The sequence below is a fragment of the Aulostomus chinensis genome, chromosome 3 (genome assembly GCF_037954235.1).
Source record: "Aulostomus chinensis isolate RoL2024-O1b breed Wild chromosome 3, RoL_Achi_v1.0, whole genome shotgun sequence".
In the NCBI taxonomy this organism is placed as follows: Eukaryota; Metazoa; Chordata; class Actinopteri; order Syngnathiformes; family Aulostomidae; genus Aulostomus; species Aulostomus chinensis.
Window position 1 is genome coordinate 15,011,449 of NC_141322.1, and position 121,274 is coordinate 15,132,722.

Genomic DNA, 121,274 nt, shown 5'->3' on the forward strand with positions numbered 1-121,274 from the left:
TGACAACATTTCAGTGACACGTGCTCCACACACACACACACACACACACACACACACACACACACACACACACACAGCAGCCTACTGTTTGTCACCTCAGCTCTGCACCAGAGGGACAGAGGTGGCTGTGGTATCACCTTGACACCTCAGGGGTGTAGACTGCATGGAGGCTATGAGTTTGAAACCAAATGCTCCCATGCGTGGAAGCTAAGAATGAAAAAAAAAATTGCTGGGGATCTAAATGAGAGTGGCACCGAGGGAGATGGACGAGTTCGGGAAAGGCACAAAAGAGCACAGGAGTCATAACAAAGTGCGTGTGTCTGCTGGATCAGAACTCAACATGAACACAGGCCAGGCCGTGATAATGGTTTTGCACTTTTGGCCTCTGACATTGCTGTTTTTTGTTTTGTCAGCTGGCGACGCCATTTTCCTTGGGTTGAATCAAAACACTCACTGCTTCATCTGCACTTGAGGGCTGATATAATCCCACTTAGACATCCTACAAGCTTTTGTTCCGCCCTCTCTAACATCACGGGATACACAAACATGTCTGGTGAGGATACTCTATCATCTCTCTGGCTTGTTGGGTTTCATCTCAGCAAAGCTTCACTTTATCTCCACAAATGGACAATAGGCTGAATCTGTGAGAACAAAAGCCTCAGGAGGCGAGGCGTCATAAAAGAGAAGGCAGCTTTTTTATGTACTAGGTCAGACTCGCTTTCTATGCATGACAGACTCACGGCGTGACATTCAGACATATGGTGGACAATGGCGAGGAACAATGACAGTGACAGGCATGGTTACAGTATAAAAAGGCTCGAGAGTTCTCAAGCTGCGCTGTAAGTCCCGGCATGAGAGAAGTGTGTGAGAGTGTGAATGAGTGTGTGTGTGTGGATGCTGTACTTGGATTGTTTTCTCACTTGACTCTTGATAAGGTGAGGCTGCCTTACATGATGGCTTTTCATCTGAGTGCGTATACTAGTTGATTAGCAGTGGGGCTGTCGATAACAGTTACTATTTTGTGGGCTCATTTAAAAGAAAAATGAACCGGAGGAAAACCAAATGGGCTGCAAAGTAGTAAAACCATGAATAAGAATAGTCCCTATTTATTTAATCTCTGACTATACATTGTTCCAGTCTGTTCAACATATTTCTTCAGGGTTGCTGCAAGGAAGAAAACCTTGAATTATGCACGAGTGAATAAAGTTTTAATGCTAGACCTACAAAAATGTTTGCTATTGTGGTTGAAAAAGTGAATATATCACTGTGTTTTTTTTCAAGGATATTAAACATGCAATGACTGGGGAGATGATGCAAAGAAGCTGGAGCTTTTAGAATTTTATTGGAAATGTTTACCAGATTATAATGTAGGATTCTTTTTATTTCCTGATCTTGTAGAACTACAATGAACTTGTCTCCATCCTGCCACATCTCAGTGGTGCTTCTGCTTGTCATAGCAGGTGAGGAGCAATAACAACAACTATCGGAAAATAATCATTGTACTGTTTTGTTTTTTTTAACATTTAAAAATGATGTTAAATCACTTGAATTAATGTCTGAAAAGTTAACTTTGTTTTTCCTTTGAATACATCGTCTATCTATTCATCTCTCACTCCGTCTTCAGGTGTGGACGGGGGCAGAATCATTGGCGGTGCAGCAGTGTTTCCCTACTCAGTTAAATATCAAGCCTCCCTTCAGATAATGAACTTCCACTTCTGTGGAGGCACCCTCATCCACCCTCAGTGGGTGGTGTCTGCTGCCCACTGCTGGAGGCCGTAAGTTACTGCAGAGTGTGTTTATTGAGCGTCCACATGAGCTTCACAAATAAACATGATTCTTCCGATGAAGAAAATCTTACTGTGTGTTCTGGTTTTGTTCTCATAGGATTCACATGATCCAGGTGGTCCTGAGTGAGCACAGCATCAGAAGAGAGGAGGGTTTCGAGCAGCGGTTCAATGTCTCCTCAGTTATCAGGCACTACCAGTACAAAGAATGGATGCTTGATAATGACATCATGATGCTGAAGGTACGGGACAACCACTGGGTACAAGAAGTGCAGATACTGACATCAGGAGTGTGCTTGGCTATGTTTACATGGATGGCAATAGTCCAAATAGTAACCTGAGTCGAAATAAGACCCTTATTTAGCAAAGTAATGATGAAGAGAAGATGCCTGCCTGCATTACACAGCTACATTCTAGTTTCCTGCAGGAATTTGACCAGTTCAGCTGTGGTGTGTTTTCTTATTAGCTTAGAACCCAGTTTGTACAGTAGCTGGGAAATGGACCGTGTAGACTGCAACTGTTCATGTGGACAGTTTAATAACGGGACCAAGATACTCTTCATCAGATTACTTCTTACTCCAACTGTGACCTTTTTCTAGTCAAGGGCTTTAGAAAATGTTGTTTACGTGGCAGTGTCTTGTTCAGATTATTGTCTTGATAAAGCTCATATCAGAATATTGTCCTCCATGTCACCCACATTAAATAGGAAATAAACTATATATACATAAACACAAACTTTTTTAATATAAAGGTCTTCTATTATTTGTATTATATTGAAATGTATATGATTCCTTGATGCTTGAGACAAAAACTGAACAATATTACAGCATGAGAACATTTTTTCTTCCTGAATGTCATGTAATTTATCTTTGTTACTCTACCTTGCAAATCCTTTGTCTTTTACACTCACCAGGCCACCAGGACAAAATGTTTCTGCGAACTGCTGAACACATATAATCTCAGAGTTTGGCAGAGGGTGGCATGTCATTTTAAGACTGCATATAAAAGTCACTCACTGAAAAGTATTCATGTTTATAAGGTGCCAGCATGAGGGCTGATGTTTAGGTCTAAAAGTACATGGGGAGGGTTTTACTGAGTCTGACTGAGGGATGTGTTCTCTGTGGGTCAGCTGGACCGGCCGGCAACCATCAATGCTCTGGTGGAGCCTGCATCTTTACCAGACAGCAATTCACAGCCCTTGGGTCGCTCCACGCGGTGCACAGTCAGTGGCTGGGGTGTCACCCGGCTCCACAGCTACACCCCATCTTCCATACTGAGGTCTGTGGATGTGGACATCTTCCCCAACTGCTGGCTCTACTACTACTTCAGGATCACGCAAAATATGGTCTGTGCTGGCTCCCATTATGGAGGGAAAGACTCCTGTATGGTGAGGAACTGAACCGCGCGTGTGTGTGTGTGTGTGTGTGTGTGTGTGTGTGTGCGTGTATGTGTGTGTGTGTGTCAGTGAGTAAGAGAGAGAGAGAGAGATTTTATTCACAATTAGAGACCTTTTTTGGAAGTAAAACTAACCTTATGGGGACAGTGAGTCCTCATGGGGACCAAAGATCTTTCCTAATGCTTTGAATGTAATTTCTGAGGTTTAGGTTAGGTTTAGTGTGTGTGTGTGTGTGTGTGTGTGCATGCGTGCGTGTGCATGCATTTGCGTGTACTTATTTTTTGTTAAAATAAGAGACCTTTTCTGGTCCCACATCTTATCGGGACTCCTCGTTCTTGTGGGGATGAGAGACTTTTCCTGATGCAGAAAAACAATTTTTCTGGGGTCTTTGTGAGGTTATTAGCTGGAACCTAAAAATGTTATCAGATGTCTTGAAAAGTATTTAATATTTCATAGTCTCTACCTGTGACGGTAAATACAGCTATTACAGTTAAGCACGTTATCATGCACAAACTGATCCTGAAAAAAAAACACCATTTGGAGTTACTGATTCTATTTATTTTTTTGCTAAACCTGCATTCATCGATATACAGACTGATACACTGGTATGCTGATGATACGCCGCTCTATCCATCCCTCCTATTACATCACCCTACTGCCTCAGTTCAGAGCAGATGATCATCCTAATCGCTGCAATACCCCCCCTCTTGGTAACGCTAGCTAGTCTTTTAGTTTGACACATTCTCAATATCCATTTGGGCCAGTATTCAAGTGTAAAACCTAAACAGTTAAAAAAATTGTTTCACAAGACTTTGGCCTGGTGGTTCCCCTCCTTCTCTTTCAAGAGTTTCCTAGCTGATGGAGAACTACCCTTTTAACCGGGTCAGCTTGCTGCGCTCCTTCTTTCATAGATGTGTATTAATGAAACTATACATGATATTGGCAGGTGGTTTGAATGAACGACAGGTGCCACATGCAGACTTGCGGGTGTCGTCTGGTGAGTCTGATGAGTTCCCCCACGTGATAATGCAGCAGGTCGCTGCTGCATCAGAGCTCACTGACATGTCAGTGGTCCACTTACGCACTAAAGCAGCCCAATTTTCTCCTGAATATAGTTTTAGAGGAATGACAATATCTACATTACCATGTCCCTCATGCTTAACTCCCCATAAAACTATGCTTTAGCTTTTATATGTTCACAAGCTGGTCACTAACAGACCGCGGAATTTCAAGGTTTGGATACATCATGCACTTGTCAAATGTATCCGTTTTACAGTTATATTGACTTATGAAACACAGAATGCTCTTGTTCTTTCTGTGAAACACATAAGCTGTTGATTCAAAGTAAAAGGCAGAGGAAGACTGTCATTTTAATTTATAGATACAAGGTGGGGTTCACCCTGGACAGGTCACCAGTCCATCTCAGGGCCAACACATCGAGACAGACAACCATTCACCCTCACAGTCACACCTACGGTCAATTTAGAGTATCAATCAGCCTCGTCCTCTCTTGATGTCTTTGGACTGTGGGAGGAAGCTGGAGTACCAGAGAGAACCCACATAGGAACAGGGAGAACATGCAGACTCCACACAGAAAGACTCAAGCCAGGGCTTGAACCAGGAACCTTCTTGCTGTGAGGCAACAGTGCTGACCACTGCACCACCGCGCCACCTTGTCTGTGAAAATGTTCAATAAAAAGAAAATTTTTAAAAAAGAAACACAAAAGTTCCACATTAGAGAAACCCCTTAAGCTTTTTAACACGTTGTCTTTCTATTTTCCAGGGAGACTCAGGAGGACCACTCATCTGTAATGGTAAATTTGAGGGTATTGTGTCTTGGGGCATCGGCTGTGCCTATTCTTACTACCCTGGTGTGTACACCAAGGTTAGAAACTACCTCGGATGGATCAACTGGGTCATCCAGAAAGGTGAACGGAACTCTTTGGAATGACCAGCATCCACCCCGCTTGAAATCTTGAGAATTCTATGTTGTTGTTGTTGTCTTTGACTATAAGAAGGGGGAAAAATAACACTGTAACATCGCATGAGTGTGAATGATTCCTTTATTTGCTATTATTAGGAAGAACTAAGTCTTACATATTGTTTATATGCAACTAAATGCACTTTGTTTTGTAGTTTCCCCTTTTGTGTTTTACTGATATCAATCCATGTCACATACTTATTTCAGGGAACATATTGTTCTTTTAAATCTTCATTTTTACACCAATTAATGAGACTTAACTTGGGAATAAAGATGAATATTTTCTCACACCGTCTCCTCTGTTATTGGTCACCTAACTTTACATCCTCAACAGATTTAATTCGTGACATGATCTGTTCTAAAGATCACCGATGTGGAAAGATGTGCTTGCTCATGGAGAATTGTTGGGTGTAAATTAGGGCCCGACCGATTAATCGGCCAATGACAGCCATTAGAGCGTAATTGGTAATCAGTCAAAAGTTGGCCGATTGGTGCCGATTTAAACACCTAATTTTCGGTGATAAAATGACGTTAATATCGTGTCATGGACTGTGTTCCACTCAGCTCAAACACCCCCAAGAAACTCCAGGACACAGATGGTTCATTTCCATGAAGTTTACTGGGCACATTGTGAAACTGCAACACAATATACAAAATACAATGAAATGCCTATAAATCACATACACAGCATAAATAACACTGCTAAGCTAACACACGGTAGCATTTGCTAATTGCAATAGAGTTAACAAAACTAACCAAGCCTAACACACAATTAGCATCTTAGCTGCCTCTATGCTCAATAACAACATTTAAAATGAATGATAACTCAATGTCACAAACGAAATACTTACAGATGTTGCCTGATCAGAAAGGGAGAAAGAAAGGCGAGGAAAGAAAAGCTGACAACCAAGAGATGACACGTCTGTAGCCGATCACCACATGGCAGTTTTCCTACTTCCTGTTTTTCCCAGAATGCATTGGTGGTTACTATGGTTACATTACATAAATAAACCTGAACAGCAAAAAAAAAACTAACATTTAAATATAATATTAAACTATATTGTCATGCAGCATGACATATAGTGTTTTTCTTTGAAATAAAGCCCTTGTGTATCCAGTGGAGGGCACTCCGACTCCTACCCTCTCAGGCCACAGCAACCCCCCCCCCCCCCCCCCCCCCCCCCCCATGATGGCGAAGTAGTGTACAGTACAGAAAGTAAAATGAACGACATAACGGTAACTTTACAGTACCTGAAAGTAATGTTAGTCTCACTGAGGCAGCCACGGTACCATACCAGATAAGACCGGAGCAAATCAGAATAACGCTTCGTCCCCGTGCAAAAACCGTTGAGGGCTGCGTTTATCTTCAGCAGCCATGGACTGTGTTTTTTAATTTATAGCTGTAACATATATATATATATATATATATATATATATATATATATATATATATATATATATATATAAGTTATAACTTCATGGAGGAAAGAAAATGTGAACTGATATTGAGAGAACATCCGAGAAGCGCATTTCAAATCGTGTTTTACCAGAGAGGTTTATGACGCTGTTTACCCACCTGCCCCTTAACTACAGATACACACTTACTGACCTCTTAACTAGACACTGAGCATTTTAATGCACACCAATAACAGCCCTACCATGAATTCTACTTCAATAAATTTATTACTTTGTAAATGTTGTTGTGGCAGAAAAGGTGGCTGAGAGAAATCAGAGGACTGAGTCTTGTTAAATTCTGTTCTCTTCCACAAAGGAGGACGACAGAATTCCTTATTTAAACCCAACTGGGTCAAAGTTTACTGTTAAACTCCGGCAGACAGGTTCACAACATTACAGCACTTCTGTTACTCTCAGGTGCATCACTCAAAAAGGTCACTGTTGCAACAACATATTTTAATTTAGCAACTCTGCTGCAGGATAAACAGTCGTTCCTAGGGAACATATATCTTAATAACCGTTCCTATTGTTAAATCCTTTCTCTTTTGAGAGTTTACTCTTTTCACAACAGTTAAAACACAACATTATTTAACTTGTGTCTTGTAAATAATAAAACAAAAAAAATCTCCTTGATAACAACAAAAAAATCCTCATTTCAAGGCACATTGTCGGCTCCTGTGAACAAAAAGTGTTATAATTTCTCCTTGAGCTAGTTTGAAGTTGTACAGCTCACAGTAAAGCATTTCACAAACATTAGCTAAGTAAATATTCCTGAAAACTGCACATTACCATTTGAGCGTGAACATACATCAACATTTGAGAGCTTCAGTGCAAGTTATAACTTTTCAATCCAAATAGTTTCAACTATTCCCCCTTTCCCCCCAAAGCCCATTAGTGCCACACTGTTATTTATAAGTCACAAAGTCTTTGAGATGTTATGGCTTTACCACCGTGTGACGTGCTCGGGTGGTAACAGGTGTAACATTGTTGCCAGCGACAGGGGTTCTGTTCCTCTCAGAAGTAGTTTGCTGAGGGGCTGACTCTGTATGATCGGGGTCCTCGGTCTTAAGGTGCATAGGCTCGCTGGGAGTCCTGAGATGTCTCCGGTTTCTCCTGAGAACATTTCAAGAATGTAACTGGACTTCGTAGGACCTTGAGTCGACCTGTTTCAGCACTCTGCCCTTTCTCCAAGAAGTGTGATGTGCGAGTGGCTGTTTTCTCACAGAGTCACTTGGTTTTAGTTTGTCAAGGTCTCTTGCTGACCTGTTGTAGTAGGCAGACTGGCATTGTTGGTTGTTTCTAAGTCGCTGATGTGCCTGTTCAACTTTTGGCTGGAGAAGACTTGATTTAGTGGGCAGCAGCATTCTGGTACGGCAGCTGAGAAGTCTCTGCGCTGGACTAGAGTCCAGGCCGTGTGATAGTGTGTTGCGGTGGTCTAGCATCACGAGATTAGGGTCCTAGCCAGCAGCTTTTGCTTTGAGCTTGAGCCTCTTTGACTTGTCTTGACGGCTGATTCAGCCTTACCTTTGCTCTGCGGGTAACCTGGTGATGAAGTCTTGTCCTGGAATTCCCACAGTCTGCCGAATCTCTGGAACTCCTGTGACGCATATTGAGGTCCTCGTCTGACATGACAATATCAGGGATACCTTGGCGAGCAAAGTGGGCTTTCAGTTTCCTTATCACTGTAGTGGACTTTGTGTCAGACAGATAGTCTATTTCCCAGAAATTGGAGTAGTAATCCACAGTAATGAGGTATTCCTTCTTGATGGTACAGCTCCCGCTGGAATGGGAAGTATGGCCAGATTTCCATTGGTGCTTGTTTCTTGTCAGTCGGCCATCCCTGCTTCATTTTTTTAATGAGAGTCTGCAGTGTTTTACCCTGTTTTGTTGCAAAATGAATTGCGTTGAGGCTGTCTCCAGATATAGGTAAGTGTTGTACCACATTAACAGTCTCTATTTCAGCTTCCACAGAGCCATAGGATGAATACTCGGGTAGGTACGCTCTGCTTAAGGTGTCAGCTAGCAGCATGTCTTTTCCTGGTACATACACTACATCCAGATCGTACTTCTGAATGCGCATCATCATTCTCTGAAGTCTTTTGGGTGCGCTAAGCAGAGGCTTTCTCACATTGGTCTCTAACGGCTTGTGATCACTCTGAACAGTCACTTTGCGTCTGTATGTGTATTGGTGGAACATTTCCATGCTGAATACCATAGCAAGAAATTCTTTTTCTATTTGGGCATAACACTGTTCCGTCAGTTGCCTCTGGACTGCTTTCGCATCTGCTGGTTTTGGCATCTGTTTGCCTGCACGCACCTTTTCTGAATCTATTTTTAGTCCATCTGCCGTCAGGAGGCATCCAATGTATGCAGCCTCCTCTTGTCTCAGTTTGAACTTTTCTGAGTTCAGTTTAATGCCTTTTTGTCTGCATCTTATCAGAAAAAGTCTCAGCTTCTCATCATGATCACGCTCAGCTGCTTCTTGCATCCCCCCTTGTCCTGTGATCAGCACGTTGTCTGCAATAATGTACCTGTACAGACCAGGCAGATCCTCTAACACCTGTGTAAGTTTTCACTGAAAGATCTCAGGAGCTGGACTTATCCCCACTGGCATTCTCAGCCATCTGTAACATCCAAATGGAGTGTCGAATGTTGTTAGGTAACTAGATTCATCCTCTAGTTTGATATGCCAGAAGCCACTTTTACCATCACACACTGTAAACACTTTGGCTTTGGACAGGTCCGGAAGTAGGTCTTCAGTGGTTGGTAGTGGGAAGTGGCTGCGTTTCAGCGCTTTGTTCAGAGGTTTTGGATCAATACAGACTCTTGGTTTCCCACTCTGCTTTTGTACAACCATCCCGCTGATCCAGTCCATGCTGCATTCTACTGGTGTGACTATTTTTCTGCGCTGTAGGTCCTGAAACTCATTTTTCAGCAGCTTCATCATGGCGACTGGAACGCATCTCTTTGGCAGCTGCACTGGCTTCACTGTTTTATCGATCTCCATTTTGTATTCTCCTTTAAGACAGCCATCTCCAGTGAACACATCAGCATACTCTGCTTTTATCTGTCCCATTGTCCACTGTGCACTTGCGGGCTTCTCTGAGATAACCATGCTGTCAATTGCCAGAATGTTTTCATAGTGCACCTTTGTCAGCTTCATGGCTTCACAGGCTCGTTTACCAAGCAGTGGCACAGTACAGTTTTTGTCCACCACCTGGAACTCCAACTGATACAGTTTTTGGTTTCTCAGGTTTGGTAATTTTACCTTACATTTTCCCAGTGGTCTCTATTGTATATCACGAGTACAGTTTTTGTGTCATCAAGTTTTGTGTCAGGATTAAACATATTAACTGGGATGACATTGCAAGTAGCACCACAGTCATCATTGATCACTGCCAAGGACCATCCCAGCAAAGAGCTGTGTCATTCCCTTTGTTGGTGTTCTCTGCATTCACATCCCCTACCCCTGCTTCAGTAACACTGAGAATGTTTTCATATTCGTCACTATCATATTGTGCTACACTGTGTACATGTTCCTTTTTCATTTGTGCTGGGCTTTGTAGATTTCCCTTCTTTCTTTGTTCTGGGCTTGCTTGACATTTCACTGCAAAATGGTTCTCTCTGTCACACTTTTTCCTGTATGCTGGGCATTTCAGTTTGCTTTTTTTCATACGTTCTCCCACAAAACTTGCAATCCACTGGGTGCTCAGCTTGTCTTTGGTGCGCCACTCGGTGAAGTGCGCGCACCTCCTCCTACATCGGTCTGGAGATGGCTTAAATATTCTCCTGCCACAACTCTGTGGCCCTGCAAAGCTGTACGCAGGTGTCCAGCGTCATGTTCTTCTCACTGAGTAGTCTCTCTCTCTGCCTGTGTCATTGTGCCCACAGACAATCCGATCGCGAATGAGAGAGTCTCTCAACGTCCCGAAGTTGCATGTTTTAGCCAACAGTTTCAGTTCTGTGACATAGCTGTTGATAACTTCACTGACACCTTGATAACTTGTGAAAAAAAAACGATATCAGCATCAAATTTGTCAAGGATGCCATGCACTTCCATGCATCTCTGGCTGTATCACCCGTTGACAGATCAAAAGTTTCCTGCTGATCTCGCTGACGATATAGCTGAAAAGTTTCACCTTTTTCTTTTTATCCTCTCCCTCGCTTGACAGTAATAGGTCCACATAAAGCACAGACTCGTCCCCCCATGTCTTCCATGTTTTCGAACGATTGTTGGAGTCCAGGTATAAAGTTTGCGGTAGTTTTCATTCATCAATGTTGCTCCGCTTGGCAGGCTAGCTCGTCAGACTTTCCAAATGCCTTGTTGTGTTTGACCAGCAGGAGGCAGGAAAAGTTTCCTCTTGCCTCATCTCAAATAAAAGATCAAAACAACATATACCAAATGTATTTCTTGGTGTGTTATACTATATACTAGACGATACTATATATAATATACACTATATGAGTATATACCATACTTTATAGTGTAGTCAGGCTGTGTGTGCATGTGTTCGTGCTGGCTTCATCCTGTTTACCAAACTTCTTGGCAAGTTGAAATACCAAAGAGGAATAATATGTTTCTCACTTTCAATTATGATTGGACTACGACCAAATGGGAGTGATGCTCCCACTGAATGTGGATGTGGTGTACTCAGCTCCATTCCCAATGTTCCCAGATGTCTCCTTTTTGGTTGGATGGGTTGACATGTTTAATTTCAGTTGTATACCAGTACAATGACACCCACTTATGGTCACAGTGTCCCAACTCTCATTCTCCTACATAACAATGACACACACTTATGGTCATAGAAAAATGAAAAAAATCAACTGGCCGATATTTTGCTCATGGAAATGTATTATTCGCTAATAAAAAAAAAAAAAATCCACATTGGTCACCGGAATGTGACCAATACTGTTACATGAAGTGATAGTGTGTGACTCCAGACCTGCTCTACCTGTAAAGAGTCCTGACAGGTGACTTTATGCAAATATAACTGACTTGACTTCAAGAAGAAAACTATTCGTCATCATGTTGGAAATTTGAGTATAAATAGGGAGTCACAATAACTGACACGCCTGTTTATCTTCTTATAAAAATCCAAAGAATGATGACGAGTTTCCGCTTGCCTCGTCTTTAATGAAAGATCAAAACAACACATACCAAATGTGTTCCTTGGTGTGTTGCAAACAAACCAAATCCCATCAAAATGCCTTCACTGATGCAGTCCCAGTTTACCCAAGTAAGAACGGAGCCAAAGAAAAATGAAGTCACCAAAAACTGCAAGTGTTGCGCAATGAAGAACTCAAACCAAATCGCAGAAGTCACATGAGAGTAGCAGCAGCTCTTCTCACTTGGCCCTCAGCTCTCTGTAGAGGAGTTGTTTGCAGCATCATGGAGAGATGGCCAGGAGGGGACGTGTAATCTAGGCAGGGTCCCCTCTATTAGCCTTTCCATCCACAGTCCCAGCCTGTCAAGCTTGTGGTGGACCTCTATGCTGGTGGCCCTATTGGAGCCCCTCTTGTGACCGGCCCCATCGTCTCTGGAATGGGAACGGGATCGAGAGTGGGAGCTAGACCTGGATCTGGAGCGGGACTTTCTCCTGCTTTCAGAGGAGACTGAGGTCTCTGGTGAAGATGATAAAGATGAGGTGTCACTGGGGTCGTCCCCTGTGAAGACGGGTCGAAAGAGGAGAAAATATTTCTTGTGGCCGTTTAGCGCCAGGACGTGGCCAGTGAAGTCAGAGGATTCTGAAAAATCGAAAGAATGATCACCACACCACCACCACCACCTCACCACAGGAGTGTTGACATCCCAGTGAGTAATTGGCTGTGGCTGCAGCCTCTCCACCCTTCCCACTCTTTCATTCAGATTTAAAGCCTGACATCAACGGATCCTTTCACTCGCTCAAAAATAAAAAGAGCTCTAGACAACCTGACATCAAGCATGGATGAAGTCAAGACCACTGAATTGGATTTTGGGGATCCCGGCGCAGGACCCTTGTCTGAGGAATTTGTGCAAAAGTTGATCCAGCAGTCCCAGGAGGCGAAGAAGAACGCCTATTGTCCCTACAGCAAATTCAGAGTGGGGGCTGCTCTGATGACCTCCACCAACCGTGTGTTTACAGGTTTGTGAAATGTGCTCTCCAATTTGTGTCTGTTTAGAATATATAATAAAATGTGAACAGGTAGAATGCATTTTTGTTGGGGGGGGGGGGTTAAGATATTGATTGACTCATTTAAAATCTCATCCATCAAGAACATTCTCATTATCAACTATTAGAGTGGAAAGATTTGTGCAAATCTAAAAGAATGTGATATAAAAGTTAACTACATCACTCATTAACCAGTCAGCGTCAAACTAAGTGAAGCAATCTGGGGACACACAACATGAAGCAACTTGTGTTTGACATCATCTCACTCGGGGGAGAAGTGATTACTCGCTAACATTTTGACTTTTCACCATAAAGAGTTAAAGAAACGGATTAGCTTATCTGTTTTGCTATGATATATTAAAGATTAGCCACAATACAAAGTTCCAAACAAAGCTAAGCTTCATTTCTGTAATGGCTCTCTACCCCAAGATGAACCCCATCTATCTGATGTAGATCCATTTGTTTGACTCTTCCTTTGAGCTTCGACAGCAGCGCAGCATTCAGGCCTACAGAAGGCCACCTTCTCCCAGCTGAATACGTCCCCCATACATCCGTCACATCTCGTCATTTTCCAGTCAACCATCACAGCAGTCCAGCACGTGCATCAGTGGCTTGGAAGTTCAATCATTGTCAGCAGCTGGCAAAGAGACTTGTCCATGCTGCTGGACTGAACAAACTTAGCGAGTCACGTGTCTCTCAGCCAAAATGTCCAGAGGGCAAGTGGCTAGCAAACAGCTTTGAGTGCACAGACCCCCGGAGAGGTGTTTGACCACCAGAGAGGTAAACATAGACTACAGTCTATTTACAGCTCCAGTGGTTGTTTAGGTAATAACAAATCAGTTCGAAGGCAAATGTGACGTTTAACTGTTATTAATAATACATTATTATTTGGTGACGATGCACGTGTGCTCCACAGGCTGCAATGTGGAGAACGCATGCTACAACCTGGGCATCTGTGCTGAGAGGAACGCCATTTCAAAGGCTGTGTCAGAGGGCCACACGCATTTCAAGGCCATTGCAATTGCCAGGTAATGACAGCCTGCAACTCTAGTTACCAAACCTCCACACGCCTCGCTTTGCCTTCAAGTTTCGATGACATTTCTCAACTATCTCCAGAGTTGCATTTTCTCAGAAACCTCCACCAGGGCGATTCGTCAATACGCAAAACATCAGCAGATGCTATGAGAAGGAATATGAACTGTGAAAGGATTTTTGTGAAGATTGATATGAAGGAATGATGTTTTCTTAAATCTCAAGAAGATGATGCATAGACTTGATGTTTCAATTGAATTTAAAATAGAATTTGGACACACGATTATTGTTTAACAAATATTGCAACTTCCTACTGTTTGAAAACCCTGGTAGGGTTTTGCAATACCAACTGCTAGCACAACCCTCATCTGTTGTATGATTTCATGAGGAAAACAGTAACTTCTTTTTATACAGTTTTGTTGTATATGTTGTCTTTGTTGATCATGAAATGATATTTTCCCCATCTGCCTTTTCCAGTGACATGACTGACAGGTTCATCTCCCCGTGTGGAGGCTGCAGGCAGTTCATTCGAGAGGTATCATCAGCACAAGACTTAGAATATACTGGATAAATGCTAGACTCACACTCCAGCGCAACAGCTTCAAAAGCTTGACTGTATTTCTTCTGTCCTTTCCCTCTTAGTTCGGGTCCAGTTGGGATGTGTACCTGACAAAACCTGATGGTACTTACCAGAGGAAGACAGTGGACCAGCTGCTGCCGGTCTCTTTCGGCCCCGATGACCTGTCCGTGTAAAAAAGCGTTTGACATCCCCAAAACTAACTCATGTCCAAGTGCAGTGAATAAAATAGGAGACTGGGTAAAAAAACAAAAACAAAAAAACAAACGTATTTATGGGATGTCTCCTAATCCAATGAAGAATATTGGGGAATGTCGTTTACATGACCACCTGAAGAATCTGGTAACTCCAAAAATCTGATAATCAGCATTTTATTCCTTTTATTTAACCTTCAATCGTTGGATTTTCACCTGCATTCAAATACTGAAAGCTGCCTTATGATAAATATCTATTGGTTTAAAGAAGCATGATGCCATATCACATAAATATCAAAGCAAATGTATCCACACATTCTAATAAATAAACTTTGTTAAAAGGATTCTTTGCAAACGTGACAGTTAATTTCATACACTTAGATATGGGGAGTTGCCACAACACACAAATATGATTATTATGTGATACAGTGGACCCGACACATGATTTCTTGAGTTTCAAATTATTCAGTGACGAGTAAAAAGGTGAGACGAGAGTGAAACATTGAAGTCGCCAGGGCAGATTCACTACACGTTAATATGTGACTGATCTACTCATTTCCATGCTTTAGTATTTACAGTGGTTTAAAGGTACAGACTCAGAGAGGGCAACTACAACATGTCGTCATTCCTGCTAGCTCTTTGTGCCTCTGTACATTCACCACAAGGCGTCATGCAGCTCAGATGTTTGCCTCGACAGGCGTTCATTTTTACGTCCTGACACGCAAAGAGATGCGTTGTAAAGGACGGTGCTAGCACGCTCCTTCAAGACGTCATATTTGACTATCTGTAAACAATAGTCCAGTAGTTCAGTGCAGAAGCAGAGGCCCTGTTCACACCTGAATCAACTCACAGCTGATCACCAGTGGACAAGCCTGTCTTAGGCATTACAATTTATGTTTCCAGGGACCATAAATGATGAGATCTCACTTCCTGGTTCTACAAGAGAATAAACATGAACACAGTTGCCTCTGACGAGGCAGTTGTGATCACCAGCACTGGTTTGAGCGTCTGAGAGTGGGATGAGCCAAAAAGTTGTGGATGGATTTTGAAATTCGGTAGGATGAACACAAGTCAAGCAGTGATTTGGTTTTGTTGTTGTGGAACCAGATCTGATGATGTCATATAATCCTGGCGGAGGTATGTGCTCTGCTAGGGGCCTCTACTTTCCAAACGCCTTGTTGTGTTTGACCAGCAGGAGGCAGCCAAAGTTTCCGCTTGCCTCGTCTTCAATAAAAGATCAAAACAACACATACCAAATGTGTTCCTTGGTGTGGTATACGATACTATCTATCCATCCATCCATCCATTCATTTTCTTCCGCTTATCCTGTTAAGGGTCGTGGGGGTGCTGGAGTCTATCCCAGCAGCCCTCGGGCGAGAGGCGGGGTTCACCCTGGATAGGTCACCAGTCCATCACAGGGCCAACACACAGAGACAGACAACCATTCACACTCACAGTCACACCTACAGTCAATTTAAAGTATCAATCAGCCTCGTCCCCTCTTGATGTCTTTGGACTGTGGGAGGAAGCTGGAGTACCAGAGAGAACCCACACAGGAACAGGGAGAACATGCAGACTCACACAGAAAGATCCAGTGATGGAGCCGGGACAGGAACCTGGAACCTTCTTGCTATGAAGAGATAGTGCTGACCACTGCACCACCTTGCTGCCACATATACCATACTATACTATATATAATATACACTACATGAGTATATACCATACTTTATAGTGTAGTCAGGCTGTGTGTGCATGTGTTCGTGCTGGCTTCATCCTGTTTACCAAACTTCTTGGCAAGTTGAAATACCAAAGAGGAATAATATGTTTCTCACTTTCAATTATGATTGGACTACGACCAAATGGGAGTGATGCTCCCACTGAATGTGGATGTGGTGTACTCAGCTCCATTCCCAATGTTCCCAGATGTCTCCTTTTTGGTTGGATGGGTTGACATGTTTAATTTCAGTTGTATACCAGTACAATGACACCCACTTATGGTCACAGTGTCCCAACTCTCATTCTCCTACATAACAATGACACACACTTATGGTCATAGAAAAATGAAAAAAATCAACTGGCCGATATTTTGCTCATGGAAATGTATTATTCGCTAATAAAAAAAAAAAAAATCCACATTGGTCACCGGAATGTGACCAATACTGTTACATGAAGTGATAGTGTGTGACTCCAGACCTGCTCTACCTGTAAAGAGTCCTGACAGGTGACTTTATGCAAATATAACTGACTTGACTTCAGGAAGAAAACTATTCGTCATCATGTTGGAAATTTGAGTATAAATAGGGAGTCACAATAAAAGACACGCCTGTTTATCTTCTTATAAAAATCCAAAGAATGATGACAAGTTTCCACTTGCCTCGTCTTTAATGAAAGATCAAAACAACACATACCAAATGTGTTCCTTGGTGTGTTGCAAACAAACCAAATCCCATCAAAATGCCTTCACTGATGCAGTCCCAGTTTACCCAAGTAAGAACGGGGCCAAAGAAAAATGAAGTCACCAAAAACTGCAAGTGTTGCGCAATGAAGAACTCAAACCAAATCGCAGAAGTCACATGAGAGTAGCAGCAGCTCTTCTCACTTGGCCCTCAGCTCTCTGTAGAGGAGTTGTTTGCAGCATCATGGAGAGATGGCCAGGAGGGGACGTGTAATCTAGGCAGGGTCCCCTCTATTAGCCTTTCCATCCACAGTCCCAGCCTGTCAAGCTTGTGGTGGACCTCTATGCTGGTGGCCCTATTGGAGCCCCTCTTGTGACCGGCCCCATCGTCTCTGGAATGGGAACGGGATCGAGAGTGGGAGCTAGACCTGGATCTGGAGCGGGACTTTCTCCTGCTTTCAGAGGAGACTGAGGTCTCTGGTGAAGATGATAAAGATGAGGTGTCACTGGGGTCGTCCCCTGTGAAGACGGGTCGAAAGAGGAGAAAATATTTCTTGTGGCCGTTTAGCGCCAGGACGTGGCCAGTGAAGTCAGAGGATTCCGAAAAATCGAAAGAGTGATCACCACACCACCACCACCACCTCACCACAGGAGTGTTGACATCCCAGTGAGTAATTGGCTGTGGCTGCACCCTCTCCACCCTTCCCACTCTTTCATTCAGATTTAAAGCCTGACATCAACAGATCCTTTCACTCGCTCAAAAATAAAAAGAGCTCTAGACAACCTGACATCAAGCATGGATGAAGTCAAGACCACTGAATTGGATTTTGGGGATCCCGGCGCAGGACCCTTGTCTGAGGAATTTGTGCAAAAGTTGATCCGGCAGTCCCAGGAGGCGAAGAAGAACGCCTATTGTCCCTACAGCAAATTCAGAGTGGGGGCTGCTCTGATGACCTCCACCAACCGTGTGTTTACAGGTTTGTGAAATGTGCTCTCCAATTTGTGTCTGTTTAGAATATATAATAAAATGTGAACAGGTAGAATGCATTTTTGTTGGGGGGGGGAGGTTAAGATATTGATTGACTCATTTAAAATCTCATCCATCAAGAACATTCTCATTATCAACTATTAGAGTGGAAAGATTTGTGCAAATCTAAAAGAATGTGATATAAAAGTTAACTACATCACTCATTAACCAGTCAGCGTCAAACTAAGTGAAGCAATCTGGGGACACACAACATGAAGCAACTTGTGTTTGACATCATCTCACTCGGGGGAGAAGTGATTACTCGCTAACATTTTGACTTTTCACCATAAAGAGTTAAAGAAACGGATTAGCTTATCTGTTTTGCTATGATATATTAAAGATTAGCCACAATACAAAGTTCCAAACAAAGCTAAGCTTCATTTCTGTTATTTGCTCTCTACCCCAAGATGAACCCCATCTATCTGATGTAGATCCATTTGTTTGACTCTTCCTTTGAGCTTCGACAGCAGCGCAGCATTCAGGCCTACAGAAGGCCACCTTCTCCCAGCTGAATACGTCCCCCATACATCCGTCACATCTCGTCATTTTCCAGTCAACCATCACAGCAGTCCAGCACGTGCATCAGTGGCTTGGAAGTTCAATCATTGTCAGCAGCTGGCAAAGAGACTTGTCCATGCTGCTGGACTGAACAAACTTAGCGAGTCACGTGTCTCTCAGCCAAAATGTCCAGAGGGCAAGTGGCTAGCAAACAGCTTTGAGTGCACAGACCCCCGGAGAGGTGTTTGACCACCAGAGAGGTAAACATAGACTACAGTCTATTTACAGCTCCAGTGGTTGTTTAGGTAATAACAAATCAGTTCGAAGGCAAATGTGACGTTTAACTGTTATTAATAATACATTATTATTTGGTGACGATGCACGTGTGCTCCACAGGCTGCAATGTGGAGAACGCATGCTACAACCTGGGCATCTGTGCTGAGAGGAACGCCATTTCAAAGGCTGTGTCAGAGGGCCACACGCATTTCAAGGCCATTGCAATTGCCAGGTAATGACAGCCTGCAACTCTAGTTACCAAACCTCCACACGCCTCGCTTTGCCTTCAAGTTTCGATGACATTTCTCAACTATCTCCAGAGTTGCATTTTCTCAGAAACCTCCACCAGGGCGATTCGTCAATACGCAAAACATCAGCAGATGCTATGAGAAGGAATATGAACTGTGAAAGGATTTTTGTGAAGATTGATATGAAGGAATGATGTTTTCTTAAATCTCAAGAAGATGATGCATAGACTTGATGTTTCAATTGAATTTAAAATAGAATTTGGACACACAATTATTGTTTAACAACTATTGCAACTTCCTACTGTTTGAAAACCCTGGTAGGGTTTTGCAATACCAACTGCTAGCACAACCCTCATCTGTTGTATGATTTCATGAGGAAAACAGTAACTTCTTTTTATACAGTTTTGTTGTATATGTTGTCTTTGTTGATCATGAAATGATATTTTCCCCATCTGCCTTTTCCAGTGACATGACTGACAGGTTCATCTCCCCGTGTGGAGGCTGCAGGCAGTTCATTCGAGAGGTATCATCAGCACAAGACTTAGAATATACTGGATAAATGCTAGACTCACACTCCAGCGCAACAGCTTCAAAAGCTTGACTGTATTTCTTCTGTCCTTTCCCTCTTAGTTCGGGTCCAGTTGGGATGTGTACCTGACAAAACCTGATGGTACTTACCAGAGGAAGACAGTGGACCAGCTGCTGCCGGTCTCTTTCGGCCCCGATGACCTGTCCGTGTAAAAAAGCGTTTGACATCCCCAAAACTAACTCATGTCCAAGTGCAGTGAATAAAATAGGAGACTGGGTAAAAACACAAACGTATTTATGGGATGTCTCCTAATCCAATGAAGAATATTGGGGAATGTCGTTTACATGACCACCTGAAGAATCTGGTAACTCCAAAAATCTGATAATCAGCATTTTATTCCTTTTATTTAACCTTCAATCGTTGGATTTTCACCTGCATTCAAATACTGAAAGCTGCCTTATGATAAATATCTATTGGTTTAAAGAAGCATGATGCCATATCACATAAATATCAAAGCAAATGTATCCACACATTCTAATAAATAAACTTTGTTAAAAGGATTCTTTGCAAACGTGACAGTTAATTTCATACACTTAGATATGGGGAGTTGCCACAACACACAAATATGATTATTATGTGATACAGTGGACCCGACACATGATTTCTTGAGTTTCAAATTATTCAGTGACGAGTAAAAAGGTGAGACGAGAGTGAAACATTGAAGTCGCCAGTGCAGATTCACTACACGTTAATATGTGACTGATCTACTCATTTCCATGCTTTAGTATTTACAGTGGTTTAAAGGTACAGACTCAGAGAGGGCAACTACAACATGTCGTCATTCCTGCTAGCTCTTTGTGCCTCTGTACATTCACCACAAGGCGTCATGCAGCTCAGATGTTTGCCTCGACAGGCGTTCATTTTTACGTCCTGACACGCAAAGAGATGCGTTGTAAAGGACGGTGCTAGCACGCTCCTTCAAGACGTCATATTTGACTATCTGTAAACAATAGTCCAGTAGTTCAGTGCAGAAGCAGAGGCCCTGTTCACACCTGAATCAACTCACAGCTGATCACCAGTGGACAAGCCTGTCTTAGGCATTACAATTTATGTTTCCAGGGACCATAAATGATGAGATCTCACTTCCTGGTTCTACAAGAGAATAAACATGAACACAGTTGCCTCTGACGAGGCAGTTGTGATCACCAGCACTGGTTTGAGCGTCTGAGAGTGGGATGAGCCAAAAAGTTGTGGATGGATTTTGAAATTCGGTAGGATGAACACAAGTCAAGCAGTGATTTGGTTTTGTTGTTGTGGAACCAGATCTGATGATGTCATATAATCCTGGCGGAGGTATGTGCTCTGCTAGGGGCCTCTACTTTCCAAACGCCTTGTTGTGTTTGACCAGCAGGAGGCAGCCAAAGTTTCCGCTTGCCTCGTCTTTAATGAAAGATCAAAACAACACATACCAAATGTGTTCCTTGGTGTGTTGCAAACAAACCAAATCCCATCAAAATGCCTTCACTGATGCAGTCCCAGTTTACCCAAGTAAGAACGGGGCCAAAGAAAAATGAAGTCACCAAAAACTGCAAGTGTTGCGCAATGAAGAACTCAAACCAAATCGCAGAAGTCACATGAGAGTAGCAGCAGCTCTTCTCACTTGGCCCTCAGCTCTCTGTAGAGGAGTTGTTTGCAGCATCATGGAGAGATGGCCAGGAGGGGACGTGTAATCTAGGCAGGGTCCCCTCTATTAGCCTTTCCATCCACAGTCCCAGCCTGTCAAGCTTGTGGTGGACCTCTATGCTGGTGGCCCTATTGGAGCCCCTCTTGTGACCGGCCCCATCGTCTCTGGAATGGGAACGGGATCGAGAGTGGGAGCTAGACCTGGATCTGGAGCGGGACTTTCTCCTGCTTTCAGAGGAGACTGAGGTCTCTGGTAAAGATGATAAAGATGAGGTGTCACTGGAGTCGTCCCCTGTGAAGACGGGTCGAAAGAGGCAAAAATATTTCTTGTGGCCGTTTAGCGCCAGGACGTGGCCAGTGAAGTCAGAGGAATCCTCCTCGTCATCTGAGTGGCTCTCGTTCTTCGCCGCGTCAGAGGCTGAGCGAAGGAGTGACGGCATCCAGTAGCAATGCTTATCAGCGTTGAGGAAGGAGAAGTGAATGGTCTGAGTCCTGCAGTGGCACAGAGGGTTGAAATCAACAGCTGGAACATGCACTGCTCAATAAGAAATATGCAAAAGGGTGTACAAGTCAAGCTGAATAACACAAGGGTTTTATGATTCCATAAGTCACCTTAGTCCTATGATTTCAATTTAAGTTACAAGATGACACATTCAGGAAGGTTTTGAATGCTTAAGCTGTCCCTTCCAGAGGCAGGTATGACTGGTGTGGGCGAGGAGTTCATAAATCCCTGTCAAAAGCTCCGAGGCTAGATGGATACAGCCCTGAGTTCTACGACCTATACAGTGAAAGACCTACATTCAGTTGGAGTTGTTCCCGTATCGTTAATTATTAAGAAAGACAAACGAAGCTCCAATCATTCTGTTAGTCAAACAAATAAGGACGGCTGAATTCCCTCTTAACTACAAGCTGAGAGACTTGAGGGGACCCAGCGCTCTTAATTAGGAAGGATCAGACAGGTTCCATTGAGAACACAGTCTCTCTTACATCATCCAGCACACAAACACGAATCAGACATCAAACACACTAAAGTAGAGATGCATTAATCCGCATTTTTTCAGTTACAATGTGACTTGGATATGCATCGGCTGATAGCAGAGCTCTTTTTTTATGTGGCGTTATCATTGTTGTTGGCATTACGTTTGTGGTTACATCATGAGGCTGTACTAAACCGCACAGCACACAAAACATCCACAACTCCATTAAAATCAAGTGTATTCCAGACATTTGAACTGTGACTGGAACTTCTGTACATTTTGACAGTTTCATAGTCCAGCACAAACTATGGAATGGAGTCTGGAGCAGTTGGTGTATCAACACAATCATCTCATTAAGACTAACATTTCACACAGTATACATCGGCATCAGGAAAGAACTTTTAGGGATAGGGAAGTTCCATTTAATTTGAAAGAATGTCTTGACTCTGTTGCTCTACCCTTTGCAGATGTTACTGATGTACTCATGCTATCTGGAGGGAAGAGAGGAGCCACTGGGGATGTTTTTCCTTTGGATTGGGAACATAACTGGTAAAAGAAATCCCATCCTACATCAAGGGATAACCCAATACTGCAAAACTATGAAGATCTGGCCAGGTATGAATACATTTGCAGCTAGAAAGGGATCCTTTTCACACATGACATAATTCCTGAATAATAGCATCTTTACACCTGGGATTAAGAGGGCTGTATTTTGTTCCCAGTACGACAAGAGAATAAAAGTGATCGAGGACCTGTTTGACACTCATAATGTTCTTACTCTATGCCCTTTATACAACTTCAAAATATTTTTGGATTCCCACACAAAGACGTTTTGCTTATCTCCCAAGTCTCACAGTTTGTCAAGTACAAGTGTCCACCTGAAATGGGATGTAGCCCTGCTTGGACCCACTGGGATCAATGTCACATAAAATAAAGGTTTTCTCTAAAATTCCTGTAGAATGTAGACTAAAATATCTTGAGTGCAACACAGGACACCTCATGTTACTAACAAAATAGTCGCTGGTAGCTCACTGGATTGTCTTAGATGTAAACTGACAGCAGGGACATTTATGCATTGCATATACAGTATCCAAATATAGAAAAGTTGAAAAGTAAAAGAAAAAAAAAACAAGGCATTAAAACTTGATTTTGCTAAGATGAGGAGTGCTGAGACTTACCCAGAGAAAGAAAAAACCTCCTTGGCAAACTTCCTGAGCAAGGCATTCTTGGAGGCATTGGTGAGCACCAGTACCACATTAATGTGTCCAGGCCTCAGCTTGACCAGGTTACTGGTGTATGTGACGTCCGTCAGCTCCGTCACCTCCACAAAGTCCTTCTTAGGAGGACGGCTGTGTGACGGAATGGGAAGGTTAGATTCAGGAGCGTGATGATTCTGTCTCCTGCTTGTTACACTGTCACTGTTTTAGATCCACAGCCAACGTACAGGCGAGGAATGACGCATTTACAAAGTATCCTGGGTCCTTTCGTCACGTGTGGGGATTATTAAGATCAGCGGCCTGAACCCAACCAATGACTCTTAATTCTCCAAATGTAGGCTTTGTTCATGCTTATTTTAATCTAAGTAACACAAGGATCTGGAAGTGGTTTTGTCACCAACAACATGCCTGTAAATTTCCAGAAATGCTACGTCTCCCTCACACTTTGATGGGTTATCCATGAATTCTATCATCAGTCTTGTAGGCATGACTAGGAACAGTGATGCCTGACTATGGCTGCTCTCCGTGGTGCTGGAGTGAGATGTCGGAGTGCTCTCAATCCTTCCCACAGGGGATTATTGTTGATGCAGTAAAACAAAAAACTCTTTAGAGTCATCAACAGTTTCTCTCTGTCTCACTACCACAGAGCTTAATTCGTTTTTCTTTTATCTGAGATTGAAATTTGAATTTTCTAGAAACGCAACCTGGCTGTTGACTGTCAGTAGTGTTTGTGTCATCTCGCTCCATTACCTTGAGGTGCTAGCTCTACTAGATCCATCCTCCTCAGTTTGCTGCTGCTCCTTTGGCACCGCTTTCCGGGGTTTGCCCTCACCAGGTTCACTAGAAAACAAAGAAATCACAGAAAATAAGATCCTAAGAATGCCTAGAATTTCAAGACAATTTCAGGAATTATTCAAAAATGTTTTCTCCTGAAAAAAAAAAAATTGTTGCTCTCACCTGAAGGCCTGGATGATGACAGTACCGAAAAGAATGAAGAGAGCAGAGAAGATCAAGGACAGGATGGGCATCATCTCGCGCCTTGAGGGGACACACAGTAACATTAATACGTTATCATTCAATTAAATGATTAACCCTGCTACAACAAGCTTCTCGATATCACCTCCATGCACCTTAAATAAATGGTGCAGCTCAATTTTAATGGAATGCACCGAGAATGTAACTTGAGCGCCCCCACCAGGTTGATATGGAAACACCTGGTGAAGCATGAGTCTGCTTCTAATAATACTGTCTTTCTCATATTTGCAAAGAAAAAAAAAAACAAGCAGACACCCTGGTGAGAATCATCTTACCAGTTTGAGTAGAGAAGGTCATCATATATTTGAAGAATATAATCATATGCAACGTTAATCCACTGGATGAGGAAAATCTGGTAAGAGATTAGAGAGAAAACTGATTTAATGGATGTGTGTGTGTGTGTGTGTGTGTGTGTGTGTGTGTGTGTGTGTGTGTGTGTGTGTGTGTGACTGATCCAGTGAGGGTGTGTTTGCTATGTCTCACAGGGGCCATCTCGTTGTTGAGTTCTGGCAGGGTGGCATCTGAGCTCAGATAGGTGGGGTCCTTCTGAAGGAGCTCCAGCTGTTCATTGAGACGGTACTTATCCTCTTCGCTACCATTCCAGCCACCACTCACAGAGCGGAACAGGACCTTTCCTGCTTGGCTCCGCCTCTCAAGAATCACCACCTGGGAATAAAAAAAATCTTTATTTAGACTGACGTTTGGCAGCCTTTCAGATCCGCTAACAGTTTCTCTGATAAAACCGCAACTTTTGTTTGTTGGAGATAGAAAGTATTTGTCAGCAAATGAACATTGAGCATCATGAATTTCAATCTTTTTTAATCCTTCAGTTTAGTCTTACATTGCACCTCTTATATCTGGCAGTCAGCCAGTTGCAAAGACTTAATGTTATAAAAGCTAAACAACAGAATTGAGGAGCAAAGATGGATAGAGGGTCAAAAGACTCCTTCTGGCCCTCATTTAGCCCGTCTGGACAACATCGCACAAATCAGGGTGTGACCAGATGCTCTGATGTTCACAGTGGTGCTTCTGTCTCCTCCACGCAGCCAAATATTTAAAAATCTGCTGGCATTTGATTGATGGCAGCAACCCTGTAGACTATATAGCAGTGATTTCAATCTTATCAACATGTTCCAACCTCCTTTTATTTCAACTGTCAGTCACGTCATATAAAACTAGTTTGTTCAGTTAATAGGTGATGTGAAGGTTTCCATCTCCGGGTCAGAGACGTTCCACTGTCCTGTGAAACAGAGGGACGATTCCTCCATAACCAGCATAAACTGGGGCATGACATTTAATATGGCAACTGTTTTCAGCCACCATATTTGTCAAGAGCAGGTCTTAACTGTAATCAGCGAGTTACGTACGAGCGATTTCATATATCACACGTGAGTCCTGTGGTATGATGATTCCTCCGCTCATACGTACGCCGGTTCTACACTCATCACGATTGTGAGGTCACAGTGACCATGACTTTTGACCACCAAAATATAACCCGTTCATCGTTGAGTCCAAGTATGAAAGTCAATATCAATTCACCTCAATTCCACAAACCTCTGTTTAAAAACTTGAAGTGTCTTTTTCAAGTGTATTAGTCATTTTTATTTTTTTGAGGCCTCTGTTTAACTCTGTCATGATATCAACATTTTTGTCCTGTCATATCACAATAGCTGGTAGCCTGCGAGTGTGTATCGGTCACTGACCTGAGGGGAGAGGACCGCCTGGTTGTGAAGCAGAGCCTGACAGAGAGGCTGCTGATGCTGCTGGTAGACGTATGCAAACCGCAGCACCTCCTTCCTGTTAGCAGCAGCAAAGTCCAGGAAAGCCTTATTACCTGGAACAAAGCCTTGTTCCTCACTTGTGATCAGCAGCACACAGTACCTGAAAAAAATAAGATACTTTTCTTTCCACTCTACATCGAATTAGCAAGATCACAACTTACGACACAAGATTTTTTATAAGTGGGAGCAGGTTTATGATCATATGATGTCTTACTTCCTGCGTCGGTGGAACTGCTTGACAGGGCAAAGCTCATCAAACAACTGCTGATTGACCAGCCGCGGGACCTGCAGGAACTTGTTGTTAGAAACAAACTCATCCATGATCTGCCTCTTCATCCCTCTGGCCTGGGGGAGGGAGAGAGAGAGAGAGAGATAAAGAGATGATGAGAGCTGGGGAGTCATGCAAATACAACTTTGTACCAAATTTAAAAATTCTAAACCCTATGATGTACAACATGAAAATTCATTGTAGCCTGATTATTGTGAGCAGGTAATGTGCAAGTATAGGCGGGGTTACCTGGATGATGTCAACAGGCTTTTCGGTGTCCTCTTTAAACAGCAGCATAGTGGGGGCGTATGTGTTTATATTGAACTGCTGCAGGAGCTGAGTGTTGTGCTTATCGCCTTGGTCCACATAGCCGAAGTGGACATAGTCCCTGAAGGCGAATGCTGTTAACTGGAGAGAAGAATGCAAATTTTGAAATCAAGGAGAGTTCAATGCAGACATAACGCTGATTATACATAAACACATAGGTTTACAAAATACAGGAGAAATGACTAAGAAAACAGTGCTTCTGTATTCCTTCCTTCTCTTTCTCTAGAAGGATAGTGCATGGAATAATGATAGGTTAAACCCTTGTGTGTGACAGCGGAGGAAATCAAGCTTTAGATGAGTGGAGCATTATTTGACAGGGAAACAGCTGCAGACACACATGCATCTGCCATCCATCATCAGGATCCAAGTGATCTGCTGGTGTGTGTTGCCAGAAACAAATGCTTTCCACCTCAGACCATTGGCCATCCTGCGGGGCAAATCTGAAAAGCTCCTTCTCTCTTTTGTCTTCCAAAATAACTTTCTAATCTCTGTGTGTAAATCAGATCTACGACCCACCTTGTAGAGCAGAGGAACAGAGGGAACCTGGTCAAAGAGCAGAAGACTGGGTTTATTTTCCACATGCCAGCTGTCCAAGAAAGAGTGGTAGTTGTTATCTGTGACCTGAGAAACACACACAAAAAAATGTGTCACATTTCCTCATTATTTCAGCTAATCAGCCAACTAGCCATTGCATGTTTATAATATTCATGTCGTTCTTTTAATTTGGAGGGGAAGGGGGTCAAAAAGGGATACAATCTCTGCGACAGAATGTTCTGAGTAACACTGTTAACATGCTGCTACATAACAGGGAACCACAGAAGCATAATAACCAGCCTTTAAAATGTTAATTGTACAAGCACTGTTCATGAGACAGTTGAGAGCAGTATTGATGTGGAAAGTGCCGGGACAACTAGCACGTCTGTCTGAAAGGCTTGTTCATCAATTCCAACACAGTACCGTGATTTCCCTCTTCAATCTTCTTTCCTCTCTTTTTCACTTCAGAGGTTTTGTTATTAGGTTTATTGTACATAGTCTGTCAGTACATTATCTTTCCACCTTTTTTAAAAATCAAACAGGATTCATTTACATACACAAGCGAGAAAGACAAGTGAATGTTTCATAAACGTAGGATTTTGCTTTCTCCTTTTCAGTGGAAGAAAATGTAGTAGAAAAACAAGAATACATTCATATGTGGGGACTGATATTTCCCATGAATTAAAAAAATCAGAATAGCAACACATACAGAGTTTAAAAACACAGAAACATTTCATTTCATTCCTACATTGACTGACAGGTAGGTATTCAGGTTCTCTGGTCCCACACTGGGATTATAAATTCCACTGAGCTCAAACATGACACCGTCACACCAAATGTTTGTCAGTTACCTTCTCCACCAGCTTGTGGGGCAGCAGGTCCTCAATGAACTGGCGCAGGTGCTCCCGAACCACAGCCTGATGGAAGAAGGTCACTCTGCCGTTCACCAGCCCGATGATGGAGGGAGCGCGGTGAGCTCCCAGCTGGTTGGCCAGTCGACGCTCATAACCCAGGTCCACAATGCCAAAGCCCACACCTGGTGTCAAAGTAAAAATAGACCGACGCTCTTCATACAGGGGAGAAAAACACAAAAGTTCCTGCGGCAAAGTAACAACTCTATTTAATATCACTATTGTTGTAATAACTGCGAAATATAAAAAGCTTCTCGAATCATAAATCAGATGTCATCAGGTGATTTTAAAGGCTCAGAGACCACTGTGATACATACAGAGGACATTTGAAAAGAATTGGTAAATTCATCATTAAATCACAGGTCCAACTATTAATTTCTTAAGCAGACCTGTGTGGGTATGGGAGATGCCAGCATGTCTCTGGAGAGCTGTGGTATTTGAACCAGTCTCATTAAATTAGTTTGGGGCAACATGATTGTTAAGACTCATTATAGATGCATCTGTTTTTAAGTGCCTCACACAAGTCAGATGGTCTATTAGAACCGCCTTCGCTGTAAGATTCTCACCGTCGACCATAGTTGTTTGCTCAGGAGATTGGTCGGCTATTTCTACATTTTTACAGGTGCAATGATATGAGCTGGTTTGGAAATCTAGGGTTGAACAAGCGGTCTTGTCTTAAAATTACTTATTTCAAGCACATTAGGAAGCATTGCAATAAAAAGGGGGCAAAAGAAACTCCATCCATCCATCGTCTTCCACTTATTCCTGTTAAGGGTCGTGGGGGGGCTGGAGCCTATCCCAGCTGCCTTCAGGTGAGAGGCAGGGTTCACCCTGGACAGGTCACCAGTCCATCACAGGACCAACACACAGAGACAGACAACCATTCACACTCACAGTCACACCTACGGTCAATTTAGAGTATCAATCAGCCTCGTCCTCTCTTGATGTCTTTGGACTGTGGGAGGAAGCTGGAGTACCAGAGAGAACCCACACAGGAACAGGGAGAACATGGAGACTCCACACAGAAAGATCCTGTGATGGAGCCGGGACTCAAACCCGGAACCTTCTTGCTGTGAGGAGACAGTGCTGACCACTGTACCACCGTGCCGCCTCGGCAAAAGAAATTGCGAAACAAAAATTTAAAATTCAATTTTTCCAAAAACATATTTTACTTTTCATTTTGGGGAGAGTTTAACCTAGTCTAAAAAGAATTAGTGCAATTAATAGAAGATGGAAACAGCTGTATTGTCTGACCTAGTGAATAATCATTCCACCTTATAAAATTAAAAGAACTTCTGGAGACAAGGGCTTTTTTTATGAGCTGCATGAAACTGCAATATCTGAATGTAGAAAATGTTGCCCAAAGAAAATCTTAAAGAATTCTTCAGTGTTTCAAAGCACATCTCACTAGTCACAAAAAAACTGAACAGCCCTTTACTCAAGTCTCCCTCCCCCAACTAAGAGGCAGGGGTGAGAGAAGCCCACACATAAGCTTTAAATCAATACACCAAATAAACCCTATTGAATAATTGAAGAAATAATCCTGTTTCTTCAAATCTCAAATCTTCACAATGTGCAGATCAGCAAATATCAACCTTTGCTTCCTCTGAATGGAACTTTTGATCTTGTCTTTTTATAACATCCGATGTCCTGAGCTCAAGGGTTTTCGGTCATTTTCCACTTAATGAAGAACCCAACCCTATCCCTGAGAGAGCAGCTTTACCCAGCGGCTCCAGCTCCTGCACAGTCTCCTTCCACACAGGCTCAATGTGGATACATGCAAAGCACCACTCAGAGGTCACTTTGATGAGGTACGGCCTCCTGTGGCTATCTGGAAGGACATCGCTGTTAAACTGCGCATGATGGAGCAGGTACTTGCTGTCTGCAAAGTCCCTGGACCTGGAGGAGAGAGCAGATCATTTTTTTTAGATTTTGACTTCCTACCATCATGTCATTTCAACAACCCTCATAATCCCACAATGTTAGCAAAACTCAGTGTGATGTGTTAAAATGTAAGGATTTATCCTGCTTCCGACTCCACTCAGAACATACCTGGGAGTTCCCAGTTTGAAATTTCAACTGGAACCACCAGAGAGGTCGGACCCCCTACTCAAAATGGCTTTGGCAATGTGTGTGAAAGCTTCCTTTTCAGCATCAGCTTAGCTCATGAGTGTGTTACTTTGTGTTGTTACACATGCCCCAACAACCTTGGAGTTTCCATTTTTAACTCCATTCAGTTGATTTGTGATTGGTACGTCTTTTCGAGTGCCTCACATCTCTTAATATTTGGTGTGTGTTTGTCTGTGTGCATTTCCCTTGACGTTGTCACACCACAAAATTTGATAAACATATCAGGATGCTGTGGACACACTTCCTAGTTTACCAGAACAGAAGCAATGGAAGAAATTACGGAAATATGGAATTATCGAGTCAGCATTTCAAGCTTACAACCAAATCTGGGGATTGATCCTGCTCCATTACTGTTTCCTGACTCAGAGGAAGGGAATTCTCATAGCAACCATTCTGACATGTCATAGCAGGGCAAACACAGGTATAACTGGTAAGATTATTTATGCCCTGTTCCATGAAGGCTGGCCATGGCTATCGGGCACTGTGCATGCTAGCATTATGGAAAAATGTGAAACATCTAATAAAATGGGTGAATAATCAATTTTAATAGTGCAACTTGGATGTGTTTACCCTGAATTGATAAGTCAAAATGACTGCTGACATGAAAAGAGCCCACTAAAGGCCATATGAGATCTTTAAAGGATTAGTTTGCACATGTAGTACCTGGGGAAATGGAAAAAAGATTCGTCAAAATAGAAGTTGTTGTGAAAGCTGTGGAAGCCGTGATGCTGCGACTGGCCAAATGGCTGGTTTTCATCCATCTGCCCGTAGCGGTCAAAGTTGGCCCTTCGTTCCTCATTAGACAAAATCTGTGTGTGAGAAAGAAATGAGAACAAGAGTGAGAGGACTGTGCTTTTACTGTTAAAAACATTCAGACAGATAACCGACTGTGCCTGCCCGGATTTCACTCACCTCATACGACTTTGACACCTTGATGAACATGTCCTCAGCGTTAGGGTCCTTGTTCTTATCTGGGTGCCTTCAAACGACAAGTAGGTCGCTTTAAGTCACATTTGCTTCACAAAGGGGTTAAAACAAGCTGACGTGCTAGTTAAGACGTGCAGGCTCGCTGGAGGACCTGCTGTTTGTCACTCACCACTCTCTGGCAAGGTTCTTGTATGCCTTTTTGATTTCTGCTTGACTGGAGCCCCTGTTGACCCCCAGGATCTTGTAAGGGTCATATCCAGACGCTGCTTTCACCAACTGCTCACTTAAAATTAGCAGGAAGATGGCGAGCAGAAGTGGACATGTCCGTGGATGTCTGCTGTTTCTTTTACCCGTCATTGCCTGTTAATGTCCTCGTCATACGTCAGCTAACTACCGAATAAACCGCTGTCATAAAACTGTCCGTATAAATATGTCAAGCTAAGCCTTACATGATATGTTATGTAAATATGTTAAGTGTAAAGAGTACAAACAGACGGCATACTGTTAATTTTACAACGGTGAGGCCATTATTTTTCTAGCTGATGCTAACCCTAGCAATCCGTCAGTGTCTTGCCTGGGATGAAATCTAGTGTGTCCGGTTTGTGGTTTTCAAAATAAAATTGATATTGGACAGAATCTTTTATCTTCACATTATGAAGATAAAAAATGTAATTCCATAAAGAAAACGTACACACAATATGTCCATGACAGTACACACTGTGCAAGATGAAAGATAATCCCAGGTGCAAATACCACAGTTCCCCGACTACAATCAATGAAAATGATAAAACGGACGAAAGTTGTGACAGCTTCTGAGGGCAGACCTATCCCAATAGCATTGGACCACAAACTAAAAACAAAGCATAAAGAAAATTTCGATCACTTTCTCCGATGTCAAATCCGGTCTATCTAAAAAATATTAGCTTTTATTTTGAAGACAATTTAAAATTTCCGGGGTGTGTGTGTGTGTGTGATATATATAGTCTATGGTGGCGCTTGTTGCACCAGTAGAATTAACGCGCACACTCAGATTAGATGTCCTTTTCCTCTGCTTTATTTATTTTAATTTATTTCGGACACTGTATATATATATTTTTTTTCTTCTATTTTTATCGTATTCCAGATATTACAGGTATTCTATCTGATAAATAATCTCTCAGTACTAGACATGGCAAATATTCTGCCTCTGATTTGGAACAAACCCTCATGTCATCTTTTGTATTGAAGTATGTAATATGTTATTCATTTTATTTGTTTTTTTCCATTACCCTTGTCTATTTCTTTGAGTATCATGCATGAATGTTATTTTTACTATTAATTTTAAAAATATTTTTATATCCAACATTTTAAATATAAACATTATTATTTTGATTATTATTATGTTTGTTATCATTATTATTATTCCTTAGAATTAAAAGTTTGTTTCAGGCATAATGTTAATTTATTATTAAATTTGATTCACGTTGAGACGGCCACGAACTCCAGGCCAGAAGGTGGCGGTAATGCAAACGAAGGATCTTTTTCAACCAATATTAAAATCATTATTATAATCATATTATGATTATAATCATTATTTCATTATTATTATTAAAAATTTCAAGAAACGTAAGAACGCATTACAAGGCAATAAAAAAAGCAAAAAAAAAAAACAACAATAACAAAAGAAGAAGAAATTTCACTTCCGGTACTATTTCGTCACGGCCAACACATTCACATACACTACAGAGAGGAAAAAATTAATACATGGCTTAGCTAGCTCTCCTAGAATACGGCAAGAAATCGTGCATAATTTACTTTGCATTTGTTGTTTAATTCAGTGTTTCCTCCTCCAGTTTTGCTCCAATATGTGTACCGTGTATGCTTTTGTTTTCTGCAGAGTGAGCTCAGAGAGTGCGCGGACGGTCAGGTCTCGGTAGCTAACGTTCATATTCGTCTTTGTCACTGGAACAGTCACTTGTCCATTCAGGTAACTACCAAATAACCCGACCACACCGTTAAAATTCCAGGCAAAGCAACGAGTAGGTGCTGCAACTTTGTTTTGAATGCTAAAACATGTTAAATTAGCCTTTCTACCCAAACTGTAAACCCAGTTACGGAGTTTTAACAGAAGGCATCTCAATTTTGTGTCACTCATAGCATGTCTGAACATTTATCAGTAACTGAAACAAGTGCAATGTGCTGCTGTTACCATATTGAATCCTGGTTTCTTTTGTGTGTGTGTGTGTGTGTGTGTGTGTGTGTGTGTGTGTGTGTGTGTGTGTGTGTGTGTGCTTTGTGACCCCAGGCTCAGCACCATGAATTTGATACGTCTAGTGTGCCGCCACAAGACAGCCCTGGTCATCGGTATTGTGTGCAGCTTTGCTATAGTCCTTGTTTTCTTGGCCAAATGTACCTCTGAAACTCTAAAACAGGGTCATCCAGATCCCCCAGGCCTAGCCCCCCGTGCTTTAAAACCCCATCCAGAGCAGCGTAACCCATCCACCACATCCAAAGACTTGTCTGCATTCCTGGTAGTTCTCATCACGACTGGACCCAAGTACACTGAACGCAGGAGTATCATCCGCAGCACGTGGCTGGCCAAGCGGGATTCAGATGTTCTGGCCATGTTTGTGGTAGGAACTCATGGGCTTTCCAGTGATGATCTTCAGAACCTTAACACCGAGCAGGGGCGGCACAGGGACCTCCTCTTACTGCCTGACTTGCGAGATTCTTATGAGAACTTAACACTTAAGCTGCTTCATATGTACTCCTGGCTGGACCAGAATGTGGAGTTTAAGTTTGTCTTTAAAGCAGATGATGACACATTTGCCCGCCTGGACCTCCTCAAAGAGGAGCTGAGAGGGAAAGAGCCCACGCAGCTGTATTGGGGCTTTTTCTCAGGCAGGGGGCGAGTGAAAACCGCTGGGAAGTGGCGGGAAAGCTCTTGGGAGCTCTGTGACTATTACCTGCCCTACGCGCTTGGCGGCGGATACATCCTCTCAGCTGACCTTGTGCGTTACATCCATATAAATGTAGGCTACTTCAAGACGTGGCAGAGCGAGGATGTGTCCCTGGGTGCCTGGCTGGCTCCAGTCGATGTCCGGCGGACGCATGACCCGCGCTTTGACACAGAGTACAAATCACGCGGTTGCAACAACAAATACTTGGTGACACATAAGCAAAGCTTGGAGGATATGCTGGAGAAGCACCAGACTCTGCAGCGTGACGGCAGGCTATGCAAGGAGGAAGTCAAGTTGCGACTGTCTTATGTGTACGACTGGAGTGTGCCACCTTCACAGTGCTGCCAAAGGAAGGATGGCATTCCCTAACTTCTGTCATTGGCACAAAGCTGAAGTTGGCACCCAAAATGGGATTGTTAGGTGGAATGTCTCTCAGCCAGTCTCTCTCACATGACGCCATTTAAAACTGTAAAGCGAGCGCTTTATAACAAAAGAAAAGCCCTCATTGCGCTTCAAACTGGACTTCAGAACAGCTCATTCACATCACAAACTACTTTCACACATAGTTCCCATTAAAGGAATATTTCACATTTATTGAATCGGGCTTGTATGAGGTAGACAATCACACATAGTAGGGGTTCCTGCCCTCAGCAGATGTATGGAAACAGCAGCTCTGATTCGCAGCAGGACCTATTTTCTCTACTAAATACACTCCCACCCAAGTAAAACTATCTGTGTAAATGCATACTGTATTTTAAACATTTTTACTTTCATGTTTTCATTTTCACATTAGTTGTTCGAACTAGAAAGCAATACTGTGGAGGAATGCAAGGAAGTGCTTCAGTTTTGAACTGAAGAGCCTAAAGAAAGGATTCATGTTTGAATAATAGCAGAGATGTAAATGTATTTAGATTTTTTGGGGTGGGAGTTTATTTACCCTGCGTGGATCCCCATTAACTGTAAGACTACGGTGAGTCTTACTATGAATTACGACCCAATGTACAGCCCGACTTTATTAAATCTGAAATATCCTGTTAGATTACTGTGATTACCCTCCAGAATTTTCACTATTCATGCATTATCCTCCCTTCTGGAACATTCCCATCTTCTTCTGTACACATATGGCATGGCAATGCTGGTAGTAGGTGTGGTGAATGTCCTGTGGAGGGCAGTAATGTGCACCCCCCCCCCCCCCCCCCCCGGTGATATTCCTGCTTTCCTTTGCAAGCATTCTGGAATATTCTCTGTAATATCAGAGGTAGGGAAATACCAGTGCAGATTTCCTTTTACAGTACTTCATCTTGTGCCATTTTCACATTTTTGAACGATGTTCCAACAGAAATATGAACCATTTTTTTCGTGAGTGAAGTCAACTTCAGCCTCGGTCCGACGGTGGTTTGTGTGCGTACCCTCCTTACCTCTGCCTTCTCTTCTCGTCTGTGCTTCTGCTTTACCTCGGCCTAAATATTGTTGAACATCATGAGATTAGTTTGAGATCAGATTAGTTTATCACCTTGCCATGATGTCTCCATGTTTGTGAAAGCATTTTTTTAGGTACTTTATTTATTCTTAATTTATTACACAGCAAACACAGCACACTGGTATTAGGTTATTTGGGATAGAGGATAGTTTGTATTTATAAGTGTGTTGGAGAATGACATAAGTCACAGAACTAATGGCCAAGAAATGTTCACTTTTAACATTTACAGTACAAAAGGTGTGTGTGTGTGTGTGTGTGTGTGTGTGTGTGTGTGTGTGTGTGTGTGTGTGTGTGTGTGTTTGTGTGTGTGTGTCAAATGAAGCTCTTAAATGTGTTTTATTCAGCAGGCATCTTAATGGAGTTTGGGGAATTTTTGTTTTTAACATTGCCACATTAATTGTGCAGACAAACCAAGATATTACTTAAGACTAATTTTTCCTGTGAAAGTTCTCCTTTTTTATTGCTGCTGTGGCATTTTTGCGACTGTTCCCACTGTTATAACTACTTGCGATTCTAAGTTATTTCAACTCCCATATCAGTGGTGGTTCTCTTGTACATGGTCAGCTCTCCTGGATGTATTATTAAACATATTCAATGTGTTCTTGTCACATGTATTCTCTATATTTCAATTTCTACCAGTTTCTTAGTTCCATGCATGTTATATTGGATTTAAATCACTAAACTACCTTCTAAATGTGTGTTTTGGCCATAACTCTAAAATCCACACGCTAATTAGGATTTTAAAACATGCACAACTAGCTAATAGCATGAAATACCCAAGTTATTATTTTATGTCCCATAGGTTAAGGGTCAGGTTCATCATATGTCACGAAAATAATTATATTATTCAGTGGCTTTTTAGCAAGATCTTGATGAAATAAGTTTCATTTGACCAAAAATGTAATGAATTAAAACTTTTTATTAAATGATTTTAAGTCTTCAGCAAATAAAGTTTGGATCGATACAGATGGAACTGCAGCAAGAGAGTTTGGTGGATGATAATTCTGTTTTTCACAATTTCATGGTGGTTTTTTGTTCCTGATCATTTTTCGGAAAAAAGTCCAGATGGGCGTGACTTCTTCTCAAACATGCACTAAATGACAGAGATACCCAGTGTTTGAATATAATCCTTGAACTCAGTTACAAGTTGCCAATGTTCTCCATCTGTGTTCAAAGCTACAGTACCTCAAATGCCTAATTTATTAATCTATTACTATGACCCTGGGCAGTCTTGTCTTTAGCATTGCCTCCAAGTTGGATAAAGTAAGAAGGGCATGCTACCTCTTGCTACCTCAGCCTGTACCTCTCGCTCTCTCTCTCTCTCTCTCTTTCTCTCTCTCTCTCTCAGCCAGAAACCCAGGGAGGCAGAAAAAGATTATCAAAGTTGTGTTGAAATTCTAAAATTATATATTAGTATGAGTTTGCATGTGTGTACTATATGTAGCGGTCACACCACTCAGCGCTTTCCCATCATCTGCATCAGCATTACATCTCGCGCTGAAGGGCTGTGTGTTGTGAGAAGATGGGACACGATAGGATTTGGCCGCTTCCTGGGCTTGATGAGGTCACTGCCTCCTCACTCACTCAGTCACCTGTGTTATGAAACAGGATTAGGGGGAAAGTGAGGTAACTTCAGTCCATCCTGGGATTTTCAGTATCATGTAGTTGAGGTCAACTCCTGACTAATAGGCACACAAGCAAAGCAACAGAGAGTCATATTTTATGGTATAATGCATTTTCAGTGGGTGTAAATGATTCGGCACAATATTTTCACATGGATAGATAGGACTTGTGCAGTGACTGGATTTAATGTGTCTGTGACGCACATGCAGATATTCAGCAAATATTTCCGGAAACATTAATAACAAACCGTTAAATTCTTCATATTATGCAATTATACATTGCTCAATTATCAAAATACCACATCAATGTTACCAAGTCAAAGTTCTAAACAGACACCCTTTCCATGGTCATGGGTTACCTACAGGCATTGTCTATATTCATGTTAATATAAATAAGTAAATAGTGTATAAATAATACAAACATGCTTGGTTTTCCGCCTGTCTCTATTGATCAGTATGCATACAAGAGAGTCTATGGGAAATTTCCCGTCAAAAAGAAAGAAGTCGATTAAAATAGTTATATTTCGGTCATTGCTCAAATGTGCAACGTTACGTGTTTTGACTCATGAGAATTGACCTCGCTTGTATACTTACTTCCAGCAGATGGCAGTAACACTAAATGACAACAAGAAAACCAAAACGTAAAGAAGTTAAACCGGAAATGTCGGTCGAATGACTGCGAAGTAGATTGCATTTAATTTCACTGTAGAATAAACTGTTTCATGATGGATTGTTGAATTACGGGAAGAAATCTTCATATAACATCGTCAAAGAGCAAACTGCGAACATGACAAATGGTAAGTTCGCTGTGTTATGAGTGGAGCTGAGAAGAGTCCGCAGCAGTACAGGAAGCTAACGTTAGGCTAGCTGTAGACGTGGCCCGGGGCAGCAGGGCTGTCACTTCATTAGCAGCAAACTCATTTACCTGTTCTCATCTTGACACTTCTAAACCAGATATTTTAAAATTCACTAATTAATTTCATATTTGATAGTCCTCTGTGAAACTGTCAAGATTCGTTACATATACGAATTTTTGGCAGGCTAGACGAAAGTAGCTAACTAGCTTCCTCGACTGGGAAACGGTGGCTAAGTTTATGCAAAAAAAATATATAAATACATAACTAGTAAATAAATGCATGAAGAAGGCTTAACGTATGTGACTTAGCTGTAGACGTCTGACGTTAGATTAACACTGACTACTGGTTGAACGTCATGTATTCGTGCAATTTCCATCACGGATTGTGCAGGTCGGTTAACGCAAATAAACAAGAAATTATACCTTGAACGAAATTAGTCGCCAGTGTCAAAACATAACGTTAAATTTATGATGCAATAATGGTCTGTTTCAGTTTTGCATTTACATAGAAATGTGTGGTTATAACCTTGTAGTAAATCCTCATAGCATTCAATCACATCCATGTTCACTGTTAATTCATCAGCTTTATTTGTTTCAGTTTGGTATCAGTCTGTCTTTGCTGCTCTTTACTTAATAAGCAGGCTCGTCTTTATGAAAGATAATAGTGAAAAATAGAAGCGATAGTGGACAACAGATGTAGGAAACCGTTGACTGTGCAGCATGACTTTTGTTGACACTGTTTTTAAACTATAAACTATTATTCCCCATTTCTTTCATAGTATACTCTTTTGATGGCGTCCTGGTATTCGGGCTGCTGTTCATCTGCACGTGTGCGTACCTTAAAAAGGTCCCTCGCCTCAACAGCTGGCTGCTGTCAGAGAAAAAAGGAGTGTGGGGAGTCTTCTACAAAGGTCAGCAAGCACGTTGATGTGTGTTTTTCACTCTTGAACACACAATGTCATCACAAAATGGAATCTATAAGGGGGAGGTGTTAAAATCACTCACATTCCAACTTGAGGAGTGGATTTTAAGTGAAACTATAAGGAAGCTTGGCGATCTGACTGAGAGTTGCGTTCCATACTATTCAAAGTAATTACCTCTTAATATTTAGCAGTAGTCTGATGCAGCACCTTGATTTTTAGGTATCAATGGATTTGGTAAAGGATCACATTTATCTCTTGAATGGACTCATACATACATCCGAAACATTAAAACTACTGACAGGTTTCATCAAGAATTTCATACAAACACCCTGCAATAAATCCTTGATTCATCCCTTGCGGGACATTGTTGGATTACGGTGCTCCATTTCGCAGTAAAAAAACAACATATAATAAGAAAAGAAAATAGAGAATCAAGAATATAAGGAGATATCTTTTGTGCATATTTACATGTTTACACTGAATGGGATATTTGTATTGCACGATTTAACCGAGAAAAGCAACTCTATAGGATGTGCTGCATCTTAGAGGGACGAGTTAAACATTTTGATAGCTGCTGGTAGGAATGATTTCCTGTGGCGCTCAGTGGTGTGGTATTAGTCTGGCTGAAAGTACTTTTACTGCTGGCCAGCATGTGATAGAGAGGGTGTGAAGTGTTGTCCAAAGCGATCCTAATCTTGGACAACATTCTCCTCTCTGTCACTGCTGTCAGAGAGTCCAGCTCCCCTCCTACAGCATGGCTGACTTTGGGGATAAGTTTATTAAGTCTGTCAGGGGCCTTCACCTTCAGTCTGCTGCCCCAGCACACAACAGCAGAGGATGGCTCTGGCCACCACAGACTCATGGAATATCTGCAGCATTGTCCAACAGATGTTGAAGGACCTCAGCCGCCTCAGAAAATAGAGGCGACTTTGGCCCTTCTTATAGAGGGCGGTTATGTTTTTAGTCCAGTCTGGTGTATTGTCCAAGTACACCCCTAAGTACTTGTGGTCCTCCACCATCTCCACACTGGTCCCATGGATGGAAACGGGGGACACTGGAGCCCTAGTTCTCCTCATGTCCACCACCAGCTCCTTGGTCTTTGCCGCGTTGAGCTGCAGATGGTTCTGTTTGCACAAGTGACAAAGTTGTCCACCACAGCCCTTTACTCAGTCTCTCCACCCTTGTTGATACACCCAACTACTGTAGAGTCATCAGAAAATTTCTGAAGGTGGCAGGTGTCGGTGCAGTAGCTGAAGTCCATGGTGTGCAAGGTGAAGAGTTAGGGAGAGAGGACGGTCCCCTGGGGAGTCCCAGTGTTGCAGATTAGCCTGTCTGACCTACAGTGCTGCAGGCGCACATACTGTTATATTTCTCAGTTTTTCCTTAAATTTTTTTTTTTTGGAAGGAAGATTTAATTTTTTTAACTGCTGAACTGTACTAGCTTATACCGGGACCTCTTCCTGAAATTCTGCCACCTTAATTCATATAAAAGGGATGGAAAAAAATATGAGGTACACGATCAGTAAAACCCAGAATAACTCAACAGCACCACAAAGAACAGCCTTCAAAGTGACCTTTACAATGTATCAGCTGGGTGTTGCCAGACGTTTGTATTCTACTCAATAGGAAATCTGTGAGTGGTTTCAATGTTTTAGCTCAGCGTTTCTCAAAGTGTGTGACTCGTGCCCCCCAGGGCAGGTGTCCCGGGGGGCGCGAGTCACCCGACGTCCAAACATTTGTTCCCCCCCTCCCCTTTTCCCCTTGGTGAGGGGGGGAACTAATGTTTGGACGTCAGAACTTTTTTTGCGGCGGAACCAAAGCGCGCTTTAAACCTCTTTCATAGCAACTGTTGTCAGGTCTGTTTTTAAAATGGAGAGATATTTGACTTGGAAACACATTTTATTTCATTTTTTCTAGTTGTGAAAAACTAAAGGAATGTTTGTGATTTTTAATAGGTCAATAAAGTTAAACATGGCCTATTTTGTCAAAAAAAAATTGGTGTGGGGGGGGGGGGTGAAAATTTTTCTTCCTCCAAAGGGGGGAATGACAGAAAAAGTTTGAGAACCACTGTTTTAGCTGATGGGTGTATGTGAGCAGACGTGATGGTGATGCTTGCCAGTCCTTTTTTGTTAGGATGACTTTCATGAAGTTGGATTTGAGTCGCTGTCAAGAAATATTTGATGCTTCAGACAATTCATATAATCCACAGTTTATCATTATTACTATTATTAAAGTGTGTTAATTGTAGATTGTTCTGTAATTATTAGGATAAAGTCCACACTGACTCCACCCACAATGACCGCTTTCTGTCTTATGTGCTTTTTTGTTTATATTGAGTTGCATGATATTGTTTGTGGAGTTGCACAACCTGTAACACTTCCTCTTCCTACTCTGCCCTCAGCCGCAGTAATTGGGACACGGCTCCACATTGCCGTGGCAATTTCCTGCTTGGTCATGGCGTTCTATGTCATCTTCTTCAAATGATAGAACTGGACTGGATTGGAAAGGACTGGGCAGGGTGCAGGCTGGGGATGGACTCACTGGTCAGGTGTTAATCCACGTCGTGGGACGCCTTTTGGATTATGTGATCCATGATGCCCCAATTGCCATGTGGACCTATGTGAGAGACAAGCCAGTGCTGCCCCCCTCTGGTGACTGGGTACATAACGTCTCCCTTAATGTGTGTGCACCACAGACATGAAGGGCATCCCGAATCTACCCCACAGTTACAGTTACAAAGGAGGGAGCCCTTGGGGTCCCACTGTTTGTTGTCTCCATCCACGCCCCGTAAATATTTATACTGAAGGATACAGAATATGAAAGGGCAGTGTGTCAAAGGTGTAAAATTTAGCTTTATATCTGTATACAACCTAAAATTAGCATAGCTGTACATTATAAATAAATAAAGACCAATACAGAATTCTGAGAAGTTATATGTGATCAAACTGAAAAGATCAATTCTGCTACTCCCAGCTAGGCTCTTTCTTCGGCACCACATCTGTAACGGGTGGAAGGGAAGCTAAATCTAATATATGACAGTTTTGTGAACACTTTATCTTTTCTGAGGGGGTTTTATGGATCTTTTTCTTTCTACAGCTCTGTTTGGCATCCTTGTTTTTTTATGTTTGAAATACACGTTTTGCACAGGTGTCTATTGTACTTATTCTGATTTGGTACATCCCAGATGATGATGTTTTTAATTCCAAAAGTTGTCACAAAGGGGCCGTGATATTTTTTTGTTTCAAATTTACTTAATTCCTGCTTGTTAGAATATAATGCTTTCCTTCAAATTGAAATACTATGCCAGACCGGGATGCACATGCCATCATCTTCATGCTGTTACTGTAAGTGTAACTCTACCACCTGAATTTTGTTTTTTAAAAAAGAAAATAATTGGGGAGAGGCAATTGCAATTTTGAGTAAAATATTACGACAATTTCTGTGATGTTGTCTTTATAACAAATGTCATATTTCAAGTGACTTACAGTGCCTATAAACGTATGCACCCCAAAACCACGTTTTCTTAGTTTTGTCTGATAACAGTGGACGTGTTTATATTTTTGACACTATTCAACAGAAAATGAAAACGAGAACAATCTCCCCCATTCAATCTGAAATAAGTGAATGAATAAATACTGTGTTTACAAGAGACATGGATCCCACGGTTCATTGTTGGATTGCATTTTTCAATTTTTTTGCGGGGGGGGGGGGGTGGTGGTGTGAGTGCCTGTCAGTTGTGTTTAGAGAAAAAACATTAAGTTATGCTGTATGTACAGTTTGAAATAAAACACAAATGTGTTTATACAATTAATTGAACACGAAGTTTGTAAATATAGTGTGTCTCATACATGTCTGGGAATAAGCACCGTCCCCCTGAATGACCCACCCCCCTGTACTGACATTAATTTGAACTGCTCACACTCAAATCCACTAGCTTGTGCTTTTAATGACATAATTTAGAGGTTTGAAACGTTTCTCGTCCTTTATTTTGTCAGGTACTCATTATTATGACAATTGTATAGAGTATTTTTTTTACCTGACAAAAAAAAGATTATCATTGATTTACTGTGTTTTTTGTAATTATCATAAATATTTTAGTAGACTGTTTATCATCATTTATTTATTACATCTGGTGGGCCAGATTTGACCTTTGTACTCCACTTTGGTGGCCCTGATGTGGATTCACTTCACAGCCTGATTTTGATGTAATTTGGACCCATAAGAATATTTGTAATGGTGAGCCAAGTACTTCATCTTGGCAGTATAAAGACAGTAATACAGACTTCTCTTTTATATAATTATTGATGACTGCATCACTACGCAAAACTTGAAGAAGTTAATGGGTATAAATATTAGTACAGGTACAGCAGTTATGGTGTTTTATACTTTCGCAATTAAAAAAAAGTATTTGAGTCATCTTTTTATGGAGCACTGGAATAGTCAGCACAGCCGTGCAGTGGTTCGCACTGTTGCCACACAGCAAGAAGGTTTGGGGTTCGAGTCCCAGCTCGGGCATGGGATCTTTCATGAGTCTCCATGTTCTCCCTGTTCCTGTGTGGGTTCTCTCTGGTACTCCAGCTTCCTCCCACAGTCCAAAGACATCAAGAGAGGACGAGGCTGATTGATACTCTAAATTGACCGTAGGTGTGACTGTGAGTGTGAATGGTTGTCTGTCTCTATGTGTTGGTCCTGTGATGGACTGGTGACCTGTCCAGGGTGAACCTGAACCCCAAACCCATAAGCTGCTGGGATAGGCTCCAGGCCCCCCATGACCCTTAACAAGATAAGTGGTAGAAAATGGATGGATGGAGGGATGGAAAAGTCATAATGAGGAAAAATCATTTTATGGGCATAAAGACTTCTGTTTTTATATTGGAGCAATTGCATATCATTTGTCCCCTACATTTTGTTACTTTATATTATATTTGTCAAATTATTTCTTGTTGCCATGGCTTGATTGAATAGAAAGAACAGGTTTTATTAATGGATTCAGAATAACTCAAGTTTGGGAACAGGAAGTTATCTTGTGGCCTCAAAATAAGTATGAGTAAACAAGTTATATGCCATGGCCTCAAAAGGTATATTTATCCTCTCCAAACCAACACATATTTTTTACTCTCTCTGTAGCCACTCTGGGGCTCCGCAGACTTACTGAATCTCCAGCCGGTAGGTATTCGGTTATTGCCACAGGGGGATCCCCACTCATGACCAAAATCAGGACGGGGTATTCCCTGGTTTCCCAATAGGGACTGAATTATCGCGAGACTTTTGTTTTTGCCGGGAACGAGCGTTGATGTACAGATATACGCGTTCATGTTGCCTCGCGCCCAACCGAGCTCGGGGGGTGGGGGGGCGAAAAATCCAGCGACAGCTAGTCCAACCTGACCCGAGCGGAGCGCTGTTCGCTAGAGGAAGTTGCCTCCAATCTCCCTGCCGTGCACGAAAAGGTGTCGCGGGTTTTTGTTGCTGTTTTTTATTTTTGCACAACTGCACCAACAGTGGCCAGCTGGGCGGCTGAAGAAGTGTTCGCTTCACGGTCGAGCGAGGGTTGAGTTTCACCGAAGAGCAGCCCCGCGACACAACGTGCCACACGGGGAGGAGAGCAGAGGAGACGGGGCAGAAGTTTCCGCTGGCTGGCGGTGTCACTACCCTGGGGTTACTTCAATCCGCAGGAATGTCGCAAAAGAAGAGACCCACTTTTTATCGACAGGAACTCAATAAAACCGTGTGGGAGGTCCCGGAGCGGTACCTGAATCTATCCCCCGTTGGCTCTGGCGCTTACGGATCCGTATGGTAAGCAGTTGTTGCAGAGCACGGAGCTTTAGCACAACGGCTCCTCCAGGCCCGTTTCAGCTACCCCTTCACGGGCTGCTTATCAGCCTGCAGGGGTACCACAGGAAGAGGGGGGCAAACACCGCCAATAACCCTGCTTCATAACATTTTACCACTTCGGCTTGTATGAACTGCTCGTGCACGCTTCGTATGTTCTCGGCGGGCGGCGATTATTTTTGTTTACATTTTTCACTTTGCCGTCCAACTCGTCCAGTAAACACCTGTTTGTACCACTAACCTACACACTGCATACCTTAATCTCAACAATCAAGTTAATCTCGTTTGCTGACGTCTTAAGTGTGCGGGCATGCTGCTTTGACTCGTTTATCACAAGGCTCCTCGAGGGCTAAGCAGTACTCGGCTACAACAATCGTGCTATGTGTAGCCCCGCATGCACAACCGGGCTTAACGCATCCGCACACCGCTTGCATTATGCATTTTCCAGTTGGGTGCAGCTTGCAGAGTACCAGAAGGTCACGTGGTTTTCAGAAAGTAGGCCCCTCGTTCATAGTGAGAGCTCTGAATAGGAGCCCCACGGACGGCGGTGATGACTCTAGAATGATGTCACCCTCCACCCTTTCACTGGTTGTGGTGCACCCATGACTCACAGTCTCGAGCCGTGGTAGTGGTCTCATCGGTGACGCCTCTTAGTCATCGGTAAAGTGGCATCACACCTCAATATAACTTAACCGTTAACGGTACACTCAGATGTGTGTGTCTGTGGCAGTTAGGGCCGGTGATCAATGGGTAAATAATGACCTCATTAGGAGGCTGATTGGGCAGGAACACACGCGAACATGTTCTCATGTGATGTCATAGCAAGCGTGCGCGATCAGTCAAAATACGACTTAAAGTTGCAATATTCAGTTCACAGGAGCTGCGTTTTTTGATGGAGCTATTCTGTATAACAAGAATAATATCGATAATAGCACATCTGCAGGCTACAATAGGTTTTATATTAGCAGGTAAATCCATCGACTACAACAGATAATATGAAAAGTCACACCTACCATGCAACTCCAAAGGATGCATCAGTGTTCTACAGGAATGCATGGATCTACAAAGCTTTATTATTTTGTACTGAGCCAAGCAAAAATATATATATTGTATAAGGTCAAATGCAAAAAGAAACAACTAAAATTGCAATATATTTTTTTTTAGCCAACAATTCAGTGTGACAGTCAGGAAGCAAAGATTAATGACTATTTGTAACTGCTGACACCTGTTCTGCACCTTTAGTAACATTTATGTCTTTTCAAATTGGGTGATTGAAGTTACAAGAGGCACACAATAGATGTCAGGAGCAAGGAGTTATAAATATTCTTTAGCCCTTGCTGTGTGCCTGTAAGAATAAATTGAGGGTTGAAGAAATGTGCCTGAAGTGTGAAAGAACAAATTGGTATTAAAGAACATCTCATGAATGACATCGGATGTAATTTTTGTCGTTTTCGTGTATCAGATGACTGTAAGATGTTTCTCAACTGAATTGGTTTTACTTTCTTTATGATCTGGAGCCGAACGGAACCATAACACTGCCACTTCCTGGTTGGGTGAGTTTGTAAAGGAAGGGGGTGCACTGGATTATTTACACAAGACTAAAACATGACTGGCAACTTGTGCAACTGCTACATAATACATGTTGTTTTGGGGGATTTGGCCTCAACTCACTGACCTATGAACTGCTATGATACCATTTAACCTCGTCACGATTTGATATGATGGAATATGATCCCATAATCATTGATACCCCTCACCTTAATGATAAGCACTTATCTTTCCCAACAAAAGCATCCAAAGCTGAGAAAGCAGATTTATCATCCTTGAATCAATTTTCTGTGATCAATATCGTCATGTCTGCTGTACGTCACGCACATAAAAGACAGGCTGCATCCTTTTGTCTCCCTCTGTCTCTGTCTGTCTGTCTGTCTGTCGCTCTCTCTCTGTCGCTCTCTCGTAACTGCAGCTGAGAAGATTCTTTGTTTCCTCACACTACAGCGAGGACATGCCCTGTGTCAGCTCATGACTTGGAGATATAATATAGCTCACTTTAAACTCTGCATGCAAACAGCAGGCCCTCATTAAACCCCCTTCAGTATGTATCTGATGAGTATAAATAACCTCATGACACCTACTCCAGCATGTCACAGCTGGCTGGACACTGCACAGTCACCGGGAAAAAAAAGCCTCTTACTTTCAGCTTGAGTCCCTCTTAATTTCTGAATGTAGAAGGAATGTAATACTGGAAGTTTGTCATAATTTTTTTTGTCTCAACTGATTACTCAGCTACAGACCCACCACTCTGTCCTTATTTCTCTCCCTTGTTCTCTTGACTGAATGTCTCACTTGGAGGTGGTCCAGGGTCACTGTGGGGAATTGGATCGGACCTTACGGTGAATGGTGAAGCTGACTGGGATTACGGGCTGAGTGCTGCAAGTTTTTCTCTGTATCCCAGTGGAACTCAATTCCCATACAGACGTATGAGATGAATTTCAGCTCAGTGTAGTGTTTCTGAGGAATGAGTGAGTGCACCATCTGTATTTATAAATGTTCTACAAAATGATCTGTATCCATACATGGAATCAAGCGGGTCTTGTACCAGAAATTTGTGCGATTATTCAAAACATGCTTCCACTTTTATTATATCTAAGAAACTTTACACAGAAGCCTCATTCGATTTTTTTTTTACAGAGTGAATTTTGATGGATGGCTCAATGTCTGATTCAATGAAGTCACCATAGTTTGAAGACACCATCTATAACTCTAGATGCCCTGCTGGCGATAAAAATCTGATAGCAAGTTGCGGTTAACTTTCAACATGAGAGAAGTGACTCTAAACACAGGCTGAAGTTTAAAAGCAGCAATTTGACATCAGCTGTAGATGTCAGGTACACGATTGAATGTAAAACCGTTCATTTCAACGTGTCAGTTGTTGGTCAGCTTTTGGTCTGGAAACATTTTGGCCTGCTTACATCATGGCTGACTAGAAACCTAAGAAGAGACCACTTTTACACAGTTGCTGCAGCCCAGGGGTTTAGCATGATTGTTCTTGTGACGAGGGGTATTCAGTGGAATTTTATTGCGGAATCCCAGCAAATTAATGCAATCTGTGAACTGCGTATGTGCACAGATTTTCTCTCCTCTTTAGATGATCTCCTCAAAATTTCATTAAACTGTACTTTTTATTGGCATTTATATTTCCAGGCTGTGAAATGTTTTTTTTTTTTTTGAAGCATGATTGTTTTTCCTGAATCAAACATGTTGATAGAGTATTTCAGAGTGAAAAGACAGTTGTGGAGCTGAATAGATTTACGTGGTAAAACTTTTATTAAAGTTGAAGAAAAAAATGTAAGCGTTCACAGCCAAAATAGTCCGATTCAAAAGGTTTACATTAAAGAGTCCCAGAATTGGACAAAAAGCCCAAATTCTAATAACCCAAATCATGACACATGTACATTTGATCACTTGTCTGTGTTATTAAATCTCTCTGTTGCATTTGAAGTGGTAGCAGTTAAAGAGTATTACGAATGTTTATGGGAGTATAAATATTTGAACCCTTCTCAAAATCACTGTAAAGTGTTTGGCTAAAATGGTTGTTAACGGTTAATGATTCAAAGCTACAAGGAAGCTACAGATGATGATGATGATGATGATGAGAAAGGAAAGTGCAGCTGAACACTGGACATTGTTTTAACTGTGTTTGTCCTCTTCTGCTTCTTGCCGCTTCAGTATGAAATGTTCCTCCTGACTCTGGTACACCAGTGTCTGTCAGTTCCTGTCATAAACGTGTGAGAATACTGGCAGGCTATTAGCCCATATAGCTGCTCATGTTCTTTCCATGATGATTGCAAGTTAAGATGGACAGATAAGATTTGTTTGGCTTTGCAATTTTATATCACGTTGGCTCCAAAACAAGTATTACACCGATTGTGCAACCAGTATTTATTGCAGTAATGTATGGGGTTAGTAAGTTGCGTAAGGTTACTTACTCCAGTCCTGTTAAAATCGTATGGATGATGTTTGTGTGATCAGTTAAATGCTTGGAACACATAGTTTAACTACAGTGTTGTACCCCAAAGTTACGTTTTGATTATTGGATAAAGAGGACAGAGGTTTGCATTTTATTTTGAATTTGGCGTCATAGATGAAATATAAAGTGTATTGTGATAAATGAAATTTACACGCTCATTTCTTGAGGTAGACGTTGTGATTGTCAGCATTACGGCTGTAGTTAATGGTTATTTTATCCATTCATAAATTAATTAAGGCTGCAGTTTCACAGAGTTCAAGGTGACATGTCCAGTAAGCATCTTTTGACTGCCCGACAGTCTAAAACCCAAAGATTTTCTGTTCTCGGCGACAGAAGAAGCAGAAAATTTTTGTATTTAAGAGAGTGGAATCATCAAATGTTTGACATTTTTGCTTGAGGACAAATGAAATGATTGATCAGTTATCAAAATAATCAATGATTCATTTTCTTTCAACCACTCGTAAAGGGTTAGTTGTCTCAGTGCTGGTTGGTACTCATGTCAGACTGATTGAGAACCTCTGCTGTAGTTCAGATGTACATCATGGCTGTGATGACTCAGTTATAATTCTCTGTCCCTCAAGGAAGGAACATTTTGACCACTTTATCTTTTGTCGCATGTCTGCTTTCCTTTTTGCTTACATTGAATGAAGCTAATTTGACCAGCTAACCAAAGGAGGGACGGTGTTCTGCGGCCTTCTCAGTGTGTTTTACAACAGAAAGGTTTTTCATATAGTCAGCGTGTTGGTAAACATACGCCTGACAGTCTCCGTTTCTCCCGTGGTGCCTCATAACACCGTTTCTTTTACAGCCCCCATTTTTTATGACCGTTAGGTTATTGCACTTCCATTTATAACAGACTAATTGGATACTGTACGCTTAGACGTGCCTTGTTTGCCCTGCAGATTAACAGCAGTTATAAAGATGGTGCACATGTAGCTTAGTATAGTTTGCTGAGAATGTGTTTTTCCCGAGCAAGTGATATACACAAAAGTTGTTGTGCAAGTCTGGAACACATAAAACATTAGGCGTGTGGAATTGCCTCTTACTTACTGGAGAAAACAACCTGCTTATCTTATTGTGGGTATTGTTGCACTCAGGAACAGAGAGAGTTTTCAGGGCTTTAGGTGCATTACCTTAAATCCGAGGCATGTTGAACCACCAGTCATATGAGGATTAAAGATTGCGTTCACATCTCTGAGAAGTCTCTCATGTCCTCCATGAACAGTTGGTGTTGACACGGCCTTGAACTGAACTCCTAAATTCTAAGTTAACACCGCAGCTTCTGAGCAGCTCTCTAGTACAGGTAGTCTTGCTCCCGCGGCTGAATTAATGTCTTGAATAGCCCTTCTGTAGTCAGTAGTCTAGCTTGCAGGAGCAGAAAGGAGAAAAATACTGTCTTAACAAAACTGAGCTGTGATTGTTTTTGAGCTGATTTTACAATGATGCACCTTCTGTGACTGCCCTGGAAGGAATGCGGTTTAATGTAAGTGGGTTGTATTCCCTTAGCAGCACAGGAAATGCAGTTGTGTCACACTTGTTGGGGAGTCAAGACTCATCTGCTTCACCTTCTCACACTAATGTGTGTGTTTGATTAGTTCATCTAGGATTTAATCGGCAAGCAGCAGGAGACTGGTTGCTCCCTGTCTGCAGAAGAAAATGTAGATTTTATACACAACTCTTCAGCAATAGAGCAAATGTGTTACCTTCCTTTTGTTTTTTGACACATCTTTTTTCTGAAAGAGGAATGATGTCAAAATCACACCGGGCAGCTTCATTAGAAGCAGGGACAATATTCCTTTTTTTATCTGCATGAATTACCAGATTTTTGACCAATCAAAGCTTGAGTATTCAAAAATCAGCCTTGATATGTTTCTGTTGTTCTTGCTTGCTTGCTTTTGTGTTGATGCATCTGCTGCACAGAAACCAACGTACAACAATACACTCTCAAATGGAGTCATAATGAACCATGAATGGCCAGTTTCTCGTGGTTTTGGAAATCATTTGTCAGCCTGGGTTTGGTTACAGTGCCATGAAGAGGATTGCTTAACTCCGGCTCAACTCTCTTTTGTTTTGAATGCAAATGTTCTGAATCTAACATGTTAAAAAAAATCTGCTCATTTGTTTCAGCGTAAATGATTCACAGTTCTGCCGCTGCTCCATCTGGCAGCAGGTTGTTTTGTTCCCCGTGCAGCTCCAGGCTGCAGAGTATCAAAGTGAACACAGCTCAGCGCTATTATTCACTTATTAGTTTTGTTTACTGGTCTGCCTACACAGTCTGCTTTAATGGGCCTTTTTCAGTTAAAGACGTACTGCGCAGAGAAAACTCTTCTTTTTAGCTGCAAACTAAATGATGAGACGATGCTGGGATGAAACATATTGGTGCTGCCGGTGTTAATATTGAAATCTCCAGATAACTCAAAGCAGCATCTGTTTTTTCTGTTGTGACTTTTATCAATGAAAGAATATTAATGCCTTCCAATTTGCCCTGCAGTGAGCAGCCTTTCTAATCAGATGTATTGTCACTTCCTAAGCTTCGACACTCAGCATACATGGTAGCCAAATACCATTATCCACAGATCAGCGGGCAAATCGCATCTATAAGTAGACAAAAAGACCAATTTAAGATCTTAGGATAAAAAGAAGAGTATAAGGTGGTGCCAAAGCAGACAAAGCCTTGAAGTGATTTAAAACATATCAAAACTGTAATATGGTGACATCTTTTGGAACCAGTGAAGAGTCAAGTATGCTGGGAGTTGTAATAGTCAAGAGTTGATGAAATAGTCATTTGCAGAGAGTTCTGGGCTCAGACATGTGGGTAAAAACTCTTTTATGCTTTGGTGTGATAATACATCATATTTGCTTGTATTGCAATTAACATTCCCCTTTCCAAACCCTCTGTGTGTCTTTCAGTTCAGCCTTCGATGATGACACCAGCCTGAAGGTTGCAGTGAAGAAGCTGTCCAGACCCTTCCAATCTGTCATTCATGCAAAGAGAACATACAGAGAGCTGCGGCTGCTCAAACACATGAAGCACGAGAATGTAAGTCACCTGCTGCAGCTGATTGACTGACTTCCCTGACCCCTGACCCCCAGCCTCAAGTCTCCAGCTACAGTCATTCTCCTTTATCCATGCTGATCTCCTCCCCTGGAGCAGGTTCACTGAGGTTTCTGGCCCTCTGCAGAATGATGAATATTCTTTGTGTTCACCTTTAATCTTTCAGACATGATCAGATCTGACTACACCTCAAGAACATCTCTCAGTTTATTCAGAGATTAACAATTTTTCTGTCAGGCGTCAACTTTTTTAAAGCTCTTAACACTGGACACACGTGCACACACAAATTTGTATTATTTACATATTCAACATGTTTGGGAGGGATTTCTAAGAACAGCTCGCATAATTTGTGCACATGGGGTTCTTGAAGTACTCACATGATGCAGAAGCCTCGTAGACTTGTAGCAGCTGATGACTTGTGGAGCTCATTGATTAGATCTGCCTTCAGGAATGTTGCTGTGTGACAGCCAGCGCAAACCAGAAACTGAATTTGTTGAAAGTGTTATAAAAGTCCCTCAAGAGTATCCAAATTTTCACTTAAAAGTCCAACTTGGAGTTGTTTGGGGGGTGGGGGTTGTCCATTTTCATTCAAACCTTTTCTCTTTTTATATTTAAAAACATACAGAAAAAATGTACGTGCATGAATCATTAGAGAGATTTTATGTGTAAACAGCAGCGCAAAAATGACTGTGCAAGTTTTACTTCTGTATTGAATCGATGTTGGTACTCATAGCTGTATACCCAACGCTGCAGCCCACACCAGCATAGGAACATCTCCTCCTCTGCTCTCAGCTCCTTTTTAAAATGCAGTTAATTCGGTAAATGCAACTTTCATAAGCTCCAACTTTTTTTGCTCTGTTTTATCTGTAGATGTACACAAAGAAAGTCACCATGGTAGCACAGAAGCGCCTCATGCACACTGGTGTTGTTTGCTGTTATAATCACTCACAAAGGCGTGGGGCGTATGCAGAGGCTGGGATGTATTACTCTGAGTAGACCCGGCACACAAGTTTTAATCAGCCTTCACAGTTTGCTGCACGAATAAACCTCAAGCATGCTCCCCCCTGTGCTCCAAGAACAGCCGGTTATATCCCCCTGTTATGGCGTGAGACTGTTGCTCTTCACTATCTGTATAAAAGGACCGGGGGAACAAATCGTTCCACCTCTGATCCCTCAGAGCAGTTGGCATCTGTGTTAAAGGAAAAGAGCTCGATCTGAACGCTGATTGAGTTAAATACGCCAAATCACTAATTCAGAATGCTTGAATCACTGAATCCACAAACTGGGGCGGCAGTATGCTGCCGTTGTAAACAAGACAAGTGTCATAACTGCCAGTTCATTTTTATGGTAATGTTGTCAGGTCTCACAATCCGTGTGTCTGGATATGTATATGAGTAATGAATTTAGTGATTGAAAAAGATATGACATCACATCCTGCTGAATCTCTGTTAAAGTGCAGATGATGATAGTTGATAATGAACAAGAGCTCAACTCACCAGGCTTTTTTTTTTTTATAACACAACTAAATTCAACAGTGTTTTCCAAATTCTTATCAAAAAATAGGTAATTTAAATGCATCAGTAACCATTGATACCATCTGAAATGGATTATATCATTTATTAACTTCCTCATTTTAGTTGAGGGACCACACATTTCCACAGATGTTATTAACCTCTAGTAGGGGAGACTGCGCTGTAATATTCTGCTATTAGAGGTTTTTCCCCCGTGTGATCAAAGCTGGCTGAACTTGATGAGCAGCAGTGAGTCACCGGGCTTCATAACTGCATAACCATCATCACCCTCTGCAGCATAGTTTCTTCCTTTCGTCTTGTCGTGTTGTTGCATTCATCCCATATCTTGACTTGTGCGTTTTTAGTTTCCCTCCAGCTGTAGTCACAGCTTTGTTTCTCTCTTCCTCTCTCTGTGTGGGCAAGTGTCTGCATGTACTGCACCTCCAATACCGCACAAACGCAGTTCCTAGTTACTGCTTGAGAAAGAGTGTGTAATACTGGGTCCAGCTTTGATAGCGTGGATGTTAGTGTTGTTATGTAAAGGCAGTGATTTTTCCCGCTCAAGTGCAGGTGATGAGTATCTGTGTGCTGCTGTGTGGGAGCAAGTCACTTGATGAATGGTGGATGCGAGTAAGGTTAGAGGTTTAATCAGTGTCGTTTTTTTTTTCTAGATAGAAATAACTCGTTATTACCGCTCAATGGTGCACAAGCTGGCTATCATCAACTTGCAGCAGTTGTCAAATGAAACTAGTGTACACACTCAGAGAGGTGGAAAAAAGACTTTGCAGCCTGGAAAGTCTCGAAGGGGAAAACCCACCAGAACAGTGAAATGAAAGCCCACCCTGAGCAGTTCTGAATATTATTTTACATCCTTTAATTGCCTGGCTGAGTCCTTCTCACACTCTGGAATTCATGCATCAGCTCTTCAGGCTTTGCAGTGGCAGCATATATTAGTTTCTCATTAGCTTAATAAATGACTCAAGAGGAAGCTGTTAACAAAATGTCAGGTTTGGTAGATAATGAGAGTAGGCAGAAGTGGAATGACAAACAGCCTGCACCAGAAAACAGCCAGGACTAAATGCTGTATTGATGGTTGCCTGCATTGATGAAAGGTTACTGTTAGCCAAACCACTTTTGAAACAATCCAAGGCTCTTTATGTTGTGAAAAATGTTCCACACGAGACATCGCATTTCAGGCCATAGCATAAATTGAAGAAGCTAGGATACAGACTCAGCTGAACACCCACACAAGCTACTGTAACTTCTCCTGAATGCTTGGTCTCTACACAAGCTTGTGTCCCCTCTGCCTCCTGTTCCCTCCAGGAGCAGCTTGGACATTCCCATGCACTTGCTGTAGACATAGTACTGCTTGTTACTTATGATAAAATGATACAAAGGAAAAAAAGATGAGCCAGAATTAGTGTTTTTCATGATGCTAACATTGCTCTTTGCCAAATTATTCTCAGGAAATAATTAGCAAATAAAAGAGTGGAAAAAACAGTGTCTGATGTCATTTCATCACTAACAAACATGTTTTTGTCAGATTGTTTCATGTTAACTGGAAGAATTGCTTGAGCTGTGTTTTTTACTCCAGAATCATCAGTGTTCTAATACCTAGCGGTGCTCCAAACAGAGAAAGGATGCTGTGTTTTGCTCCTGCTGTTGCCAGGAGACTCCCCGGGTTTTCATTTTGGAAAGCCTGAGTGAACCAATCAGCTGTTTGTTGTGGCTCTGGTGCACCAATCAGCAGCATGTGTGCCCTGTGTGGGCCAGCACACACCCACAGCTATGGCGCTACTGTGTTTTTAACCATACCTTGCCACCTCAGTCTCCCTCCAGGCGACGGGGGAAGGGCTGGCACGCCTGCTCCCCCTCTGCAAGCATACACATAAGAGTATCACCATTCAAAATGTTTAAATATCTCTGCTCACCCCCCCCCCCCCCTCACAGTTTGTCTCATGCAGTCACACACTCAATTGTCATTTCTGGCTCTTGAAAAAAAGAATAAAAAAAAAAGTAAATGAAAACAAGTAAAGCCTGTCAACAATTTGAATTAATTACTTTTTTCACACCAGTCCGGTTTAGTTTTAGTCCAGTTAAATTGAGCTCTGGTGCACGTTCTCCTGAATCAGTTGTTCAGTTCATTCAGTTGAGTGTTTCCACCTCAGTTGAAGGATTCGGTTTGCTTTTACATCCATGTGAGCCAAAATGCTAAACTACATAAGATGTCAGAAATGCACCTATAAGCTGGTTTGCAAATCCCCAGTCCTGACCAAGGTCAGGTCATGCTTTCATCACAAACGGGATGTACTGGGACCAGATTCTCTCTCCAATTTTAGTTTCACATGATTGCTAATTTCCCACCTGCTCAAGTCTTACACAGAGAAATGGGAAATGGCCTTGGCGCAAATAACCAAAGCAAGTCAGAAAGCACCCTGAGACCAACTCCCCCACAAGGTCGCTGCTCAGTTATAAACTCTGGGATGGTTCCTGTAACAGGATGTGATTAGCATTTGTAGATGTGGCAGAGAAGGAAAACTATAGCCGTTTGTATATTAGAATCTAGAGGAGGCTGTGGTAGAAACATGCACGAGTCCAGAACACAGGACAGTCCTCCTGACTTGTTCCTGCCCCAGACACACTTGTTCAATAAACAGAGGGAACGTTCTCATGTGGTTTATAGTGACAAATGTTCATTCACTTGGAATACAGAACATTGAGTTGTGAAAACAGTCTTAATCTGACGTGACGCAGTACCTCTCTGGTGTTTCACACAATTGCTGCCTGTCCTTACAGTTTGATGCACAAACCTAACCAGTAATGTCCATCGAAATCTTATCTATTGTGGCTATCAGCAAAAATTATGTGTTTAAACCAGATAGTAACCGATCTTCAGCGCTGGGATAATCTAGTCTAGGTTAGTAATTCCAAGAGTGAGTCCTTGAAACTGGGGAAAAGTGTAACATTCATGCTTGACTGAATCAGATTAAATTAAATTAAAAGGTATTTCATTTACCGCTGGGTTTTTAATATAAATAACTAAAAGAACTCCTCTGGTGACAGATACATTTTGTTAGAAGAAAATATGTGTGACATGAGGACATATTACTGATGTTTTCTGAACATTTCCCCCTTTCTCTTCTCGCTCATCTCCAGGTGATCGGACTCTTAAATGTTTTCACACCAGCGACCAGCTTAAAGGAGTTCAATGATGTGTAAGTCACACTTACTCTATTTTCTTCTTTTTGTTTTTGTAGTAGCAGTTTCTCTCTCTCTCTCTCTCTCTCTCTCTCTCTCTCTCTCTCTCTCTCTCTCTCTCTCTCTCTCTCTCTCTCTCTCTCTCTCTCTCTCTTCTGTCTTCCAGCCACTTAGAACGACACATATATGCATGAATAACCGAGGTGAACATGAGGTGAGTATGGTTAGTCTAAATGGTTACAGCCATCTTCCAGTCTGTGTGTGCGAGCATGTGTTTGTGTGTGAATCAACCTCTCAATCAGTGTCCTTGCAGTCTTTGTGTGTTGACATCATAAAAATGTGGCGCATCTGACATGGACCCCCACACACATGCACACCAATGCTGGCTAAAATGTAACACTTTATTGTGACTTGTAAGATGGTGAAATCTACCAGTGACGCGGATGTGCAGGCCTCAATCTCTTGTTGTAGAAGGAGGTTAGACAGAGCAGATACACACTGCCCAGACTGATCATACACACGTCTGCAGCAATCAGCCTGCAGCTGATCTTTTGGCTGAATGCCTTTTTCAGCTTAGTCCTTTTTCTCTCTTTCTTGAATCTGAAGGCTTTTCTTTCTATATAGATGTATAACAGATGTATAAAATCTATTGTAAGTAAATTAAATCCTTTTTACATGTAGTTTATTTAAGATGTTTATACCAATGTAGTACAGCATTAATGAGCAGCTGGATAAGTGGTTAAAGTAAACCTCCAACCTGTCGAAATACACTGAAGAAGATGACGACCTCATCTGATTGGTTCTACCTTGTAGGTACTTGGTGACCCATCTGATGGGGGCCGACCTCAACAACATCGTCAAGTGTCAGAAGCTGACGGACGACCACGTCCAGTTCCTCATCTACCAGATCCTCCGAGGCCTGAAGGTCAGTCTCACCTTCTCTGTCCGCATCGTACTGAGCGTGGTTTACCTGTAGAATGTAGTGGGTTGAAGCATGTCACTCTTCAGCCCTTCTGTTTCCCTGCTCCCTCTCACTATGTGAACCAACAACATGCTCTGAGCTTGCTAGACACTCAGAACCAGCACGCTAAAAGTGGCAAGATTTTGATCATAAAGATACAGATTGGATTGTATGAACAAATTTCCTGAACTGAACCTGTTTACCACTAAAGGACTTTGTCGCTGCATTCGGGGTTTAGCCGAGCTCTCTTATTGAATATGATCGGCTGACAAAAATGCGAAGTGTGTTTTTTTTGTTTGGTTGTTTTTTTTTTTTAGATTATAGCAGAATGATAGCCAGATGTCTAGATGGATGGATGTTCTGTTTAGAGCGACAAACAGCCAAATAAGTCTGATATAATGCTGATGTCATATTTACATCCAGTGCTGTCTGGATGTCAATATAACATTTGACCCCAGAGAGACATCAAAATGCATTAAAACTTCGCATTGCATGTGGCACAAAGGTTGCATGCTGTAAGCCATATAACCTACCATAAGACAAAAAAATCCCAATAAATTTCATGTACAGCTAGCTTAGCTGTACCTCAGAAAAATGTCCACATCCCTCCATTCTTGGTTTTCCACCTGTTCAAACATTCTACAGAGGAAGTGAGTCGCAGGAAAACAGTTGGTGGAAACCGCAGTCATTCTCTGACATGTTTGAACACACAAACGCAGGGATCTATCTCCATTTTAGAAGGAAACTTACTTAAAGTGAGGTGTTGTATAAGTATGAAAAGTTTAATCCCCATCTTCTTATCTTCCTGCAGTATATTCACTCTGCTGACATCATCCATAGGGTAAGTTTATGTGTGTGCTCTTGTTGTGTAAGAGCTCTAAAGCCTCAAGCCTGAAGGATCAGATTTCTCGTGTGTCTCATACTGGTTACAAGGCCCCATTGATTGTGTCATCACTGTTAAAAGGCAACAACAATAAATACTGTATCGTCTGTCCTATATTGATGTTTGTGTTTTTGACGCCACATTATTCCTTCTCCTTCCTGTCTTTATGTTTCTTTCTTGCCTCCCCTTTTTTTTCCTCCTCAGGATTTGAAGCCAAGTAATCTTGCTGTAAATGAAGACTGTGAGCTCAAGGTGTGTGTCTGCTCTCAACACTGTTAAGAAAATAACTACTGCTTGATTGATTGAGCTGATCACGGAATGCAGGATGTTCATGTAAATACACTCATACGTTCCATATTAACCTTTGAATCTCTCAGATCCTCGACTTTGGTTTGGCGCGGCACACAGATGATGAAATGACGGGCTACGTAGCTACGCGGTGGTACCGAGCCCCCGAGATCATGTTGAACTGGATGCACTACAACATGACAGGTACACACACAAATAACATGTTTAAGACAGACACTAGACTGTAACAATAAATACAACATACACAATTTCACCAATGTCTGGCGGACATCTGCGCGTTTAGGGTCGTAGTTGTCACAAACATTCAAGATCTGACAGAAAATTGGAAAATGAAATCTCGTTGTATTATTTTGTTGTTGACAATAAAAATAACTGATTAGAGAAAACACACTATCAGCAAGTATGCCACCTTTTCCTCTTTTGAATTGAAGCACTTGTTTGAAAAAAATGATTGAGAGGTGAGTTTAACAAAGCTGGGACAACGCTCAGTCTTCTAGTCCATTTTATGTGTGGATTTTTCATCCGAACGGACGTTTTCCTCAATTGTGTTCCAGTCTATTTCACATTGATACATACATGTTGTTTTGCTATAAATAGCGTTCTCTCTTGTTGTGACAGGAGAGTACCTGATCTGCCTCACAACATTTAAAAAGAAAACAGAAAACGTCCAAATTGCAGAATTTATTTCATCAACAATTATGAAAAGCCTCTTATTCTTCTTAGGTTTCAATGTAGATTAGCACAAAATCATGTATTCTTTCATATGACAAAATTGTGCTATATAAGGCCTTCAAATAAAATCCGTTTCAATATTCTGTATTTACAAAATTATAGCTAACTGACTCGAAACCTGAAAATCTTAATTTGTAGTTGTATTATAGGTTGACAATGCAGTGGACGCCATTTTTTTCTCATTGATGTTCACTGGGCTGCAGGATAAGACTTGTCAGAGATGGTGAGAGTAGCTGCTAGCTTATGCAGCTATGATCACCTCACTAGCTGCGCTTTTCATATCGGAGGAGCAGAATTTTAATGAGACACGGCAAAATTGATGTTATGAAGTGATGATGTGGCAACAGTAGTTGCACCTCTGTCTCAGCTCAAGCTCCGCAGCAGACTGAAGCCTTTAGTTTGCCGACTGGTCAACTGCTTTGTGTTTAATGAAAAATATTCCAAGTAATTCACAGTTGAATGTGACATAATTTATTATGAAGCCTGCAGGTTCTAGACTGTTGCCCCCTCTTTTTGGATTGCTTTTGCACAATTTTGAATAAAATACTTGGTTATTAGGGCCTGAGCATGAAGGTACTTCAGGTGAAGACCCTATTAGGTTTGCTTGTTTTGTCTGTAGTTTAAGTAACTGTGTTTAATTAGTCTGTTCCTCAAGTTCCATCGTCTTCACTCTGCTGCTGGATTCTCTCCTCATTATAGTGGATATCTGGTCAGTGGGCTGCATCATGGCTGAACTACTTACCGGACGGACACTCTTCCCTGGTACAGATCGTATCCTTCCACTGCTGTCAATCACTCGTACCCAAAGATCTAGCACACGGATGCCGACTGTTGTGTAATGTTGTGTATGAGCTGTGCTCATGATGACACATTCGTCACATGAGATTTATTCCAGGCATCCCAAGCTCTGACACAATCTGATAATTCAAGCACACTCACTGACATTATTGCTGACTATTGACTTTTGGAATAGTCAAGGAAGGAAGGTGTGTGTGTGTGTGTGTGTGTGTGTGTGTGTGTGTTTGTGTTTTCTTGTACTTGCTACATGTTTAGGACTAGAATACGTATTTAACCAACAGAATGAGGACGTTTTTGGAAAGTGAGGACATTTTAGCCGGTCCTCACCTCTTCAAAGGGCCGTTTGAAGGTAAAGATTTGGTTTTAGGGTCTAGGGAATGTATTACGTCAGTGAAAGTCCTCACAAAGATATAAGTAAAAGGGTGTGTGTGTGTGTGCGTGCGTGTGTGTGTGTGTGTGTGTGAGAGAGAGAAAGACAGGGCTTCAAGTCCCAGGAGGTCTATGACTCAGTGCTGCCTACTCCTGTACTCCTGTCTCCGCTGCCTCACCAGAATACACCTTCCTGTTTCCCTCCTACAGAACCAATCACACACAGCAGCAGCAGAGTGGAATGTTTTAATTATAATTAGGATTTAGTTAGAAGGATTAGATGAGCACTGTTGCTGAGGTTCTGAACCTGAAAAAGATCAAGCTGTCACTTGCATAATGTTTGTGCTTGAAAAGATCAGAGCTTCCTCTGTTTCATTGCAGCAGGCAGCACGCGTGTGTGTATGTGTGTGATCTAAATCGGCTACTTTTGTTTTTTCAATGAGGATCTTTGTTTTTAGGATTTCTAAGAAAAAATGTGCACGTTATAACTGAAAGGTCTCTTTGCGGAAACCTTTTTTCTGTTTCATTTATGGTGCAAGATTTGGGAGCAGTTAATCTTTTTAAGCCTATCGAATGTAAACACAATTGACAAAAAACTGCAATTTCAAACATCAGTGGAGCCTATCCCAGCAGCTTTCATGCGAGATTCACCCTGGACAGGTCACCGGGCCATCACAGGACCAACACATAGAGACAGACAACCATTCACACTCACAGTCACACCTACAGTCAATTTAGAGTATCAATCAGCCTCGTCCTCTCTTGATGTCTTTGGACTGTGGGAGGAAGCTGGAGTACCAGAGAGAACCCACGCAGGAACAGGGAGAACATGGAGACTCCACACAGAAAGATCCCGTGCCCGAGCCGGGACTTGAGCCCCGAACCTTCTTGCACCTCCGTGCCACCCTAAGATAGTATCATTAGTCTTTTTGCTCAGTTATCAACAAAAAGTGTTCACAAATTAGTGTTGGTTTTGAATTGTGTATTTCTCAATTTGTACATAATTTAAACTAGTAGGAAAAGCAAAAATACAAAACAAACTTCTGTGCAATACTGTTCAAACAATGATATATTCGTAAGTCAAATAAAACAACAATAAGAAAAAAAGTGTCTTACAAAATGAAGCCATTCTTGCCCAAAAAAAAATGTTTAGTTCAAAATAAAAGGTTGTGTTTTTTAAATGATCCGCCCAATTATAAATTGGAAAAAGTAACATTTTCATTTATCTACAAAACTTCAAGGAAAGCCATTGAATCAAATATTCGCATCATTTGTTTGATCATCGTGAACAACAGATATTGGATATTGAAGAGGCCAGTACAGATATCAGCCATCAGACCGATACTGGTGTGTTTTTAAAGTGGTTGATGTCCGCGGACGTCCTCTGGTCATGCGTCTCATAGGTTTCACAGCCTGACACAGTGAGTTGATGGATTATGCAACACTAGTTTACACTCCTGGAATGTTTGTTTTTTTCCTCACAGAGTGCCGCATTCTTTTTTTTTTTTTGGTTTTGGTTTTCCCCCTTTTTTTTCCCCTAATTATTTTTGATTGAATGAGCGATTTCCCAGACACACCCATGCACGCGCACGCACACACACACACACACACACACACACACACACACACACACACGTCACTCCTCACTCCTCTTCTCACCCAACGAGCACCTCCTCCATCCCTCCAGTTTTCCTTCATGTCAGTGTTGATAGACATTGCTCAGTTGAAGCTTATAATGATGCTGGTGGGAGTCCCAGGGCCCGAGCTGGTGATGAAAATCTCCTCGGAGTCAGTGAGTGTTCAGTGTTCTGTTGCGCTGCTCCTCCTCGTGTCTGCGTGGCCTCTTTGTTGCACTGCCGGGACTCTGCTGGTTTCCTTTAACCTACCTGGTCAGCTTTCTTTACACTTCACCAGCAGGCTGTGACTCTCGCCTCTCCTTAGCATCACTGTTGCGTTCGCTGCAGCGTTGGGTCACAGTGTCCCTAAATCTCTGTAGTTGCTTGTCAAGTTACCTCACCCTGTGTTGCCTCCCAATCTCTTTCATACACAAACTCCACTACCCCCCCCCTCCAAGTTATGATGCCCCTTGACTCAGAAAACTTTAGACATAAACCAGCTGCAGCAGATAATGCGCCTGACGGGGACGCCCCCAGCCTCCCTCATAAGCAGGATGCCCAGCCATGAGGTGAGGCCCCAAGCCCTCTACCATCCATCCTATACTCGCATTTACACCCACCACAGACACTTACAGTTAGAGATGATGTATTGTTTGAAACAATTTCCTACCGTTTCCTTGTGCATTGTCTACATATCAGCCTGTGCTCTCACTCATCTTGCTCCCTGTTTCCTCTCTGACTCACCATGCTGCTCTGTCACAGCGAGGCTTCCTGGAAAGCTTTGCCAGTGTATTCTGATCATCTGTCTCAGATGTAGGGCTTGTTGTTTTACATGTGAGCTTTCAGTTTGGGTGTTAATTAAAATAGCAGTGCTTCAAGCATGCTTTGATGGAAGGGAGCACACTTAGATGTTATTGCAGCAACAGATTTAGCCAATCATAGCACCTCATGTCAGATTTTTTTATTCCCAGCCATAAGCATTACATTGTTCTGTGTCTTCTCCACAGGCTAGAAACTACATACACTCACTTCCCCAAATGCCCAAGAGGAACTTTGCTGATGTGTTTATTGGTGCCAACCCTCTTGGTGAGTTCTCCTCCCAGCCGCTCCACTCATGGCTCACAGAGGCCCTCTAGTGGTATCATGAAGCTCTTCATTATGTAGTGACTGTCATTCTCAGTTACTCGTCATATTTGTCTACTTTAAATGATTCATAATGAGAAATATTGAGCCAAGCTGTGCAATAACAAAGTTTGAGTCTGAGGTTTTCTACCAGGATGTCACAGTGCTATAAATGTAGAAGCATTTCTTTGACTTAAAAGAACTGTGACAGTGAACTGAAAATATATTTTTTTTAAAAACCCAAAAGCCTTGGGTCAATGGTGCTGCGTGTTGTAATTTTCTATTCCCTGTTGTCTTTCTCCCTGTCCTGGTACCATACCCCCACTTCCTCTTAAGGGCCAACCACAGCTGCAAATTAATGGTTTCAAATTGTTCTAACTCAAGTGGAGTCCACATCACAACTTCATCCATCTCAGTTGGAATGAATTTTAAAACCATAAGTCTGAAGTGGTGATCGCTCTCGGTGTTGTGTATTACTGCAGTTCCTCCACCTTTACACACGTTAATCATCTGTGTGGCAAGAACAGAAAGCGCAGCTTACTCTACCCCTCCTTCTGTATGATTGCTCAGCTGAACCTAGTGGCATTCCTGATGAGTCTTAATGAGAGAGTTCCCCCGAAAAGGATAATTCAGTCATTATGTACTCACCTGCATGCCAAGGAGTATCAGGTGAATACACTTTTGGAATTTCACAGGAATTGAGTGTTGCCGTTATCTCCTAAACAATTGAAGTGAACGATGACCAACGTTTAAATGCAAAAAAACCCCTAATAAAACCATGAAATTCCTCCATGCTGCTGCATCTGCAATAATCCAAGTGTACTGGGGCATCGCATACTAAGTTGTTTTAGAAAAATCACTGCGGAGTTAATTTGGTCTGTACTTTTATTTCTGCATTTTTACCCTACAGCTTGTCAGAGAACTAAAAGTATTGTGTCAAACTGTGTATCAAATAATTGTTCATTAATTGCAGTCGAGATAAAAACAAATTGAAATAATCATGATCTGAAGTCAGATCACTGAGCTGTACTTCTCAGTTTGCCATATTTTATTTGTTTCCCTGGTTCATTTATTTGTTACTCCCCTCATCCCCTGGGACGTAACCATCAGAAAAGACAGACTGAACAAGTCCAAAAGTACCTTCATCCCGGAATCAGTCCTCAGCCCCCTGAGTTCAGGCAGTTTCTTTAGATGCAGTGTTCCACCAACCACAGTTTAACTCAGTTAAACTCACTCATGAACCTTCTGTTTGCCTTTGTCCCTCCTGTTTGCTGTGTTCTAGCGGTGGACCTGCTGGAGAAAATGCTGGTGCTGGACACCGACAAGCGGATCACGGCATCGGAGGCTCTGGCTCACCCTTACTTCGCTCAGTATCACGATCCAGATGACGAGCCAGAAGCAGAGCCCTACGACCAGAGCTTTGAAAGCCGGGAGCTGGAGATTGAAGAGTGGAAGAGTAAGTTGTCGATGACTGTCAAATGTTTTTAAAAACAACCAGTCAGTAAGGCTTTGTTCTCCTATCCTGCAGGGTTGACATACGAGGAGGTCATCAGCTTTGTGCCGCCGGTGGTCAGCGAAGACGAGATGCAAACTTGAGGAGGACAAGGAAATTCTTCCTCCGTCTATTGTTTTCCACCAAGGAACACTCAGACTTTCTGTGTCATGTGACTGGCCACCACTCTCCTCAACCACACACACACACACACACACACACACACACACACACACACACACACACACACACACACAGTCAAGTGCCTGCCATCATTCATGTTGGGGAGGAATTTCATTGATAGAACTCAATATCCTTTGCGTCCTGTCTCTCACTTTGCTGTTTTTTTTCTCTTGCGGCCAAACGTGCCGACCCATTTATATTTTTGATGAGTTTTTTATGTTCCTATTCGACTTCTCTGATTCAGAAAACAAATCTGGTCAGCATCTGACAACAAATTGGAGAAAAAGAACTGCTGACATGTATTTAACAAAAAGAAGTAGCATAGAATATCTTTCTTACTCAAAGTCAAACTTGTTCTTTCAATCATTAAATTGTAAATAGGACATGAAATCAGTATTTGTACAAAAGTACTTCAGTCAGAGCAGTTATCATAGTGTTGCTGAGATGCTAACCCAGTTCACAGTATGACTTTTATTACCAGAGTTTAGTCAGAAATATAAAGAGATGTAATTTAATACAAGTATGTATGGCACAGATAATGTAACTCATCCACCTCTCGATGGCTGAATTCAGCGCACACTTTCAACAGTTTGAGATGTATTGTACGTGTCCACGAGCTCATTCCGCCTCCATAGTCTTTCTAGCTTCCACTCCTTCTGTATCAAATCCTCTTATTTATGCACTTCAGTTCTTTTATTCCCAGTGTTTTCAGGATACCATCACCCCTCCTCACACAAACCTGCAGGACCATGTAGGCATGAGAAAGCCACATTTATTTGGCTTTTAAGATGTAATGTTTCCCGTCGTCAGCTGACAACGTGCTTCAATGCATTTAAAAAAAAAAAAAAACGTAAAAAAATCTTCAATGTTCACTGAATATTTCGGGGGGGGGCAGTCTGCCCTGTATTTATGATCTTTTTGTCATGTTGTTTGTATATCGATATAAAGGAGAATATTATTTGTAAGAATTTTAAGGTTCTTTTTATTATTTATGGAGAGCTTACTTTATCAGAAATCAAATGTATCGTCAAATACTCTCATCAGCCGGTTACGTTACGGTGACTGCAGCTACGGCTTGTATCAGCCAACAATCTGATTATGGACTGTTGAGTTTGTCTATAAAGCAGCCACACACTTGTTTTGTTTCACTTTTAGGTTCAGCAGTCTATTTATCTGTTCTCAGGAGGCACAACCCATCAGAGGTTTTCCCTTTTTGAAATGAACATCAAGAATAATCAAAGTAAAATGTGTACTCGCCACCACTAAAATGACCATTTTAGAAGTGAAATCATGCTTCTGTGCTCCATACAAGCTCAACCGACCGTCTCTCTGGCTAACGTCAATCATACCAGTATCTTCAGAGGTTCAACTGCTTGATCTCATGTAGTGCTTTTTCTAATGTGTTATTTTATTATTTGTGTGTTAAATCAAGATTTGAAATTCTGTGATTTTTGTAATTTTATTTTATTACTTTTTTGAGTAATGCTAGAATCATAATTGTCATTTATTTGAATAATTTAGTCGGGCACACGTTTATGGGGAAGTGTATATACTCACTGGATGCTGAAGCTGCATTTTTTTTGTGTGTGTGTGTTTGTGTCATTTTAAGACGGCTGCATTGATTTGATCTTGTTCATATCCATGTGTCATCATTGAATTTGGCTACTGGGTATGCTTTCTTTGCCTGAGATTTGTTTTATCTTTTTACAATGTTCTTTACCACGTGTACCAAGGCAGCAGACCACGCCGCCTGTAAATTCCACCGTTAGTAAATAAAGGCTACTATTTTTCAGACCTGTAACGTTGTCTCTCGTCATCTATGTCCCACACGTGGAGGAGCCAGGAGGTGAGAGCAGAGGTTCAGTAGATGTGCTGGTCTTCCCTCTGATTCACAGATTTCTGACTTTTATTAGTTTAGATTGTGTGTGCATTGCATGTGTGTGCATGCTCGCATCCTCAAAGTGAACATGAACCAGTTTTATTGTTGACAGGCAGAAGTCTGTTGCATGTTTTCTGAGCCAGGAAAGACATGAATTGTAAAAAATGCGTAAGAAATTAACATTGTCATTGTATGCCCTCAGAATGAATGATAGACTAATTTTTTAATTGTCTATCAAGCCAAAAACAGAACACAGCACTAGGCATTCACTTTTTTTTTTCGTATCATCTAAATTTTAAAACATTTGATTACCTCTCAGAAACAAGGAGATGCATCTATCTGGTGAAGAGATGCTAGTGCACCAAAACAGTAGATTTCTGTTTCTTTTATAACTGTTTTTTTTTTTTTAAATACCTGTCGACATTTAGTGGAAATATTTTGTATTGAAAATAAGTGCACAGCGACAGGACAGATAGGAATAATAAGAATGTCTGATGTCATTTAATATAGGCCCAATTTCTTCCACAACAAACAAATATTTATTCATGAGAGTAATAATAGTTTTGACTTATAACTTTTATTTTTATTTTGTGAAATAAGACAGTCCCATGGAGATGTATCTCTTCTGCCAGAAGTTGGCAGTATAAAAGATACTACTCGTATGTAAGAAGGACATACATACAAAATGTTAAAGAACAGACAATTAAATGTTTTAAGACATTTACTGCAGAAGATGGAAGTTGTTCAAAGAAATGATTCTATTTGAAAGCAGGTCTCAACTTGTTAAGAGAGGACAAAAGGTTAAAATAATGCAAGTCAATCCTTTTCATTTCGATTGTCCTGCATGAGAAAATGCCTACTTATACTGTTATACATGTAAGACCTTTGGCACCCATGGGGATATGGTTTTGCCAAAATGGTATTTTTACCATTACTTTTATCTACCAGTATCTCAGTAATAGAAACACGTAGTGTCATCCGGGAAAATGCCTTTAGTAGTAATAACACAAGGATCGTGGTACAGTTTTTTCAAAGACACGTTTACGTGCATTCAAACTGCAACGACTGTCAGTGAGAAACACAATCGTAAATCCACCGTGTAGTTACAGCGCCCTCTGCAGTTCATATCACTCTTGTTCAGTCGTTACGTTTACGCGCAGCCTGTGAACGCAGCTTAGCACCGGACTGGTTGTCACCATGGAAAGAAAAGGTAATGTTCTATCATCTCTAAATAAAACCCTTCCGCACCTAGCGCTCTTAACAAACACTTGAGTCATTCGTGACACTTCTGCGGTAAGTTATCTCTCGTAGGTACCGTGAGAAGTAAACGTTAGAACAAGCTAACAGTTGAAGAAAAGTGAAAGTGGACCATGCGCTCTGCTATGTGTAGTACCAGTAAGCTAGTAGCAGCCATGAGACTAGCATCTCATCCGAAACTTTTATCCAGATCAATTAGCCGGCTTCCAAGCATCATTAATAAACTTACCAGTGGTCTACATGATACTGGGAAACACAAATGTGATTTTAAATATTTAAAAAAACATCAAGTTACTGTTAACAACTTCCAGTGGCGTGTGAGAGGGAGAAACATAGCGCCCAGGCCGGCTTAACTTACTTAGCTAGGGGTTTACTTCGACCACTAACCTTCGTGTGCTTTTAAAGCAGCTAATGCAACACCAAGCCTGGACTTCTTACACACGTCACCAAGTAGCTGGTAACATAAATTTGTTTGAGTACTAATAGCTGCACTGTTCTCACCTTTGTAGTACTCGCATTGCAAGCCAGAAAGAAAAGGACAAGGCCCAGAAAACCTGGCAAAAAGTAAGTTGTTTTAACGTTCATGTCCGTAAAACTGCAAGCAAACGTTCATTCGTGAGCTCTGCTTAGCTGCATTTAGCTGGACTTCGGTTATGGTTTACGGGTGTGTGATGATGGGTTCGGCAGGTGTCTGTCTCAGGTGAATGAGCCTGGAGGTGAGACAGAGCTGCTTCGTGCAGCTTCATCAGGATGAAGAGGTGCAACACTTCCTAAGATCTAAACGTGGTGTTCTCAAAGTCCGAGACTGCCATTACTGGAGAAAGGTGCCCCCTCCCGTCTTGGTTTACTTCATTAGTTTCACTGGGATCCTGGACGCTCATGGGACCATTTGATCCCAGAGACACTCAATATTTTAGCCAAGTAAGCCTCATGTTACTGATTTATACAACTTCAGACTCAAATTACACAAAAGTCGAATACTATAGAATGTTATTTCAAAATTAAGTTGTTCCTGTTACATTTGTGAGTTTGACTTGATTAACCATTAAATTCCCTAAAACCAACTGTCTCTCTCACACACTATATTATGTGAACTAATTTATTAACTCGTGATATTTTCTCACCTTCCTTCACGTAGCTTCCCCTGAAACGATTTGGATTCCCGGGTTGAGTTGTTGAATTACTGCTAAAAAGTCATCATTGATTAAAGATCTAGATCAGTGTTTCTCATTTAAATTTTAATAAAAGTGTTTCCAAAGAGATGAATCGGTTTGATGTACAGTATGTCGACCAAAGGCTCTGTCATTTTTTCCACACACACAAATTGAAATTCAAAGCAGCATTAAAAGTACTCTGGAATTATCTTGCTTTAACTATAAATCAAATCCAATATTGCAATTGAAAAGACAACTGTGTGTGTGTGTGTGTGTGTGTATATATATATATATATTTTTTTTTTATTATTTTTTTTGAAATCTTGACTTTTTTTTTCAGACAGTTATAGATAGAGATATGTTTTCCATCGGGTTCTTTAAAGTGGAAATGACAATTGATACAATTGTGGCAGTACAAAGTGGCCCCAGATTGACTGTGTAAAGCATTTGAAGTCAAAGAAAACCATTAATTATGGTACGAAACGCCACTATTTAATCTGACTTTGACACCAAACTTGTAGTAATTTGCAAATTTGTAGCATATCTAAACCAAAAAGTGAATTTTACTTTTCTAGAACTCACTAATAGGTGTCTTCAGCTCACAGAGAAGTTTTTTTCCCCCACCTGCAGCAATTTTTGGGGACTCCAGAATTACTGAAAACACCAGCTAACTATTTGTAGTGTGAAGCTATGACTGACAACAAATAACTTCAAAACTGTCCAAAACATCCATTTACATTCACTCAAATGCATCCTCCAGTGAGGGAGCGCTAAATGTTAGAATGACGGTAATGAATTGTGCTGCTCCTCATTACTCGCACCACAACACAATTTGTAGAAAAATAATGAAATTTTGTCATGTAAAAATTGGAGAATCAAGAATGGACTGTACTTGAGTCTGGATTTTGCTTGATTAAAGACACCCTGGATTCCCTGCAGCCCACATTTTGTGCTGGAACTCGTTCAACAGACTAGAATGAGGCATTAGTGCTCTTTGACTGTTCTGTGGTTGATGTCATTGCTCCAGCTCTGAGATGTAATTCATTATAAAATGTCATATCGTTGGTGAATCGTGTTGATGCATCATGACTGTAGAGTATTCAGTTAATTTCTAGAGTAACAAAGATGTCATCTGTTTATTACACTAAAATATTCCCCAAAGCTCCTGTGAAAGACTTCAGAGTTGGTTTCCCTCATCTTGCTGCATCTGAATGTTGGCTTCTCAGAGTAGAATGATGTCTAGATTTGAAATGACGTCTAGATTTCAAGAAAAGGTCACTTTCCTCCATTCTTTACTTTTGTGTGATGATTTCTAGTTGTGAAGGTTTAATCTCCTGAAATACAACACTAGGAGATACAGCTTATCCTTGTATCCCAGCTGCGATTGTTCACTCAAACGAGGGTCGTTGCATGCCTTGCCCTCTTCATGACTTACATTGACAGTGTGATGCGTGAGTTCAACTTGGTATTTAGTGAATTGTGTGTATTGTTTGTATGATGTGCTCTGCTACCCTCCTCGTGGACATTTTACCCTCCCTAGTGCTCAAGCACTTGAAATGAAAGCAGGATAAATCATGTGTCCAGCAGTTTAAACTGAAAAAATGATATTCTTGGACTTTTCAGAGAGAAGGAGTAGGTGGCATAAGATTGATAATGAATTCACACGTACCGTATTATTAGATCATGGGTGGATGGATTATTAAGAATCATTCTCACTAACAGCAAATCCACCTGTGCATTCTTTAAACAATACTGAACTTCCAAATGCTTCGTGCTGTGTTCAGTTGAAAGCCTAGCGATGAAGTGGCTTGTGATGTTGCATAAATCCCCTCTGTAACTCCTCTGGCTGCCTGTCTCTCTCCTCCTCTCTTGCCCTCATCATGCTCCCTCCCACTCCTCGTTGTGTCAGTCGCTCTGTTGTGGCTGCTGGGAGGATTCAAATCAGCTGAAGAGTCCAGGGAGAGACACAGACCTGGTCCCAGCCAGGTCACTGCAGGCTTTGATGCCACCACTGTAACAAAGCCAGTTTAGTATAGAGTCGCTGGAGTCATGTGGCTCCTGGACTGGATCTTCTCCATCAATACAGCTGTGGTGAAACTAGCCAGTGGTCTCACGTGCAAGTGAGTAGTGCAGCAAATCGTGTGTGTGTGTGTTTGTGTGGGAGGGGAGGGGGGGGGGGGGGGTCAGACTGTGCGGATGTCTGCACTGTGATGTTGGAGGCAGCGGTGAAGTGTTTTGGTTTGCGTGCACCAGATAGCAGTTTACACAGAGCACGGCCAACTTTGTTGGGCTGATCCATTTTTCATGAAGGAGCAGATGTTGACTTTTGATGCTCTCCCAGGTACTTGACTACCTGCGCAAAGGTTCTGGTGTGTGTGTGTGTGTGTGTGTGTGTGTGTGTGTGTGTGTGTGTGTGTGCATGTGCATGTGCATGTGCATGCGTGGCATGCATGCGCGCAAGTGAGAGCAGGTTTGATGATGTCCCCAGTGGATTATTGCTGCCAGCTTTTGAGAGAGCTCACAGCTTGGCCTATCTTCTTTGCTTGTGGGATTTAGTGTCATTTTAGCTTTACTTCAGACTTGAAAATCAGACTTGACATCATGACTTTTGTCACTTCCAGTGGCTCAAATTAAATTTTTTGGACCCTGTGTGCTCCTAGGTGACTGGAGAAGAACGGTCTGTATTGCAGAGGACTTAACCAGCATCATTGCTGTCTGTACTGCCTGTGTGTGTGTTCTCCCAGCTACAACTGCAGTTCATTACATAACCCTTCAAATATTTTATCATCTGCAGCTCACCACAGCTCTGGCCTTGTCTGTCTCATTCACCCAGTGGGTTAATCAAGCACGACATTCTTTCCCATCAAGTCAGAAATATGTAGAAGAATACAGATAAAATGGTTGCCGTGCTAAGAAACGTGTTTTTGTGAAGAACTGCATTCGTCTTTGTGTGTGTGTGTGTGTGTGTGTGTGTGTGTGTGTGTGTGTGAGATGTCTCTGTATGCTGCTCAGCAACCTACTTTACACGCTTACTGTACCTGTGGTTTTATTGGAAAAACTCACATTCGTTCATCTATTAGATAATATCCCACAGAGTTTTCCTTTATACTACAGGGCCTTGTAACTTGAAGTCAACATTATGTAGTTTTATTGTGTTAATGATAGGGCTGCAAGTAACGACTATTTTAATAGTCGACTTGTCACCGACTATTGAAACAATTCGTCGACTAATCGTATAATTATTAATTTTTTCTTAAATTTAGCATGAAGTTGATTTAATTATGTGGCAAATGATAATAAACACAAGAAAGATGGGTACAATGAAAAATACATCTTTTATTGAACATACTGTGGATTCATACAAAAATTAAATAAAAATGTCCTATCAACCAAAGAAATTCTTGGTCGACTGAAGCCCTCAAATTTCAACTAAAAATCGACTAATTTTATGTATGAAAAATATACTGTGTCAACTATCAGCACAAAACCTGTTGAGGAATATTTAGACAATTGTTTTTGTCACATTATAATAATTGACCGACGCTATCATTTGTCCTGCGCACAGAGCGAGACTGAACAGAGGAGCTCAGCATCGCGGCTGAGACACAAATAGACTTTTAACTTAAAACTTTACTCTTAAACACAAAAGGCAAGTCAACAGTAAGAATTTTTATAATTAAGACAAAAACAATTATTAGACTAAAACATTGAAATTTCAATTCTGATATGTTCATATACGCAAAACTGACGGGGCAACCTAAGGTGGACAAGTTAGCTCACCGTTTCTAGGTGATATGTCGTCGTGTTTGTAGTGGCGCTGTGACATGAAAGCTGTTGTTGGCAAACTTTGCATTCGACTTATTTTCCATTATCTATTTTCATGAAATGCTGCCACACTGCAGATGTCTTTGACATGGTGGACGAGGATTGACTTTAAATAAAACCGTCAAAATTAAATATACATTCATCAAACCACCAGACGTTGGCCTTCTGGTACTCCTCAGTCTGCCTGTCTCTAGCGGGTCAGGCTCGTCCAAAATAGCAAAACAAGGGGGGTGTTCAAAGATAGATTATCTGTGAAACAGGGGTGCTTTGAAAACACCCCCATGAGCACTTGGTACTTTCCTCCTGATGAAATTAACGTGGCAAAAAATCGACCAATCAGAATTTTGGTCGAACCAGAACGTATTGACTAATAAATCGACCAGTCAACTGGGAGATTCCAGCCCTAGTCCTGTCTAAAACCAATTAGGTACAGTGTTCAGACTGCATGCATTTAATTTGAAATACTTTTCTCCGGCACAATCTGGCATAACGCTCAAGCTCTCTTTTATAGCAAAAATACACTCATAAAATGTACAATGTATGTCATAAAAACTGTACTGGCTTGAATGTTACTTGAATCTCACCGAGGCGAGTCAGACTCCGTTTCGTTCAACTGCCCGACGGGCTTTCTCTTTCAATGTTCGTGCATCACCAAGGTACTGCCATGATACGCAAGGTCTGCTTTGCAAACTTTGCAAGTAGTCTTTTTATTCGCCGTATCTGTTGGAAAAACGCGTCTGGCGACAATAGTCGACAATGAATGCCATTGTCGACTATTTCTATTTTCGATTTTTGTCGACAACGTTGACTAATCGTTACAGTCCTAGTGAATGATGAGTGTTGGAGTAGGATAGAATATACTTAATTGTCCCTAAGGACAAATTTGATTTTGATGCAGTGTTGCACACAAGTTATCCTCTGCAATAAAAACATATCTCAAAGAAGAAAAAACTTGTAGCAGTTAACACAGGTTCTTCATATTCTAGCCTCACTAATTGAGTTTTGACACAAACTATTTTTGTTGCCAGAAGTATACAGTTGTTTTTTTTAATATTTGAATACTCCAAATATTTTGAAGTGTATCGATACTCCCCTTCCACAGTGGTGATACCAGCCACACCCTATTCTCTGGCGTCATGATGATACACAGTCCACCCCCTGACACAGTAACACTGCTGTGTTTGTGTTGTCACTTGTCTCATTCCCTTCGTTGTGAAGCAAATCAGAAGATGGCAGATGTGCAGAGACCTGCTACCGGTTTTGGAGAACAAAGAAAACAAGCGGCCCTCTGTAACACTACTGTTGAAACACTAAACGCTAATTACACTGACTGGAAAATTAGGATAAGATTGACTCAAAAGTCAAAAAGTAATTGTAATGATATATCATGGATGATACTGAATCGCACACCTCTAGGGGAAAGCCACATGCTACAACCAAGTATGAATGTCAGCACAAATATAACTTGGCAAATCACCTGAGCTACTGTCACCTTAGGTTAAAGAATTTTCAGAGTTTAACAGCCTGTATTTCAACAACAATGACCCATTCAGCATGCTAGCTAACTGTTACCGCGGCATGCTGAGCTAACAGCTTTCAGTTCAGGGATGTTTGACTTCAACCGCTCCACAACTGAGCTTTGGGCTTCTGTTTTAGCCTTGGTGAGGTTAAATGTCCACAAAGCCTTTGTAGTCTTGTGTAGTTACTTGTTGGCAATCACCATTTTTAAGACAAAAAAAAAACAGTTGGGGATTCGTTGTGCTGTGTTTTACTGATGTCTTTTATGATGTAGAACCTCAATGTTTGTGTTATCTGCAGATCTTATTTCAGGCCTTTCAACTAAAACTCATTCAAATCCTGGTTTGAGACGAGGGAGCCGGACATTCAACGATGCTAACAGTTTCTGGGTCAAGGAGCTCATTCCTGCATCACTCTGTTGCTTCTTACACATTGTACCGCATTGATTTGTCTTAGTCTTGTTGGACTCTTAAGTCTAGAGTTAACTTTTGACAAGAATCTAGAATTGCTTGTCCTCTATATTGTGTCATTTTCCCACAGTGGAGCTGTAAGTGAATCTGATGGAGGGTGTGTGCGTGCGAGCACACACACATACACATGCACACACACACTTGATGCACATCAGTCCCTCAGCCTCAAGTGAAGTCACCTAGTGCTGTTTCATTCTGCTGTTCAGGCTTTTGGCATTGATTTTATCTGAAGGGTGGGGCGGAGGAGATGATTTAACTTAAGTGGCAACATTCTATCCCCAAGAGTTTTGTTTTTTTTCTCTCCTCCCTTGTGCCCCTCTTTATTTGCCTCTGGAGATCTGATGGGGCTGGATGGGTGGAAACAACAAGGCGAGGAGAAACCAGGAGACGCTGACGCTGTGTCATGTCGAATGTGTGCACCGGCGTGATGGAGCTGTCAAGTGCTGGTGGTTTTGTATTAGATTTCAGCTGTCATTGGCACAATCACTCTGGCTCGGAGGGAAATGCGGTCCAGGCTGCAGAAACCGGCCCTTTCTTTGTCTCTGTGCCAGGCAGTGTCAGCTCTAGCTAATATAAAAGCTTTAAAGAAGTGCAAAAGTTTGGTAGGTAAACATGGGGTTCTTGTATGTCATCCCTCAATTAATATGTGTACATAAAGTTGATGAGAGGGGTCAATCATTCTCACCGTTATTGGTCTTCAAAACTATTAACTGATCCGTGTTTAGCAATGCGTCTTAATGATGAGGATGATGATGAATGAAACATTGCACTAAAGATAAGATTTTCTCGACAGTCCACGTGTTTGCAGCTGTCAATCACTTGGAGTGTGAGTGTGATATTACTATCCTCCACATTTTTGTTCCTTCTGGCAGCAAAGTCGAGGAAGTCTGGCAGATGGGGGCACTGAGGGGGTGGAACTGAGCTCAGTGTGGGTAAACTCACTCATATATAAAGATTGCAAATGATGAACTCATTTATGGATTATAGAAAACAATGGTTGTAGTCAAAGAACTGCAGCCACAGCTGGAGTTGGAGGATAGTCGAAGGTAGTGCATTTTGGCTCAAACTGATGTGCAGTTTTGAGGTGTTGTAGGAAATAAGGTTTCTTCCCATACAGGAAATTAATTTCTGGCATTTCCCTTTCTTCTGATCTTTCGCTTGACTCAGATGTTGCACATCTGATTACTACTTAATGATAAAGCATATGAGGGTGCAACACCCTTCAGAAATGTTCTTAAATTGTTGGTTAATTAAAATGTGACATCTCAGCTGGCAGCTGTGATTTTCATTTGTCTTTTGTTTGGTGTCACCCACAACGCTCTGCACTTGATTTTTTACACATTCACACTTACACTACTGATCTTACTGACTTCCACGCTCTGTTTTTGTACTGTTTTACTTCAGTTGATTACCTTGTTTAAATAAATATTTACTTTATTGCTTTTGTTATGGCCTAAGAGCTGGTTTATGACACTAATCCGGGCGGCCGTCTGCAATGACTGAAGCTGGAGGCTGCATGTCCAAGTCTGGATAGTTCAGCCTTGAGGGAATTTATTCTGGCTCAAATGTCCACTGGGACTGGAGGACGAACTAAATATATTTTGGTGGTCAAAGGTTGTCTGTGTAGGTTGTCAAAGGTTGTCACACTTTGATATCTCTTCAACATCTTAAACTTTTTCAAATAGACATTCAGATTGTTAGCAGTCAAAGGTCAAGTGTTTCTAGTTGGCTTTCTGAACATTTGATATCGTGATAATCAGTGTTCATCTTTGATCATTGCAATTGTTTTCTTGATTATCAAAAATCAAAATGAAAGATCCACTAATCCTAGAAATGCAACTGTCTTAATGAAGACACCTAAGAAGACAGTCAAAGATTGCCAAAGTGGTTTTATTTCAAGTTTTGATTGATTGAAATCGTCTTGATTTAAAATGAAGTATGTTGATTGAAAATGTGAGTCACATCTTACCATTTCAAATCCTTTCCAAGATTAACAGCAAGGCTAAATGAATTATTTTCAAAGCAGAAAGAAAATCCATGATGTAACACATTGAATAAAGCTATGAGTGACATCTTGGCTCCTGCCACTGGTGGTTTCCTCTGAAGCATCTCTCGTGTTCAGCTTCATTTGTGAGTCTGATTGAAAAACAAAAGCCTGCCACAAATTTGCTCCTTTAATAACTGCAGCTTCAAGAGTTTGGGGAGTGAAAGTGGATGAGTTGCTTTGTCATAATAATGTTTGAAGTCAAACTGTCACTGTACATGATACCATGGATCACCTGTAGCTTCCTCCCCTACATGTAAGGCACCAAATCAACGAGATGGTGACAAGTACCACAGATGATGGTGATGGTGAAGAGGGGAAGAGGGATGGTGGTGTTTTGGTCAGAAGAGGAGGAGGAGGAGGGGTGGCTGATGTCGTCCCTCACCTGCAATGCAGTGCTGGGCTGCATCATCCAATCGTCCTCCAGCTGTCAGTGAAGGGGGCGGGGCCAGGGGCTGACGATAGCCAAGGAGAGTTCTCGGTCAGAGAGAGAGAGGAAGAGAGAGAGTGGCAGCGACTGTGTGAGAGGAAAAGTGAGCGAGAGTGTGCAGCGGTGTTCCAGGACTCAGCCTCAGTGTTCATTAGAGCTGCCACGTTTCTTCCCCCTCTCGTTCCTTTCTGTGCGTCTTTCCTTTCTTTTCCATTCTCCTTCCTTTTGCTTTCTTTGCATCCTCCTTCTATTATCTCTGCTTCTCAATAGTCACCATCCTCCTCCACTCTACTTCTCATTCTCCATCTCCTTCTTCATTTGGTCCACTTCTGGCACGTCTGTTTTTAACCTGGCGGATGGAGTGAGAGGTTGGTTTAACACCTGCACGTCCTCCTCCACTCTCCTCTGCTCCCTCCATCACGTCCCATGGGCATCCGTGCATCTTGCAGGTAGGAGCACTGTGAGTGGGCAGACACTTCGCAGGCATTTCTGTTGGGGTTTTTTTTTTTTTTCAGAAGGGTCCAGTTTTTGTAGTATTGCGGTCCTAGAAGTGTCCTGATTGTTGTCCATGTCCTTGTCGTCTGCCCATCAGTGAACATTAAACTGTCGATGTACCGCAGTGAGGGGAAAAAAACTTGCAGCACACTTTCACACTTGGTGTGTAAAAGCTCTGCACATATTTAGAACCAATCATTTTGATGTCTTTTACATATTTATGTACAACTGTTTTTGTTCTTTTTCCATTCCCTCCCTCCATCTGTCTCCCTCTCTCTCTGCTTGCTACTTATGGATCATAGTGTTAATTTTGGAATCTATTTTTAGATCCAGCCCTTCTGGGAATGCGGGCTAATTGTGTATTAACTCCATTTTAAATATTTCCTCATAAATGCAGCGATGAACATTTCAACCAATTTTTAGTCATTGAAAGTACTATTTTAAAAGTCTTACAGGCTAATATTTTGGTCACATTTTCTCCGTGTATATGAATCATTCTCACTTTGGCCAGGCTATGATAGTGTCCAGAGAGGAGCTCGGCACATGATGGAACAAAGAGCAACGCAATAAATATTAAGTGACCAAGGTAAAGCACACCAACAGGATTGCTTGCTCTTTTAGAAATCCGTCTCCTCTATCTCATCTATTTGATTTTCTACAATAATACAAAAAAATGAGTCTCTGACTTACAGATATTCAGGCATGAAAGTATCAATAACATCAGTTGTAAAAAGAATTGGGCTAAAACTCCTCAATCTTAGAGTTATAATATCTTAAATACTACTCAAAAAGTTACGTATGATGTTTGTCAATGGACTGTCCTCTCCTGTTAAAATGATGGGATGAAAGCAATATTAATGCTGAGAAAATAGAAATAATTGTAGATAAATTGATGTGATGAATTGATTTTTCTTAAATGAGCAAACAGTAATATTGGGTAATGCTGGCTTTATTTCAACAAGTAAAAATTGTGTTTTTACTTAAAGCACAATTGAAGGATGAGCGGATGGTATCTGCTCAGGTGTCTTAACATGTTTGTACGTGTTATATTTGTATTCGCAATGAGAACATGAACTACCCTTTAGAAACAGCTGAGAAATCGGCGACACAAAGATGAACCTTGGCACCACATTCTTACTTCACAGCTAGAGGATGTCAGTGAAGAAAAAGCACGAACTGATCTCTAAATTTAGCTGTAATTATCTTTACAATCACCAGAACACAGTGGATGAGCAGGACACCGCTTTATAGAGATGTCTTTCCTAACATGAGGAACCTCGTCCTTTTGCTCACATGTTCCAGCAGCGCAACAATGAAAGTAATCAAACTAAATTCCCTCTGTCACCAAATGAATGCAGCATATTGGAAAGACTGACCGTTGCCTGATAAGTGTTTTCAGTTCTCTATAGCTGCTCATAGCTTAAGAAATCATATCCAACGTACTTTTAAATGCTCCAAATCCTCTTGTGTGAAGTCCCATGGAGTCTGTATGGAAGAGACCACCAAGTACTTATTTGAGACCTGAAAATTTTGGTGTTGACTTCTGAAAAACAATTCCAGTGTTGGGTAACATCACTGCAGAAATGCAGTGTGATGGCTGCTGCTGCATTGTCTTGTTGACGAGAGCGCCTGGGACGTTTCATATCCAGGTCAAATCAAAACACCTGCATGTGGAGGCCATGATGATAATGTCAAGACAATTTCAATAACAAGCACATAGGACATGTTAGCAGTGAAGCCAGCAACTGTGGTCTGGTAGCTCTACGGGTTGAAGCATTAACGTGAGTCTCAACTAAATTGCATGCAAGTGGTGCTCTCCCTTCAGGATAACTCAAAAGCTTGTGTGTAATGCAGAGGTGTGTGTCTGTGTGCCATGGTGAGTAGAGAGTGGAGGTGTACATCAAAACTTCCATAATGTAATCCTACACTCCAACAAATACTTTTTTTAAGCTCCTCTTTTTCAGGAGTTGAAGTAAAAGATATACAGCTCCATATACACGTAGATATTGCAACCAATGGGGGACTCAGACACTCCAACCGCTGCAGTGTCACTCACACGGAGTCAGTTACGCTCCATCAGCCAGAGGTTGCTGGCGTTGCTTCTAGTTAGGAGTCAGGTTTAGACGTGCAGTGTAAATGACCAGTGGATTGTCGTACTTGCATCAAACCAGCAACATTGCACATTTTACTACAGTTTTTATGTCAAAAAGTAGAATGACCATTTTAACTCGTAACTGAGACTTTTTAGTGGTAATTAACCAGTATTATAAATTGCTGTGGACATGTGTCTGACGCATTATTTTATCAGGGTATTATTTGTAAGCAGCTAGAGAACATGAGGACTCACATGTTGTCACATCATCATCACACACACCCGCAGTGCTGCTGTAAACAGGGAATTTTTAAACATCAGTTTCAGTGTATAACCTGCATCAAACCTGAGATTTCACATGCAGGGCAATACCTGATGACTTAATAGGCAGAATAGTAAATAACCTGCTATGCACTGTAATGTATTAATAGATTAATAAAACAAAAGCATAACTGAACCCTCGAGTGCAGAGAGCCCAGCTCGAGTTCAGGACAGCGTCCTCACTCATCATAGCTGACAGCGGATCTCCTATTTTTTTTATTCAGAAATAGCATCATGTCAACTTGCTGTCCTGTTAATTAGCAGCAGAGAAAATCTGCTCCATATTGGCACCCATGTCTTTGCAATGCAGTGATAGCGCCTTGCTAGCCTGTCTGGTGAACGTTCCAATTCAGGCGCGTTGACACCTGATGATGGGAGATGGTCTCATACAAGCGTCCACCTTCCTTTGGGTCATTGGCCTGTTAACAAGCTCTGTAGTTCTGTAGCAACATCTCAGCGTTACTCCTGCCTGCAGACCTGCTGTCCCTCTCACAAAGTGAACCTTAACTTGGTGTCTTCTTCTTCTTATCCCTGGTACATTACTCTGGCTCTTTACATTATGGCAGTGTAACTGTCATGACTTGATATTACTGACATGCAGCTCAAAAGCTTTGCTTTGGGTAACGGTTGAGTTTGAACTGTCAGATTTTGTCCTCCATTAACAAACTATTATCTCACCACCTGTGACTCACATACTCATCCCAATCCAGCCTAACTGCAACCCACTCATTACTACCCTGCACTGGTTGAATTTCAAAAAACCTTCTGGAACAGTGATTTTACATTTTGGTATTCGCATGTATTATACTGGTTTTCTTTGGTGTTTATGGTAATGTCACTGTTATTGGTGGGTAATTGGTGCTGGTATTATTCATCGTTGTCGCTTCATGATGTACACATGGAAACTGATGGTGGCGGTGCTGTCTCCTCCTTCAGCACCACGGACAGCACCAAGAGTGTATTGTCTCGAGATGTAGATCTTCAATTGAAGATATTTTTCTTTCTGGATTAATCGGCCATGTCTTGATCTGTTATTTCATCCGTGAAATATCAGCAGCTGGTTGAAAAAATAACCCTCAGTTTAAAAAAAAAAATGAATTCAAAGTACTTGAAATGTGATTAGTCCAAAATATGACCTGACTCATGTCGATGCTTAAAAAGGATAAACGAATTGGACGTAGTGTGTGGTGTTTTTACTGACGCGGGTCTATTTCTCTGGAACACCTGGATCATTTCCTCTGGAGTGTTGTTGTTTGTGCACCGTCACCATCTGCAGGGCCTCCTTGTTTTTACTGGTTTGGGTTCCAGCTTGAATCATGTAAATAGACTTTACTGGAGAACAAAGAGTCTAGGGAATTCCCAGTGAGCTGTCCCATTTGAGCAACTGGAGAATGGTCTTTTAATAATTGAACCTAACATGTTCACATTCACACAGCACAACCTGCTCGCTTAAGCATTAAGGAATCACCGCTAGTTACAAAGCAACGTGATAAATGTTTAATGGTATTAAGTCTTGGTCGAAAGGTTCTCATACTGTTTGTTTTTGTGATGATGCTTCAGGATCAGGTTGGTTTGGAGGGAAAAAAGTGTTTCTTATTCGCCAAGTACTAAAGCGATTTAAAGCAGTTCTGCTGGAAGGACTTCATACAGTAATTTGTGACTCCAAAATTGAAATTTACACAGCCAGTTGTCAGGAGCAGGAATATTAGAGGCAGCGAGGTGAATAGATAGCAGACCATCAATCTGTCTGTTATTAGTAAGTGATACGGAACATTTTTGGAGTAAAAGCTGATTGTGCTTTTGTCACATTGATACATGGACAAACCCCCAGCCAGATTCATCCCCCAGGATGAATATCTTTGTAAAGTATTATTGGCTGCCAGCAAGAGTGCCATCACTGAAGAGGATGCAAAAAACCCCACCATCAAAGGCTGACTGCATTGTAATTTTCAGTAAATTATGATAAATCTATGTCTGAGTCATATATTAAATCCGTAGGATGTGACTTTGGTTTAACCTGGATCCCCCCCCCCCCCCAAAAAAAGCAAATGAATTTGTCTGTCCTCTTAACCTGAGACACTAAAAGCTCATCATCTCATCACCTTCTGACAGTTTTAAGCCACCTTTCATCCTCAGTCACCCTCCTGCCATCTGCAGTCTGTAGTTCCAGTTCCTCTGCTCTCTTATTGCACCGCTCTCTTTCAGACCTGAACCTCATGGTTGTGGAGGTGGCTCTCAGCCGGGTAAGGCAGAGTCCCCCCTTCCAGATCAGGACGAGGAGATCCTGGGCTCTGACGATGATGAGCAGGAGGATCCCAATGACTACTGCAGGGGTACGTTGTCTCTCAGCTGTATTTCTTTTCAGGTGTTGGTGGGGTGGAGGAGCTGAACAAATAAAGATGTTGTCTTCATATTTTGATACACAAAAATCCCTCAGCAATTATCGCACCCTCCTGCTATGTGAAAATTGCCGTTGGCTGTACAACAATTTTGATTAAACTTTGATGAACTGTGCAGCCCCGAGTGTAAATTCATATGAAGCCTGACTGTTACAGAGAATTTCAGCATGAAACCACCAAAGAACGTTTCGGAGTTCATTTACATTGATGTCTGTCTTTATACAGGAGGATATCACCATGTGAAGATCGGCGATCTTTTCAACGGCAGATACCATGTGATCCGTAAACTGGGCTGGGGGCACTTCTCCACTGTGTGGCTGGCCTGGGACATCCAGTAAGTCCCGCTCCTCAACTTGATCATTAAAGTTAGAGGAGGAGGGTTACTCACATCACATGTGTTTGGCCTTGTAAGCAGGACTTTGGGAATGCCCCGAAGGAATTCCTTCAAAATCAGCAAAAACAGCAGGCTGATGTATGAAACTGGGGAGGCAGTAATTCTAGTTCCCAGCTAATGAGTCTCTCAGCTAGTCATCAGCATGCTTCTGTGAAATATATATTCAAGTATAAGATGAAGTACTTTTTAATGCAGTGAGGGCCTTAACTAGCATTTACTATCCATCCTTGTTTTATTTGATGTGAGAATTGGATCTAAACAGTTGAAAGTCTCCTCTGCACCGCCTTTGAGACTGAGGAGGAGCTGTGGCAGCCCCCACTGCTGGTTAATGACATCAACTGAGGAACTGAACATACGTTCACGTCACTTTGTCGCTAAAATGCGGTGGTTTAAGCAAAACGTGTTTAAAGTTGGCAACATTGAGTCCTTCAATAGAGTGCAAAATCTAACGAGACCGTATTCCTGTGTGTATATTGTGCTTAAGTGCATGTACATACGGCAGAGATCTGGTTGGCAATCACAGACATTTTGTATCTGAAGCCATAGTTTGATGTCTTATCACCGGTGATAACTTGCTCCAGATCTTACTGCCCTTGACAAGCCGCGTCTGTAGAGCTCCTCAGTCCCCACTAACAGGCCCTGGTTGTGATTTCACCATGTCTGGTGGTTCTCAACTTACTGTGGACATTTGTCAGTAAGAGGTTTCAGGTGCATTTTAAAGGTATCAACTACAGCATGTGAGATGCTGAGCTTGAAGTTATTAAAGTCTTTAAACATGTTTTTTTTTCCTCTCAGGGAGAAGCGCTTTGTAGCCATGAAGGTTGTGAAAAGTGCGGAACATTACACAGAGACGGCTCTGGATGAGATCAAGCTGCTCAAATCTGTAAGCCACAATCATCCACACAATTTATTTTCATTTTACATTCCTACAGCGGCTCATCCAAGTGTGTGTGTGTGTGTGTCTGTCTGTCTGTCTGTCTGTCTGTCTGTCTGTCCAGGTGAGAAACACAGACCCTGGTGACCCCAACCGAGAGAAAGTTGTTCAACTTTTAGATGACTTCAAAATTTCTGGAATGAATGGCACTCGTATCCTCTGATGACCAGGGAAGAAGAAGCATCTCACAATTATTTAATTATATTGATATTCACAAAAATGTCTGCTACATTTTTTATTTAAAATGTCTGATTTTTCATGTCTGGAAATGTTGTTTGTCATTATTGCTGAACCAGGTTTAGGTTGGACCTGCATTCCACAACTTACCTGCTTATTCTTCTCTCGTTGTTGTTGTTGTTATTGATGTCTGATTGTGATGGATTGGATATATTGATTGTACTCACTCAGACTGCATCGTTGTCAGACATTAATTGAAAACATTTCACATTTGGAGATGTATTTAGGTAGACCAGAGTTAGAAATGCTTTAGAATGGCTTTAATTTGACCTCAGATCATGCTTAGGAACCCTGCTTCCTACAGAGTGGTGAAGGATGAGACTGACCGGCCATGTTCTGACACCTGGTATCCAGGTTGGTGTCGGGGTCTCGGCTGGATGAGCCCACGTGACAGTTTATATATGCGTTTCCACAGTGTTTAATACAAATGTTTGTGGCTGCAGCTGCCGTGGAAAGGATAGTTTGCACAAACAGAGGAGATGACCTGACGTCTAGAATTTGGAGGGGACACGTCCCCTCAGTCCGCCTGGGATGTGAGCCAGAGTTCTGCCAGACACTCTAAATTGTCAGCAGCTATGATGAGATAGAATCTGAGTGCGAGTCATCCGGCAGGCTAAAGTCTACTTCAATCTTATTACACCCCCAGATTCACACCCTGCTCTATTTGTGGTTCACAGATGTTCCGTGCACAACACTGTCTGCTACGTCACTGACTCCCATTCTCTCCCTAGCTCGGTTTCCAGCACACTATTTTTTATGCACATCTAGAAATATTGCATTGGGAAAGCTGGAGGGAAATGGCCAGATTTTAAAAACAAACAAAAAAAACAAGTGAAAGTTTACCATGAGGTAACAGTTGTGTTCTCTGGCAGCCTACCCTGGCATTAAAGTTAACTTGTCTGTTTTTTAATGTTAAAGTGTTGACCACAGTAGAACCACAATATGGATATTCATGTTTACAGACTCCAGTCTACCGCAGGCTGAGGCGCAATAAAGAAGCCCTGTGCTGTTTGTCCTTGACTTTGAATTTCATCAGATGTGTGTATGGTGTTTGAGGTCCTGGGATACCACCTCCTGAAATGGATTATCAAGTCCAACTATCAAGGTCTGCCGCTGCCGTGTGTTAAAAGCATCATACGACAGGTACTTGAAAGCTGCGCCTGATGTGTTGATGACCCAGTACATTATTGTCAGCAGTGCTACACCCTAACTCTGATCTGTCTTTGCATCACTGCAGGTTCTGCAGGGTTTAGACTACCTCCACACCAAGTGCAAGATCATCCACACCGACATCAAACCAGAGAACATCCTCCTGACTGTCAATGAACCCTACATTAAGAAAATGGCTGCCGAAGCAACGCAGTGGCAGAAGACTGGCGCCGCTCCACCCTCTGGCTCTGCAGGTCACAGCATTTCTCCTCTCAGCAAGTTTAATGGTTTGATCGACATTTTGCTGACAACCGAGCTTTTGCTGTTTTTAGAGTTTTCAGCACATTCGTGGGCTCTCCAGCATTTGACAGGTCACATACGTTATGGTTCAGTTCTCAGATCCGCCACTCTCTTTGTAATCTTTAAACCTGAGGACTGTGATTTTGAAACATGGGGAAGTGTCTAAAAGAAGGTTTTGTAGCCGTGTGTCACTATGAGTCACCACTGGAAGGGTTATGGAAATTAGCAGCTTGTTCAGAGGAGGGTGAGTGTGTGTGTGCGTGCGTGCGTGCGTGGGGGTGGGGGGTTGCAGTTGGTACAGCTCGGTGTGAATCACTGCTAATTATAGAGAGGTGCTGGGGATGCCACATGTCATTCACTCGTGTAATCTTCCTCTTATCCCCTCTCCAACAGTGAGTACAGCTCCAGCACCCAAACCTGTAAGTTTACTGAATTTTGTAACCAAATCTAGTGAGAAGGGGTGATGGCGCTTTCATCTTTCCTTTTCTTCTCGGTCCCCAAGATGGGCAAAATGTCAAAGAACAAAAAGAAGAAGATGAAGAAGAAGCAGAAGAAACAGGCGGAGCTGCTGGAGAAGAGGATTCAGGAGATGGAGGGAGCAGCAACACCTGAAGGAGGAGAAGAGGAGGATGACGAGGAGACGACAGAAACCACTGAAGACACCGCCTCCTCTGCCACCATGTCCACGTCTGCTACACTGCAAGACATCGTCAGCAGTACCACTACAGGTGATGCACCGGACTGTTTACCTTTTCATTTCAATATTTTGAATAAAGTTATTGTTGAAGGAGTAATGGAGGACTCAAATCATTGACTCAAACTCCACTCTGCTGCAGACTTGACTCCTGACGAGCTGCCCCAGCAGACGCTGGAGGGAAATGAACGGCGAGAGGACGCAGCTGAGGAGGAGAACAGGATGGAAGTCAACTGTAACGGCCACACCTCCCTACCGGAGAGCGAGGCAAGCCCAGAGAGCCAGGTACACGGGACCAAGCAGTCTGCAGAGGAACTGGAGGACCAACAGAATGCGAACCAACCGGAAAATAGCTCCTGCGACACGTTGTGTAAGAAAGACGACCATCAAGCGTGTAACGGCTCATTCAGGGACGCTGAAATCCATCTGCAGGAGCAGCCTGCCTCCGTCAGCCCAGACGCCATCACTGTGGAGCTCCAGGAGGAAGACAAGTTGGAGAAGAAGGAGGAGGAGATGGACATGCAAGGGGAGAACAAAAATGGCGCTGAAGAAAAGGACGATGCTCAAAATGGTTGGTTAATAACAAATCGCCCCCAATATCTCAGTTTAACCTTTTTTTTCTTATTTGCTCATTCAAGTTTGCTTTGTAGGTCCAAAATAATCCTTGAAACATCCTAAATTTAATAATTAATATAAGGCCTTACAACTAAATAGTCTTGTTTAGGTCTTAATTTATTTCAGCTATCCATTTTTTCATTATTTTTGGGGGGTTACATCTTAAGTCACACTCTGTAAAGCAAAAAGGCTGTACTGAAAAAGTACTGTCACCTGCCTTCCTTTTGACAAACTGCAGATGAACCTCACGGTGTCGAGCAACCACAGTCCTTCACAAAATCACATTCATATTCCTTGTATTTATAATTACCTGTATTAATTTAATAAGAAAATATTTGTGCAAATATCATTGCTAAATTTTCTTTCCAGTAAATCTTAAGAGCTTTAAAAAGAATTAAATTTCAGCATGTCTCGTTTTGTCAACTGTTAGAACAATGGATTCGTCCATTTTGCTTCAAGAACCGAGTGACGGTTGGGTTTCAATCAGATGTGAAATCTTTGAGTTTGAACTGAGGCTTTCATATTTCACTCTTTTTCATATTTGATTCAAACTGAATATATGAAAATATATACCAGCATGCTTTAGTTGGTACATCAGTGTATCAACGACTGGCTGCATGTGAGCCTTGTTTGTTTTAATCTATCAACCACCTCCACTAAGGTGGGGGTGACTGTGTTATATAACACCTCCCTTCCTCCCTCTCTGTAAAGTAACAGTATCAAATATTGATTCATATTTGTGATATTTTTTCCCATCATTCCCTCCTTCTGTCCCCTAGAAGCATCAGGTTTGTTGATAAACCCTCTGGAGCCTCTCAACGCTGACAAGGTGCAGGTTAAGATCGCTGACCTGGGCAACGCCTGCTGGGTGGTGGGTTCACGTATACCTCAGCACGTTTTCTTAATCGACTGATTTATCACCTTCAAGAGTTTCTGCGTTGCCTGTCAGACCTTCTAAATGGCAGTAAAGGAAAACGCTGCCTTCAGTGTTGATGATTCTCTCTCTGCCTCTCCAGCATAAACATTTCACAGACGACATCCAGACACGGCAGTATCGCTCACTGGAGGTGCTAATAGGGTCTGGCTACAGCACACCTGCAGACATCTGGAGCACAGCCTGTATGGTAAGTACGCGCGCGCACACACACACACACACACACACACACACACAGTGTCTCCTTATAATATTGCCCCCTTCATTGGTTCCTCGCTACCCACTGATGTCGAAGCCCTCTATGGGTCAGAAGTGGAGTTATTAATATTCCTGTGCTGCACTGAGATTCACGACCATGAAACCTTGTCGTCACAGCAGTATGATCGCTGTGGTCGTCCCTGCAACATAAACACTCTTTGTTTGTAGCCTTGAGAGCTTTCAAACTTGCACACAAGTTGGATTTCAACCAACCAGCTCACTGTAGACTTGAGCATTCAGCCAGTGGTCAGCTGCTGTATAGTTCCATCAGAATGATGTGTAAAATATCCTCAGTCTCCAGTTCTGCACTTTTCAGATGTCCCTGAGCTGTTGGCCCTCAGCCTCAGATGTATCCGTGCAGCTTGGAGGACAATTTATTTTGGTGGAAACCAGGTCGTTGCTCCTGGCCTATCTCATCACAGCTGGACGGAGACTTTGTTTGTGTTTTAACTTATCGATCTGCAAAGTTCAGATGTGCGTATTTCCAATTTTACTGGTCTTGCTTGGGATTTACAAGGGTAAGTAAGTGAGTCATAGCTGGGAGTGACTTGAGCAGTCACAAAAACACCAACTGACCATCTCTTTTCAATAGTGGGAAGAAAACAAAATTATTAATTGGTGAAAAATGCTGCAGCTACAACAGGCTTTTTTAATCTTGTGGTCAATCACCGTGATATGAATCAGCATGTCAATCAAAGAGCTGCTTTTTCATGACCAATAACTGACTCATACTGTAGGTCTGTAGTCAGAGGGGAGCACAAACACACCGCCATCGTTAGGACACGAGGTCTGAGAAGTCCCCCAGAATGAGCCGGATTTTGAGGGATTCATCTTGAGGGGTATTTAAGCCTCTCATGTCTCTGTTTTTTTCCCTTCAGGCCTTTGAACTTGCCACTGGAGACTATCTGTTTGAACCCCACTCTGGTGAAGATTACTCCAGAGATGAAGGTCAGTTTTCACTTCCCTGCAGTTAGCGATCCTTAAACTGTAAGCTGGACTAATAAATTTTTTAAAAATCTGTTAAAAAAAATCAAAACAACTCGGACTGGATTAGTTCTGACCATCTTCATCTGATAAAAATCTAGTTTGTCTCCCTTCAGCTCATGAAAAAGTTATTTGAATGCACTGATTCTGTCCCCCCCTCTCTCTCTGTAGATCACATTGCTCTGATTATCGAGCTGCTCGGTAAAGTTCCCCGCAAGCTGATCTTGGCAGGCAAATACTCCAAGGAGTTTTTCACCAAGAAAGGTAAACAGGCCCGCCTCGCCACCAGCTGTCTGCTGCTTCTAGAAATCCAGTACATCCCTGAGAAAGATCAGGTATTTGGTGCAGAAGTTACTATTCCTGACGGAGCACCTGATGGCTCCAGGGAGCTGCCATCTGCTCCGTTTGAGGAGGGAACTTTCATTTCAAGCTCATAATGGTGGTGCAGAGGATTTAGCCAAGTCCAAAGTAATCCAGGTCAAGACGACATTTTCTTATCATCAGAGCCAGCAAATTTCAGGTCATCAATTGAACTTGAAGGGTAATGATTGATCTGGTACAACTGTGAGTGAAATGATTTGCAGGTTCTCTGGTTTTGAGTCAAAGGTTTACACGCATTCAGGTCTGGTTCATTCAGAGACCCGGGACTCTTCTGGAGATGGTGGGTCAGGGAGAGTCCGTCTGTCTTGGTCTTCTTTGGACCAAGTGGCTGAAGGACTCAAGCTGCATTCTTTTCCGTCCAAACCTGCGCCGACACTCCGACTAATTACTGATCAAGACGATCTGGAAAATGAACGGGGTTCTCATGCATCCCCAGCCTGTGCCCGAAGCCCATTTGTTGGAAACTGAACCGAGCCCAGAGGTCATTCTAGGTGTCAAGTCAAGCTCTGATCCCCTCTGCTTGATCTGTGCCATGGTTACCAGGAGGGGAAATAAGTTTTGGTAGCGACACTATCTGAGCCTGAAGGAGCGAAACATTGAGACATTCACAGCCTTTGTTGTTGATGTGCAGTCACGGCAGGCCGTTACAGCACTAATGTGGCATGTCTGGGTTGGGGGGGTTGCTCTCATAATGGTTAAAAACAAGACCCATGAATCACTATTGGCTAGTGAGAGTCAAACTATACAAACAGCCTGGTGACAGTGAGTATTTTGACAGGCACAATGGACAAACTGAAATATATTTTCTTGCCTTTTGTCCCAGGCGACCTGCGCCACATCACCAAGCTGAAGCCCTGGGGTTTGTTCGACGTGTTAGTGGAGAAGTACGAGTGGTCCAAAGAGGAAGCCCACTCCTTCAGCAGCTTCCTGCAGCCCATGCTGGATCTGGTGCCAGAAAGGAGGGCCACGGCGGCCCAGTGCCTCCTGCATCCGTGGCTCACATCATAGGGGCCCTTCACCTGCACAGCGCCATCTGTAGGTCATGGAAGGAGATTTTGAAGATTCTGGGCTTGAAACACACTCATGTCTGCTGGAGCCTGTGACTGCATCGTGCCTGTGATATGCTTGTCATGGCCCTCAGATGCTTCCTGCACGTTTTTGGGTTGTTTTTCTTGTTCTGTGGGGGTTTTGTTTTTTACACAATAAATAGACTGCTGCTGATATTGAATCATACTGACAGAAGGAACCCAGGATCTTCTTCCCACATCATCACTCTTTTCTTTTTCTCTGTTCTCCAGCTCTTGTTTTTGCAGCACATGACTTTGTCAGATCTTGGGGTACTTTTAGATTTAATGAATGGACTTTTGGATGTAAAAGGAAGTTGCACTCACTTCAGAAACAGCAGAGGAGAGATGTTCATTGCCATCGAAACTACAAACCAGTGCTGTTCAGATCGCTGATGAGCCAAATCTGTGTCCAGTCTCGCTTGCCAACTCTCGTGTTAGCCGTGCCAGCTTTTTTTTACCTTTTGGCCGTCAAAAGTGGGCAAAATGCTTTGATTTAATAACTGCGTACTACTACCAGGCATGACCAGAGGCTAATATTGGCACTGCTTCATGTGCTTCATCATTTAAGAAGTACCTCTATTTGTGTACAGGCAGGAAGTTCGTAGTTTCACCAGAAGTTGTTTTGAGCTTGGCACAATATAATGTGAACATGCAGATCCCTTCATTCTGCTCATACTTGACCACCCCTGCTGCCAGACCCGGTAGAGGAGCCTCCACATGATTGACCTCACACATTTCTGAGGTTCCAGTGGGTACGGACCGTACCAAAGAGTTTCCCGTCATCGTCCCTCTCTGCAGCATGAGCTCTCTACCGCGTCCTCAGGAGACTCTCACTAGTGTAGACGGCTGGCTGAAAGGTTTGGGCTTTTTTCTGTTGTTTTGTACATACATTTGGGAAAAGTATCCAATAATGTTGACTTTTAACAGGATGAAAGTTGATTGTCTTCATAGATGCTGTAAATGCTTTCGGTTCCCTCAGTGATGCGGTTTTTCTACAGGCTCCTGTTCTCTCCATGTCTCCCCTGTTTTTCTGTAGTAAATAAGAATTAAAAAAAAAAAAAGATTAAATCTAGTTTGTGTCTGCCTGATGAATCGTCAATGCTGGGTAGCAACACAGGATGATAACCAAGAAGAAAAATCGTGGTTAATTACAGAGAAAGTAACCTTTAGTTCTCTCCGTGTGTCACTGAGACGCCTTTAGACAGAAGATTATGATTGAAGTTGACTAACTTCTGGTGTCTGTCATGTTCATTTCTTGCTAGTAGATGTTTTCGTGAAATTTCAGCACAGTAATCTCATGAGTTCTGGACTGTCACTGCGACTCTTGGTGAGCGACATCCCATAAGATCATCCTTTAGATTGGTGCTGGAGGAGAAAGGAAATGCATCGGCATATCAAAACTTACAACTGAGACTTGCAATTATATACAGCAATTGACCTGAACACTGTAAAAAAAAAATAGAAAGGATGTAAATATATTCTAGAATTCTGACATTTTTCCGTGGATTTTTTTTTTTATAATCTATACCGAGACCTGTTGTTTCTGAAAGGTGAAAATAAGTTTCAATTGATCAGATGAAGTTTCCTGTGGAATGCGATGCTCATCTGTTGGATTATCTGGCATGATTTTCCCTCCCTGTGCAGATTTACAAACGCATCCAGATTGAAAATATTCTAAATTACTTGGTATTTGTCCCTGAATCACACAGCTCTCCAAAAACGCTTCAAATTGTCCTCAGGTGCGTCTTCTCCTGTCAACATTTTTAGATTGATAATAAAACCTTAAAATGTGGTTAAGCCCACTTCACGCTGGAGCCTCAGTGGTATTTAGCCAAGCCCTTTGTTGTTCGAGCAGTTTTCAATAATGGGCCTTGGGAGGTTTTTTTTTCTAGATTTTAATTGTGAAAGTTTGAAATACGTTTGAATTCCCAAAGTCAGCTGTTGTCAAGTCTTTCCTCTTCGCAGGTCTCAGGCGTTATCTGTTGATGAGAGAGAGAGACAGTCGACAAGAGTTTTTCATTTTGCTCTCCCACTCTAAGACTCTTAATACCCCCCTCCCCTCCCCACACACACACACACACACTCTGCTACCTTTCTCCTCAACCTGGAAGTCCTCAGGCAGCAGGTTATCCTGCCGGCTGCCCAGGCTGAAGGCCAGGAAGGAGAGGATGAGCGAGTCCATGATGCTGATGATGGCCAGGATGTAGGCCCAGCGTACTGTGCAGTTGCCCAGGGTGTACTTGTCGGTCCGCTGGCCACACATGCGCTTTACCTCCTCCGAATCCCAGCCGTCAGGATATATCATACAGCCAATCACCATGCAGGTGCCTGCCCAAGGAGAGGGAGGCAGAGGAGGGTCAACAGGCTGCAGTCTGTCCATCACTGAGGTGCAGTCAAGATAGAGCAAGTTAGTTTCTGAATGCACTGCAGTGGGAGGAACATTACACACACACACACACACACACATATCAATTACCAAATAATACTTTCCAGGGACCTGTTAGAGTCTTAAAGAGTCTTAATGGTTCGAGGACGTGAATAAATTCAAACATTCATTCACAAAACTTTTAAAGATTTTGAAACTTTATAGGTGACTGAATAAGGCCTTACTCATACTCTCTCTCTCACTCACTCACTCACTCAAACAACAAAGCTGCTCGGCCAGCCGGCTCCAGGTCCTCAGAATGCTGCATGAGGAGCAGTGTGATCTATCAGCTGAACCGGTAAAATATTAGCGCTCTGATTATTTTTTTGTTCAGCTTTTACTTTTAAATGTTGTCACACACACTTTTTCATTTGATACCTGAATTCCAGATTAAAGTGCGTCTTAGACATCCCAGCACAGAGTGATGGTGAGTCCTCATTACAGGATTACCGTGTATTTCTGCCGTACACTGACATGACAGCAGATGTGAGGGATAAGAAGTGAATGTATAACAGCACACATCCAGGTTTCTCTTGTTCCTTCTTCCAGGTTCACCTGCTCGCAACCTTCCTCCTGGCGCCCCCACCACATCACGTCTAATGACACTTGGGGATCGTGTTGATTCCTACTTTTACTTGACCAGAGCTCCGGTCCCAGTTGGCAGCGATGAGACTTTCGACTAGATTTTATGCCCATAAAACAACACGGGGCCCAGTAAATTAAAGCAATACTTCGTCCAAAGAGTTTATTTTGCCTTTCAAGTGCAAATAATCACTCACAAAGACTTATTTCCCTCCTACGTCACTTCTTTGTAACTCCAGAATGCAGAAAGAGCCAGCCATGTATATTTAGCTTGAAGCTAATCCCAACTGATTGCTAGCACCAGCAATAAAACAGCAGAATAACAAACGCAGCATCAATTTACAAACTCTCAAGCACATGGGCCACTACAAACCACGTCTTCACCACCCTGCTGTTGGCTCCATAATCCACCAACGCTTTGACTTGAACCAGAAAACCTGAGCTCCATTCAGTTTCCCATTCTGGAGTCACAAACTGGAGATGCTCATTAGCGAGCAACTGAAAGGCAAGCGCACTTTTTGGCTGAAGTCTTGTTGAAGCTTGAGCTCTGAGTTCGTGGTGTGATCCCTGTTTTATTTCTATATTGTTTTAGTTTTTTTGTGCAATGCATTTTATTTTGGTTTGGTTTTTGTCAGTGAAATTTTCATCTTGGATTTGACTTTAGCACATGACTCAAATGTGAATGAGGTGTCAGTCCTTTTCTGTGTGTGTGTGTGTGTGTGTGTGTGTGTGTGTGTGTGTGTAGGGGGGGGGGTAATTTGAGAGAATGAGTGAAGTGTAAAGTTTGCAAGAATCCAAATGATCTTCGTGTCATTCCTACTTAGTACTAGTAGGACAGTAAAGAAATATTCGTGATACTCATTGTATGTGCAGTACATATTCGGAGATAATCCATGGATTCGTCTGAAGCTTGACGTTTTCCGCTACATTTCCAAGTAAAACTTAACGCCCCGCTCACTGGAGGCCAGCTGCATCCAGGCGCAGATCTTGTAGACGCTTCCCGCGTTGCAGAAGAAGAAGAGGCTGAAACACACGATGCTCCCCACCACCAGCAGCATGGAGATACCCACGAAGAACATGGCGGTTTTGAAGGCTCCGGACGGGATAGAACCGAAATCCAGCGCGCTCCCCTTACAGGTAAGTTCCGAAGTGAGCGCGTTCCCGATGCAGTAGTGGAAGAGGCCGAAGTAACCGGCCTGCGGGGTGTTGACGCTGTCTCCTATCCAGTAGGGCTGAATGAAGACCACCACGGTGATGACGGCGAAGGTGATGGTGAACACCGTCCACAGCACCCCCATGGCCCGGGCGTTACGCACGTAGTTGGTGTGGTAGATTTTGGCCGCTTCTTGAGCGGGCAGCATGGCGACTGACAGAACCTTATTGGGTCCGAAGCTGGTCAATAGTTAAAGCGATTTGTATTTCCTAACAGGTTCTACCCAGACAGGCATTTGTAGCCAGAAGCTGGACCGTCTCACCCTGCGTCCTCCACTTCCTTCTCCACTGAGTCTGAGCGCGGTGGAACCTCCTGCCTCCTCTCCATGTTCTAAATGATTCATGGTGAAATGATCCGTGGAGCTGAGTGACACACACTTTACAGATGGCGACATGGTCTACTTTCACTCATAAGATCAGATTACTTCATCACTTTCACTCTTTCGTAGGTTTTTGGAGGCACTCCGGGGCGAAGACCCTGTTATGTTTGCTGGGCACAGCAGAGCAGTAAAACACTATCCAAACAACAACAAAAAAGAAGTAGATAGGCATGTAGGGGTGGCAAAATCTACTATTTATCCACCAAAACACACAAAAGGAAAATCACAAAAACATACTGTTTTTGAAATGTTTTGTCATTATTATTATTATTATTATTATTATTATTAGGGCCTGAGCGCGGAGGCACTCCGTGGCCAAGACCCTATAGTGTTTGCTCAGCACACTACAACACTAAAAACCCTAAAATGACATGCATTGACCTGTGGGTTATGGCCCAGCACGCTTCCACTGCACCTCTCTGCTCTACCATTTACTGACAGGCCTTGCTTTAGGAGAGCAGGATCGTGAAGAGAGCAGGAATTTGAGTTTTGGATGTTTCCCAGTGTGGCTCTGAAGCAGGAGGTCTTGTAGAAACAGGGAGTGACCTGACACCAGCTGCCTCATGGAACAACGGTTCATTCACCTATGGTGTGTCCTAAATCACATACGTCCATACTGCATACTTAAAATTTTGAGTCTACTCAACTCAAAATGGAGACAAGTAGGCGAAAACTGAGTATGCAAAAGTACCTGGATGACGTACTCAGATCGGTCAAGATTTTGAGGATGTGACTGTGGAAACTGGCCTATTGATAAAAATGGTGGCGGGCAGCTGAGGTGAGAGTCGGTTGACACTGACTTGTATAGAGTCATCTTTATATTTAATAACAGGGACAAGTTTGAAATTCTGTGTGGACACTGGTTTGAAAAAATTAAATGACTTGTCACCAAAATGTTTTGCTCAAGAAATCACACAAATAAACTCTACAGACCGTTGCATCTTCAGCCAATAGAAGGAGGACATCGCGTTGTTGGCGCCAGCAACCCCCCCTCCCAAAAAAGGGAAAAGGACCCCCCACTCACCCGAGAGGCCCATGCCCGCCTGCCGGGGTGAGCCGAAGGCACCCGCGTCCGGGACCCACCCCTGCGTGTTGTGCGTGGGAGTGTGATTGTTAGGATGAGGATGACTAGAATGTAGTTAAAATTGGGGGAGGCACCCAGGGCATGGGAGCCCCGCCGGTTGCAGACGGCAGAGTCTCCCAGTACATCCCCATGCACGCCACCAAGCCCTCGATGTCTACTATGTGATTAAAATTGGGGGGTCAAGCCCCTCAAGGCCTAGTGTCACATGAGATGTGGTGTGAGGGTCAGAGAGGCGATAAAAGGGGCCGAGGAATGGGCCGGACCCGCAGGGGGCCAGCTTCCAGACCGGCCCCACTGGCCACCGCCGCAACCACCCGACAGGGAGTCTAGCCTACCTGGTCCAGGGGTCAAACCGGAGCGCCAGTGGGCACTGTCTGGACAAATCATACACTGACACCCCTGACCTAACTCCAACAGGATGTCCACAATTTGGACACAAATGTCCAATTTTGGACAATTTTGTGCCCCGAACGCTTTCTCCTCCTAGGGCGTTAATGGTATCGCTTCCAAAACTTAATACATGACTCTCCTAACTCTGCTGATCAACAGTTGTTAAAAGTTTTTATATCACTCACTCGGTTTCCATTACAATGGAAACCAATGGGGAACCTGTCTCCTCTCATGGTACATACTCTCAAACACTCGCTTCTCACGTCTAAACTAAAACTCACACAGCTTCAAAAAACACACCACTGGATTTCTGACAAAAATCCCTACAACAACATGGTATTATATTCCACTTTTGACCAACATATGCAGAGTTATTTCCCACAGATTTCATACTTATACCGTTGGATTCGGGACGACTCCTGCGACCCAGCCAGGGGGGCACGGAGATTCAGGCCCTAACAACGCTGCTTGCAGCTTTAATTTTATCAGCTGATTGGTTCATTTATTCACCGATGTTTCCTTGAAGAATCAAAAACAAAACCAGAAGTTTCATTCAAAGAAGTTACTGGAGCTCATTCATCTTTTCTGCACACAGGAAGCTGACTTGCTGACTAAAATCAAGCGTTCAATCAGAGTGAATTCATTAGAGGCGCACAAAGTAAACGTTCTGTCCCGTCTGTTCTTCGGCTCTTCTGTCCCTTCTAGCAGCCCACCTGTCCATCCTTCTGCATGAGCGTCCACAGGTCCAGGACGTCTGCACCACACTGACCTGCCGCCTGGACACACGCCTGAGCGTACTGTCCCGCTACGGCGTTGTGGCGATTCAGAGGACTCCCTGGGAGACACGTACGCAAGCTCTAATTATCTCTGCAGGTTGATGTGTGAGCCAACAAGGACGGAACATGCTCAACCTTTCAGAACGCACTCCTTCTCCCAGGCTGGCTCGTGGAGAGGAGGAGGGGTGATGAAGATGATTTTATCTACCGATACTCCGGCAGAAGCCAGAAGCCTGGTGATCTCCTTCAGGTTCTCGGAGTACTCCTGCAGAGGAACATGCTGAGGGTTCTTATCTACACAACAGGAACATCAAAAGGAATGATCAGCTACAACGTCGCACCATGACACTTTTAACACAAGTAACACGCACACACTATTTTTTGGGAGAGCACATTTATACCAGCTGACCGCTAGTTAGCTTAGCACATCTGAATGGTAGTGGATGGTAAGTGTTAGCGTAGCTCTGTCATGCCTCATCAAATAGATCCGCTTCAGGGTTTTGTCTGTGCAGCAGCCATCATCCTCATCCTCTCAACAAAATCAATGGTTCTGTTTAGTAGGTGGACGTTTAGAGGCGCTGCACAAAATCACTGCACTGGTAAGAGGAGGTGGAGCTGCTGCCATTTTTGACAGAGGTTTAGTCATAAATCCCAAACCCAAAATAAGTTTCAATTCATTTGAAAGCCTGATTCTTGGTTTGTCTCGTCCAGCCTCTTATTTATTGTTGTGTACCGCCCTCCCGGTCCTCACTCTGAATTCTCAAGCGTTTATATCCAGTTTAGTCCTCAAATCAGATTAAGTCATTATTGTAGGTGACTTCAGTATTCATGAGGATGTTGACAACGACAGTCTGGTGCTGCATTTCTCTCTCTTCTAGACTCAATAGGTTTCCATCAGTCTGTTCATGAACCGACTCACCTTCACAACCACACCCTCCACCTCGTCCTGACGTATGGAACTGAAGCTGAACATCTAGTTGTATTTCCACAGAAGGCGCTTTTTATCAGACCATCAATTAATCACTTCTGAATGAACACTGATCAGCTACACTCCACTCAGGAAAACGGTGGTTTCCAGATGTTTATCTGATCAGGCTGTAGCTAGATTTAAGGAAGCGATTCCTTTGGCGCTAAGTTCAGTGTCATGTCCCATTGTTACAGAGGACACTGTGGTCAACCTTCGTCCCTCCCAAAGTGACCATTTCATCGATAGTGCAGCAGGCACCTTAAGAACAACTTTGGACTCAACTGCCCCACTAAAAAAGAAATCTATGAATCCAAGGAAACAAGCACCTTGGGACGATTCAGAAACCAGACAGCTGAAACAAAAACCCCAGAAGTTAGAGAGAATATGGCGCTCCTCCAAACTGGAGGAGTGTCATATAATCTGGCAAGACAGCCTTAAAAGTTATAAGAAAGCCCTTCGTAGGAACACAAAAACAACCCCAGGTGCCTCTTCAGTACTGTAGCCAGACTGACACAGAGCCACAGCTCCACTGAACCAAGCATTCCTGTTTCCCTGGGCAGCAAAGATTTCATGGATTTCTTTAATGACAAAATTGTCCTTATTAGAGAGAAAATTCACCTCCTCCTGCCATCAGCTGACAACATGGCACCTACAACCTCAGAAGCCTTAGAGCCTGCTGGAGGACCAGACATACTCTTAGACAGTTTTTCTACTGTGAGCCTTCATGAGCTCAGTTCAATCATTTCCTCCTCTCAACCATCCACCTGTCCTCTAGACCCCATCCCAACTAAGCCTAACTAAGCTAATCCCTCGTTAGCTCCTCTCTCTTAGACATGATCAATGTGTCACTGTTAACTGGTTACGCCCCACAGTCCTTTAAAGTTGCAGAAATTAGACCCCTTCTCAAAAAAGCAACCCTGGATCCAGAAGTTTTGGCCAACTACAGACCAACATCAAATCTTCCTTTTCTCTCCAAAATTCTGGAGAAAGCACTTGCTAAACAGCTGTGACTTCTCCAGGTTTCAGGTTTCATCATAGCACAGAAACAGCACTAGTCAGAGTTACCAATGACCTCCTACTAGCATCATATGAGGGACTGGTCTCTGTGCTGGTCCTATTAGATCTTAGTGCAGCTTTTGATACCATTGATCACCACATCCTTCTACAGAGACTGGGACATGACATTGGCATTACAGGAACTGCACTAAACTGGTTCAGGTCATATTTACTAGGTTGATCTCAGTTCGTACTTGCTAATGATAAACCCTCGGAAACCACTGCGGTCACTTATGGTGTTCCACAAGGCTCTGTGCTTGGACCAGTCCTCTTCACCCTTTATCTGCTTCCTCTCGGTCACATTATTAGGAATCACTCAATTGCTTCCCAGATCCCGGGTGCTGCTGGAGGAGGCTGCAGACCTGAAGAGGCTCAACCTGCCACCCGTAGATCCACCTGCTCACGTCCCCATCTGTCCATCAATCTCTTCCCTTCTCTCTCTCTTTATCTCTGTCCAACTCTTTCCTTCTGCATATCTGTCTTCCTCCATTATCTGTCTTTGTCTCTGCCCCGCTCTCCTGCTCTCTTTCCCCCCAACCGGTCAAAGCAGAAGGCCGTCCCCATTGAGCCTGGATCTGCTCGACGTTCCTGCCTGTTAAAAGGAAGGTTTTTGTCGCCGCTGTTGCAGGATGTGCTTGCTGATGGAGAATTGTTGGGTGTAAATTGATTGAAGGAGTGTGGTACTAGACCGGCTCTCCCTGTAAAGTGTCATGAGATAACTTTTGTTGTGATTTGGTGCTATACAAATAAAATTGACTTGACTTGGTTTTGTCATGAAGGTAGTAGCAGTCGTATCCAAGTATCTGATCACACAATTACAATATCTCTCTAGCCCGAAATTCTTTACAAACCTATTTATATTAATAAAAGCCAAAAGTATTTCAAAGTAATTGATGACGTTTGTTGGAGCTATGCTAACACTTCCCATCCACCACCATTCATTGTGCTAAGCTAAGGGTGGGCCTTAGCTCCCCATATCAAGTATGCAGAGGACAACTTTGCCCCTTTCACACTGCACCAAAAACGTGGGTCAACACGGGTTTTTCTGCACTCTGTGGGTCGTGTTGACATTTTGACCCACATCGACCAACTCGCCAAGCGACTCGGGTATTTAGCGGCTCGGTTCGCCTGCAGTTCAGGAGAAGCATCAGAATGGAGTAAAAATGGAATGGATCCCACTTCAGTCAAAGATGGACAGCTTGTATCGTCCCGTGTTTAACGTCCTCTTGTCCCTCCTCAGAATCAAGAAATGCTGAACAACCTCGAGTCGGCGTCCGTGCGCATCGTCAAGCATCCTCAGCTTCCCTCCTCCTCCGCCGGCCGTACCGCGCCCTCCTCCCTACTCCCACTGCCTCAGCAGCAGATGAGCCGGGCAAGCGCTCCTCTCGGGGCCAGCAGCCCCCGGGCCAAGCTACGTCCCCACCCCGGACAGCGCAGGGGGGTTACGGATGGCCACCATCCAGGAGGTCACCAGCAGCGGCTCTCACCTGGGAGAGGAGGGCCAGCAGGAAGATTTCACAACCAGAGGAGCCTGATCGTCGGCTACGGGATCCTCCTACGAGGATCTGACCGAACAGACGCAGCAAGCCAGAGACCAGCGGCCCCTCAAGAGGCAGGAATGCTTTGACACCAAAGAGACAGAGTGCTGAATTCCAACCATCACAAGCACCCTAATGCTTCCGGGAACATGCACACACACGCAGCATTATGTGCATTTTTCTATTAAGAGCCGTGTCACTGGTCACATGTGTGTAACAGAGCTGATGAGGACACCAGTCCAAGGACCTGATCACCACTGTAGATGAAACAGATTACATGTTGCTGCAGTTAATTGAGATGTGATGTCATATTTTCATGTGCCATTGGTGGAAAAGCCTTTTTCAGTTCGGCAGGTGGGTCCCGGCCCATTTGGTAGCTTTGTCTCGGACCAGAACTTCAAACCATTACAATGTCCCCCACTGGCAGCCTGTTGTATAGACACATGTCAGGGCAACATAGTGCTACAATCCTGGTTCAGAACAGAGCGTCAGGTTAAAAGCTTCCATCTTGCTTTCCTTCACCCACTAAAAACCTCATATACCAAGTACTGTCTTTAATGGTCCAATATTTGTAGAAATGAATATTTATCATTAATATTAAGTGTATCTGTGTAGAAGGAAACATTTCTCTATAATACAGACTGATGATGATTGTTGTGTCCTGGATCTTTGTGTCATAGCTGCACTTGGAAGGAGTGTCCGTGTTCCTGGAGACTTGTTTTAGAAACCCCTTGACTGTGCCGTTTCATCATTGGCATGTTGAGGAGATGCAGGCTGGCGTGTTTAAGCATCCATCAGTTTTATGTGGACGATTCATACATGAGTACACAGGCAGTAAGTACATCACATATTTAATCATACAGAGGATTTTTCTGTTGGCAGAACCAATCGGGTATCATTGCTGGATTGTTAATAAAGAACAACAATCAAAAATAAAACATCTCTTTGAGATGTACTGAGTGACTGAGACATCTTTCACTGCCCAACAGGACTGAAGTCATTCAGTCGCTCCTGGGAATCTTTTCTCTCCGATTCCCATCAGCTGACTGACATCAAAAGGCTCTTGAGGAGCAGTCGTACTAAATATGTGATTGACATACTTCAGTTGGACCCCCAGTAATGACAACCACTGAACCTTCTCTGGTTTTGAAGTCATTTCTTCTGCAGCAAGAAGGGAACGTGGATAGCCGGTCCTTCAGGTTGTCCAACATCCTGCCTCTTGATATGCTGTGCATGTGCCATCTTGAATCACACGTCTCGCCGCTGTTGCCTGCTGTGTTTTAACTGCGACGAGTGACATGCTGATGTCTGCTGAGTGGACGTGAAGCGTTACCACCCAGGACTCACCTGTGTTTGTCTGTCAGATGAAGGATGTGTGGATTATTAATGATTCTATGCAGAGAAATGTTCTTGCTTGCATCACTCACATGCACCTGTTAATTAAAAAATAAACTTTATTGTGAAATCTGAACCTTTTACGCTTGTTCTCACCTTTGATGTAACAGGAAACACGACGTAGATGAACAGCGTGAGTGCAGTCCAGTGTCACGTGCTCAGGTGTCTGTACTACAAAGAAAGGTCAAGGGAAAAATAGATGAGATTCTAATCACAACTTTTTGTTCCCTACCACATGAAAATATTAGCATTTGCTTCTATTCCAGCGAGGCCTTTTAAATAATTGGTATGCAGAAGATAAAGTCAGAGAAACATCAATTTTTGTGAGTTAAGGGACCGCCCCAGGAAAGGAGGACCAAGAGTCTCCCCTGCTGCTGAGGACCAGTTCACCCGAGTCACCAGCCTCAGGAATCTCAAGTTAACAGCACCTCAGATTAGAGCTCAGATAAAAGCCACCCAGGGTTCTGGTAGCAGACACATCTAGACAACCACTGAGACTCAGAGGAGACTGAGCCGATCAGGCCTCTGTGGTCCAACAGCTGCTAAGAAACCACTGCTAAGGAAAAGCAACAAGCAGGAGAGATTCGTTTGGGCCAAGAAACACAAGGAATGGACATCAGACCAGTGGAGATCTGGGCTTTGGTCTGAGGAGTCCAAATTAGAGATCTTTGGTTCCACCTGCCGTGTCTTTTTGCGATCGATATTTTTTGTTAGAATGACACCACCTTTCAGACAAAATAATGGTCAATCTGCTGCGCTTTAATATTTGTTAAACCTCTCTTGATTATAAGCTGCTTTTGAGCAGGTGAGAGCAGCGTCAGCTACCATCGCCATGGAACCGCTGAAGCTCGCTGGCCAACCTTCTTCTTAGTCCAGACTTCAGGTGAGTGATTTCTGCTGCAACATGTCCATCATACAAAGACATTGTCCTCATCCTCCTCACTGGTCACAGAGCAGGCTGGTCTCAGGGCTGCTGGTGTCCACGTCCCCCCAGTAAGGCAGGATGAAGGGCAGGTGGGCTACGCGTCTCTCCAGCAGACCCCACAAGTGCTGGCTCACAAACTGGTTGCCCTTGTCAGAGAGGTGGAGCCCGTCAGACAGGTAGATGGTGTAGTCCTGGAGAGAGTCCACAGGCTGGATTTAGACAAAGCACAGGTCCTGAATATGGAGATTTCTTTCTTTCCACATGAAATAGAGGAACAGCCATTTATGGTCTTCAGTATACTGAGCATCACACACTCTTACATCTGGATGGAGACTTGTTTCCCCTGTATCTTCTTACATTTATTGAAATGGTCTTTTTTTTCTTCCTCAGAGCACCAAGGAAGCTTCCTCTCTTTATTTTGATCCAAAATGACTTCATGTCCATTAGAAGTAGCTTCTCTTGAGTCTTTTTTTTGTGTGTGTTTTTGATTCTTTATCTCAGTGGGTATCTTTTTTTAATCTGTTTATTTGTCATTTGCTCTTGTAATTGTAAATAATTGTAAAATAAAAAAATAACTATTCATTTATTAGTATCTTCCAGTTTGATTGGCGATGTAGAAATTCCTTCTAAAACACAGTTTTATAAACAACAGTTTCCATGTCTGACCCTCCCATTTCCCTCGGCCCAATCATTCGGGCCTGAGCCAGAAGGTACTTCAGGCGAAGACCCTATTATGTTTCGTAGTCAGAGAAACACAAAGTAAGCGCTAAAAGCAGTAAAAACACCCACTTAGGAGCATCACAGGCCTCTAAAAACATCACAGGAGGGTCGGGGGGGGGGGGGGGACGGGGGGTGAGGTCTCCCATTGAAACCAATGGTGGCAAAATTATATCTGAAATTGCTTCGTTTTACTATTAGGGCCTGAGCCTGAAGGTACTTCAGGCGAAGACCCTATTATGTTTGCTCGACACACTCGTTCTTTCTTTATTCCGCGAACTCTTTAACGCTTAATTTGACCACCTGAACATGCATGAAATTCGCTGAAATTTGGCACGCACTTCCCGTCTGGCGAAAAATTTAGTATTGAAAAAAAAAATTCCGCAAAAACTCAATAGCGCCACCTAGGGAGCCAAAAAACTAAAACAAAAACATTGGACCGCTATAACTGCTTGCACGAATGTCCCACAGACATGGGACCAACACCGTTGGACTCGTCTCATCAAGACGAAAAATTCATATGCTCTGACCTCTCACCTATCTACAACAGAATGTCCACAAATTGGACAAAACTGTCCAAAAAAGGACTTTTTTTACTCCCCGAACAAAATCGATCTCCTCCTAAGCCGTTAATGGCATGGCTTCCAAACTTTCACACATTACTCTCCCAACTGTGCTCTTCAAAAATCTTCAAAGGTTAATATACTACGCGCGCGGTTCCCATTTTATAAGCCGTCAAATTGGGGGAGACACATTTCACGCTTACAATGGAAGTCAATGGGGAGAGCGTGTCCTCTCAGGGTACATACTGTCAAACAAATGCTTCTCACGTCTACACCATACATCCCACAGCTTTTAAAAACACACCACTGTATTCCTGACAAAAATCCCTACAAAAATATAGTATTATGTGTCACTTTTGACCAACGTATGCCGAGGTATTCAGCTTTTACACACTACAATTCTGTTAATCCTCCGTTCTCTCCACTCTAGCACAGATGGCAGAGATTTGTTTACTGTAGTCATGGAAACCACAATTGGCGCTTCTCTGCCCTCATGTACATACTCTCAAACAAACACTTGTAGCTTCTAAACTAAAACACTCACACCTTCAAAAAACACACCACTGAATTCCTGACACAAAACTCTACAAACTGATGTCTTTACATTCCACTTTTGACCAACATATGCAGAGTTATGACTGTTTTTCACAGTAAAAGTGCCAAAATCCTCCTCTGCTCTCCACTCTGACACAGATGGCAGAGAGCAAGCAGAGAAGGGAGGGGCTCTTAAAGGGCCAGCTCTCAGCTCTGCAGTCACACTGTGCAGCGCACTGAGGCTCGTATCTCCTAAACTACAAGGCCTAGGGATTTGCCGATTACACCGTTGGATTCGGGCCGGTGTCAAGGACGCTGCCGCAGGCCGCGCGGGGGCTCAGGCCCTAACAACGCTGCTTGCAGCTTTAATTGATGATATATTTTGTTGTGCTAAAGTTTCAAAGATTTCCATACAGATGCGCATGGCATTGACGCACAGGACGGAGCTGATCCTGGTCCAGTCGATGCTGGTTAATCAGTAACCGAGGTCTGAGCGTTGCTGACTGTGACTGAGCAGGTGCTGAAGTCAGTACTAAAACATCTCATCTATGGTGGAGCCCACAGCAGCAGAAACCTGCACAGTGCAAGAAGTAGACTCCTCCCCTCCACTCCAAAACTCCGCCCAGGTTTGGTTGCACCTGACAGCCTGATAAGACTCACCTGGACAGGTGCTGAGGCAGGGAAGGAGTCTGCTGTTGCAGCCTCCAACTCTGGAAATTAGTCACAGACTGATCTGGGGTCTCTAGCATCAGCTACTTTTCCTTAATGATGTGTCAGCCTGTGTTACGTAATTAAATTATTGTTTATCTGCTCCAGTAATTACTCTGCAAAAAAAAAGAAAATTAAAATGGATGTGCAGCAGGGGTCTTTAGTTCAAACAGGATTACAACAACAGGTTTGTGTGGCGCCTCACATCAAAGTGAAATCATTTGCCTCTGATCGTCTCTGGGAGAGGCTGTGAAGAGCCCTCATCATCCAGCATCATCGGGGATGGAAGTGCTTTTTAAAGGCAACTACCTGAAACAGGATTGACACTTTTAATGATAAGAGTAGACATGCGCTGTTTTCTTACAACTGTTTCCATCTTCTCTTAGGCGTGTGTCACCGTGATGTAAAACCCCACTTTTACCACTGCAGGGCAGTAGAAGCCAGCTCTGTCAACGCTCGGCTCTCAGCTCCAGCCAAGTGTGAAATCGCCTCATGCTGTCGTCTCAGCTCACAGGCAGTCAAATATCCAGTGGAGAAACATTCAGAAATGCTTAAGATTTCATTGTTTTTAATAATTACAGGGGGAGGTAAGAGTGTAGGGAGGTAAGGTGAGTGAGGATACCTTTCTCTCCCCTCCCCCCTCGTCCTAGTTTGTCGCTGACATCATGCTGAAAAGTTTAGTTGTGGTGATGTGGAAGTCCTGTGTCTGCGGTGTCGTTCACTAATGGCCTAAATCTAAAGTTAGATTTATCTTATATGAACATTTCAGCGCAGAGTCCTTCTTTTTCATCCGCTACAAAATTCATTAGTTTCTTTTTTTCAGTAGCCTCCATGTTTGATTTGACGTCAGCTGCTGCAATACAAGCAAAAGCCCCGATTATACTGCTACTTTTACAACAAGAGGCTGCTTAATAAATTTGCAAAGCAACATTTTTACATGAATACGGAATCAAATCTTCATTTGACAGCTCTTTTCCTTTTGTACCTTAATTTTTTTACGTGACACTGAGTTGTCTTTGAACCACTTCAATTTGCTGAAATTTTAACAAATGTCTTTGTGATGCAGTGATGCAATCACCATGTAATTCATGGAATTATACACAATTTAAACATTAAAATGGAAAAAAACATTTCTGTTAGTCACATCCTCCATTTTAACAGTCCTGATCTTGCTGGACTTGATCCCATGTTGTCATTCGGGCTTCGATCCGTACACCTGTATCTGTGTCTGTGTTTGCTTAAATTTTAAGCACCTGAGAGCCACTTTAATACTCCATGACACTTTCACTTAAAATATATTTCTAAAACAAAGAAAACAAGAAAAAAATCCTTATCGGGCTCATAATTGTGTTAAATAAGTGAGTGTAAAAGTGGGAGAACTATTCATCAATTTCACGAGAGTGAGTAAAAATAAATATATACTGTAGGTGTCCAGCCTGAGGAGATAATATCAATCATGAAAAAATATGGTCATATGGATGATGTGTTGATGAGGAGAGGAATAACTCACCTTCCCAGCTTCATTTATCAACTGCCTTCACGTTTGAGTGTCCACAAAATTACTTGGAGGTCCTGGTCCACTTTCGCCGCGGCTCATTAATCACTAAAGTGATATTTTTCGAGGTTCCATAGGATGAATTGTAGAATCTTAGACAGTCAGAAGATGTGCGGTGTCTCTCTTGCTTGCTCCTGATTGGAGGAAGTCAGGGTTTTTTAACTGTCCTTGGTCTCCCCTCAAGAAGTAGTAAGATGTTTGATGTGTGTGACACCAGCAGTCACCTCAAACCTGCCAGTTCTAGAGCAACAGCTAAAATTCATCAAGATGATAAAATACTGGTCATGTTAATGTTAAAGAGACAGTTTGGGTGTTCTTGCTTCAAAATCATCCTGAGTGTACCAGACCAGCCTCGTCCTGAGTGTACCAGACTGTCTTCATCCTGAGTGTACCAGACCAGCTTCATCCTGAGTGTACCAGACCAGCTTCATCCTGGGTGTACCAGACCAGCCTCATCCTGAGTGTACCAGACCAGCCTCATCCTGGGTGTACCAGACCAGCTTCATCCTGAGTGTACAAGACCAGCTTCATCCTGAGTGTACCAGACCAGCTTCATCCTGGGTGTACCAGACCAGCTTCATCCTGGGTGTACCAGACCAGCCTCATCCTGAGTGTACCAGACCAGCCTCGTCCTGAGTGTACCAGACTGTCTTCATCCTGAGTGTACCAGACCAGCTTCATCCTGAGTGTACCAGACCAGCTTCATCCTGGGTGTACCAGACCAGCCTCATCCTGAGTGTACCAGACCAGCCTCATCCTGGGTGTACCAGACCAGCTTCATCCTGAGTGTACAAGACCAGCTTCATCCTGAGTGTACCAGACCAGCTTCATCCTGAGTGTACCAGACCAGCTTCATCCTGGGTGTACCAGACCAGCCTCATCCTGAGTGTACCAGACCAGCCTCATCCTGAGTGTACCAGACCAGCCTCATCCTGAGTGTAGCAGACCAGCCTCATCCTGGGTGTACCAGACCAGCTTCATCCTGAGTGTACAAGACCAGCTTCATCCTGAGTGTAGCAGACCAGCTTCATCCTGAGTGTACCAGACTGTCTTCATCCTGAGTGTACCAGACTGTCTTCATCCTGAGTGTACCAGACCAGCTTCATCCTGAGTGTACCAGACTGTCTTCATCCTGAGTGTACCAGACCAGCTTCATCCTGAGTGTACCAGACTGTCTTCATCCTGAGTGTACCAGACCAGCTTCATCCTGAGTGTACCAGACTGTCTTCATCCTGAGTGTACCAGACCAGCCTCGTCCTGAGTGTACCAGACTGTCTTCATCCTGAGTGTACCAGACCAGCTTCATCCTGAGTGTACCAGACCAGCTTCATCCTGGGTGTACCAGACCAGCTTCATCCTGGGTGTACCAGACCAGCCTCATCCTGAGTGTACCAGACCAGCCTCATCCTGAGTGTAGCAGACCAGCCTCATCCTGGGTGTACCAGACCAGCTTTATCCTGAGTGTACAAGACCAGCTTCATCCTGAGTGTACCAGACTGTCTTCATCCTGAGTGTACCAGACTGTCTTCATCCTGAGTGTACCAGACCAGCTTCATCCTGAGTGTACCAGACTGTCTTCATCCTGAGTGTACCAGACCAGCCTCATCCTGAGTGTACCAGACCAGCCTCATCCTGGGTGTACCAGACCAGCTTCATCCTGAGTGTACAAGACCAGGTTCATCCTGAGTGTACCAGACTGTCTTCATCCTGAGTGTACCAGACTGTCTTCATCCTGGGTGTACCAGACTGTCTTCATCCTGGGTGTACCAGACCAGCTTCATCCTGGGTGTACCAGACTGTCTTCATCCTGGGTGTACCAGACCAGCTTCATCCTGAATTTACCAGACTGTCTTCATCCTGGGTGTACCAGACTGTCTTCATCCTGAGTGTACCAGACCAGCTTCATCCTGGTTGTACCAGAATGTCTTCATCCTGAGTATACCAGACTGTCTTTTTCCTGGGTTTACCAGACTGTCTTCATCCTGAGTGTACCAGACCAGCTTCATCCTGAATTTACCAGACTGTCTTCATCCTGGGTGTACCAGACCGTCTTCATCCTGAGTGTACCAGACCAGCTTCATCCTGGTTGTACCAGAATGTCTTCATCCTGAGTATACCAGACTGTCTTTTTCCTGGGTTTACCAGACTGTCTTCATCCTGAGTGTACCAGACTGTCTTCATCCTGGGTGTACCAGACTGTCTTCATCCTGGGTGTACCAGACCAGCTTCATCCTGGGTGTACCAGACTGTCTTCATCCTGGGTGTACCAGACCAGCTTCATCCTGAGTGTACCAGACCAGCTTCATCTTAAGTGTACCAGACCAGCCTCATCCTGAGTGTACCAGACTGTCTTCATCCTGGGTGTACCAGACCAGCTTCATCCTGAATTTACCAGACTGTCTTCATCCTGGGTGTACCAGACTGTCTTCATCCTGAGTGTACCAGACCAGCTTCATCCTGGGTGTACCAGACCGTCTTCATCCTGAGTGGACCAGACCAGCTTCATCCTGGTTGTACCAGAATGTCTTCATCCTGAGTATACCAGACTGTCTTTTTCCTGGGTTTACCAGACTGTCTTCATCCTGAATGTATCAGACTGTCTTCATCCTGGGTGTACCAGACCAGCTTCATCCTGAATGTACCGGACCAGCTTCATCCTGAATGTACCGGACTAGCTTCATCCTGAATGTACCAGACCAGCTTCATCCTAAGTGTACCGGACCAGGTTTCATCCTGAATGTACCGGACCAGCTTCATCCTGAATGTACCGGACCAGCTTCATCCTGAATGTACCAGACCAGCTTTTTCCTGGGTGTACCAGACCGTCTTCATCCTGAATGTACCGGACCAGCTTCATCCTGAATGTACCGGACCAGCTTCATCCTGAATGTACCAGACCAGCTTTTTCCTGGGTGTACCAGACCGTCTTCATCCTGAATGTACCGGACCAGCTTCATCCTGAGTGTACCAGACCAGCTTCATCCTGAGTGTACCAGACCGTCTTCATCCTGAATGTACCGGACCAGCTTCATCCTGAGTGTACCAGACCAGCTTCATCCTGAGTGTACCAGACTGTCTTCATCCTGGGTGCACCAGACTGTCTTCATCCTGGGTGTACCAGACTGTCTTCATCCTGAGTGTACCGGACTGTCTTCATCCTGAGTGTACTGGACCAGCTTCACAAACGTTTGAGTTAGGTTTTTCTGGTGCACCATACAATGTTCACACTCATCAAACCCCGGAACTTTGAACTATACTCAAACTTTAATGTGAGAGTTCCCTTTGTTGGCCGAGTGAAAATGTGGTACAAGTACTGCAGGTTTTTGTGTATTACTCAAAATCTATTAAATAAAAAAAAAACAATTTAGCAGCATAAAATGATGTATTTGAGGAAGAAATTTCCCAAACTCATTTCTACCACAAAAGTTCTCGGTGTGTATGTAACACAACTTTTCCAGTGCAGTCATTGAGATTTTTGGTCCACATATGAATGTTTTGATTTAACTGACCTACAGCTGACACATTTGACCTTCATATAACCTTCAGATCCCTATTAGCCAATACTTAAACGTTAATACGTGCTTGGATAGAAAAATAGTTGATTGTTGTTTACTTCTAACCCCATTTTTGACCTTGTATTCACTGGGAATAAACTGCAATATTTCCTCTTCCTATTATTTTACAGTGATACATGTAAGTGTTTGACATACAACTCTGAGTGTGGGCACCAGCGTGTCAATGCACTTAGCTTTATTAAGTGCACCCCCATCACACCACCACCCCAGCCTCCCCCCAGTGTGAGAAGGAGGCTGTTTATAATCAAGTTATTGGGATGCAGCAATCCAATTTTCCGATTCAGAATGGAGTGAGTGTCTTAGCGGGATGTTTACACACACAAACAAGCTTGGGATTTCATGCTGTCTTTGCTTGAGAGTCTTATTATTATCGTGTGTGTGGCTGTTTGTCTGTTTGTGTGGCATGCTGGCGATTTCTCTATGAATGTGTAATGTGATCACATAGTAATGGATATACATAAACTGTATTAACAGCCTTCTATTGTTGACATTCCTTGTAATCATTTGAAATTAAAAACAAATCTTTTCAGCTATTTGGCTCCAAGGGAAATAAGAGTCTGGTGAGGCTCCACAGATGTAGGTGTTCATCAGAGGAAGAAGCTGGAGCAACGACGGCCAGAGCTTGGAGAGACTCAAGGTGTCGGCGTGAGGAAGAAGTTTCGCCATGTTCACGTTCAGCTGACAATGTTTAGGTGAGCACCACACATTTTCATTGCAAATTTTGCTTGAAGGTGACTAGTTTGCAGCTCCGTGGGTGTCAGTATTGAGCTGAGGGCCAGGTGTCGTGGAAAAACAAATCCAGTGATGTAGCTAAAGCTCACTCCCCAGCTGTCAACACTTCAGACATTCCCCTTCAACGGGATGTGGGCTGTACACGCGTTGGGTGCCTGGTCCCCTCCAGAGTTCAGTCGTTCTAATGAACCAAATAAGTGGATTTTATTATCTAGTTATTCCTGACATTTGATAGTCTTTTTGACAAGTACTTCACTGTTACTCTTCCATATTTTGGTTTCCTGCATCCGTGAAGTCAAACTCACCAGAACGTGGCCGATGCATTACCACAACCCTGAACATCCATTTCGTTCTTACAAAGTCATTCTGCTTTAATTATTCGTTAAAATTTTGGAATAGATTGGATTAAGTTATGACAGTCGTATAGAAATAAAATGAGGGAACCTGAGGATGGGGAGGTTTCAACATCCCTGAGCTGAAGCTGCTGTGGAAGCTGAAGCATTAAAATGTAGCTGTAGAAGTCCTGCCAGGGACAAAAGGTTATTACACAGAAATGATAAATAATCGCATTATCTTCCTGAATAAAAAAACAAATTTGTCTGGTCTGGGTTTTCTTTAACTAATTTAAGGACTTGTATGGAAATCTGGTGACATACCAGGCCACATCTGTGCAGACACAGTCAATTATAAGGGCTGATTAAGTTTTAAGCACCCTTTATACCGGCTTTAGTCCAGTCAGCTCTGAGAAGACAAAGAGGCTTTTCTGCCATTTCAGCATCCCTTCTTGTCCCTTCCTGCCTGCCTTCTTTGGGGGCTGTTTCCATAGAAACAAGGTGCAGGATGCCGTAGACAAGTCTGAGGATGGGTGATGGGCTGAGAGATTTTGCGCACACAAATAATAAAACATTTGAGAATCATCTAATATTTCATAGAGATTTTCTGATGCTCAAGAAAGGTCCAAACAGCGGTCTTGTTCCTGGAGCTGTAGGGGTCTCAGCTGCCTCCTCAGTGGTGTCAGCTGACACAGATGGACTGTTAGTCTTTTGTGAATGTGTGTGTGTTTGTGTGTGTGTGTGTGTGTGTGTGTGTGTGTGTGTGTGTGTTTGGGACAGGATCAGAGAACAACCACTCCTTGTTGACCTCCTCTCATCAAAACCCCATATGAACTGTCTCTCTCTGTCACTCTCACTCCCTCCCTCCCTCCCTCCCTCACACACACACACACACACACACACACACAAAAACCTGGTCTCATGCTGTGTGATGCAGCTGTAGCCCAGTCAATGAGAGCCACAAACTCTGACCCCCCCCCCCCCCCCCCCCAAGGCTGTGGCATCATTGTGAGCCACCCTCCAGCCTCATCCCAGCTACTACATGGCCAGAGCCCAGCAGGAGGCATCAGAGCTGGGCAGGGATGGAGCAAAGTGTGGGTCAGCATGTGCCCTGGGGATGGAGGCTGGAATGTAGGTCTACTCTACAATGGCCCGTGTTCATGACTTGCTACTGATCACCCACCACTCATGTATCCTGTGGTGACTGCTGATCTACGTGGGAATACTTGCATGATCTACTGTATAACCAGAAGGGATTTTGGACTAGGTTGGCCCCTGAGGAGAAGTATGTTTCTTTTTGTTTAGTTCAAGAACCATGACAGGACCTACCTGCATGGTGCCAAACAGCAGTCACAGCTAGCAGCTTGCTAGTGAACATACACCAAGCATATTATATAAATATGCTATTGGTTGCTAAGGGCCTCTTTTTCTGACTCAATGGAGATGGACATCAGCCATCCCGTGAAGAGACACCGCAGCCTTACAATCCCGTGGTGGGCTGGTACTTGGTATGAAGATCCATGGCTTTAAGTGTTGAATGCCATCATAATGATATAGATATCAACATATAGAGATAAATATTATGGGATACCTATGTTTCCGTATCACTCAGTAAGGCCCCATTTCCCCTGTCAGCAGTGTGAAGGCTGAGCTCCGAGCAGTGACGGGGCCAAGCACACAAAAACTGACGAGGACCTGCTCTGCTTCATGCCAGCTGACACACATAAATTCAAAACACATAAGCAGCTCCTCTGTAACACCCCATCAAACATCTGTACACTTATTAAACTCAGCCAAATACATCCTCCCAGGAAATGGGGGCAGACGTGAAACGACGGCACATAACTCAGCGGCTTCGACTCTTTTCTTTGCCAGTCGTCAGATGTGTGCCAATTCAGGCAGTTTTGTTACGGTAGAGAATGGGGGATTACCTATAGGAGCTTCAAAGCCAAATATAGAAAACGCGTGTGAGGGATTATAGACACATCAAAAGGATAAAGATGGAGAATACATTAGGGTGCAGTTTCATCTTCCATCTCACACTCGCTCTCGTTGGAGTCCGCTGAAAGACGCAATATGTTGCTGATCTTATAAAGGTCAGCTGAAACGGACTGAAGGACATATTTAACACACACACAGACACACACACAGACACACACACAGACACACACACACACACAGAATTGGTATCGGACACACAACCCTGAATATATGATGGAAATGTTGGAGTGGGTGTTTTTCTTATGTGGCAATAAATAATTTTCTAAAATATTCTGTGCAGCTTTTTGAAGGAAGCCATAAAATGACTGTGGCACATCAACGTAATGAGTCATCTTCATGTTTTCAGGTCAGGATATAATCTCTATTAACTTGCAATTTGTGCAAGTGTGTGTGTGTGTGTGTGTGTGTGTGTGTGTGTGTGTGTGTGTGTGTGTGTGTGTGTGTGTGTGTGTTTTGCCGGAGGAAGCGTCAAATCCATGCTGGAGAATAAATTGCTGACTTCACCGTGACTGATGGAACCCGAGGGCGGCAGGAAGGGTTGCATTTGAATGCCTCTTATGTAATTAGGGTGCTGTTAGTTTGACTATATGCAGCCCCAGATATAGGGATTATGTTGCAGTTTGGCAATTACAATATTAAAATATAACCCACACAGAATGGTTATGAAATGTGCTTTTCACATTATAAAGTGCTGAGGAGGTGGTGCATGGTGGGGAAAAAAGTGGATTTATAAACATGCCTGAAGAGGAACGAATGGGATTTAATATATTCTTAAAAAACAGAGTAATTATATAATAGCTTGTATAAATTGTTGCTGTAGGAAGCAATAAGTTGAGCATGCGCACGCGTGCGTATGTGTGTGTGTGTGTGTGTATGTGTGTGTGTGTTCAGTCCATCCAGTGGCGATGGTTGGTTCCCAGCAGATCTAGGAGGATTGGAGCTTTATCCTCATAACTGGATGATAATCTTGTGTGGAATTCAGCACAGCTTCCAGGGATCATTGCCTGCGTTGCACTAACATCCCCGCCTGGCCCTCGGGACACACACACACACACAAACACATATAAGCTCCTCATTGCAAGTGAGAAAGGTTATTAGTTCCTGCAACTATTTGCAGGGTGTGTTTCATAAGATAAAAGTGATTGTTTGCGTGTTACTGCGCAGGTAGAAATCTGTTTGTGATTGAGCTGTTCTGTCAAGGTCGGGAAGAATTTGTCTGTGAAGGCACATGAGACTTTACGTTGGCGGTTGTGACATAATTAACTTTAAACTGTGTGTGTGGGTGTGTGTTGCTGGTTGGTGGGAAATATTCGGTGCACAGAGCAGGAGGTAATAACTGGCGGGTTGCTGATTAGTTAACCGTTTGACCAAGACCCTGAACCCCCAGTTGCTCCAAATAAACTGGTTAGAAACTTTTCAACCTGTGATGCCTCATTTCCATATAACTTCCCCTGGTACTGTTTTTTTTAACATATAATTTATATAAAATGCCCAGCAAGGCAGTAGAAACGCCCACTGGGTGAGAAGCTAATTTTGTCTCAAAGTGATACCTAGAAGTGAGGAATATCAAAGATAGATTCTGTTATTTAGCCCAGTGGTAGCCTGTTTTTAGCTTTTGCTACCACGCTGTTCACCATCTATCCGTGGCTACATTTTTTTAATGCGCTCAAGGTATACCAGTACAAAAGTAAACCGATATAAAATAAACTCCATTTTTCATTTGTAAACTGTTTGGATTCATGCATGAGTGAGAATCTTGTTACAGATCAAGTAAAGTATTGAAATAATACCTTCATGTATTATCTGATTCAATGGAATTGGAAGGGGATTCTTCAGAGGCACGAATCCAAATTAAATCTATATTCCATGACTTTATGGAGAATCCACAGAAAAAAGAGCAGGACGTTTGTTTTTGGGTCAAGTAAGAGAAAACGCTTCAGCTTCCCTTTTTGAAAGGATTCTGACTCAGCAGGAGAAGGAAGTAAGTGAAGTGTAACTTCCTATCAACAGCAGAACAAATTACTTCCAAACTTCTGCTCAAACCTTTGCATGAGTTTTGACCTTTGACCTCAAGGCGTTTCAACAAGGGGCCCTCCACTCCCTCATGTTTATGGCAGTTTAACGGGCCTCAGATGTTGCCGCGGGCCGTCCGTGAGCCGCTGCAGGTTTGGTCGTAGCCCGCTGTGGGTGTGTGATGCTGGGTGGGACTGCTGAAGCCACCCGAGCCATCTGATTGGTCCATAAAGCACCACGATGAAGTTCTCAAACGGGCACCGGTTGGCTCCAGTGCCTGTCAATCGACGGTACTTGTGTTACCTTCAGGGACATCTCGTTTTTTGCAGATTATCAGTGAATGTTAAGTCCAGTTGAGAAAAGATGCAAATTTTGTCTTTTTTTTTGTATTCTTCATTATTCTATCAGCTATATTAAAGTTAGAGATTCATGTCTTTACACAGAAATATGCCAAATAAACCCGTGATGCTCTAACTTGACCAACTGTAAGATTAAACTGCTTTTATATGAAATAAAACAGTAACTCAGCCTATATAATAACATTCCAATGTAATAACAACTTTTTATTTTCATATGTATTACTAACTCATCTTCCTCTCCAGAGCCTTTGGGCTTCCCCACATCCCAGATCCCAGGTGCTGCTGGAGGAGGCTGCAGACCTGAAGAGGCTCACCCGTTGCACCACCTGCTCAGTTCCCCGTCTGTCCATTATTCTCTCCTCCTTTCTCACTCTTTATCTCTGTCCCTTTATCTCTGTCTATGTCTGTCTTCCTCCATTATCTGTCTTTGTCTCTGCCCTGCTCTCCTGCTCTCTCTCCCAAAGCAGACGTCCGTCCCCACTGACCCTGGATCTGCTCCACGTTCCTGCCTGGTAAAGGAAGGTCTCCATCACCACTGTTACAGGAAGTGCTTGCTGATGGAGAATTGTTGGGTGTAGCTTCATTGAAGGAGTGTGGACCTGCTCTACTTGTTAAGTGTCATGAGCGTTGGCGCTACACAAATGAAACTGACTTGACTTGACTTTTATAAAACCTTTAGGCTGCTCAATAGAGTCAATTAGTAGCGGTTATGAATACCATTGCAGTATTTCTGTGCTCTTATGGCCACATCATTTTTGTGGCTTAGAAAACTAGTAGATCCTTATTGTTCTGAGGGGTTTAACATTTGCATAACGTAACTGAAAACATTTAAAGACGATGTGTAACATAACAGAGAACCAAGTACTGAATCATCAGAATAAGAAATAACTTTATATGCCAAGTACACACACAAGATAGGTGACTCTGGGTATTCCTAGGCTGTGACTGTACTGTGTTAGTACTTATACAGTACAACTTATAGTTAAAATAAGGTCAACAGACTGTAGAAATGTAAGCAGTATTCATATTTCTAACAATGCGTGCACTAAGAGAGTAGTGCAATGACGCAAAGTGCAAAAACACAGGGTTCAAAAACGAGGATAAATGTGTCACTACATGTATCAACAGCATATTTGTACCTGAGGTGGGTGGACCATCTCACAATTGCAAATCGTGCTTACTTATTTAAGTGGGGGGGGGGGGGGGGGGGGCTGGAGGCTATCCCAGCTACCTTCAGGCAAGAGGCGGGGTTCAGGGAGAGAACCCACACAGGCACAGGGAGAACATGCAGACTCCACACAGAAAGATCCCGTGCCTGAGCTCGAACCTGGAACCTTCTTGCTGTGAGGCAACAGTGCTGACCACTGCACCACTGTACCACTGTGCCAACCGAAATATGGAATCATTTACAGGAAATATGCAGTATGGCAAGCCTAGGCTAAAATATTGATACTTCAGCATATCTTGACTCTTGCTCTTAAGATACAGGTTCTGCTGTCACGATTTTGACCTAAAATTTTTAAGTAGTTCATGGTGTCAAGCTGAGAAACTGAGACTATGTACTTTAATGTATGTGGTTTCATCTCAGTTAGCACTATTTAGTGAAAATGATGTGATTAAGTGAATAAATCCATGATTTCATTTGTTCAGGATTGTTCTTCAGTGTCACAGATATTGTGATGCATCGAGATAAACTGCATTACAACGAATGACTCCCATCCTTTGTATATAAAGTACAATATCCCTGGTTGAGTAATAATTGAGGCCGAAGAGTGACACATGATTAATTTAATCCTCTTTCCGAGTGTAATTGTGTTGAAGTGATTGTTGGAAACCAATAATTCCGACAGTCCGTTAAGGCAGCATTGAGTCCTTCAGTATACAGTCTCGTCTGTATCTAGAGAAACGGTGCGGCTCAGGAGCGCACACACGCGTCGTTATCACACAGGATGTAGCGGCTGACACACTCAGACAAACACACACACACGGAAACCAGAGAGAAGTCAGACTCTGCGATGTGACACACACCGGTGAACCAGAAATGAGCGCCACAGCGGAGGAGAAGACGACAGGGGTCCGGATGAGGTTGCTCCCCGCCGGCTGGTCTTGACGGCTGCTCTCGCTGCTCCAGCTCCGCTGCTCCAGCCCCGCTGCTGCCGCTGCCTCTGCCGCTTCTTCATGCCGCAGCAGCGCACCGTTTCCCCGCTTTGAGAAGCAAACCTAGCCGATACATCCACATCCCGCCGGTGAACCTTGAAAGCGACAATGGCGAGCCAGCCAGGAGACTGCTGCGTGAAGGTGGCGCTGAGGTAAGCCTGTCTTATGGAAACGTGCCGAGCTTTGCAGACCACATTGTGTCTGTGTGGGTCATTAAAAGCATCCCGCGCACCTTCTTACCACACCTCAGTGTCACTCCCCGGTGTGGCACACTCTATAAGACCTTGTTTTATAATATGGGTGGTGCTCTGCTCACTGTTGATGAGGCAGATCGTGCACACATGAGTTTTCCTCAGCATTTTTGTGTGCAGTTTTTTGCAGAGGGGGGGCTTTAACATTGGCTGGAGTGACAAGGACAGCTGCAGTCAGGTGAGGCGAGGAGAGAAACCATTCTTCTATTATTCTCCTCCTCAAAAGCAAACACTCCTCTCCTCACATTATCTAGGGAACACCTTTATGTGTGTGTGTGTTTTTTAAAGAGCTTTAGGTGTCGACCCCCCACCCACCACCACTACCACCCCCCCCCATCCTAAATGAATTCAGCACAAAGACGTGCTCTCCTCATCATTATTGCCTTTGTTTGGGATGTGCACCCAAAGGCTCGTGAGGAGATATTGGCAGTGTGTGGTTTGTATGAGCCCTGATTAAAAACCAGATCATATAATGGTGAGTGTGCTGGGCTGCAGCCTCTGAAACTGGTAGGCGTTGTCTGTAATCATGCACGTTTCAGAGTCTGTGGTCTCACAGACCCTCCTCGGTTTGTGAGACCTCTGCTGTGTGGTGTGTAGCATAGCTGGAGAAATTGAAACTTATATCAGGGAAATGAATGAATTCTCTGAATGGGGGTTATGGATGGGGGGGCGGGGTGGTAGTGGTGGTGGTGCAGGAAGAGTGGAGCAGCCTTTTAAGATGGACCCCTACAACTGATGGCCCCATTTCCCCAGGGGAGGGTTTCAGAGGCAGTTGTCAATCAGCAGCTGAGTGAAGGTCTTTTGTGCGTGGTGACAGTAACAGGAAGTAGGTTGTTGGTGATGCTGACTAAAAAAAAGAGAAGTAGCACAGACAGCTGGTGGCTTCTGCTCAACTGAAGCTATTGATTTCAAGTCTGTAAGAGCAACTGAATGAGTGAAGGTGACAGCTATCAGCCACGCGCACGCCTCTGTGCATTTAGCCGGCTCACTTTTTACAGTGTGGCAGCATATAGTAGCACACGCACTCTGCTCCAGACCTGCAGGAAGCTATTATCATGATTTGCACATTGTAATTAAACAGCATTTGTTTAATTACATGACGACGCTGGTGGGCGAGCTTTTCATTGGCCATGTCTGCGCGCGGGTATTTACATGCCCTCCAATTGGCACCAAAAGTATATGACAGGAAGTGAGACACGGGCAAATAAACATCTGAGGAGGGACAGCTTCCTGCTCACCACTGACCTCTTATCGTCTGCTTCGACCTGAAAAAGTCGACCATCGATAAGCGAGGGTGATGTTTAATTGCTCCCATGTTGCGCTGCCCTCAGGGTGATGCATTGTGTGTGTGTGTGTGTGAGTGTACACATGCGTATGGCAATGGTTGTAGTGAGGGCCAACAACACACACACACACATACACACACACATATACACACACAGTCGCCGGCATCCATTTCCTGAATGTCTGCACTGGCTTCCCTAAACAATGTCCAGCGACATGACCTACAATCCTGCATTCAGACCTGACCGCCTGAGGAATGGTAGTGAACTCTCTCTCTCTCTCTCTCTCTCTCTCTCTCTGTCTCTCTCTTTTTCTCTCTCTCACACACACACACACACACACACACACACACACACACACACACACACTGCTTCTGCATTGCAGTCAAGTCAAACATGATGAGACGCATGTAATTTAGCTCCCTGCTAAGTGGCTGTCATTAAATAGCAGCACTCACTCACAGGAGCAGCTCAGCCGGCTGCAAACGGGCAATAAGAGGATGAAGACACACATTTTCTCAGAGGCCCCAACACACTCACACACGCACAAAACACACTCCCCTCAGGGTGTGAGTGAGTGCTGCATCGACCCCTAGATTGAAAGCTTTATGTGAGGGTGTCGGTGTGTTTGCATGTTCATTAGATGCCACCTGACGTGAGAGTTATGAGGCAAAGTTCCATCACTCCCTCT

The 121,274-nt window shown here is 42.9% G+C and overlaps 11 protein-coding genes across 20 annotated transcripts in view; 8 read left to right on the forward strand and 3 right to left on the reverse strand.

The window, feature by feature from the left end:
- Positions 1-1,405: 1,405 nt before the first annotated feature.
- On the forward strand, positions 1,406-5,131 carry LOC147267817 (trypsin-like). The gene is made up of 5 exons (XM_086196801.1): positions 1,406-1,460; positions 1,625-1,775; positions 1,885-2,026; positions 2,914-3,171; positions 4,964-5,131. Exons 1-5 carry the CDS (start codon positions 1,406-1,408, stop codon positions 5,129-5,131), a joined length of 774 nt encoding a protein of 257 aa, XP_086052927.1.
- A 6,826-nt stretch (positions 5,132-11,957) lies between these two features.
- On the forward strand, positions 11,958-14,701 carry LOC147267818 (cytidine deaminase-like). The gene is made up of 4 exons (XM_086198889.1): positions 11,958-12,741; positions 13,685-13,796; positions 14,278-14,335; positions 14,443-14,701. Exons 1-4 carry the CDS (start codon positions 12,561-12,563, stop codon positions 14,551-14,553), a joined length of 462 nt encoding a protein of 153 aa, XP_086055015.1. The 5' UTR covers positions 11,958-12,560; the 3' UTR covers positions 14,554-14,701.
- Positions 14,702-17,163: 2,462 nt separating this feature from the next.
- On the forward strand, positions 17,164-20,104 carry LOC147267819 (cytidine deaminase-like). Its single transcript, XM_086198891.1, has 4 exons — positions 17,164-17,943; positions 18,888-18,999; positions 19,481-19,538; positions 19,646-20,104. The coding sequence occupies exons 1-4, from the start codon at positions 17,763-17,765 to the stop codon at positions 19,754-19,756; spliced, it is 462 nt and encodes a 153-aa protein (XP_086055017.1). The 5' UTR covers positions 17,164-17,762; the 3' UTR covers positions 19,757-20,104.
- On the reverse strand, positions 19,916-31,928 carry LOC147267820 (dnaJ homolog subfamily C member 16-like). The gene is made up of 15 exons (XM_086198890.1): positions 31,504-31,928; positions 31,320-31,386; positions 31,071-31,216; positions 30,001-30,176; positions 28,218-28,402; positions 27,349-27,453; positions 26,755-26,913; positions 26,452-26,582; positions 26,160-26,337; positions 24,940-25,122; positions 24,732-24,808; positions 24,379-24,459; positions 24,172-24,261; positions 23,383-23,553; positions 19,916-21,719 (listed from the first exon to the last, which is right to left on the reverse strand). Exons 1-15 carry the CDS (start codon positions 31,689-31,691, stop codon positions 21,212-21,214), a joined length of 2,445 nt encoding a protein of 814 aa, XP_086055016.1. The 5' UTR covers positions 31,692-31,928; the 3' UTR covers positions 19,916-21,211.
- A 618-nt stretch (positions 31,929-32,546) lies between these two features.
- On the forward strand, positions 32,547-36,767 carry b3galt6 (UDP-Gal:betaGal beta 1,3-galactosyltransferase polypeptide 6). Of its 2 annotated transcripts, none has more exons than XM_086200679.1 (3): positions 32,547-32,560; positions 33,211-33,300; positions 33,619-36,767. In XM_086200679.1, the coding sequence occupies exon 3, from the start codon at positions 33,629-33,631 to the stop codon at positions 34,640-34,642; it is 1,014 nt and encodes a 337-aa protein (XP_086056805.1). In that variant the 5' UTR covers positions 32,547-32,560; positions 33,211-33,300; positions 33,619-33,628; the 3' UTR covers positions 34,643-36,767. The 2 variants fall into 2 exon arrangements, with proteins under 2 accessions (XP_086056805.1, XP_086056806.1); XM_086200680.1 differs by lacking the exon at positions 32,547-32,560 and adding an exon at positions 33,004-33,018.
- Positions 36,768-38,010: 1,243 nt separating this feature from the next.
- tmem167b (transmembrane protein 167B) lies at positions 38,011-42,811 on the forward strand. The gene is made up of 3 exons (XM_086198894.1): positions 38,011-38,172; positions 39,011-39,142; positions 41,556-42,811. The coding sequence occupies exons 1-3, from the start codon at positions 38,163-38,165 to the stop codon at positions 41,636-41,638; spliced, it is 225 nt and encodes a 74-aa protein (XP_086055020.1). The 5' UTR covers positions 38,011-38,162; the 3' UTR covers positions 41,639-42,811.
- A 1,653-nt stretch (positions 42,812-44,464) lies between these two features.
- On the forward strand, positions 44,465-67,060 carry mapk14b (mitogen-activated protein kinase 14b). 2 transcript variants are annotated; one of them, XM_086198893.1, is made up of 12 exons: positions 44,465-44,947; positions 51,924-52,053; positions 56,736-56,794; positions 57,591-57,702; positions 58,550-58,579; positions 58,826-58,873; positions 58,999-59,113; positions 60,362-60,433; positions 62,542-62,621; positions 63,453-63,531; positions 64,850-65,023; positions 65,096-67,060. In XM_086198893.1, exons 1-12 carry the CDS (start codon positions 44,829-44,831, stop codon positions 65,161-65,163), a joined length of 1,086 nt encoding a protein of 361 aa, XP_086055019.1. In that variant the 5' UTR covers positions 44,465-44,828; the 3' UTR covers positions 65,164-67,060. The 2 variants fall into 2 exon arrangements, with proteins under 2 accessions (XP_086055019.1, XP_086055018.1); XM_086198892.1 differs by lacking the exon at positions 62,542-62,621 and adding an exon at positions 62,935-63,014.
- A 1,170-nt stretch (positions 67,061-68,230) lies between these two features.
- srpk1b (SRSF protein kinase 1b) lies at positions 68,231-92,136 on the forward strand. 4 transcript variants are annotated; one of them, XM_086198896.1, is made up of 16 exons: positions 68,231-68,331; positions 68,888-68,942; positions 82,933-83,060; positions 83,352-83,460; positions 84,316-84,403; positions 84,519-84,606; positions 85,728-85,834; positions 85,929-86,094; positions 86,534-86,559; positions 86,643-86,868; positions 86,977-87,405; positions 88,229-88,320; positions 88,466-88,573; positions 89,520-89,589; positions 89,797-89,889; positions 90,830-92,133. In XM_086198896.1, exons 1-16 carry the CDS (start codon positions 68,319-68,321, stop codon positions 91,012-91,014), a joined length of 1,983 nt encoding a protein of 660 aa, XP_086055022.1. In that variant the 5' UTR covers positions 68,231-68,318; the 3' UTR covers positions 91,015-92,133. The 4 variants fall into 4 exon arrangements, with proteins under 4 accessions (XP_086055022.1, XP_086055024.1, XP_086055021.1 ...); XM_086198898.1 differs by lacking the exons at positions 68,231-68,331; positions 68,888-68,942 and adding an exon at positions 71,447-71,652 and having other exon boundaries at positions 86,977-87,119; positions 87,267-87,405; positions 90,830-92,136; XM_086198895.1 differs by lacking the exons at positions 68,231-68,331; positions 68,888-68,942 and adding an exon at positions 71,448-71,652.
- Positions 92,137-92,991: 855 nt separating this feature from the next.
- On the reverse strand, positions 92,992-96,287 carry lhfpl5a (LHFPL tetraspan subfamily member 5a). Its single transcript, XM_086200681.1, has 3 exons — positions 95,039-96,287; positions 93,165-93,401; positions 92,992-93,052 (listed from the first exon to the last, which is right to left on the reverse strand). Exons 1-3 carry the CDS (start codon positions 95,439-95,441, stop codon positions 93,042-93,044), a joined length of 651 nt encoding a protein of 216 aa, XP_086056807.1. The 5' UTR covers positions 95,442-96,287; the 3' UTR covers positions 92,992-93,041.
- Positions 96,288-97,383: 1,096 nt separating this feature from the next.
- Positions 97,384-98,895, reverse strand: LOC147267826 (isoamyl acetate-hydrolyzing esterase 1 homolog). The gene is made up of 3 exons (XM_086196815.1): positions 98,856-98,895; positions 98,058-98,216; positions 97,384-97,981 (listed from the first exon to the last, which is right to left on the reverse strand). Exons 1-3 carry the CDS (start codon positions 98,893-98,895, stop codon positions 97,848-97,850), a joined length of 333 nt encoding a protein of 110 aa, XP_086052941.1. The 3' UTR covers positions 97,384-97,847.
- A 19,889-nt stretch (positions 98,896-118,784) lies between these two features.
- kif21b (kinesin family member 21B) overlaps positions 118,785-121,274 on the forward strand; it is a 61,319-nt gene continuing 58,829 nt past the window's right edge. For all 5 annotated transcript variants that reach the window (XM_086198899.1, XM_086198901.1, XM_086198900.1 and 2 more), the window contains exon 1: positions 118,785-119,201. In XM_086198899.1, coding sequence (XP_086055025.1) covers positions 119,158-119,201 — 44 coding nt within the window. In that variant the 5' untranslated portion in view covers positions 118,785-119,157. The remainder of the gene's footprint in view (positions 119,202-121,274) is intronic.

Coding starts and splice junctions, on each gene's coding strand:
- tmem167b (XM_086198894.1), top strand. Junction 39,143..41,555: donor GTGGGGAGTCTTCTACAAAG/GTCAGCAAGCAC, acceptor CTCTGCCCTCAG/CCGCAGTAATTGGGACACGG.
- lhfpl5a (XM_086200681.1), bottom strand. CDS start 95,441: ATGCTGCCCGCTCAAGAAGCGGCCAAAATCTACCACACCAACTACGTG. Junction 93,402..95,038: donor CTGGATGCAGCTGGCCTCCA/GTGAGCGGGGCG, acceptor CTCCTTGGGCAG/GCACCTGCATGGTGATTGGC.
- mapk14b (XM_086198893.1), top strand. CDS start 44,829: ATGTCGCAAAAGAAGAGACCCACTTTTTATCGACAGGAACTCAATAAA. Junction 56,795..57,590: donor TTAAAGGAGTTCAATGATGT/GTAAGTCACACT, acceptor TCTACCTTGTAG/GTACTTGGTGACCCATCTGA. Junction 63,532..64,849: donor TATTGGTGCCAACCCTCTTG/GTGAGTTCTCCT, acceptor GCTGTGTTCTAG/CGGTGGACCTGCTGGAGAAA.
- LOC147267820 (XM_086198890.1), bottom strand. CDS start 31,691: ATGACGGGTAAAAGAAACAGCAGACATCCACGGACATGTCCACTTCTG. Junction 26,338..26,451: donor CAGTTCCACCGACGCAGGAA/GTAAGACATCAT, acceptor TATTTTTTTCAG/GTACTGTGTGCTGCTGATCA. Junction 24,460..24,731: donor GACCTTCTCTACTCAAACTG/GTAAGATGATTC, acceptor TGTCCCCTCAAG/GCGCGAGATGATGCCCATCC.
- b3galt6 (XM_086200679.1), top strand. CDS start 33,629: ATGAATTTGATACGTCTAGTGTGCCGCCACAAGACAGCCCTGGTCATC.
- LOC147267826 (XM_086196815.1), bottom strand. CDS start 98,895: ATGTTCAGCTTCAGTTCCATACGTCAGGACGAGGTGGAGG. Junction 98,217..98,855: donor ACGTCAGGACGAGGTGGAGG/GTGTGGTTGTGA, acceptor CCTGTTGTGTAG/ATAAGAACCCTCAGCATGTT. Junction 97,982..98,057: donor GAAGGAGTGCGTTCTGAAAG/GTTGAGCATGTT, acceptor CGTGTCTCCCAG/GGAGTCCTCTGAATCGCCAC.
- LOC147267818 (XM_086198889.1), top strand. CDS start 12,561: ATGGATGAAGTCAAGACCACTGAATTGGATTTTGGGGATCCCGGCGCA. Junction 12,742..13,684: donor CACCAACCGTGTGTTTACAG/GTTTGTGAAATG, acceptor TGTGCTCCACAG/GCTGCAATGTGGAGAACGCA. Junction 14,336..14,442: donor GCAGGCAGTTCATTCGAGAG/GTATCATCAGCA, acceptor TTTCCCTCTTAG/TTCGGGTCCAGTTGGGATGT.
- srpk1b (XM_086198895.1), top strand. CDS start 71,582: ATGTGGCTCCTGGACTGGATCTTCTCCATCAATACAGCTGTGGTGAAA. Junction 83,461..84,315: donor TGGCTGGCCTGGGACATCCA/GTAAGTCCCGCT, acceptor TTTTCCTCTCAG/GGAGAAGCGCTTTGTAGCCA. Junction 89,590..89,796: donor AGATTACTCCAGAGATGAAG/GTCAGTTTTCAC, acceptor CTCTCTCTGTAG/ATCACATTGCTCTGATTATC.
- LOC147267817 (XM_086196801.1), top strand. CDS start 1,406: ATGAACTTGTCTCCATCCTGCCACATCTCAGTGGTGCTTCTGCTTGTC. Junction 2,027..2,913: donor ATGACATCATGATGCTGAAG/GTACGGGACAAC, acceptor TCTGTGGGTCAG/CTGGACCGGCCGGCAACCAT. Junction 3,172..4,963: donor GAGGGAAAGACTCCTGTATG/GTGAGGAACTGA, acceptor TCTATTTTCCAG/GGAGACTCAGGAGGACCACT.
- LOC147267819 (XM_086198891.1), top strand. CDS start 17,763: ATGGATGAAGTCAAGACCACTGAATTGGATTTTGGGGATCCCGGCGCA. Junction 17,944..18,887: donor CACCAACCGTGTGTTTACAG/GTTTGTGAAATG, acceptor TGTGCTCCACAG/GCTGCAATGTGGAGAACGCA. Junction 19,539..19,645: donor GCAGGCAGTTCATTCGAGAG/GTATCATCAGCA, acceptor TTTCCCTCTTAG/TTCGGGTCCAGTTGGGATGT.